Here is a 144,179-nt window from a genome sequence, read left to right as displayed (position 1 = left end):
CATTTCTTCTCAGAGTAAGAGTCAAGCCCCAGGCTTTGGGGTCAATGAGACCGAGTTCTAATCAAAGTCTTCCTATTAACTGTGACTTTGGGCAAGTTATTTCACCATGCTGTGCCTGAGTTTCTTCATTTGGGACCAGTGGTCTTTCTAGCAAGGCTATGGCTAAAATGGTACATTAGTTTGCTAGGGCTCTATAGCAAAGTATCACAGACCTGGGTGGCTTAAACAACAAAAATTTATTATCTCACAGTTCTCCAGGCTAGATGTTTGAGATCAAGGTGTTGGCACTATTGGCTTCTTCTGAGCCTTCTCTCCTTGGCTCATAGATGGTTATCTTCTCCTGGTGACCTACATGGTCCTCCCTCTGTGTCCTAATCTCCTTTTCTTATGAGGGCACCAGTCATATTGGATTAGGGCCCACTCTAATGACCTCATTTTAAATACCTTTTTAAAGACTCTTTCTCCAAATATAGTCACATTCTAGGGTACTAGGAGTTAGGGCTTCAACATATTTATTTGTGGGGGAACATAATGCAGCCCATAACAGATGGAATCAGGTTTCTACATTTCTGCACAGTGCCTGGTGCACAGCAGATACTGGATAGGTGGTAGGTGGCATTGACATTGGCATTTCTGGGAGGGACTGTGAAACAGACGACTGCTGGTTCTCCCTCTTGTGCTGTAAAGCACAACCGGGGCCAGGCACACTTGGTTCTAATCCTGCCTTGCTGCCTGGATGACCTTGGAAAGATCTTGGTGCCTTCTCTTTAGTAACAACAAAGGGGATGCACCCCATACTATCTGTGCTCCTTTCCTTCTCACATAGTTCCATTGTAAGGCCCCAAAGCTTGCCACTCTAAGAGCAGGACAGGAAGGAGGCAAAGGTCCTGCCATTTTCAGTACCATTTACTCACAGAAGGCGCAGCTTGCTGCTGCTCTTTCTGAACACGTGAGTGGAAGCAACTTCAGAAAACATTCTCTTACCTTGCCTTTCGCCTACTGCCTTTCCCAGAAGGTAGGAGACAGCAGTTTTCCCAGAGGCAATCAGTTAAAACATTTTTGGACACAGAACACATAACTTAGGGAGACATCCTGATAAGACCCATTGTCCCCGGATTACCCACTGGCATCTTAGGCCAGATTCATTCATCTGGCAGCCTGCCCTGCCCTGCCCTGGCATGCCTGGGACAGCTGATGCTCCAGGAGCAGGTGAACACGGCCAGAATATCACCTTGGAGGTAATTTTCTCCTTGTGCTCCTTATTCACTGAGATGTTAAAGAGGTTGTTGGTGTTGTGGGTTTTTTTTTTTTTTAAAGACTGTATCAGCACATCCTATTTGTAGCATGAACCCAGGCAGCTCCTAAAGACTGGCTTTAGTCTATTGTATTTGCTTCCTCTTTGAACCCAGTCAAATCAAGATAGTGAAGCCAAAAGAGATGAGTGAGCAGAGGAGAGACGCTGAAATGGCACTTTGACACTGCAAAAAAACAAATGAGTTTTGAAAAGGCACTAATTGATCTTTAGGCCAGTGAGCCAGTGGGGCCTTATTTGGGGGGTGTTCTTTGTGCTCCCCTCTGAGCCTCATATTTCGCATTGATTTTCAAAAGGACTCATGCTCATTGCAGAAAATTTGGAAAACAGAAAAATGCAAAGAAGCATAATATATATACACATATGTACACATGCACACACATATAACACATAAGTCTGTTGTCTTAAGATAATTATTAAGATAATTGCTGTTAATGTTGGGATATGTTTTACTCTAGTCTCACTTCTTGTGAAGTTGAGATCATACTAGAGATAAAGTTTTATATCTCTGTTATTTTAATTTGCATTCTAGCAAAGGCATTTCTTTTCAAGAAAAACTTTAATGTCTGTATAATATTCCAGTACATTGATGTACTACTGTGACCTAACCATTCTCTTGTTGTGGATATTTAGGTTGGTTCTGTTTCTCTTTTAAGGGATAGTTTCCTCTGATTTGTTGGGCTTTTATAAACAATGATACCTTGGACATCTATCTATTTTTATCTACCTTTTTCTAAGAAAATATCACCTCATTAATTTCATATGCTGCATTCTTTTTTTTTTTTGGAGACAGAGTCTCACTCTGTCCCCAGGCTGGAGTGCAATGACGCGATCTCAGCTCACTGCAACCTCCACCTCCTGGGTTCAAGTGATTCTCCTGCCGCAGCCTCCTAAGTAGCTGGGATTACAGATGCCCACCACCACGCCTGGCTAAGTTTTTGTATTTTTAGTAGAGACAGGGTTTCACCATGTTGGCTAGGCTGGTCTCGAACTCCTGACCTCAAGTGATCCGCCCGCCTCGGCCTACCAAAGTGTTGGGATTACAGGCGTGAGCCACCGTGCCCAGCCATGCTGCATTCTTAAAACAACCTTGAGAATTAAGTAGTATTTGCATGTAATAAATTAGGCTCACAGAAGCCACGTGATGAAAGACAGCTATTAAACTCCAAACTGCTGGGCACAGTGGCTCACGCCTGTAATCCCAGCACTTTGGGAGGCCAAGGCGGGTGGATCACAAGGTCAGAAGTCGAGGTCAGCCTGACCCACATGGTGAAACCCCGTCTCTACTAAAAATGCAAAAATTAGCTGAGCATGGAGGCGCGTGCCTGTAATCCCAGCTACTCGGGAGGCTGGGGCAGGAGAATCGCTTGAACCCGGGAGGCGGAGGTTGCAGTGAGCCAAGATAGCGCCACTGCACTCCAGCCTGGGCAACAGGGCAAGGCTCCATCTCAAAAATTTAAAAAAAAACTTCAAACTGAAAAAGAGCCTGCTTTATTAGACCTCAAGCCCCATGCTCTTTCTACCACTTTATGCTTTGTGTTAAAAGGTGAATGGTGGGAACATGAACCATCCGACAGTTGATCCCATTATGAAGAGATGGAGGGACTGGAAATTCTGCACCTGGAGGAGAAAAGACTTGGAAGGCAGATGTCTTCTGGCATCAGCCAGGTGGACACACTGGTGAAAAAGCAAGCAGGCTTGTCCTGTGCTTTTATAGGGCAGAACTATGACATCAATATGGCAATTAGAGTTGATTTCCATTCACCATAAGAAGGAAGTGTGAGGCTATGGATAAATACAGGAAGTTTGTCATATAACAGACTTGAATGTGAATCCCTGCTCCATGCCTTCCTGATTGGGCAATGTTGGGCAAGTCGCTTGAGCTCTATAAGACTCATTTTATTTAAATTTAAACCATGTGAAGTTGATCAGAGGATTCGAAGCAATATGCATTGAGTATATGTGTTGGTATCTATTAGGAGTTCAAAAAATGGTTACCATTACTTTTAACACTAAATTATGGCTGTCAACCCTGGAATGGGCTACACTGAATATTCAAGTAGATGGGATACTCATCTGTCCAATATGTGGTGGAGGCAGACAGAAGTTGAACCAAGTGATCTCTAAGTCACATGATAGGAAAAAGGTGAGACAGAGTTAGGCATCCTGAGCAAAAGACCTTGTTCTATTACTTAGTAGCTGAGGCATAAGGACAAACAACTTACTCTTTCCGGGTCTTAGTGCCTAGTTCATAAAGTGGGGATAATAACAATGCACTCCTTATGGGGCTATTAGAAGGGAGAAAAGAGATTGTGGATATGTAAGCTCTCAATATAGCTGCAAAACTTTCTAACAATATCCATTAACTTTATGATTATTCGGAATCAATAATGTGATCGCTGTCCTGGGGATGTACATAGAAAATAAATTGTGCTTCTGATAAAACTGCTGCCATCCAGCCTCCAGGGCCCTTCACAGCAGTCACTGTATCGTCAGTGTTGTTTAAAGAGTGAGCTGTCTAAGATGGCCAGTACATGCCTGGAGTTTGGAGGGGCTTAGGATGCTGCCTGTGGAACTGTCTTTCATCTCCCAGGAATGTCTGCAGTATTTACAGAGCAGACAGGGCCTTATCTCCACTACTGGGTCAGGGACTGTGAGGACCCTTCCCCAGCCCCCTCATCTCTGGGTGGAGGGCATGCACAGGTTTCGGACAGCTGACCTTCTGGGCTGGAATGCTGTGAGCTCAACCTGACACATCTTCCATCAATTTCCATGGGAAAGAAAGATCCCAGAGAGGCAGCCTGCACCCATCCATCTGATCTCAGCCATCCTGGTGTCTTTAGGGTTTTATCTCTTTATTGATCATAACAAGTAACTGGTGCACTTCACTCAAATGCCCATTACATGAGGCCAGACATTCCTGATCCTCACTGCATAGCTTTCTATCCATCATTAAAGAATGGACAGGAATTGCATTCAGAGGAAGTGGTGGCTTGTAGCAGCTTCACCCCATAAATTCTGATTAGGTGCTTCCTTAGCCACCATGACTTCTCTCCCATTGAAGACTTGAGATTGTCTTCTTTAAAGCAGAATTGGACCACTGAAAACCCCGAAGCCAGATAAGCCTGATCATAAATACCAGTTCTCACATTTATTATGTGACATAAAGCAAGCTGTTATGTGAATTAAATGAGATAGTGTACATTAGGGTCTTAGCCCACTGCCCAAGACATAGTGAACCCTCTATTAAAGTTATCTGGTACTTAGCTGTTGTGCTGGCTGCATGATTTTAGCCAAGTCACTTTGCTTTACTGAGCCTCAGTTTCCTCATCTGGAAAAGGGGAGCATCTATAAAAGGTGGCTGAGAAGGAAGCAAGAGGTTTCACACTCAGAGCAGGCTGGGCCCATTTTCTACTTCTTTCACTTAGTAAACTATGTTTCCTCGGCACATTGTTTATTGATTTAACGTCTCAGACCTTTGAGTTCCTTATTTGTAAAATATAGATACTAATGCCCACCTTTCAGGGTTGCTGTGAAAACTACAGACCATGTCTGGAAAGGATCTAGCATGAAAAACAACTATGACATGATTTCTAATAGGTGACTGGCAGAGTGAATACCCCCTTAATTTTGAGTGACAGCAACTTAAATCCGGTGTCTGAAGCCACTGCCTCCTTCAAAGGGCAAAACAAGATGGTCACCAGCCAACCCAGCAGCAACAAGCACTGAAGTAGACACTGAGGATGCAGGTGATGAACCGTGTCCATGAAATCAGAACCAGGCTCAAATGACCCAGGCAGCCGCTAAGTGCTTCTACTGGGGAGATGAACACTCCCAACTGTCCCTCCCAGCTGCTCCCTGCCCTGCTTCAGGGGTTGAGGGTTCCCATAGAACTGAATTCATGAGATAGTCAAAATCAAATGGACTCTTGGCCTCTAGCTTTCATCTCCTCCTCAACCCCCACATTCACCTGGTCATTCATCACCTAAAAGCAGCTATGTCATATGACACCTTGCTCAAAGAGCAGAGTGGATCCCTAATATCTCCCAAATAAAAGTTCAGACTTAAAGCATAAAGTTAAGGTTTTCTGGAACATTCCACAACTTATCCTGATGAGAGCTCAGGACATCGTAGAGTCAGAGGGCTCTGGACTAGGAGTCCAACACACCTAGCTCAAGCCTGGCCCATGCCACATAGTGTCTAATTTGTGTGGAGCAAATTTCCTGTGGGAAATGAGTTAATATTCTTCAGGCACTATAAGATAAGACACAGAGTTAGGCACTTCTTCATGTTATTTCAATTAATTTTCACAATAACCCCTCTGAGGGAAAGAGTCTTATTGTCTCTGTTTTGCAGGTGCGGGGACAGAGCTGAAGACCAAGCAACACAGGTAGCACCTCTGAGGTTGGTGGGGACCCCAAGACCACCTACCCACAGGAAGTAGGACTCCTCCTAACCGTGTGAGGTACAAAGCTTTTGCCAATATCAGCTTGGCTTCAGTATCGGTGCTCTTTCTGGCTTCATCCTCCTTTCTTCTACATCTACAGCTAAGCTATAAAGACCAGCATGGTGCCTGGGATTACTATGGATTCAAAAAACTTTGCAAAAATATTTTGGAGCCTGGACTTATCACCAGGTACCCATCATAAGGTAAAGAACAGGCAACCTCTACGATGCCTCAACTAGAGCAGGTCTCGCCATTATACATAAGTTCCATTGCATTTACCTTAGAGCACTCATAATTATACCTATTGGGAAGATGAAGCCTGTAGATTCATGAGGGTAAGTATAATGCCTGATTTGCTCACCACTGCATCCTCAGTGTACTTGATTTATACTTATTGAATAAATAGAAGAATTAATAGGACTGTTTTACCTGGAAGATGTGTGTACAGTATAAATTGCAACAGGAAGGAGCATTTGAAAGAAGTCAGGTAGGTACACATTGGGGAAACTCAGACCCCGCTGGCCAGGATTTGTTAAGTCCATACAGCGATAAGGAGACTAAGGTAAGGTTAGTTACAGGCTCCCGGGAGAGCAAAGTTCCACCTGAGTTCCACCTCCACCTCTGCCCGAACTCACATTGCATAACCTTGGGAGGTGCCATCACCTTCCTGGCTATGTCTTCCTCACCTGAGAGGTGCAGAGCTGGGATCAGGCTCACAACTTGCTTCCAGATCTGATATTTACATTCCCTACTGGCTAATACCTCTTGGCTAATACCTCTTCCTCCAACTTTAAAGGACATTTTGAAATAGCTGAAACTGTTCTAAATATTAGAATATTGAAGACAGCTACTGAGGGTATAACACATATTGACCAACCCCTACCTCAGAATGATCCAAAGACTGAGGTAATTCAAAGGGGAAGAGAAGTCCCAGATATTAAAGTTAGGTGGCTTAAATGCCATCAGAGGGACTTCCAAGTGCCCTCTTGTGAGTGCATGCGTGAACTCTCTCTCTCTCTCTCTTTCTCTCTCTCTCTGTCATACATACACACACACACACACACACACACACACACACGCTAATCTTGCTACACCCATCTGGATCAAAAAAAGAAAACAAACAGACCTAGACAGTGAGTTGAGGGAGGGATTTGCAATTTACTATTCTATCTATTCCCTTCTTTTCAGGTTTTTATTCATTCAAAGCCTTGATCAACTGAGCACTAAGCATCACCTCATCAAAATCACCTGGAGTGCAGCTGGAGTCTGCAGTGAGCTATGACTACACTACTGTGCTCCAGCCTGGGTGATAGAGCAAGACCCTGTCTCAAAAAAAAAAAAAAAAAAGTCACCTGGAGGAGTAATAACAAGTTCGTTAAAATGCAGATTTTAGGCTCCCCCGAAGATCTTCTAAATCAGATTTTTTACCCATATCTCACTGCCCCCACTTCTTTTTTTTTTCTTTTCTTTTTTTTTTTTTTTTTTTTTTTTTTGAGACAGAGTCTCGCTCTTGTTACCCAGGCTGGAGTGCAGTGGCGCAATCTCGGCTCACTGCCACCTCCGCCTCCCAGGTTCAAGTAGTTCTCCTGCCTCAGCCTCCTGAGTAGCTGGGATTACAGGCACCTGCCACCACGCCTGGCTAATTTTTGTATTTTTAGTAGAGATGGGGTTTTGCCATGTTGGCCAGGCTTGTCTCGAACTCCTGACCTCAGGTGATCCACCTGCCTCGGCCTCTCAAAGTGCTGGGATTACAGGCGTGAGCCACCACATCCGGCCTCAGCCCCCATTTCTTAAGCCTACTAAACTTTTGAGATTATGTAAAATGCTTAGCACAGTTAAGAGACTGTTCACATATGCCAGGCACCTTATCTAGTAGTTGGAAGCATATGAAATTGCCAATTGCCAATAGTCTATCATTTTTGACCTTTAAAAATGGCAATTTCATATGGCTCAACCTAATGCATTGGCTAGATCTCATCCCAACCTTCCAAGCAGACATAGTTATTCCTAGTTTACAGTAAAGACCATGAGACTCCAAGGGGTTAAACATCTTGCTGAAAGGCACAGCCCTAATAAAAGGCATAGGTGGGATTCCAGTGCAAGTCTCTTCTGCCTGCAGCCTTCGTCCCTCTCTCTGTTCTCCAGCAATCCACCACTGCTCCTCAGGACAACTGCAAACACCGGACGGAAGTGCATCATTTTGGCCACAGTGTCCCAAGTCGAAACACCACCTCTGACTTGAAACAGAGCCATGAGTTTGTTGTCCCTTGAGGCTCGGGCTATGTGCACAAGTTTTCAGGACGCCTTGTTTCTTGTCAAAAACTAAACTGATGTTTTTCCTGGAATGGCTTTTGGAAGGGAGCATGATTGCTGATTAAATATGAAGTGGTTTGAAACCTAAGTGTCTCTCTGAATAACGTAATGTTTACTCCCCACAAGGAAGGCATGCCAAGGGGCTGTCTCATAGGGGTTATTTATGTGTCCAAGTCTCCAACAACCCCTCTGGAAACTGTTGCAGTGATCCTCTTTGGGTCTGACACCCCCTGAGGGATCTGTGTCCTGAAGTGGCCTGAGGGCTGGAAGGGAGTGTCCTGTCCCCAGCACCACCAGCTCTGCTGATGAGCCCTGAGCTGGGTACACTGTACCTGCCCAGAGAGGCTAGAGACTTGCAGACACATTTCCCTGCTGCCTTAGCTCGGAGTAGGGAACCCTAGCCTGTGAGGCTGCAGAAGGAATCCCAGAGGATAGTGGAAGGAAGGAGAGCAGTGTTGTCTAGGAGAGCCTCCTATGTGACATCTGTCATCTCTGATTCCTCAAAGACCCTCAACGTGGTTGTTCTTGTTGCCATTTCATAAATGAGAAAACCAAGACCCATAAAAGTTAATTCTTTTCTCAAGTTCACACAGGATTTGAACCCAGGCCAGTCTGATTCCAAAGCCCCTCTTTATTTCAGGAAGGAAGGAGAGGCAGGAGGAAAGGGGGACTTATTTTATGCCAAGTACTATGCTAGGGGCTTCTCTCTCCATTATCTTTTCTATGCTTTCTGCTGCTCCTGGGAGGAAGGTATCATTATGCTCATTTCACAGGTAAGAAAACTGAGGTCCAGAGTATTGGAGTTTTTGCCCAAGATCACTCAGGTAATAAATAGCAAAACCAGGCTATAGCCCAGGCTGGTTTACATTTCCTACTCCCTCATGCTGACTCTTTAGTGATGAGTCCCACAGTCTGGGTCTCTTCCCAACCATGACACTTGACCTCAGTTTCCCCTTCTGTATCATGAAAAGGCCGTAAGCATCTCCCAGGTTTATAAACCTGATATAGCATAGGCCCATCAGTACAGTCTCCCCATGTTGGAGAGACAACATGGCTCCTAATTGGATTATAAAATAGTATTCAAGTTGCTGGCCCTTGAATTGTCTTTCAGAGAAAACGTATCTCAGAAGATATAAAAAGAATTAGCCTCATTCCCCAAGGAGAGATTAAGAGAGGGACTGGCAAGAAGCTTCCAGAATTCCTTGGAAAGTCCCTGAAATAGCTCATATGGCCACCTCTCTCAAGCAGAGCAGGATAAGTGTGGCAATTTGGGGCTGTTCTGAAGTGATTCTCAGCTTGCTTAGAAGCTGAGCAATATTTTCTGCCCACCTGCCTGTAGCAAGCCTACTCCCAGGTCATCACCCCCAATTTCATCATCCTTTTCCATGCTCCCATATCAGCAAGAGTCAGGGCTTCATGAACCCCTTGAAAACATTCAGCTCTGGGGCCATGAGTCATAGTAGAGGCTACACTAGACTAACCCCCAGAAAGAAAAGGACTAATAAAAGGAAACTCCCAAAAAGAAAGGACAGTCACTAATTGGTCATTTTCCTAGTATATGCCAGGTGCATATTCAATAATCAAAATAACCCATAGTGTAGTACATTCTTTTACAAAATAAGAAAGAATAACAATGAAAAGGATAATAAAGGCAATAAGAATAGTGATAACAGTAACCAACATTTGCGGAGCTCTTTCTTTGTGCCAGTGTGCCAGTCTTTTTGCATGCGTTGGGCTGATCCTTAAAACAACCAGATAAAATATTTACTATTACTGTGCCCATTTCGCCAATAACACCCTTGAAGCTCAGAGAGGTTGAGTAACTTATATCATACAGCAGGTAGCTGGCAGATTGAGAATATGAACCTAGGTCCGTTTGACCTGAAAACTTTGGCTCCTCGTCATTAAACCATGAGGCCTCCTGGAGAAACTGGATTCACAAGTATTATCTTCATTGAAGCATTTATCCTTTCTGAACCTCAGTTTCCTTATCTGTAAAATGGAGTTGTGCGGGGAACAAGGAAGATGCTAGATCCAGTCATGTATTTGGTCCGTCATTCCACAACCACTGGGACTCCTTTGGGTTATCAGGCACGAGGTGGGTTCCGGGGTTCAGGGGTTAAATGAGAATCTCCACTGACAAGTACAACAGGCACAGATGTGACTGATCAGAGTGCAGCATGCCGAGTGCCATCAGAGCATGCGTGTACTCCCGGAAGCACCAAATAAATGTTCTTAGTTATGACTGACCTTAAATAAATTATTATTATTATCATTGCTATTCATTGAAACATTAAAGGCATATTCCCTTCTGAGTCTCACTTCCTGGGGTTCTCCCACTAGCTCCCGCATTTCCCAGATGGACGCCTGGGTCAACTTGCGACACATTGGACTTTTGTTTTTAACCCTCCAGGACCTTACAGCCCGGAAAATCCCAAAGGTGACTCAGAGACTTTCAGGGAAAGTGATCAAAGCTGAGGCCCCTAAGGGCACTGGATTCTATACTCTGCAGCTTCCCCTATCCCAGAGCAGGAGAACGGGCTGGAGCTGAATCCCACCAGCCTCCTCATACCCTGGGGCAGCTGAAGGAGAGGCTGCCCAACCCTCAGGAGTGGGCAGCCAGCTAGGGGATCTCACTTCCCAGGTTCCATGTATCCCTCAGCTCTGTGTTAATTGTGGGTCTCTGGGCAAGTCCCTCCAAGCTTTAGTTAGGGTCCCCGTCTGAAAAGTGGGAATAGAATTTCTGCCTTCTGTCCCCCACAAGGCTGCTATAAAAACTAAATGAGAAAGAGTATTGTGCTATGATATACCTATTAGATATAATTCATTCATTCTCTATTCATCGAGCACACACTTTGTGTCACAAACTGACTACAATACCTAACATTTTCCATGTAGTAATCCCACATGTAAAACTAAGTATTTTATGTATATGAGCTAATTTAATCCTCACAATACCATAGGTAGATATTATCTGTATCCCCATTTTACAGATGAGGTAACAGTTCATATAGAGGCTAAGGATCTTGCTAAGACTACATAAACACAGCTGATGAGTGACAAAGCACGCAGCCTCGATCCGGAGTCTGTGCTCTTCACCTCTCCCTTCTCTAAGGGTGAGACATGGTTCCTGTCCTGCCCACAGGGGGTTACAGTCTGGTAGGAAAGACAGAGTAAGCAGACAATCATAGTATATACGGTGCATGTTGTGATGGGGAGTGCAAGGGATCAGAGCCAGAGAAGGGGCTCACACCCAGCCCACGGGGATTAAGGAAGACTTCTTGGAGGAAGTCAGTACAGAGAAATGAAGTCATCCTGGGCAAAGTACCAGTTGCAGGAGAGCTCTGGGCTGAGAAAGAGGCTGTTGCCTTTGAATAGTGGAGAGAAGTTGGAACACTGGGTGCAAGGGCAAAGATAGGCAGGGGCAGATCCTGTGGGACCTTGTAAGCTGTTGTCAGTCAGGGACCCAGCAGCAAAGAGATGGCATGCTCACTTGAGTGGTTTAAGAAAAGTTTAGCAAAGGAACTTTGCACAAACTATGGGCAGGGAAGATGAGAAGTAATCATGGATGCTGCACTACTCCTGGGCTAGTAGCCATTACCACCCCAAAGCCTGGAGGGGCAAGAGGAGGAAACAGCATAGGGAACACTACGGCAGGAGCTGTGGCCTCCAGATAGAAGGAAGACCAGGCAAGAGGGAGGCGAAAGGTAAACACTCTGACTGCTCTCCTCCTGCCCTCCTGTCTCTTGCTGGGCTTCACTGGCTCAATCCAACTGAAAATGCAAATGTGTGTGGGCCCAGGAATGTACTCCATACAGGTCAGAGTCTTGGGGCACACAGCAGGGTGGGGAAGGGAAGACAATGGACCTCTGCAGGCAGTCAGAAGATACTCTTACTCAGAGGCTTATTTTTTATCCCAAGGATGGCGGTAGCCATCATAGTAATGCTATCAAATCTCTACTGTTTTTTTTTTTTTTTTCTTTTTTTGAAACAGAGTCTTGCTCTGTTGTCCAGGCTGGAGTGCAGTAGCACAATCTTGGCTCACTGCAACTTCTGCCTCCTGGGTTCAAGCGATTCTCCTGCCTCAGCCTCCCAAGTAGCTGGGACTACAGGCACGTGCCACCACACCCAGCTAATTTTTGTATTTTTAGTAGAGACAGGGTTTTGCCATGTTGGCCAGGCTGGTCTTGAACTCCTAGCCTGAAGTGATCTGCCTGCCTCGGCCTCCCAAAGTGCTGGGATTATAGGCATGAGCCACTGTGCCCAGCCTCCATTTTAGAAGGATGACTGATTACAGCAAGAGTGAAGGCAGGGGACCAGGGAAGAGTCTGGTACAGGTGTCCAGGTGGAAGGGGTGTGGGCCTGAGCCACGGCAGGGAAATTTAAGCTAAAGATACTTGGACATGTCGTTGGGTAAGTCCTTACCAAACCTCAAGAAACTGCAAACCATCCCTCTTTCTCCTTCTCCACTGACATTGTAACACACCCTTATACACACACACACACACACACACACATATTACCACCACCACCACCAACCACCCCCCGCTCTTTGGCCTGCCCTGGTGCTGTCACAGGCCACAGCCTCCTGTCTTCTGCTTCTGATTCCACTCACACTTCAGCGTCCTCATCGTAGCCAACACTGCGCCATTATTCCATTCACACTATCTGCAGATCACAGATCTGGATACTATGTTCTCATCTGACAAATGAGTGACAAGAAGGACAGAAAAATCCACAGACTCATCCAAGGCTCCCACAACAAGTGAGTGTAACATAGCCAGGATGTGAACCCATGTCTCACCCAAAGCACACCCTACTCCGACTGTATGCAGAGGAAACCACCTCCTCTTCCCCTCCTTTCTTTTACTTTTCCCTCTTCCCTGCCATGAGACAGTGCGTCTTAGACTTTGACCCCAGAGAGTTTTCCTTAGCAAGATGCCTCCTCCCTGTACAGTCCTCAACAGACAGAGTTGGTTGGGTACAAAGTCCCCTTCCCCCTGCCATAGAAAGCCTGGTGCATGGCTGAAGCCTCGCAGGCTGGCCATCCCCACAGCAGAAGCGCTGCTCCTCCCATCCTCCTGCACAGAGGGCATTGCCTGCTCTGGAATGGGTGAGCCTTCATAATGTGTTATGGCAATTTAGTCACATAATGGCTTGTACTTGGAGAGCATTTACTTTATGCCAGGCATTATTTTAAGTGCTTTACATTTAATTGTTACAAAACCACATGTGGTGAGTCTATTCCTATTCTACAGATGGGAAAACTGAAGTGCAGAGAGTTAAAATAAATCACCCAAGGACACAGAGACAGTGAGCAGCAGGGCTGGATCAGAATTCAGGCAGGGTGGCTCCAGCATCTGTTGGCTTAACCTCCTCCTATGCTTTTTGTCTGAACTGGAAAGCCGCAAAGCACATTCAATACTACCCCTCATTTTGAAAACAAAGAAAATGAGGCCCAGGGAGAAGTGAGTGACTTGCCCGGGTCAGTGACAGAGCCTGGAATATAGCCCCTGACTCCCAGGCCAGTGCTCATCTCATCTCCTGACACTGCACTTCCCCAGGACGTTCTCCCCAAACTCTGCATGTCTTTGGCTGCAAACAGGCTGAGTTTCTCACTAACAGCTCAATTATACTGGAGTGAGCACTCCCCTCCAGGAAGCCAGTTTACGGGACATTAAAATCTCTTACTAATGACCTATATTCCTCACATCCAAACTGGAGCTTGGCCATGTACTCCAAGCAACTCCTTGCAGGAGTCGCAAAGCTTTTGGCTGGGGAATAACCAAAGCCAAATATTTCCAGAGGCAGGAAAACCCCTAGGGTCCCATTCCTCAGCTCCTCCTCAGCCCACAAGGAGGTTGTTCTAATGTCAATGGAAGATATTTTCTTTTTTCTCTGAAACCTTCAGAGATGATAACCTGGTGAGCCTGGGGCCACTATCACCTCCTCATCACCCCCACCCCAAATTTATTCTACAGATGAAAAACTTTAGGATGGGAAATGTCTCTATTCAAACCCCTTGTTGAACCAATGGGGAAACTGAGGCCAGCAAGAAGACTGGTCCATGCTCCAAGGCACACAGTAGGGCCAGCAATGGCCAGAGGCAGGGCTGGAACCCAGATCTGTCCACTCTGAATTCTAATTATTTCTACCACCCCTCACAGGGTCCTCCCAGCACCTTGTTTGTCTAGAGTACATAGTTCTTTTAAAAGTGTTTTGTATAATTCTTAAAATCCTGAAGAGTTGTAGACAGGCTTTGTAGAAATACAGAAAAACAGTTCGGGGAATAATTTGTCTCTTTCTTCTCCTGCTTAATTTTTTGATCTCAGGATGACAAGGCCAGTGACCAATCTGTCCTCTTCCTTTCCCCGTGGGGGCTCGAAGGAGGTAAATCTAGGGCATATCAGTGAGTTCGGTGAACTGATGTTTGTGAAGTGCTTCAGCTGACACAGTGTTTTCATGTGACATTTTCAACAACCCTGTGAGGTAAACACATGTCTATTGCAACGGAGGCCATGTGGCCTGCCGCGTGGCCACTAGACATTGGAGTGAGGTCAATCTGCAGCTGGATCCCAGCCTCAACACACACAAGCTGTGTGAGCTCAAAGTTACTTATCTTCTCTACTTTCCTCATTTATAAAATGGGCGTTATACACACCTTGCAGAGACATGAGGCAGATTGAATAAGATGAGGCATCTGGGACTTTGCAGCACTCAGTAAATGTTAGCAGACATTATCTCTGTACTGTCCTCTACTAGGGAGTGCATTACAAAAAAAAGTAGTTAACTCCTGGGGTTTGTTATCCCAATACAGGCAGAAAGTATAAATTAGCATCAGAAAGGCTTTGATAGACTCCAGATGACAAAGCCATAGTGGGAGCTAGTATGCTCAGGACTGGCTCAGTACTCTGGTTAATCTAATCAGAGTGAAGCCAGGTCGTGTGTGGGAGCTAAAGGGAAGATGCGGTATTTTTTTCCTCTAGATATAAACCTGGAGAATGGAGGCCTGGAGCTGCTGGCCCATCCTGGTGCTATTTGGAAACTGAGACCGAAGCCAACATGGAAGAAAGGAGTCCTGAGAGAGGAAGAGACATCATGTGAGACCCCTCCAGCCAGTCCCAGCCCAGGATCTTGAAACTGTATGAACTGATACATTCTTTTGCAGAGCAAGGGTGTGCGTTGTCTATCACTTGCTCGTGAAAGAGTTCCACTCGCTTCAAGGGTTGTCGAAAGAGCCAAAGAGATACTAGCCTGCTGGTTGATGAGGGTTGGTGCACAGGACTTTTCAGAAGGGCTGTGGAAATGTTCTATTTCTTCAACTGGATAGTGGGCGTACCAAATTTCTTTTTTTTTTTTTTTTTTTTTTGAGACGGAGTCTCACTCTGTCGCCCAGGCTGGAGTGCAGTGGCGCCATCTCGGCTCACTGCAAGCTCTGCCTCGCGGGTTCATGCCATTCTCCTGCCTCAGCCCACAGAGTAGCTGGGACTACAGGTGCCCGCCACCACGCCAGGATAATTTTTTGTGTTTTTAGTAGAGATGGGGTTTCACCGTGTTAGCCAGGATGGTCTCAATCTCCTGACCTCATGATCCGCCCACCTCAGCCTCCCAAAGTCCTGGGATTACAGGCGTAATCCACCACTCCCAGCCTTAAGGCATATCACATTTCTTATGCTATTCTTCATGCTTTGAATGTATAACATATATATATGTAATTACATAAATATGTAATTCTACCTAACAAGTATAGCCTGGAACAACTTCTCTAGAGACAATTTGGCAATACCTATCCATTTAAAATGCACAAATCTTTTAGCCTTAAAATTCCTCTTCTTATCCTAAGAGAATATTAAATTGTGCACAAAGATTTCTACACCACAGTGTTTATAATTTCCAAAGAAATTTTGAGTTTTGTCAATAAAGAATTGAGAAAATTTTGATAAATCGTTGCAATGGACTATTATGAATATTATGTTATTAAAAAGAATATGGTAGATTTTTTATGCACTGACAGTGGAAAATATCTATAATACAAATTTAATTTAAGAGGGCGGGAGGACTGTGTATCATTTAGAGACTCTATCCAAGTACAAGTCATAGATGACCTGACTGCAGTGACATAAAATCACAGAGGATTATTCTCCAGTGATAAGAAAGGCCTGAGGAAGGGCAATCAGGTCTGGCATGGCTATTCCATTAAGTTATCATGATTCATGTGCCTTTCCCTCGGTGTCCAGTGTGTGGTTCCCTCCTTAGGGTCACTTCATGGCTTAAGATGATTGCTTCAGGTTGGGTGCAGTGGCTCAGCGTATAATCCCAGCATTTTGGGAGCCCGAGGTGGGCAGATCACCTGAGGTCGAGAGTTCAAGACCAGCCTGACCAACATGGAGAAACCCCATCTCTACTAAAAACACAAAATAAGCCGGGTGTGGTGGCACATGCCTGTAATCACAGCTAGTCAGGAGGCTGAGGCAGGAGAATCGCTTGAACCTGGGAGGCGTAGGTTGCAGTGAGCCGAGATTGCGCTATTGTACTCCAGCTTGGACAACAAGAGCGAAACTCCCTCTCAAGAAAAAAAAAAAAAAAAAAAGATGATTGCTTCACATCTGTTCTGTAGTCCAGAAGAAAGAGAGCAGAAAAAAGCATAAAAAGACACTCCTCTCATCCAAGTCAATGACTCTTAAGCTACTTCTATGGTGCTCCACAGCATGTCTTCTGTTCTGTCAATGGCCAGAAATTAACCATATGGACACATCTAGCTGGAGGGGAGGCTAGGACATGTTGTCTTTACTTTAGGCGGCAATGTATTCAGCTAAAAGTCAAGACTGCACTAAGTGTGTGTGTGTGTGAGTGTGTGCAGAAGGCAATGCAACATATGTGCTTATAAGAGTATACAATAAAATCTAAAAGCATATACACATAAAAGATGGTTATATCTAGGAAGTCAAATTAGAGGGTATTCTTTCGCTTTCTACTTCATAGCACAGTGAGTTCATAAATTATTTTTGGCCAGGCATGGTGGCTTACGCCTGTAATCCAAGCACTTTGGGAGGCTGAGGCAGGGGGATCACTTGAGGTGAGGAGTTCGAGACCAGCCTGGCCAACATAGTGAAATCCCGTCTCTACGAAAAATACAAAAATTAGCCGAGGGTGTGTGTACACCTGTAATCCCAGCTACTCAGGAGGCTGAGGCAGGGGAATCGCTGGAACCCAGGAGGGAGAGGTTGCAGTAAGCTGAGATTGCGCTACTGCACTGCAGTCTGGACTACAGAGCAAGACTCTGACAAAAAAAAAAAAAAAAAAAAAAAAAAAAGAATGAACTTTTATTATTTTTAGAACCAGGAAAAAATAAAGCTATCTCAATTTTGAAGAAAAAAGAGATTATGGTGTTAAAAAAAAAAAAAACCCAAAAGTCCTATAATGTAAACCAGAGTGCATTATGTAATTAGCAAGAATATTTTATGCCAGGGTTTGAGTATATAAATACAGAATCATTCAATTATTAAACATTCTTAAAGTCTTCAGAGTGTGGTAGACATTAAATAAGGAAAAGACCAAATGCAACCAACATGAAAACCTCTTTTCTAATCTAAAGAAATTAGAGACCATTGGCAATACTCTTATCAAGATTCACTGAAGACTTTTTTTTATAAACATGTGGTCTCTCCATGAAGATTCATTCAATGACATTAATTGAGTATCCATCTGGGCCAGGTAATTTATTAGGCCCTTTGTATATTTTCTCATTTAACTCTGGGAAAAAAAAACGCTATTGGGCAGATACTATTGCCCCATATTATGGATGAGGAAACCAAGGCTCAGAGTGGTGAACTTAGTCACTCAGCCAAGTTCAGCTCAACCCTAGATCTACCTGACTTCAAAGCCCATGGGGGTTGCTTTTCAGCTGAATCAGCCCCAACCCCTCCTCTGGAACCCAAGGCTGATAAATGATAATCCTCACCCAAGTTTCCATGTCTCATACCTTAGGAGCCTCAGAGTCTGAGTCTTTCTAAAATTAGGTCGATCGCTTCCTTCCTTACCTCGAGCCAGTTTTAAATATAGGCTCTCCTATCCATCTTCCTTGCTCTGCTATGTTTCCTGTGCACTCCATGGTCCATCAGATCCCAGTAGTATTTTTCCTATTGCCTTTTAAACTTCCTTTGGGTGTCTGATTTGTTACTCATTTTGGACCCACTATACTGGGAACTTATTCATGGTTCTCCATCCCTGTCAGCTCTGACGCAAGTCAGGAAGAGCCTCCCAGGTTTTAGTCATCCCTGCTCTGGGATGTCATGCAGCCCCTAGAAGGTGACCTCTAGTTAATTTCCTGGAGGCAGCAGGTATGATGGAGAGAGGCTGGGCTTTGGACTCAAACAGATTTGGATTTGAATCTTAGCTGTGCCATATTTCTGAGTCTTAGTTTCCTTGTTTCTAAAATGCGGGTGAGAATACATCTTTTCCAGGCCAAACATGAGCATTATTGAGATAATCTAAGTATTTTTATAACCTGGAACCTGAGAATTGTTTAATAACTTTTAATCACTTTTATTATTTAGCTTCTTTCCAGTTTTCTTGACTGAGAAAGCCCCAAATGTTTACCTTGTGGCTAGTGAACATTCACGTCAATTATAATTATGCCTACAACTACCTAGCATAATAGTTAAATGCACAAGCTCTTAGCATAGACTGCCTGAGTTGGAATCTCAGCTCTACCACTTAGTAACCATGTGATTTTAGGCTTTTATTTAAACCCTCCAAACTTGTTTTGTCAACTGCAAAATGAGTTTTATGATGCTCCGACCTCATGGGTGAGCAATCGGAATAATGCCTTGCCCATTATAATACCTCCACTGGTGTGAGCTATTATTATGACTGCTACCATGCATTGAGCTCTTTTAAATGCCAGGCCCTATGTTAAATTCTCATGCATTCTCCCATTTTTCACAATGGGTTATATTATTCCCACCTTTGAGCAGGGGAAACTGATTCACAGTGGGAAGATGACTCGCTTCAAATCCCACAGCTAATAGGAGGAAGAGGCTGGATTCATGTTAGGCTGTGTCAACACCAGAGCCCCTTTTTCACTCCACCATTAGGTTATCTCTCCCGACTTCCAGCTCATTCTCCAAGGAGCCCCCTTGGCTCCTTCGCAATTTCCTATCCTGATATCCAGGGACATTTCCACATTAATCTTGGTTTCCTTTGCTATTTATGTTGCTACCTTGCCCATGCTGTATCACAAGGGTTGATTAGTCAGAAATTGTGTGTCAGTGGTTATGACCCTAAAGGAAACATTCTGGAACTCCCACCAACCATTCCCTGATCTCAGCTCATGAATAATAGACTATTTATCAGCGGGCAGAATACAACCTATTGTTTGAGTATAAAGGAACAGCGACCAGGTTAGAAGGCCTCTGTACAAGATGTGTGCCTCAAGGACCTGCTGAGCAAGCTGGTGAACACGTGGCTTTTGGAAAACAGGATGATGCCAGCCCAAATTGCTGACAGGTCAGCCCCGCTTGCTGTGAACTGAGTCTTCTAAGAGCAGGGATGCATTGCCCCAGAGAGAGTCATGCATTCACCTAACGACAAGTAAAAATGAAAATTGTAGCAGCTACCATCTGAGTGCTCCCCATGTGCTAAGGAGGCGCTACATACACCTCCAGGTGTCAGCCCTCACCACTCCCTGCCTTGCTCTTTTTGAGCCAAGAATCCCAAACAACCCAGAGCCCTCTACAGGCTCCATGCTAGTTCTTGCCTCCGTGCCTTTGTCCATTCATTCCTCCATTCAACAGACATATTTACTATGTGTCGCTTATGGGTTGAATTGTGTCCCTCCAGCATTCATATGCTGTAGTCTTAACACCTGATATCTCAGAGTGTGATCTTATTTGGAAATACAGTCATTGCAGGTGTAATAAAATGAAATATGCTGGGCCCCTAATTCCATATGAATTGTGACTTTATAAGAAGGGAAAATTTGAACATAGACACACACTCACAAGTGAAATGTCAATGTGAAGATGAAGGCAGAGAGTGGAGTAATGTGACTATAAGCCAAGGAACACTGAAGGAACCACTAGGAGCTAGGAGGGAGGCAAGGAACAGAGTCTCCCTCATGGCCCCTAGAAGAAACCAGCCCTGCCGACACCTTGATCTTGGACTTCTAGCTTCCAGAACTGTGACAGTTAATATTGAGTGTCAACTTGATTGAACTGAAGGATGCAAAGTATTGTTCCTGGGTGTGTCTGTTAGGGTGATGCCAAAGGAGATTAATATTTGAGTCAGTGGACTGGGAGAGGCAGACCCACCCTCAATCTGGGTGGGCACCATCTAATCAGCTACCAGTGAGGCTAGAATAAAGTAGGCAGAAGAATGTGGAAGGGGCAGACTTGCTGAGTCTCCAAGGCTTCATCTTTCTCCCATGCTGAATGCTTTCTGCCCTTGAACATCAGACTCCAAGTTCTTCAGCTTTTAGACTCTTGGACCTACACCATTGGTTTGCCAGGGGCTCAGTCACAGACTGAAGACTGCACAGTTGGCTTCCCTACTTTGAAGTTTTGGGACTCAGATTGGCTTCTTTGCTCCTCAGCTTGCAGATGGCCTATTGTGGGACTTCACCTTGTGATCTTGTGAGTCAATTCTCCTTAATGAACTCCCTTTCGCATATACATCTATCCTATTAGTTCTGTCCCACTAGAGAACCCTGACTAATACAAGAACTATGAAACAATAAATTTCTGCTGTTTGAGCCACACAGTCTATAGCACCTTATTATGTCAGCCCTAACAAAGCAATACACTGTCAGATCCTAAGCGACAGGGATATTGCACTAAACAAGACGGAAAAGGTCCCTGTCCACATAGAGCTTAGGTTTCAATAGGGAAGACAGACTATAAGTACACAAAGTGTATATAGTATGATTTCAGTGATAAAAAGGACACTAAAGCAAAGTAAAAGGATGGAGTGTGACCAGGGTGCAGAGAGAAAATGCCTATAAGGAGATGACATTTTGAGCAGAGGCCTGAAAGAAGTCAGAGGCAAGACATGCGAAGTTATGGAGGAAGAACATTCTATGCCAGCCCTTTTCCTGAACAGTGGTTCACCTTTCCTATGCCCTGCCAAGCCCCACACCTGGATGACTCATCCTTCAGGTCTCAGCTCAGTGGGTACCAAAAAAAAAAAAAAATTAGAAAGAATGAATAAGACCTACTATTTGATAGCACAATAGGGTGACTATAGTCAATAATAACTTTAATTATACACTTTTAAATAACTTAAGAGTGTAATTGAATTGTTTGTAACTCAAAGGATAAATGCTTGAGGGGATGGATACCCCATAAATATATACCCCATAAATATATACACCTCCCACATACCCACAAAAATTTTAAATTACAATTAAAAAGTCTCAGCTCAGGTGCCATCTCCTGTAAGGAGCCCTTGACGACACCCCCCAGGCCCCCAGGCTAATCTAAATGCTATTCTCCCTTGGGATCTCCCATACCTCCAATGGAGGTGTTTCCCTGAATTCTGATGTTCTTTTATAACTTTTTGGTTGGTTTTGTATCTCCGTACCTGGATTGTGCTTTCCTAGAGGACAGGATCATGTCTTATTTTTGTATCCCCAGAACTCAGCATAGAAAAAAGGGTAAAGAACAAGGTTCAACACAAATCTATGAGTGGATGGATAGATAGATAGATAGATAGATAGATAGATAGATAGATAGACAGATAGATAGACAGACAGATAGATAGACTGACAGATGGACAGATGGATGGAAGAAGAGGCAGGTGGAATTATGTTATTTATTACTCACTACAGCCTTATAAGATAGTTACTATTAGACTCATGGTACAGATGAGGAGATCTGGGTCCCCATGAAGATGGGTCCTGGTTATTCACACACTGCCCAAGTTCTAGGCCTCCAGGCACAGTTCAACTGGCAAAAACTGGTGAAGCAGATGTCTGGGTAAAGTCACCGGTTAGGTACAAGTTCCTTGGAAGTACATAGCTTTTTACAGGTTAAACTTTGACATTTCCATTTGATCCTCACAACAGCCTACAATGTATACACACAGGATAATTGTCCTCATTTGAAAAATCAGAAAATCTAGATTTAGAGAGATAAAATGAATTTCCCAGGGTCTCAAAGCAGTCACATAGAGCAAGAACTCCTGACCTACTGCTTTTTGCATTCATGGTGGTTGCTCCTCAACTAACTGACCACTAGAACTGTATCTTAGATGCTCAGGACTGAGAGGACCTTCAACTCCATGTAGTCCAGCCTCCACAGACCAAGAAGAGGTGTGTCAGGATTTCACTAGCTCCAAAGAAATACCAGAGATGCTGTTCTGCCCCAAAACACCAGAAAACACCTGCCCTTTAAAACAAAATAAAGAGGCAAAAAGAGAAAGAAAAGGAAACCAATATCTAGACATAGCCCTAAAATCCATTTTTCCCTGATAGTTGCACTTTATTCTTCAAAGCCCCTTTTCCTTTAAGACCATAAGCTCTTCTGGAGGATTGAGTTGGAGGAGGACAGAGTGATGATAAATCTACCAACAACCCCAGCCCCTTCTATCAGTCGTTTAATGAGAAACACGTGGAAGTGGAAGGTAATGAAGGCACGGATGGGCAGAGTTCAAGAGGTTCCTCCCCCTTCTGGTGTAGAGGGGGATTTGTTGTGTAACCCAAACATCCCAGCATTCCTAGCGGGAAGAGGCAGAGAGCAGGAGGCCCAGCACAGCCAGCCTGCAAAGTTACCAAAGGCTCCTCTCGGTCTGACAGTCCCTGTGACTTCGATCCTGGCTGTTCACGTCGCTTAATAGTCTACGGTCCGCCCTGAGCTGTTGTCCCCACTTCAAGGGTATGGATTCAACCCCCAGAAGACAAGGTCAGATCCAGGAGCTGCAGTCAGCCCCATTCCCTGTGTGAAAAATATCTTTCAAGCTTACAAAGCATTTTGGGGTATAATATCTCAAAACTGGTTTAAAATTAAAGGTACTCACTCATCATGCTCAGCTTGTTTCCACACCTGTGTTCTCAGTAAACCACACTGATTTTCACCTGTCATTCAGCTAGGAAAAAACCTCACTATCTTTATTCTACCTCTGTGTCATTCCTACATTCAAATGATGAGCAAAAGCAGCCGACTCTACTTAAGAAATGTCTTCCCAGTATCACTCGCCAATATCACTTCCTGTAATCTCCCTGGAGCACCTGCTCTAGTTCAGGCCTGTTCCTCGCTCTCTGGGCCTTCTAATTGCAGCCAGCCCTGCTCCCCTTGCCAACCTTCTTTACCTGTTATCATGATCTTCCTGCAACAATTAACCTGGTCAAATTAGTCCCTGCTCAAATTGTTGGATCACTATTCCCAATGGGATACATCCAAACTCTTTATCAGGGAACACGAGGCCCTACCTCATTCAATCACCTCTCCTCATCCCCAGCCACTTCTGCATTTCATTTTTCTCTCCTGAAGCTCTGACTTGCTTGTAATTAAAAGCAAGTCAGAGCTGCAGGAGAGAAACCATGTATCACCCCCATTCATTGCCTCATGTTATTCCCTTTCCCTGGAATGCCTCCCTTTCCTCACGATCTCACACCCCCTGTTGCCCTGCCAAACTCCTACTCATCCTTTGAGGATCAGCACAGGCATCACCTCCTCGAGGAAGCTTTGCTCGACCTCTGTTACCCCACCCCACCCACCATGGTTGGTGTAGGTGTCTTTTCCCATGGTCCTCTGTTGCTGCACTGTGCACCAAGAGTGACAGCCACCTGTTCATGTGCATTTGTTCCCATTTGACTGTGAGCTCCTCAAGGGCCAGGACTCTGTTTCACTCATATCACCTGCTGTTAGCCAAAGCCCTGGCAAAAGGAAGAATTAAATAAATATTGAATAAGTGAGTGAATGAATGGTTGATAGACCTGGTGTAACGTATGAGGGTAAGTGTAGAGTCTAGGATAACTTGATGTTTGAGGATACAGTGAATAGCTGGATATGAATGCTTTTCTTTCTTTCTTTCTTCTTCTTCTTCTTTTTTTTTTTTTTTTTTTTTTTTTTGAGATGGAGTCCCGCTTTATTGCCCAGGCTGGAGTGCAATGGCATGATCTCATCTCTCTGCAACCTTCGCCGCTCAGGTTCCAGTGATTCTCCTGCCTCGGCCTCCTGAGTGGCTGGGATTGCAGGCATCTGCCACCACACCCAGCTAATTTTTTTGTATTTTTAGTAGAGATGAGGCTTTACTATGTTGGCCAGGGTGGTCTCAAACTCCTTACCTCAGGTGATCCACCTGCTTCGGCCTCCCAAGGTGCTGGGATTACAGGTGTGAGCCACCGTGCCCGGCCATGAATGCTTTCCATAAGCATGGGAAGTAGAGAATGCATGAAAGTTTAGGGAGCAGATGGCCACTCCTATCAGGTAGAGAGGTCCACTAGCTGGATCCATGTACACATCTGGAGTTCAGGATAGAGCTCATCTGGATGAGATATGTCATTTGGGGTATCGCTGCTGTGGAAAAATTCCTAGAGAGGAGTCTAGAGTGAGAAAAACCGTGGAGGGAACCCTGAGGAACACTGGTAATAAAGAGTGGGCAGAGAAAGACAATCTCGTACAAACAACAGAGGGGAAGCATCCAGAGAGGTAGGAGCTGCTCCATTGAAGGGAGTGCACTCCAAACCAGGGGAGGAGTGCATTCCAAGAAGAGACCAGTGTTTCCAAATGCAGCAGTCATGGCCGCCCTTCTTCAATGATGGGCAAGACCTCATCCCCTCACACTGTGGGTTCCAGCCTGTCTGCATGGTTTAGGGTTCCCTGAACAGGCCACACCATTCACCCTCCCATACCTTTGCTTGGTCATTCCCTCTGCCAGTAAGTTCCACAACCACACACACCCAAACTGTCATCATCCATCAAACACCATTTGAGCTTTTCCTCTTGCAAATCCTTCCTAGCCTGCCCCTTCCCAGTGGTGAGTTGACCACCCCCTCCTCTAGACCTCCACTTTTCTATGAACTTGGCTCTTACGCATCAGCTGTAATAATAGTTTTGTTTTCATACCTATTTTCTCCACAAATTTGAGTTCTCTGGGGGCACAGCTTGCCTTATTTGTCTAGACAATGCCAAGACCAGACACAGGGTCTGCCATAAAGTCAGAAGTCTATATATTTTACTGAGAGAGAAAGAAAGAATAAAAGACTTTGCACAATCAACCTCACTCAGAAAACAAATCAATAGAAGTGCACAACTCAAAATCCGATTAATTGCCCGTCTCCTCTGTTGGTTTTTGTTTGACTGAGGTTCCTTGGAAATGCCTGGGTTAATATTATACAAGATGCATTAAGTGACTTTTGCCCTGGCCTCTATGAGCTCCTGAATGTAGTTGCAAATGAACTCATCTGGGTGGGAGGGAGCACCTTCGGGGGTTATATAGAAACATCCGCTTGTGCTGAAGCTGCCAAACTGCCTTTCCCTTGCCCCCACTGCAGCAAGGGTGTCTCATAAATGTTAAATAATCATAATGACCATGCTCAAGGGGGTGTCAGTGGTCATAAAAGCTAGTTTTTATGGACGCTTCCCTGCGTCTCCTGGTGGGTGGTTAGAAATTGAGCAGGACTGATGGCCAGAGGTCTCCATACAGGCTGCATCTGAGAGACCTATAAGCTTGGGTGGCAAGAAGGAGCTCCAATCACAGGCTAGGACACTCAACTATTGATTGATAGGGGAAGGCCACCCACCCACACCGTGCCTTCTGGAATCCATTGGTGAGTCACTGGCCAAGGGATTATGTGTTCAATATGGGCCATTGGGCCTGATACCAAGGCATTTCCTGCTTACAGCTTAGGGGAGCTGTCCTTAATGAGGGCGATGACCTGTAGGTCCAAGAAATAACCAGATGAGAGGGAAACCCTGGTCTTATTTACACCTCATGGGATGTGGCTTCCTAGGCCTTTTCTGTTTGATTCTATATTTTCCAGGACCTCACTTTATATTCATTCCATCACTTATCTGTTGTGTCCATTAATTCCGAGGCCATTAATTAAGCACCTGGGCAGGATGCCAGAAGTAAAAAGATAGATAAGACATGGTTAACACCTTTATTGGGTCAACTTCGGAGAGATAAAAAACCAATTCCTTTGTGATATTTAAGTATATACAGTCATAGAGGTATGTACCAAAGGAAGAAAGAGCTATCATGGAGGTAATAGTTGTACTGAGTTTTGAAGGATCAATAGAATTTCACCAGGAAGGTACAAAGGAGGAAGGAGGATGCCCAGGTACCCAGTGGGTGGAGGAGGCACTTTACATAATTAGACACATAGAGTGAGAGGAGTGCTAAAATGAGGGTCAAGAGCAGGGCCTCCACCTTACACGACTCCAGGGGAGCACCAGTCACATGGGAGTGTATGGAGTCATGCAGGGCATAACCTGGTGGCCGGGTACCTCAAGTGGCCCTAGTCAGGAGACCTGGGTTTGATTCCTGGCTCTGATATTAACTAGCTGTATGACCTTGGATGATGCTTTTCACATTTCTCAGTCTCTCTTTTTTTTTTTTTTTTTTTTCTTGAGACAGAGTTTCACTCTTCTTGCCCATGCTGGAGTGCAATGGCAGTCTCTTTAAGTGTGGAATAAAGAGGCTGGACTGGATGGTTTCCAAATATCCTCTCCTCTCTAGTGTCTTCTATGAGTCTATGCATCCAGACTGAGATAAAATGGGACTTGGAGTTAAAGCTTGTCATTTCAGGAATGAATTAGGCATTGTCTTTGGAAATGAGACCTTAATCTTCCCCGACTCTTAATCTCTGTACAGTTTTTATAAAAGTTATTTGAACATTGGCACATGGAATATTAACACTAAAAGAGAAACTAAAGATCATTTAATCCAAGTGGTTCATTTCTGAGAAGATGAGACTGAGGCCAGACAGTAAATGATTCACCCAAAAGCATACAGCAAGTTGGGTCAAGACTCAGGTCAAGACAGAAGTGTTCTTTGCCCTAAGCCAAGTAGTTCCCAAGTTTGACCTCAACTCTCTCCAAGATATAACCTCCTTCACCCAAGTTTTGGGTTTGTAGAAAGAAAAAAAAAAAAAAGTAGGAGGCAAAACCAGCATCCTATTAAGAAGTGTAATGTTGCTAGGAAAGCCTGCCAGTAGATCTTCTCCCACACCTCCTGGCCATCCTGTTTCTATTTTGCTGGCTCCCAAACAGCAGAGCATGCTGTTGACCTGCAGATCTAGGACAATAGCACACCCCCACCTGATAGTTCTTTGAAATATGAGAAATCCAAGCCCTTGTCCTAACATAAGTAAATGAATTCCACGAATATATTTAAATCATTTTAGACATAGGTCAGAATATTCCAAGCACTATCCACCCCAGGTACTCAAACGAGGAACCCATGTGTCATTCTAGCTCTTCCCCTTCTCTTTCCCTTGCTCTCATTCCAGTTCCAAAACATATCTCTATCTCTATCCCCACTGACCTACTTCAGGGCCACACGCTTTCTCACCTGAGCTCTTACATTAGCCACCTAATTAATCTCCCTCTTCTCACCCAGACCCCTTCTGCCACCATGAGGATTCTGACTCTCCCTCTGCTTAAAGGCAAATCAGGTGCACCCCACACCTATCGGATAAAGCCCAAATTCTTCAGCCTGGCATGCCATGCCTTTTGTGACTTGTCCCTGCCCGCTTGTCATCACTCATCTTTCAGCCATTCCTGCTCTGCCTTCATCCTCCACAAAAATACACTATTATTATTTATGGTTCCACACATATATTATGTTCTCTCAAGTCTCCCTATCTTTGCTGGGGCTATTTTCCCTGCTAGAATTGCTTCCCCCATCCTCAGATCCATCCGATTTGTATCACTCTGCTTGGGCTGCCAAAACAAAATACCACAAACTGAGTAGCTTAAACAACAGAAATTGATTCCTCCACAGTTCTGGAGGCTAGAAGTTCATGATCATGGTGCCAGCAAATTCATTTCCTGCTAAGGGCTCTCTTCCTCGGCTTGCAGACAGCCACCTCCTCCCTATGTCCTCACAGGGACTTCCTTCTTTGTGCAAGTGTCTTTGGTGTCTCTTCCTTTTATTTTAAGAGCACTATTAAATTAGGGTTATAATTAAATCTAAATGTGACCTCATTTAACCTTAACTATCTCTCTAACAGCCTTATCTCCAAATGCAGTCACATTAAGAGTTAGGGTTTCAACATATGAAGTGGGGCAAGGGAATAATTAAGCCTGTAACACTCCTATTATAGCTTTTATTTTTATGTATTAAGATTATTTGTTTTCAGCCGGGCTCGGTGGCTCACGCTTGAAATCCCAGCACTTTGGGAGGCCGAGGCAGGCAGATCACCTGAGGTCAGGAGTTGGAGACCAGCCTGGCCAGCATGACAAAACCACGTCTCTACTAAAAATACAAAAATTAGCCAGGCACAGTGGTGCACACCTGTAATCCCAGCTGTTCGGGAGGCTGAGGCACGAGAATCACTTGAACCTGGGAAATGGAGGCTGCAGTGAGCCGAGATCGTGCCATTGCACTCCAGCCTGGGTGACAAAGCAAGACTCCATCTCACAAAAAAAAAGAAAAAAGATTATTTGTTTTCACATCTGTCTCTTCCACTGGCTTCTGAGGGAAACTGGAACGCCTTTGGATCCATAGCTCAGTGAAGGTCCATCTAGATTTTGTGAGACCCATCCTCCCTGCCCCAGGCTTATAAAATGCAGTAGGCCCTCATTGGGAAAAAGATTAAAAATTAGGTATAAAGTGAATTTAGAAAGGTCCCATGCAAGTGAAGCGCCCTGGAGTTTAAGCCTTGCAGCTTCACACTTCATCTGTCTCTGGGCTCAGTAAAGATGTATCACAATAAAAAGCTTCAACATGTACTAGAAGCCTCAATATGTACTAGAAAGACTGGATTTAAATCCAATCTCTCATCTCCCTTTGGGCAGGTGAGTTCATTATCTGCACGTTGGTATTTCTGCATATGTAAAAATGAATTTATAATACCTGCCATGTTAAGGTTGTTTTGCATTGAAGATGTATTTAGGTAACCTGAAAATATACCAAATATTTGTTTACTTGCTTATTGTCTGTGTTCCCCACCACAGTCTAAACCCCATGAAGAAAGAGACTTTGCCTTCGTCATTGCTGAATGCCTCTTGTCTAGAATAATGTCTAGAAATTGTTGGGTGTTCAATGAATGTTTATTGATTGAAACAATATAGTACCTCCTCATATCTGAAACAATGGTGCCTGGTATCCATTGATAGGTTAAGTTCTCCCAATTTTAACTCTTACTATTATTAATAAATCTTAGTTAAATGAGTAATAAGGAGAAAGAAAATACAAATATCAGAAGAGATAAAAACCACTCATAGACTCTGGAGAGCAAACTAAATCAAATTTCATATGATCCTAAATGTTTTCAGACCTAGAATTTTTTTTAAAAATCTTTTAAAAAAAAAAGATGAGAGGCCGAGGCAGGCAGATCACGAGGTCAGGAGATCGAGACCACCTTGGCTAACATGGTGAAACCCCGTCTCTACTAAAAATACAAAAAATTAGCCGGGCGTGATGGCGGGTGCCTGTAGTCCCAGCTACTCAGGAGGCTGAGGCAGGAGAATGGCACGAACCCGGGGGCGGAACTTGCAGTGAGCTGGGATTGCACCACTGCACTCCAGCCTGGGCGACAGAGCGAGACTCCGTCTCAAAAAAAAAAAAAAGAAAGAGAAAAGCAAACAAAGGAACAATACACACGTATACACACGAGGAACACCGATAATCCTTCAGGCAGTAAGTTGAGTAAAAGATAGGAAAGCCCCAGAAATCTGACATGGCTTCACTGGTGAGCAAGACAGCATATTTATTCATTGTTCAGCAGCTCCCTTCTTACTCTCCAGGGAGTGGAAAGTGTTGCTGAGTTCTGGACGAAAGCCTCTCCCGTCAGCTGTTTAAGAGCATTGCTGTCATTAGACAACCTCAAATCATGTCAAGCCCCAGTCTCTGCCAGCACCGAGCTGAAAAGCCAATCCTCCAACTTAGCTCTGAACTCTTCACCCCAATCAATTAAGAGCGATCCCATCAAAAACCCCAAATAAGTTTGCTTGGCCTGACCTTGACGATTCTAGTTAAAGAGACATCGCTCCTCCTGGAAGAATCTATCACTTTTAAATGGCTCACATGATGGCTGAGGAATTCAGGGAGAGTTAGACTGAATCCCAGCACCCGAGAGCTGAGAGGGACCTTGGCACTCAGAGTCCATTTTTCACTACAGAAGAGGAAACTGAGGCTCAGAGACAGCAACTACCTTTCTTGAGGTCATATAACTTGGCGATTACTGTTGTTAAAAGGTATTCCTTACACCAGTCAGAATGGCTATGATTAAAAAGTCAAAAAACAACAGATGTTGGTGTGGATGTGGAAAAAAGGGAATGCTTATACACTGTTGGTGGGGAAGAAACTAGTAAACTAGTACAACATCTAGGAAAAACAGTATGGAGATTTCTCAAAGAACTAAAAATAAAACTACCATTTGACCCAACAACCCCACTACTGGGTATCTACCCAGTACTCGTACCTGTACTTGTATGTTTATTGCAGCACTGTTCTCAACAGCAAAGTCATGGAATCAACCTAAGTGTCCATCAGCAGCTGAACTGATAAAGAAAACATGGCTGGGTGCGGTGGCTCACACCTATAATCCCAGCACTTTGAGAGGCTGATGTGGGTGGATCACTTGAGGCCAGGAGTTTGAGACCAGCCTGGCCAACATGGCGAAATCCCATCTCTACTAAAAATACAAAAATTAACCAGGTCTGGTAGCACGCACCTGTAATCCCAGCTACTTGGGAAGCTGAGGCAGGAGAATCACTTGAACTCGAGTGGTGGAGGGCTGCAGTGAGCTAGCTGAGTTCACACCACTGCACTCTACCCTGGGTGACAGAGCAAGGCTCTGTCTCAAAAATAGACGTATATGGTACATACACACCATAGAATACTACACCACCAATTAAAAAGAATGAAATCATGTCTTTTGCAGCAACATGGATGGAGCTAGAGGCAATTATCTTAAAAGAAATAACTCAGAAACAGAAAACCAAATACTGCATGTTCTCACTTACAAGTGGGAGCTAAAGAATCGGTACACATGAACATCTAGAGAGGAATAACAGAACTAAGGGCTCCAAAAGAGAGAAGCGTCAGAGGAAGAGAGGGTTGAAAAATTACCTGTTGGGTACAATGTTCACTGTTTGGGTGACAGGTACCCTAAAAGTCCAAACCCTACCGCTGCACAATATATCCATATAACAAACCTGCACATGTACCCCTGAATCTATAAAATAAAACTTTTTTTTAAAAAAGGGATTATTTAGCTTTCTATTCGGTTCATTAATCATCACATTTGACTGTGCCAGTGATTGACTCATGATTCAAGAAGAGCTTGCTTCCACTTCCCAGACCTTGTTCCAGTTTCTCATTCTGCTTCCTATGCACTGTGTGAACTTGGACAAGTGACTTCACCTCCTGAGCCTCAATTTCATCCTTCAAAAGATGTGATAATAACATTTATTTCACATGTGTTTTATCAAGAGGAAATGAAACAGCATTTAATTAAAACTGTTACTTTTAATGCTTAATAATTGTTAGTTTCCCACTTTTTCCTTTCTTCGTTCCTCTCTCTTTCTATTCCTTCTTTTCTTTTTCCTTGCTTCCACACTTTCTTTCTTCCTCTGTTCTCAACAAGTACTGTAATGAATATAAAGAAGTTTAACAGAGGATCCTTGCTCAAAGGAAGTTAATCTCCAGGTGGCTTCAGTTCCCTCATCTATAAAATGTGAAGGTGGGAATGGATAACTTCTCCAGATATGTCCTCCCCTGACCAATTTCTCTGCAGTAACATGTGTACATACGTAGTCAGCACAGATTACCAGGCACCTCTTTTCAGCCAGATCCTGAGCTAAGCTGCACGGATAGACAGATTTACGTTCCCTGTCCTCCGCAAGCTCACAGAAAAATTGTAGCTGAAGACAAGGGGGGAAAACCTACAGTAGGCATGCAATTTATATAACTATTTTAAAGAGTTCAGAAGTCAAGTAGAGAAAGGAGAATATAGCCACATCAGAGTCTAGTGATGAGACAATCAGAGGGGGAAACACACAATGTACTGCAGCTCTTGTCTGATTAAAAAATACACACAAGTGTTAAAAGGAAGTAAAAGTTCACCACTCAGGGCAAATTATTTACAGGCACCAAATATTCTGAAGGAAATCTAAGGCACACCAACTACTAAATGTATTCAGTCTTCTAGGTTTTACGGTTAAGCTTGGTAGGAAAAAAAATACAAAACCATATGATACTGGAAAGAAAGAAAGAGAAAGAAAGAAAGAAAAAGAAAGAAAAGGAAGAGATGGAAGAAAAGGAAGAGGAGGAAAGGAAGGAAGGAAAGTAACTTTGGTTTACACTTCTATGTACTCAGTTCCATACCAGGCCCCTTCACTGATATTATTCCATGAATGAAAGAAAAGAAGGAGAGAGGAAAGAAGGGGAAGAGAGGTGTGCGGTGGGGACAAGGAGGATGGAGAGGAGGGAAGAACGAGGGACAGGAGGAGTGAAGGAAGGGAAGAAGGGAAGCGAAGAGAAGGTAGAAAAAGAAATGGAAGAAACCTGCAAGATGGATATTACCTTGCTTTTAAATGTGAGAAAACTAAAGCCAACAGATGAAATGCCTCGCACAGGCCACACGGATAATAAGAAGCAGAACCAGGATTCAAAGCCAGCTATGTCTGATTTCAAAGCTTGTGCTCCTTTCAGAGTATCCTAATCACCAGGGCAGAGCCCAGTGTATCCCCCAAATGATGGTATAATTGTAAAGTATAGCCCAAAAAGCAGTAGCTAGGACCTCATGAGAATGGGAATAAAAGAAACAGAAATAAGAGCCCTTCCAGGTGCCCAAAGAATTCCACCACTCCTGTGATTAGCTACAGAAGATTCACCTCTCCCTTTGCTATTTATTGACTGAGTTAACCCTAGGCAAGTCACCGCACCTCTCTGGACCTCCAATTGTCTGCAAAATGGGTCTGTAATATCTTCACCATTTGATGAAGGAGACTGCATTCACTAACCTCTTGAGATCCCCTTTGGCTTTAAGCCCTTGATTCTACTCACATCACAGAATCTCATACCTGGAAAGGGCTACAGGAATAAGTGTTTCTCAAGCTTGAGAAGTAGACAGACCTTGGAGGAGAGATTTCTATATGCCCCCTTTATCTGTTCTCTTCTTTTACATAGTGATAGAATTTTTAGTTGGTCGCAAGACTTTCCAGCTAAAGAGATTTCTTGCAGCTAGGTGTAGCCATATGACCAAATTATAGGATGTGAAAAGAAGTGATTTGGGCAACTTCTGTCCCTGAAAGAAAACAGTAGGCTCTCCCCCTTTCCTCCTTCCTGCTGGATGGAATGCAGACTTGATGGCAGGAGCTGGAGCTGCAGTCTTGGATCACAAGGTAGAAGTCAAGTGTTGAGCACTACAGAACAACATGAGGGAAAGAGCAGGGCTCTTGATGATTGTGAAGCCATCGTTCTAGCTCTGGATCACCTACCTAGACTTTATATTTGAGAGAGAAATAAATTCCTATCTTGTTTATGCCATTGTCTCCTAACAAATTCATTCATTTTAAAGAAAAAAAAACTCTCTAATTTCCCAATTTGGGAAACACACCACATGGAAAGTTAAATGCTAATACTCCAGATGTTTTCATGGTGCTGCTAGAGCCATAAATACAAATTCGAACAGGACTGCTGAAACCTCATGTCTATAAATGGAAATCGAGGGGAAGGGTCCTCTAAATAATTCCGATTGTTTTATATTGAATGAGAAGAGGTTTGGATAATCATTTCAACGTAAACACAAATTTATACAAATTACTGCAGAACTTTTAAATTGGCCTCACCTCTACCCTGAGCCTGGAGGCCCAAGGAACTCAATCAGAGAGAAAAAAATATGACCTAATCCAATCATTTTAAAATAAATTTCTCAGTGACTCCAGGGCAATATCTGGTGGAGACAGAAGTCCTGAGAGCAGGAGGCAGGACAAGGTGGAGGCAGAAGAAAGAGAACCTTGGGTCCCCATCCTCTCCTCAACCACAGCACCACTGCTTTAATCTAGTTTATATATTAGGGTTTTATAGGAGAGTTCAAAAGGCTCTGTTGTTAAAGTTCAAATATGTCCAACCTCCTGGTTAATAGAGGAAGGAGCTAGAGTCCAGAAAGGGGAAGTGGTTTGCCCGAAGTTTCACAGTAAGGGGGAGGCCAAGTTCCCCATGCCTAGAAACCAGCCTTTCACCTGAATCAGACCTACTGATCAAGCCAGACCCAGTGCCTAACCTGGAAACAACCCGACAAGGCTTCTTGAAGTCCCTCAACCCACTTTTACCCCATAGAGAAAGCTTCTTTTTTACTCATAATTTTTCAATGACTGTCTTATCTCCATCTGTATTTCACTCAGAAGAGAAAGAGCCTTTAACCACTGCAGGTACCATACCCTGAGGATGCGCTGGTAAATTCCTAAACAGGCCAGGGAAGTCAGGGGCCAGCCAGCCATCTCAGCTGACCCAGACAGTTCCTGTAGCATCATGACCAAAGGTGTCTTCTTCCCAGAAGGAAGGGTCAGGTCAGTGCCTGGTGTCAAGAATAGGCTTCCAAATTCTTAGGCATTAATGTTGGTCACTCAGATTAAAGTTAAAAGTGATTATTCATAAGAATAATCCAGATGTTCCCAGTTCTCAGAGGGCTTTTACACGCATTATCTCATTTGGGGACTCACATAATGTTAGAAGGAACACTGGGCAGAAATTAATATGCCCTTCTATAGCTGGAGGGCCATCAGGATCTCACCAGAATGTGAGACTTTCGAGGGCAGAAGATTTTGTCTATTTTGTTCACTGCTATTTCCCTAGTGTTTACAACACTCAACTTGGAATGATGTTCAATACCTATTTATTTAACCAATGAGTAATAAACGGCCCTTGCCAATCTTCCTAATCTCATCTCTCTTCACTTTTCCCATATGCCACTGACTGTGATCACACTGAACCGCATCCAGGTGCCCAAGTGTGAGAAACTCCTCCCCAAGCCTGCAGTTTTTGCATGTGTTTTTTTCCTCAGCCTGAAGTGGGCTCCTCCAACTTAGCCTCTATCGAAACTTTATGTCTCAATCTTGACATTCTGGGCTACAGATGCCTCACCAGGCAAGAGCAACCAGCCTAGGGGACAACTAAGGGTGAAAAATCTCCGCTTGTGCTCCGCTTGCCAAGCTGGGCATCCTGCCATGGAGCTACAGTCACCCACAAAAAGGGGTGCCTTTTTCAAATTTTCACAAAGGCTCCAACAGAGCTAACTGTGGTCCTGTTGACAAGTTCCTCTGGGGGTTTTGGTTCACACCCCAAAATAGTTTGGAGTCCACTCACAATCTCTGGACTTGTCTGTTTCCCTCTCAAGGCAGTGAGTTCTTCCACGGCAAGGGCTGTCTGGTTAGAAGTTCTCAGGCATCAGTACCATGCCAGGCCCACAGGAGGGGTTCAAGAAATGTTTATTGAATGACAGAGTAAATGAATGAATGATGAGTGAGGCCTAGAGAGGTGAACTGACTTTTCCAGAGTCAAACAGCCAGTAAGTGGCACAGCTGGCTTGAGCCCCCTAAACCTCCTGAAATCTAGTCTAGAGCTTTCTTCCACAGTGGAAATCTTCCTTCCAAATATTCCTTCTGGAAGTCAAGTCCTCAGAGACACCTTAGCTAGTGGTGAAGACAAGTCAGACGAACTTAATTAATTTTGAACACTCTCATGCATCGTATTCGCCGGGTCAGTGAGGGCATTCAGAAATATTTAGGGAGACTCATTTTTCTACCTCAATTCTTATTTCTGTCTGCTCGTCACTCTTCACCCAGAATTAGGACATGCTGGGCCAGGAGCGCTGGCTCACGCCTGTAATCCCAGCACTTTGGGAGGCCAAGGGGGGTGGATCATGAGGTCAGGAGTTCGAGACCAGCATGGCCAACACGGTGAACCCCTGTCTCTACTAAAAATACAAAAATTAGCTGGTCGTGGTAGTGGGCACCTGTAATCCCAGCTACTCAGGAGGCTGAGGCAGGAGAATTGCTTGAACCCAGGAGGCCGAGGTTGCAGTGTGCCAAGATCGGGCCATTGCACTCCAGACTGGGTGACAGTGCAAGACTACTTTTCAAAAAAAAAAACAAAAAACAAAAAACAAAAAAACAACAACAACAAAAAAGACATGCTAACTAAGTTCAAGCAGGTCCCATGCCTCCAATGCAGGCTGTCCTGACCCAGCTTTGCCCCTTCAGTCCTTATCCTGCAAACCTAAAAAGCTGCTGCACCAAGTGGCTTCTCTAAAAGACCCCAAGAGCCAAAAGTGACTCACATTTTGGTCTCTTGGGGATAATGTGATCCAGATTCCCTGATGCCATGCTGCACAGGGGAAAGCAAAGAGTATAGAAAATCACTACATTGGCAGCAGAGAGACCGGGGTTCTGATCCCTGCCCAGCTATTCACACAGTGAGTCATTTACGCAGGTAATTTCTCATCCAGGAGGCGAAGGAGATTTGAACATGCAACTGGACCAGGACTAGGGCTATCTGTAAAAGATTTGAAAGACACCAAGAGAAGGGGAGCTTTGATTGCTTCTCCATCCAAGGTGGGGGCTGAGCCAGACAGAGCAGAAAGAACACAGGTATAGTCTCCAATGCCAGGCCCACCACTTTCTCACTGTGTTCTTGGGCAAGTCACTGGACACCTCTGAGTCTCCATTTCCTCATCTGAATACAGGGGTCAAAATTTCTACATTGAAATGGTTTTTCCTCGCTTGCCTGTTTTATGATCTTAAAATTGTTAACTGCCTTCTCTGGGCCTCCCTTCTTTCCTTACCTACTTATCAGCGCTGTGGCAGAGTAGGAAAGGGCATGGGTTCTGGGGCGTGATTTGCAGTGTGATCTTGAATCAGTTGCTTCTCTGTGTCTTAGTTTTCTCCTTTGTAAAACAGTGGCTACCTCATGAATTTGTTACAAGGACTAAAAGAGAGGAAAGTATATCAAGTACTTGGCCCATTGTTAAGTGCTACACAAGTGTGAACTCCCTTACATTGTATGTGTGACTACTGAGTTAAGAAAGATTAAAGGGTAGAGCACCTGGGTTCCAGTTCCAGTTTTGTCACTCGCTTGCTTTGTGATCTTAAATAATTACTTACCCTCTCTGGGTCTCCTTTTATGTCTTCAGTAAAATGAAAGGGTGGGAGCTTCCTAAGGGCCTTCTAGTTCTTGCATTCTGTGTACCAGAATTGTGTACAGAGATTCTGGTACAGAATCCATCTTTGAACCTGCTGCTCCCTGGACCTGATATGTCTAGCAGTGCTTGTGGAAAACCTACTCCCTTCTCATCCTCTGGCCAGGTTAAGTTTAACCTCCTATGGGAATATTTCCCTGAGTCACTCAAAAACAAACAAACAGGCCGGGCACGGTGGCTCACGCCTGTAATCCCAGCACTTTGTGAGGCTGAGAGGGGTGGATCACCTGAGGTCAGGAGTTCAAGACGAGCTTGCCAAAATTGTGAAACCCTGCCTATACTAAAAACACAAAAATTAGCTGGCTGTGGTGGCACACGCCTGTAATCCCAGCTACTTGGGAGGCTGAGGTAGGAGAATCACTTGAACCTGGAAGGTGGAGGTTGCAGTGAGCCGAGATCTCGCCACTGCACTCCAGCCTGGAAGACAGAGCAAGACTTCATCTCAAAACAAACAAATAGGCTTGGCACAGGTGGCTCACGCCTGTAATCCTAGCACTTTGGGAGGCCAAGACAGGTGGATCGCCTGAGGTCACCAGTTCAAGACCAGCCTCGGCAACATGGTGAAACCCCGTCTCTACTAAAAATATAAAAATTAGCCAGGCATGGTGGCGCGTGCCTGTAATCCTAGCTACTCAGGAGGTTGAGGCAGGAGAATCATTTGAATCCGGGAGGCAAATGTTGCAGTAAGCCGAGATCAGGCCACTGCACTTCAGCCTGAGCAAGACTCCTTCTCAAAAACAAACAAACACACTCCATTGGCTTCTTCCTATGCTTCGAGCATTTACCTGGATACCACTCTTCTGAATCTGACTTATCATTCTTAGTTTCCCTCCTTCTCTCCCTGCTTACCAAGCTGGGTACCCCTCGAGGGCCTGGTCGGCCTGGAGTAACAAAGTGCCTGGGCTTTGAAGGCAGATCCCAGCCTCAAGAAAGCTCTGTCCCATACTATCTGGATGATGTTCTAACTCTCAACTGCCTCATCTATAAAATGGAGACAGTAATATCTACAACACAGGGTCGTGAGGATGAAGTGCCCGAATATCCACTGCTGGCAGAGGGCACTTAGATGCAGTCACGTGAAAGGGCTGGACGTCACCTTTCTCTTTGGAAATGTCCCCAGGGTGTGGCACAAAGGAAGCACGAAATACAGTGTTAGTGGACCGCATGTTCTGGGGTGAGCAGCTTGGAAACCCCCAACTCCCCATCCGCCAGGCCACAAGGAGTTAATGTTCAACACCCTTCTGACCCGGTTCCTTTCCAAACCAGGCCTGCAGAAGCCGACGGCTGCTCCCATTGGGCCCATGCCTGCCCCGCCTTCCCGCCGGGGAGGTCTTCCGCCCCCAGTGCTCCTCCAGCTTCTTTTGCTCTCCCCAGAAGAATTTAAAAAGCCAAACAAAACTCTTTTGCTGTGATCTCACCCCAAACAAACGCACGGCTCCCAGACAAACGCACAGCTACAAAAGCAGCCCGCATTTGCATTCCAAACCGTCCTGGCCTGGGATGAAAAGCAGAAAATGAAGTCAAAGCGGCCGGCAGAACAATGAGCCCCTCCCGGCAGCCGCCGCCCCGGCCGCCCCCACCTCGCAGGCTGAATCCCAGGCCCGAGACGCGGGGCGTCCGGAGCAGCCCCCGCCGCGGAGGAACGGCCGAGGCGCGCCCACCTCCGGGGCCCTCCAAGCCTCGTCGGGTTCAGTGGACAGGCCCCGCCCGAGCGCGCCAGCTTCCATCTCTGCTTTCTCTCCTCCAGGGTGAAAGGACGGCCCCGACCCGCAGACCCGGCAGAGCCCTGGCGGGAGGGCCCCAGACCAAAACTAGGAGGAAACTGACCAAGTGGGCTGCGGCGGCCGGGAAAGAAACCACGTGCGCTGATGTCCTTAGAAACGCAGGGAGATGTTCCACCCACGGAAACCATTTGGGGGCTGCTAAAGAAGGGAGTCAGGGGTCAGAAAGGGCTCTTGGAGGGGAGGGAAAATATATATGAAATTTAAAATATCTGTATATATTTTTATATATACATACGTATATATGTATGTATACATGTCTATGTGTGTATACATACATATGTGTATATACATATTTTATATGTGTAGTATATATGAGACCAGGTTAAGTTTAACTTTCTCTGGGAATATGTGTGTGTATATATGCAGATAATATATAACATATAATAACATATATAGCATGTAATATATAATTTAAGCGTATATGTATATATGCTGAAATCTACAAAATAAAAGTCAACACTCCAGCTGCAGCATTCGACAGCCCATAGGGACACAACAATCCGTTGATCCTACCCGCCTTTTCACTGCCCCCAGCCATCCCTATGCCGTCGGTTTCTCTGCTTCCTCAGCATAAAGTCCGTGCTCCGTCATTTTAATTATTCGGTCTAAACTCCCTTGCCACTCGAACCCATAGGTGTACGCACCTGCCAAACCCCAAGCAGGTTAAATTCAACTCTTGTCCACCCTCACCTGCATCTGCCGGGCAAGGCACACTACCTTGCTGACTATTCCCAATAAATTCTTGACACTAACCCCAAATGGGTGGTTAATGCTGACTTACATCCCTACTACATTTTCCCAGTGGATTCTCTTCCACTCTTCTAAACAAATATTTTACATTTTCTCTTTTCTCAGCTCCCCCATCTTTCCTCACTGCTGCTAACCTTGTTGCTATTTTATTGAGGAAATAGACGCAATCAGGCCAGAACTTCTGCAAGCTTTCCCCAGGCACCCACCTGATTTGTAGTGTGGCTTGCCCGGTGGTCATCCTGTTCTGCCCTCCGACCTATGATTTCGCATGAAAGCAGTTTTGCCCTGCCATAGGCCGAACCTCCACCTGCATTCGACGCCCAAGCCCTTCACAGCTCTGAAAACCCTCCCAGAGTTCTTCTCTTCTGCACCATCACTTTTCCTCTGTCTGGATCATTCTCCTCAGCGCACAGACACTAACATTTCTACCATCTTAAAAACAAAAGCAAACCAAAAACAAGAGTCTCTTTTGGCTCCCTATCTTCCTCCAGCTACTTAACCCATTTCTCAGCTTCCATTTACAGGCCAGCTCTTCAAGAATTGTCTATGCTAAGGGGCTTCAAACTTGTATGGTTCACCTGCCTGCAGAAGATAATTTTGAAAAATTGTGTACTCTGGCCGGGCGCGGTGGCTCACGCCTGTAATCCCAGCACAATGGGAGGCCAAGAAGGGCGGATCACGAGGTCAGGAATTCGAGGTTAGCTTGGCCAACATGGTGAAACCCCATCTCTACTAAAAATACAAAAATCATCCGGGCGTGGTGGCAGGCACCTGTAATCCCAGCTACTCGGGAGGCTGAGGCAGGAGAATAGCTTGAACCCGGGAGGCGAAGGTTGCAGTGAGCCAAGATTGTGCCACTGCATTCCCGCCTGGGTGACACAGCAAGACCCTGCCTTGCAGGGGAAAAAGAAAATAAAAAAGAAAAATTGTGTACTCTAACACACATTTGTAAGTTGTATCTAAAACTGCCCAATATAAATTTACATGTAAGATCCAGGTGCAGCTAAATAATTAGCCACACACTCTGAATTTTATTATTATTATTATTATTATTATTATTATTATTAAGCTTAGTAAAATACCCACAACATAAAAATTTACCGTCTTATCCATTTTTAAGTGTACAGTTGGGTAGTGTTAAGCATAGTCACATTGTTGTGCAACCAATCTCTGGGATTTCTTATCTTGCAAAATTCAAACCCTAATCCCATTAAACGACAACTTTCCATTCCCTCTTTTCCCCAGCCCTTGGCAGCAACCATTCTACTTTCTGTTTATACGAGTTTGACTGTTCTGTATCTCTTATAAGGAAAATCATATAGTATTTGTCTTTTTGGTGACTGGCTTACTTTACTAAATATAATGTCGTCAAAGTTCATCCATGGAGTAACATGTGTCAAAATGTATATCCTTTTTGTGGCTGAATGATACTCCATTACATGTATACACCAAGTCTGAATTTTATTTCACTCTGAAATGAGGTTTTTGTTTATTCAACAAATATTTACTGAGTACCTACTATGTTTGTGTATATACATCTCTGGATGGACAATGTGAACCAGAAAGATAAAAAGCTCAAAATCTAGCAAAGATTTAAAAGGAGACTCACTCTCCTGTCCCATCTTTTAATTCATCACTTGAGTCTGTGGGTCAGAATATCAAGTTTGCACCTTAATCCCAAATCCCAGTGTTCCAATTTAGAACCTGAGACTATCTAGTTCCAGACTCCGTGAATACAAACACATCTTGAGATCCTTCCCTGTACCAACTCACTCCCTCATAAGGGCTCCCTTATAAGGGCTGCATATGTGTCTGTATCTCTCATGACATGTAAAGCTCTTTGCAAATAAGAAACAACTGTGACTTTGTTCTACATCATCAGTCTTTAACAAGGTGCTTGGCACCTAGAAATGCTCAATAATTGTTTTTTATTGTTTACTCCTAAAGCTGGTCTTATTTGTTTAAAATTATTCAAATAATTCAAAATTCAAGTTTAAAATAATCCCAAAATTATTTCTTGCTTACTATGTGCCAGGCCCTGTTCCAGGAGTCAGAAATAAAGAACAAAACAAGCTTGATCCATACTCTTATCACACATTCTAGTTGGGGGTTAGAAGAACCAATAATAAGTAAAAATAATAAGAGAAATATCAGAAAGAGAAATGATTAGAATAGGGTGCTAGAGTCATAGGGGCTTGGCATCCTGCTTTATACAGGGAAGATCGGGAAAGTCTTCTCCGCAGAAGTGTTCGTTGAGCAGAGATATGAATGACAAGAAGGAATGAAGGAGGGGAAGGTCACAGGGAAGAGCGTGCTAGGCAGAAGACAGATCGTGCAGAGGCCCTGCGGCAGGAAGATCATATTGAAGCAGGTAAAATTTATCGTTTTCTTAGTTTAGAGGTGTGGCAACCAAGTCTAGGAGACAGACAGTGATTTGTTCACCTCTCACAGAAGGGGTAGCTAGGTTGGGAATTGAGTATAATCAGAAAGTAGTTATCATAGTTAAGGGGTTAGCAGATATTTAGCAAAGCAGTTCAATCCTCTGAGCTACAGAAAAGAAATAGCCTGTCTGAACTTCATCCAAACTAAACCCACTCTTCTCATTTTACACCCCCCCACACTGGGCCATCTGTTTCATCCACCTCTCAAGGCTTATCTCCCACTACCGTCTCTGAGTTGTTGACTCCTAAAAGCCTATCTTCAATCCCAGATGTCTATTGTGAGCTGGAAGTTCCAGCTCCAAACTGGAATGCAAGCATTATTCTCTTTTGTACATTGCTGTGTGTCCAAACGCAACTCTGAATTTGTATTTGTCTGGCACATAGTAGATGCTCAATAAATATATTTGAATGAATACATGAATAATGAACTTCAGACCTATTTATCCAACTCTTTACCAGATTTGTCCACCTTAAGATCCCACAAACACCTCAAGTTCAACATATCCAAAGCAGTAATGATCTCTACCACTTTCTCCTCCAAATTACCCTTTCCCTGTTTTCCCTCTCTCTCTGAGATCAGTACAAACTCCACCAAGTCTAGGAGAGAAACAAGACAGAAACATGGGCAACATGTTTGATTTGTTCTTTTTCCACCTGTATCCAATAGTCTTCTCAATTCTAACTCTTTATATTTCTAGAATCCATATCTGGTTCTCCCTACCTTCTGGGTGTGCCTTAGCTAAAAATCTCATCACTTCTCCCCTGAATTATTACGACAGTCATCTAATTGTTCATTTCTTTCTGTCTCTCCTATGTAAACCATTTTTCAACTATTCTGTATAATACCTACCAGGGGGATCACTTTAAAAAATATTTTATTAATTTGTAAAAGCTACACATTAATTCTAATATGGAAAATGCAGAAAATTTTGAAAAAAAAATAGAAATCACCAATAATCTCACTATACAGAAGTAACTACAGGTTTAAAAAATTTTTTGTACTGCTACTTCTAATAGTTTGGTTGTGCATATAGATATTTCTTTTTCTTTCTTTCTCTCTTTTAAACCCAAACTGGGTCATTGTATTGAAGCTTTGAAGTTTTTGTTGACATTTTATTATGAATGCTTTTCTATACCCTTAAATGTTGTTGAATACATTTGAACTCTTTAAAATATTACATCAATTGACTATGTCATAATTCATTTAATCATTTCCCAATTATTTAACATTTAGATTGTTCACAATTTCATTATTATAAAATGTTTCAATTCTTGTACATAATTTTTTTCTTAATCTCTGATTATTTCCTTATAAATTCCTGGACGTAAAATTATTAGATCAAAGGTTCTTGGTAAGTTTGCCAAGTTGCCTTGAAGTAACTTTTTAAAAATGCAAATCTAAACATGTTATTCTCTTTTTAAAATCTCTAAATATAGATTTCAGAAAATAATTCAGACTTCTTAGGTAGATATCCTGCATGATTTGTCCTCTATTTACTCTGACTTCAGCTTCTACCACTTCTGCACATGAGCCCTTTACCTCAACCACATCAAACTGCATAACATGACCTTTGGACGATGTTGTGTTCTTTGTCTAGAACACCATGCTTCATTCTCTTCATCTAGCCAATTTCTACATGTTGCTTCAAAATTTAACATTAAGCACCATCTATATAAAATATATAATAAAATATCTTCCATTTTAATACTTGCAGTGAGTTAATTTCTATGCTAAAATGTTCATTTTATTTAATCATCACCACCATTCTGCATAGGTATTATGTCCAATGTCCAACTGAAGAAATGGATGCTCAATTAGTGAGTGGCTTATGTAGTTAAGTGGTAGAGAGGAGATTTAAAATCAAGTTTATCTCACTGTAAGCCCATGCACTTTATCAGTGCAATTTGCTTCCTCTCTGATCTTCCTGTATTTTAGATTCATCTTATCTGGGTTTTTCATAGCATCCTAGGCTTACCTTTGTCTTTCTTTTTGTCCATAGGTCAATCTTGCTGGTTAGACTGCAAATTTCTTAAGGGAAGGAACTATGCCTAATTCTCAATGTAGGACCCAGTGAACATTTATTGAATGAATGATGAATGAATAAACAAACACTGATTGTACTCTTATAACTCTGACCTTGGTTTTCCTTAATTTCCTTTGCCGTCACTGATGATGACTTCATGAGCTTGTCTTCTTGGAGGATCAGCACTCATTTCCTCTGATGTCTTGATTCATGTTGGGGTCTTCCAACTGAGCAGACATAACATCATGGTCATGAAACTCCTCTGCCAATAAAGGTGGACCCCAGACAGCATCCCATGAATCAAGCTGAAAGAGAGAGTGCCAGCAGTAAGTTTCTGTTTTCCCACACATGCCAGAGAATGAGAGGAAAAACCCCACAGAAATAGAAGGCAGAGACTTAATGGGTTAGAAAGAGACCCCTGTGTGCAGCAGGAACTGGCCTCAACGGATTAAAGAGAAAATGAAAAGTGAAAACTGGGCACACAAATTTTAATTGGATTTGAAGAGATCAGGTCTATGGGAACCATTGTCCACCAAGGCTGTCCATTTGTGTCAAAACTCATTCCACCCTGTCCTCCCAACACCCTGAACCCAAGAGCAGTGTGGTGTTTACATAGATACAAATAATTCTGGACCCCCCCACCTCCATAACAGGCACCTTCCATAGCAAGAGTTTCTGAATGAAAGCTGCTTGGACCACATATTCCATGGTTTGGCCACTAAAGTGGCAATTATCCTTTATTTCCCTTCTCCACTTTCACCAAAAACATTGCATGCAGCATCTCCACAAATGCCACCTAATAGTTTGTGTCACCCACTCAGGAGAAGCAGAGTGAACATATGCATACACATGTATACTTAGATACACACACACAGACACACAAAGTTGTGTGGATATCCAATCATAATATATTTACAAGTGCGTATACATATTTGCACATATAATAACAACACACACATACACTTCTGCATGTAAACTAAAGGGGAGACTCTTCAGTCATCTATTCAATCAAAAAGTATTTAACAAGAACCTACTCTGTGCCAGCTACTATGTTCTAGCCTAAGGAAAAAATGAAGGATAAGACATTGTCATTGACCAGAAATAAAGCCTCACACTTACAGCCATCTGATCAACAAAGTTGACAAAAATAAGCAATGGAGAAAGGACTCCTTATTCAATAAATGGTGCAGGGATAGCTGGTTAGCCATATGTAGAAGATTGAAACTGGACCCCTACTTTTCACCATACTCAAGATGCATTAAAGATTTAAATGTAAGAACTCAAACTATAAGAATTGTGGAAGAAAATCTAGGAAGCACCTTCTGGACATTGGCCTTGGTAAAGAATTGATGACTAAGTCTTCAAAAGCAATTCTAACAAAAACAAAAATTGACAAGTGGGACCTAATTAAACTATAGAATTGCTGCACAACAAAAAGAAATGATCAACAGAGTAAACAGACAATCCACAAAACAGGAGAAAATATTCACCAATTATGCATCTGACAAAGGCCTAATATCCAGAATCTATAAGGAACTTAAACAACTCAACAAACAAAAAAAAACCCCATTAAAAAATGGACAAAAGACATAAACAGACACTTCTCAAAAGAAGACACACAAGTGACCAACAAACATATGAGAAAATGTTCAACATCACTAATCATCAGAGAAATGTAAGTCAAAACCACAATGAGATAACCATCTCATACCAGTCAGAATGGCTATTATTAAAAAGTCAAAAAAAAATAACAGATGTTGGCAATGCTGTGGAGAAAAGGGAGCACTTATACACTGTGGGTAGGAATGTAAATTAGTTCTGCTAATGTGGAAAGCAGTCTGGAGGTTTTTCAAAGAACTTAAAACAGAACTACTATTCAACCCAGCAATCCCAATACTGAGTATATATCCAAAAGAAAACAAATCTTTCTACCAAAAAGACACATGTGTTCACGTGTTCATTGCAGCACTATTCACAATAGCAAAGACATGGAATGAACCCAGGTGCCCATCAATGGTGAACTGGATAAAGAAAATGTGATACATATACACCATGGAATAGTATGCAGCCATTAAAAAAAATGTTCTTTGCAGCAACGTGTCTGCAGCTGGAGGTCATTACCCTAAGTTACTAATGCAGGAACAGAAAACTAAATACCAGATCTTCTCACTTAAATGTGGGAGCTAAACATTGAGTACTCGTGAGCATAAGGATGGCAACAATAGACATTGAAGACAACCAGAGCAGGCAGGGACAGAAGAGGGCAAGATTTGAAAAACAAACTATTGGGTACTCTGCTCATACCTGAGCAATGGGATAATTTGTACCCCAAACCTCAGCATCATGCAATATACCCAGGTAGCAAACCTTCACAGGTACCCCCTGAATTTAAAATAAAAGTTAGGAGGCCAGGCATGATGGCTCATTCCTGTAATCACAGAACTTTGGGAGGCTGAGTTGGGCGGATCACGAGGTCAGGAGTTCGAGACCAGACTGGCCAACATGGTGAAACCCCCGTCTCTACTAAAAATACAAAAATTAGCTAGGCATGGTGGCACGCGCCTGTAATCCCAGCTACTCAGGAGGCTGAGGCAGGAGAATTGCTTAAACCCCGGAGGCAGAGGTTGCAGTGAGCTGAGATCACGCCGCTGCACTCCAACCTGGGCAACGGAGCAAGACTCCAAAACTCCGTCTCAAAATAAATAAATAAATAAGTAAAAGTTAGGGGGAAAAAAAGACTTCATCATTGCCCTCAAAGAGTTCACAGTCAATAGATGAGATAGATAGATAGATAGATAGATAGATAGATAGACAGACAGACAGACAGACAGTCAATTACAGAGCAAGAAAGAAGTAGAAGGCCAGCAAAGCCGTTCAATCTAACCTCAGGGCTCAGTTTTCCTGGTGAAGGTGGAGGTGGATCTGATCCTTGAAGAGGACTAGGAAGAAGTAAATACATATGCCAAAGCAAAGTGGTATGAGTTTGGGAAAACTGCAAGTAGTTCAGAATGGCTGGATTTTAGGGGACAAAAGGAAAGGAGGATGTGTTGAAAGAAATAGTGGTAGAGAGATAGGCAAGTTCTAAATCATGAAAGGAATCTCATGCTGAAATTCCAAATCTTTTTTTTTTGAGACAGTCTTGCTATGTTGTCCAGGATGGAGTACCATGGCACAATCTCCACTCACTGCAACCACCACCTCCGGGGTTCAAGCGATTCTCCTGCCTCAGCCTCCTGAGTAGCTGGGATTACAGGCATGTACCACACATGGCTAGTTTTTGTACTTTTAGTACAAACGGGGTTTCACAATGTTGGCCAGGCTGGTCTTGAACTCCTGACCTCAGGTGATCCTTCCGCCTCTGCCTCCCAAAGTGTTGGGATCATAGGCATGAGCCACAGCGCCTGGCCTGAAATTCCAAATCTAATAACATGGCAGACTTAGCTAATCCAGAACTACCTTCTCCAGGAAAAAAAAAAAAAAAAATACATAGAAAAACAACTTTCTCTTCCCATTAATATATGACCAGATCCAAAGAAGCTTCATAAATCAGAAAGGAGGAGTATAAAACCAAAGTAAGGCCGAGTGCAGTGATTCATGCCTTGGGGGCTGATCACTTGAGGCTAAGAGTTCCAGACCAGTCTGGCCAACATGGTAAAACCCTGTCTCTGCTAAAAATACAAAAATTAGCCAGGCATGGTGGAACGTGCCTGTAATCCCAGCTACTCAGGAGGCTGAGGCATGAGAATCCATGAACCTGGTAGGCGGAGGTTGCAGTGAGCCCAGGTCACACCACTGCACTCCAGCCTGGGCTACAGAGCAAGACTCTTTCTCAAAACAACAACAACAACAACAACAACAACAACAGCAACAAAAACCTAAGTAATACCTTCAGGCTGAAGTTGAAGTTAGAGAAGTAGAGGCCAAATCATTCAGTGTTATGTATCTATCTAAGCAGTTTGAACTATTTTTGTAAGTTTTCTGTAAAGAGTTTTGAAAGAGAATGGCGTGATTAGATTTGCCTAGCCCAGGGCCAAAGAAACCTCTGTGTCTCCTTCCTGACAGAAGCAAACACAAAACTGCTTTCTAGAGATCAGGCCATATGAGACTCGCAGAGAAAACACAAGCCCTGCTATAGATAAGCTCACAATAAAAAATTATAAACCATACAAGTGCATCCTATTTAGTGTCGAAAATGAAAATTAAAACCCAAAAAGATTTTTCTTATTCATCCTTATCAGACTGGTAATATTTAAAAGTATAACAATAACTTTGTCATACTTTCAAATAGTTGAGAATGGAAGTCAATTGTCAATCTCAGATGCTGCTGCTAAAAGTATAAATTTGATACAACTGTTTTGAAGAGCACTTTGGCAATATTTATTAAAGTCGAGATGTATATACTTTACCATGCAGTGATTTCATTGCTAAATCCATTGAGACTAAAACTCTGTCTTACTTGGATAAGGAGAAAACATAGGGTTTCTGTTACTTCATTGTTTGAAACAGTGAAAAACTGGAAACAACCTAAATGTCCATCAATATTATAATGAATGAGTAAGTTATGGTTTATTCGTATATAATGACACCACAGAGTGGCTAAAATGAACCACACCAGGTCTATGTGCCATCACGTATACAGTGCAAAATACAACATGGAATGATCAGAATATATAGTAAAAATACATACTACTTTAATAATATTTACATGTATATGCATTTAAAACTCATAACTGGTTCTTTATATGGCACATGGATGCATACATATTTTGGATCAAGTAAGAAAACCTGAATTTAAAAGACACATACCAAAATTCAGGATAATGGTTACCTTGGGGAGGGACCGTGTGGAATGGAGTGACTGGGCTTAAATGTTATCTCCATGGTTTATTTCCTAACAACAACATTTGATCCAGAAAAATAGGGCCCAATGCTAATTTGTTATAGCTGAGTGCTAGGCACAGGGGTCTCATGTTATTCTCTGTATTATAGTATATTTTCAAGATAAAACAAAATTTAAAAATAAGAATAAATTCCATGCTAAGCATTTTATTCCCTAAGCAAGTGAGTGACATAGTTTAGATTTGTACTTTGGAAAGCTCCCCCAACCTCTGAGTGGAAGAGGTCTTAGCAGAGGGTAAATGGAGGCAGGAAGACCCGGTAAGAAGGCTGTTTGCAATAGGCTAAGAAAGAGTTAATGAGGTCTGGCACAGGTTAGTGGTCAGGGATGGATTTGAAAGCTATTTAAGTGGTAATATGGCCAATATACTACCAGTCTTCTTTTTCCTTTGGTGTTTAAAAATTTTGTTTATACAAGTTTCCCTCATTTCTCCTTTTCAATGAAGTATGACCTACAAATAGACAAGTGCATAAATCATAAGTATGCAGCTTAACACATTTTCACACAGTGACCACCACCCAGATCAAGTCTTCTCCCAGTCAATGTATAGCCCCAAAGGTAACCACAAATCAGAGTTCTATCACCATAGATTAGTTTTGCCTGTTTTAAACTTTATAAAAATGAGCCCATATAGTATGTATTGTTTTGTGCCTGGTTTCATTCATTCAATATGCTTTTTGTGCAATTCACTCATATTGTTGTATGTCTACGAGTTTGTTGGTTTTTATTGCTAAATAGTATTCTTCAAGTGAATATTTAATTTCATTATTTAATTGGTGCTCAGTTGCGAATGGGGACTTGGGTTTGTTCCAGTTTGGGACAGTATTGTCATGAGCACTCATGTACATGTCTTGTTGTGCGCACATTTTTCCTTCTGTTGGATATGTATTTTAGGAGTGAAATTTCTGGAGAATAGGGTATGTGTATTATTGGCTTTAGTAGATACTGGAAAGGTTTTCCGAAGTGATAGTACAAGTGTACATGCCCAGCAGCAGTGAATGAGAGTTCCAGTTGTTTCACATCCACACCAACACTTGGTACTACTCGCTGTTTTTTGTTTTCTGTTTTTTGACTTTAGACAAGAATATCATAGATATGCAATGATATTTCATTGTAATTTTAATTTGCATTTTCCCATGACTAAAAAGTTGAGCATGCTTTTATATGTTTATCTCCCACTTGTATATCCTGTTATGAAGTTTTAAAAATAGGTTGTCTCTCTTGTTCTTATTATTTACACAGTTTGGGAATCAAAAGAATACCACCAAAGCCTCCCTGATACTAATATTTATCTCTGATAATTCACTCATTTGTTGTCTTCTTTTAGAAGACTTGGAGAGGCTGAGGTGGGTGGATCACCTGAGGTCAGGAGTTCGAGACCAGCCTGGCCAACATGGTGAAATCCTGTCTCTATTAAAATACAAAAAATTAGCTAGGCCTGGTGGCGCGTGCCTGTAATCCCAGCTACTAGGGAGGCTGAGGCAGGAGAATTGCTTGAACCTGGGAGGTGGAAGTGGCAGCGAGATGAGATTGCACCACTGTACTCCAGCCTGGGTGACAGAGCAAGAATCTGTCTCAAAAAAATAAAAAAGCAGGAGGCCTGGATCAGCAGCACCCCACTCTACTGGTGCAATTTACTGTATTAGCCCATTTTCATGCTGCTGATAAAGACCTCCCTGAGACGGGACAATTTACAAAAGAAAGAGGTTTATGGGACTTACAGTTCCACATGTCTGGGGAGGCCTCACAATCATGGAGAAAGGTGAAAGAAACATCTCACGTGGCAGCAGACAAGAGAACAGGGCTTGTACCGGGAAACTCCCCTTTTTAAAACCATCTGATCTCGTGAGACGTATTCACTATCACGAGAACAGTGCAGGAAAGACCCGCCCCTATAATTCAATCACTTCCCACCGGCTTCCTCCCACAACACGTGGGAATTCAAGATGAGATTTGGGTGGGGACACAGCCAAACCATATCAGAGGGGTTTATGCAAAAACAAACAAACAAACCTGACATTTCTTGTCAGAGTCAGATGTTCTAGAAGGGATGCTTACACAGGGTAGGGAGCAGATCTAGATCTTTCTTTTCTTTTCTTTTCTTTTCTTTTTTTTTTTTTGAGACAGTATCTTGCTCTGTTGCCCAGGCTGGAGTGCAGCGGTGCGATTTCGGCTCACCGCAAGCTCCGCCTCCCAGGTTCACGTCATTCTCCTGCCTCAGCCTCCCGAGTAGCTGGGACTACAGGCGCCCGCCATCACGCCCGGCTAATTTTTTGTATTTTTAATAGAGACGGGGTTTCACCGTGTTAGCCAGGATGGTCTCGATCTCCTGACCTCGTGATCCGCCCACCTGGGCCTCCCAAAGTGCTGGGATTACAGGCGTGAGCCACTGCGCCCGGCCAGATCCAGGTCTTTCTGATTCCTTCCATGTCACAGCACTTCATAAAGGCCCCTCCTCCCCATCACACTACTGGGATTATTTACTCATTATTTACTAGACCTGCATTCTAGGCTCTCCGCTCCTGAAAGGCCGGGCTCTTTCCATTCATTTTGTTGAGTCAGTGCCGTAACCAGACTTCAGCCCTAGGTGGGTCTCAGGGAAGCCCTTCTCAATAGCAGGTCCTCCTGCTGAGAGCTCTCATAGCTCCTCCTGCATTCTTTCTTCAGAACACTCATCCCAGTTCTTAATTACATATTTGTAATTTGACTGTTTGTATTCCCCTTAAGACTATAAGCTCCTTGAAGCTGGCATCCCATTTTATCTACTGTTTTACTTCTGGTGTTTACCAGTACCTGGTACATAGGAAGTGATTAATAAATATTAGTCAATGGATAATTGAAGTCATTTAGATCAGAATCCCAGATCTATCCCATATTAGATGTGTGAACTAAAACAAGATTCTTAACAGCTTCAGTTTCTTACTCCGTAAAATGAGACTATTCATAGCTACATTTTTTATTTTGTATTTTTTATTGATATATCATAGTTGTACAAACATTTGGAGTACATGTGATACTTTGATACATGTATGTGATATACAATGATCAAATCAGGGTACTGGGGATATCCATCACCTAAAACATTTATCTTTTCTTTATGTTGGGAACATTGCAATTCTTCTCTTCTAGTTATTTTGAAATACAGAATGAATTATTGTTAACTACAATTTCTCTAATGTACTATCCAATATTAGAACTTACTCCTTCTATCAATTGTATTCTTTTACCTATCAACCAACTTCTCTTCATTTTCCCCCAATCCTATCTACTTTAACAGTGATTTTTGAAGATTTAAATGAAGCAGACTGCATGAAAGTACCTGCGTCAGGATTTTGCACATAAACAGTTCTTTGGAAATACTTTGGAATCAACAAATGAATGTATGAATTTATTCTAACTGGCAGGAATCTTATGCAGATTTCTAGCTGTTAAAGTTTTTTGTTTTTTTCCTTCTATCTCTACCTCAGAGAAAATTTAAGTCCTCATTAATTCCTAAGGACAGGGTCAATGTTTTGCAATTCTCTATGTCCCTGCAGCCTGTTTAATTGGATGGTTACCAAGAATCGTGTGACTTTTTGACCTGGATGATGATTAATTGGTTCAAAATTGCCGGGAACTATTCAGTGCCAGGCAGACATGCAGGATTTGCAGAGGATAAGACTTGCTTCTGCCCCTGAGAATCTGACAGTCTTGATACAGACCTTTATGCATTCAATTTTGGTACATTAAGCTAAGAGGTTACTGATGTCTGCACCCAGCATGCTCCGAGCCAAGCCCCAGAGGAGTGTGGCTTGGGGGAAGCACACCTGAAAAGAGTCTGCAGGTTTAATGAGCAAAGAGTGGGGGTATTTCTCAAACTTTATTGTGTATATGAGTCACCTAGGGATCTTACCCAAAGGAAGATTCTGATTCTGTAGGTTGGGGTGGGGCAGGGTTCTCCTAGGTCTATATTTCTACCAAGCTCCCCAGGGATACAAATGTTGTTAGTCCGTGAACCACATTTAAAGAAGCAAGTGAAGGCTCACAGAATGCCGTGAGCAAAGAGGTATAAAAACAGATCTTGTAAATCTCATCTTTAATGAGCAATAACCCAAGGCTCAGAGAGGTTAAGAAACGTGCCCAAAGTCACATCACATAGCCAGTAAGTGTCAGAGCCAAGACTGCAACCTGGGTCTGAGTCCCCAGGTTCTTGTTTCCTTCTCCACATCATGCTGCTCCTCACAATACCATGCAGCTCCATTGTTTCCTGAAGTCCGCATGAAACGGGGCTACTTCTCAAGTTTGGTTTGTCAAGTACTGTTGGAAGGTAAAATGGAAAGACTAGGGTACTCGGATCAGGAGGCTTGGGCTCTGGTCTCACCAGTCCCTCCACTCCCTGGGTGCCTTCCCTCTCCTTCCCCCACCAACAAAAGTTGTTCTGCCCCTCTGGGCATTGGTTCTTCAGATTTGAAGTGAAAATTTGGCCTCTGGCATTAAGGATCTTCCTAGCTACATTTTGGGGCTCAAAGGGACATCACCATTTATAGAAAAATGCTGTGAAATTGCTGAGCTATTCCAGGGGCTGGAGGGCGCTGCATTGTCTAGCAGCAAAGAGCAGGCTGACCTTGGTGGCAAGAAACGAGACACGAGCCACTTGGGTCTATTTCCGGGCCTTGAAGCCAAATGGAGCATCCCTAGCTGGATTTTTCTTTTCTTTTTTTTTTAAGACAGAGTCTCACTCCACTGCCCAGGCTGGAGTGCAGTGGTACAACCTCGGCTCACTGCAACCTCTGCCTCCCGGGTTCAAGTGATTCTCCTGCCTCAGCCTCCAGAGTAGCTGGGATTACAGGCGTGTGCCACCACGCCCAGCTAATCTTTTGTATTTTTAGTAGACGGGATTTCACAATGTTGGCCAGGCTGGTCTTGAACTCCTGACCTCAAGTGATCTGCCTGCCTCGGCCTCCCAAAGTGCTGGGATTACAGGCATGAGTGAGCCATCATGCCTGGTCCCTGGCTGCATTTTGAAGTTGCTTGGGATTGATGACATCTTTTTTCCGTCTATTTCTTTCTCTCTTTTTTTTTTTTTTGAGACCGTCTCACTCTGTCGCCCAGGCTGGAGTGCAGTGGCACGATCTCGGCTCACTGCAAGCTCCGCCTCCCAAGTAGCTGGGACTACAGGTGCCCGCCACCACACCTGGCTAATTTTTTTGTATTTTTAATAGAGATGGGGTTTCACCATGTTAGCCAGGATGATCTCGATCTCCTGACCTCGTGGTCCGCCCGCCTTGGCCTCCTAAAGTGCTGGGATTACATGAGTGATACACCATGCCTGGCTTCTCTCCCTTTTTAAATAGTAATGATTATAACTGTTATTCTATGCCTGTCCCACCACTGAATTTAGGGAGCAGATAACTTGTTTCTTAAGTTTCACAGGTTCATAGAGGGCAGTGTATTCCAGGGTGGATTAAATGTGGAGCCTCCTTTTTACCTAATTTGAATGGGTTAGTTTAGATGATGAGATTTGGGGTGTTTAAGTTGTTAAGATTTAGGATTTTGACTTGATACTGCCATATCCTAGGTCTTTAGGGGATGTGGGGATAGGGTGATCTGTTTTGCATGTGGGATGGATGTGAATCTTTTGAGGGCCAGAGGGTGAACTCTGGTACTCCGAATAATGGTTCCCGAAATATGGCCATGTCTTAGATCCCTGGCATCTGTGAATGTATGTTCCATGGCAAAGAGGAATTAAGGCAGCAGATTGAATTAAGTTTGCCAGTGAACTGACTTTAATATAGGTGATTATCCTAGATTATGAGCAGGCCTGTGTAATCACCAAGGAGGGCCCTTACATGTGAAAGGGGTGGCAGAAGAGGAGAACCAAAGAGATGGCAGGGTGAGGACTCGACCCAATGTTGCTTCCTCCATGTTCACATGGAGGAAGAGGGCCACAAGCCAAGGAAAGTGGGTGGCCTCTAAAGATGGAAAAGGCAAGGAAACAGCTTCTTGCCTAGAGCCTCCAAGATTGTAAGACAATGCATCTATGTTGTTTTACGTTTGTGGTAATTTGTTACAGCCGCCATAGCAAATTAATATAAGACCTGTCCTACAATTTAATGCTCTAGGATCTTAGACTAATCATTTCATCTTTGCATTCTTTAGTATTCCTTCTTTCTCAAAATAACTGCTGTGAAGATCAGACAGAACAAATAGGCAGAAATCCCTGGCACACAGGTGCTCGATAAATGTGAATTTCTAGCTTCCCCTTTTCTTCCAGGTTGGAGAAACACAAGGAAGGGAAGCAGGAGCCACAGGCCATTCTCAGCCTTCCTTTGATGTGGGCTGTGTACAGGATTCCCTCTGTAAACTCCTCCAGCATACCTTATCTAGAGTGAAGGCTGCTTATCTGCCCTCAGGGTTCCTACAGCTCCTACCTCTCTGATGGAAAAATCCTCTTTAGAATACAAAAGCTCTTTAGAAGAGCCTGAGATGAGGGTAGAGCCAGGGCCTCATTCTGCAAACAGGCTTTCAGAGATGAAAGAGCAGGGCAGACATCAGTATCTACCCTATAACAACCACATTTCCCACTGAAAAAAATCAGGAGTCGGTGCCCTGAGATGAGGCAAGCCCACTCAAAGAGGCCAGCCCACGATGCTTCTTTCTCCTACCCACACACCTGAGACAAACATCTCTCAAACACTCCAGGCTTGCAAGTCCTTAATTAGTTGTGTTACGAGCTTTTATTTAAAAAGCACATTTAATACAAGTATAGTTTCGCAGATACAAGTTTTCACTTTGTATGCTACAAAAGTCTTTGAATATTATTCTCTTTACAAAATGGAACCTTATAAAAATACTGACAATGTTTTTATACAGTTTTCTCTAGTTGCAGTTATTTCTTTCATTATAAAACAATGTCTACCACAGAACTATGATATTTTAGTTGATATTTAAAAAAATTAACTCAATGCTTTTTTAAGCAGCTAATGTAAATAACACAGGTCGAGACACAGTTTATAATCATAGTGGATATAGCTAAATTGTTTCAGAAATAATATCTTACATAGTTAACTTTTAATGTTTTATACATTATTTATATAATATTTATATATAAAAATCATAGCTTGCTATAAGTTGAAATGAAAGGACGGATTTTGTAGTAAGGATGTGCATGTGGTTGATCTATATGGTTACATTTAACCCTTTGAAAGGTCTGCATCCAAGATCTAAACGCATTTCTTCCTTCCTCCTTTCCTCAAAGGTTCAGTAGAAGGGGTCCCTGCCTATCACCTAGAGTGGGACCTTGCATGGAAGGACACTTATGGATAGAGGATGAGGAAAACTCTCTACCGAGATTTAACCCATATGTTCTGCCCAGCAGAACCTACCAAGAACTGCCTTAGGGGTCAACCCCAAGACAATAGTGCTTTACACAGCAAGAGCAACTCCTACAAAGACCCTCAGCTCTGTCATCCTGAAGGGTAACCTCTCAGGCATGAGACTGCCTGCTTCTCTGGCTCCTTCTGATTTGCAACAGCTAAAAGGTTGGTTCGATTTTCATTCTGCCCCCTTCACCCTCCCATCTGTTGTACAGAAGGCTGCTTTCCATCAGCTGGTGGCAGACCATGCCTTGCTCATCCCCGGGCCCTCACAGGAAATCCTGGTGGGCACGCAGCAAGGATTTCAAGGGAGAAGGCAGTAACCGAAGTCGAACTGTTTCTAAGAGTGTGCAAGTGCCCGGTGATTGACGTGCACAACATCAGCACCCTGCAATTGACATTTCAACATCACAGGATGATGCGTCAAAAGAAGAAAAGTGAGGGCTTGTGCCCTCGATTTCTTCTGAAATTGTGCTATTTGTGAAATTCACTCGTCCACAAAGAGTCTGCTAATCACTAATGTGAGGAACTATGGTTGTTGGCCTATGGGCAGGGGAGGTGATAAGGCCTTAGGACTGGGAATCTGGATTCGGGATCTGATCACTTGACTGAGCAAACTTGCTCTTTCCTTCTATTTAAAACACAAAACAAAACTTCCTGAACTAAAGTCACAGTACAGAATAGAATGGGATGGACAGAAAGACCCAAGAGGGCAGCTCCGCAATGGCTATTTTCTTGATTCAGTGCTATTTCTGGCATCGTGTGCTACAATGTGAATTTTTGCTTTTCTCACAGGCCTGGGATTCCTCAGGTCACAAAAGGTGACCAGCAGCCTCTACTCAAATCATTTTAGTGTTTGTTCCTGAACAAGCAGTGTTCACTAGAACATGAACACTTAACCCAATTGCACATCCAGGACTCTGGCACTTGGTGTTAGTTTGCTGTTGTTTCCACATAGGCGAACACTACCTATTTTGGAAGGCCACAAAGTAAAACATTTTTTTTTTTCCTTTTTAAAAATCAGTCGGGCAAAAGTTTTTCCCTACATTCTACTGTCTGATGAGATAAGAGAGCAGCAAGAACTTGCTGTCAGCAGTCATTTTACAAAAACAGCTCAGGAGGTGGGTGGCACCTACACCATGTTGTGGTGATTGTTCCTGTCAATAATGTCCACAGGTGAAAGGATTTCCTTCCGGATAGCAGGGGCAGGCAGGGAGAGCGTCGTCTTAGCCTTGAAGAGGTCAGACACGAAGAAAACCTAGAAGCACAAATCAGAGATCGAAGTCAGTAACTGACATCGGGGGTCTGGGTACAGAGGGAAAAGGAAAGTCAGAGGAGCGCAGACTTCAGGAAAAGGGGCCCCAAATCATAACTCTTTGAATAGGGAAGGACAACAGAGATCATATCATCAAGACTTATTGTACAGATAGGGAAACTGAGACCCAGGAAAAGGCAGTGACATGTCCCAGGTTGCACAACACCGGTTCAGTAGAATCCACTTCTAAGGACTCTCAGTCCAGTGCCCATATCTGCAACCCATACTTCCTTATTTCTCAAGGCAAACGAATAGCAATGAAAGATAAGTTCCTAAACAAAGGAAGCAGGTCATAATTAGTTATAGTCATTAATTCACACTACTTTCCCTTTCCTCACAAAGGAATCCAGGGTGTAACCGAAAAAGATCAGCCAACATGAACTCCTATCAGCAAGAGCTGAAGTCAGGCAGTGGTGACTACTTTTTCCTGAAAACTTAGTGATATCAACCATTTGATGGGGGTCAAGAAACCAGGTTCTCATTGCTGAGAAAGTTGGCAACTAACCTGGAGGAACGGTTAATGACAAATCTCCTATCACTTATTCCCAGCGTCCTTTTTCCTCCTGGGGATGTGACCTCACTGAGTCTGAACAATACTTGAGAAACATTTATTGAATGCCACTTGCAAAGGTGTGAGGATGGCACAGGCATAGTTCCTGCTTCAATGAGCTTATGATGAAAGATTCAAGGGCTTGATGAGCTACTGAAGTAAGAAAAATTTATGCTTTGTATTAGATGGCAAAATAAATACACAGACATCCATTTGAGCCATTTAGCAACAGGAGTTTTTACTAAGTAACCATAAGTGGCAGCAATCAGTCATGTAATTTAATAGGAAACACATGGCTGGGTTTCAAAATAGCAACTAAAACACTATCAAAGTTCCTATATCCAACAGCTTTCTGAATTGATGAGTCTTTGTCCTGCAGATGGTAATGTGCTCACTACTAATGACAGCACTGTGGCTTCACTCTGGCCACATTATAGGCAAGAAAATGAAGTTCCTAATAAGATTTTACCAAAACTAAGGCTCTAGCGATCCAGGGCCTGGCCACAGTAGGGACTTGAATTATTTGTTAAACTGATTTTCACAATGTCCCTTCTGTAGCAACATGGCAATCAAGAAAGTGCTATAAAAATCACAGCAAGAAATTGGTGATGCTGGTTACCTCAAGAGAAGGGAACTGGGTGGCTAGAAGGCAAAGGTGAAACAGACGTTTACTGGTCACTGTAAAACCTGTTGTACCTTTTGAATTTTGTACCCATTGCATATATTACCTACCAAAACATATAATAAGTATTATTTTGTTGTTAAAAAAAAATAAAGCTAGGCTATTTCTATGCTACTACAAGAAAATGAAATATTAGCCAAGAAGTGTAACATCTTAAAACATTCACAGTTTGAGTGCTATTGGATGTACCACTTTGCAAGAGAAAAAATTAAGTCTTTTCTCCCTTTCTTTTGTCAGGAGGTTTGCACAGTGAAAACCATGGTTCCAAAAGATTTGTCTCCTAGTCAGAGTCAAACTTGAGGATCAGGAAAGAAAAGATCTGTGCACAACCTGCCAGTAGGCTCTAGGCTCCCCTGCCAGAAAATTCTTTGTAGTTGGTCTGGGAAACTGTTTTCAAGAGTCCCCAGTATAAGGAAACACTCGACTAAAGTTCAATGTGAAGATAATTAAACTTTCCAACTCTTCTCCACCCCAGCCACAGCCCCACATTTTCCTTTATCTCCCCCAGTGGCCTTACTTCTTTTTGTACTAACATGATGTTATCATCTGAGAGGTGCAGACAACAATGTCCTCATCTGTAGCTCAAAATTATCCTCCTCTTTATCTTTCACTTTGTCTCAGAGGAAGAGGTTTTGATCAATCCCTCCCCATCACTACTTTCTTTCTTTCTTTCTTTTTTTTTTTTTAAGACAGAGTCTCACTCTGTCACCCAGGCTGGAGTGCAGTGGCACGATCTCAGCTCACTGCAACCTCTGCCACCCAGGTTCAAGTGATTCTCCTGCCTCAGCCTCCTGAGTAGCTGGGATTACAGGCACGTGCCACTATGCCTGGCTAATTTTATATATTTAGTAGAGACGGGGTTTCACCATGCTGACCAGGCTGGTCTGGAACTCCTGACCTCATGATCCGCCTGCCTCAGCCTTCCAAAGAACTGGGATTACAGGTGTGAGCCACCGTGCCTGGCCCATCACTACTTTTAACTTCACTTATTCCAGCTTAGCAGCTAGATTCATGAAAATAAGTCGTACAGGCCTAATTTCTTAGAGCTTTCTCCCAGAATCCATCCCATCTGCCAAGGGCAAATATAGCTGGGGACAGCTCCCCCGTCCCCCCCCAAACACCTTCCCCTTCAAGATCTTGAACAATCTACCACCTCAATCTACTGGCTTATCTCGCAATCTAATTTTCTGAGCTCATAGTCACTACATCTTAGGGTTTCCATTTCGTAACTGCACGATAGGAATCATATGAAGATTAAAGGCAATAATAACTTGAGAAGATCTAAACCTGTGACTGTTACATAGTTCAACAGAAGGCGTTCTGTTCTTTAATGATCTGGATACCAAAGTAATTACTGGGCCCAGAGAAAGCCATCCTCTCCCATGTGTCCAAAACTATGCTTATCGACCTTTCTTCCTAGATGGGAGGCTTCTTGAAGATGGAATCCTATCCCTAATCACCCTGAATCACCCAAAGCACTTAGCTTTGAGCCCTGTACACAACAAGGGCTTAATAAATGTTTGTCGTTGAATTTCAAAAATTCTCTCTACTTACTAGAAAGCAAGCACTCTGGCTTTGGACTTTATTGGCAATACAACTCCTACAGACTTGAGGGGGAACCACATACTCAAATACTGCCTGCACGGAGCCAAGCGGTGAGGTGAAAAGTTGAGTCAGGTCCAGCAGAATCCCACTTTAAGCTGTATTTCACTTTCAGCATGACTTGAGGTTACACAAACACTTTTTTTTGGGATCACGAAACATAATACTGTCAAGACTGAAACAGGGTTCAGTCTTCCTAATATTTGAACAGCAGGACACAAAAAGACGTAGTAAAAGTACGTAAGTAAAAGCTTCTTGGCTTGGAGCAGTTCCATTTCCTACAGAAGATGATCTCCACCCAGAAAGAAAACCCAGAGGCCCAGGCTGGGAAGGGTCTATACAAATTAAGTAGCTGTCTTAGGTCTGTGGGATAAACCCACTCCCAGCCCACAATCCTACTCCACAGATCTCTACTGGACAAAAGGACACATTGGACAATAAATACAGTTCCAGCAAACAAGAAAAACTATACCCTAAGCACAGAGAAGAGATCTAAGTTACAATGTGCAGAACATTTGTTTTCAATTCCGTTTCTCCAATTCTTTGAATTTTATAAATTACTCTTTTTTTGGAAAATGAATGAATGCAATCAATAAATACTTATTGGATTCCTGCTATGTGTTAAATTCCAAAAATATGAAGATGAATATACATAAGACAGTCTTTTACCCTCCAGGAGTTTATAGGCCAATGAGTTAGAGAGCCAGGTAAACAGATGAACACAATACAGCATATTAAGGATTATGATGGAGGGAAGCAAGGGTGTTGAGGAAGCACAGAGAATGTGGCATTTAACCCAGACTGAAGGGGAGTGGGAAGCAGGCCTTAGAAGGCTTCTCCTAAAGGTTGTCTATTTGATCTTAGCTTTGAAGGATAAGGAGGAGTTAACCAGGCAGTGAATGCTAGGATGCTATAGGCAAAGGGAATAGTGTGTGCAAAGGCACAGGAGAAAGAGAGTACAGCACATCCGGGAGCTGCAGGAAGCTCAGTATATTTAAGGCGGAGTAGTCAAAGAGGCTGGAGAGGAGAGGACTAGATATTGAAAAGCCTCTTGGGACATGTTAAAAGTTCAGATCTCATTCTTTTGGCTCTAGGAATCATTGTCAAGGTGAAAGCAGGAAAGCAACACGTTGGAAAGACCTGCATTAAGATCATGTTGGAGGTCAGGTGCAGTGGCTCACGCCTAAAATCCCAGCACTTTGGGAGGCCGAGGTGGGTGGATCATCTGAGGTCAGGATTTCGAGACCAGCCTGGATAACATGGTGCAACCCCCTCTCTACAAAAGTACAAAAATTAGGTGGGCATGATGGTGGGTGCCTATAATCCCAGCTACTCAGGAGGCTGAGGCGGAAGAATCACTTGAACCTGGGAGGCGGAGGTTTCAGTGAGCCAAGATGGTGCCATTGCACTCCAGCCTGGGCAAGACAGTGAGACTCTGTCTCAGATTAAAAAAAAAAAACAAAACATGTTGGTAACTAAAATGGAGGTGGAGTCAAAAAGCATGCAGTGAGCCTGGAGATAGGGATTACAGAGTCTAGTAGAGGATGAGTCCTGAACAACACCTTTACAGTAAAGATAAAGAAGAAGAGATGGATTTTGAAATGTTGAGGACAGGACTGCAGCTGGTAGAGGTGATATGTTTGCGGTGGGTATGTGTGTGAGGAAGGCAATGTTTTTCTTTCTAGTTCTGTTTTCAACTCTAAAAATCTTTGCACTTATTCCCATAAAAACTCTTAAAATTATGATAACTATGCTAGGAAAGAAATATATGTAACTCTGCTTTTCTATGCCTGTGACATTGTCTTGGGGGAGTGATTGCCCCCCATGCCAGTGGCATGTAATACTGTATAGTGTTGTACCACCATCACTTTTATCTAATTCCAAGACATTTCATTACCCCAAAATAAAACTCCATAAACTTTAAGCAGTCACGTCCCATTCCCTTCTCTCCCCAGGCCCTGGTAACCATCAATCTGCTTTCTGTTTCTATGGATTTATCTATGGGGAAGTGATTCTGACCTCCTCCTGAGTCAAAAGGAGTAAACTGTTCTGTGATCCCAGGGTGGAATATGATCTAATTTACCCAAGCACTGTGGACAATGCAGCCCCTTCCTTCAAGAGCAAGAGTACACATAAACAAGACAACTCTAAGCTGTAAGAACCCCATTCACCGTGATGAAGAGATAAAAAAAAAAAAAAAACAAACAAACTAGAAAAAGAAAAAAAGAGGGGGAAAAAAAGAGTGGTTGAGACTATGAATGAACATGTGAAATCTGACACATTCTAGCTGGATGTAGATGCAATATGCTGATGGGAGTTTTCTATAGGACAAACAGAATCTGCTCTCAAAGTTCTTACAATTTCTAGGGCTATCTTTGGCCAAGAGTTGGCACACTCAAAGAGGAAGATGCTTCTGATGTCTTACTGCCAGCGTTTACACTCCGGAAATGCCAGCCTTTACACTCCGGAAATGTCAGCCTTCCAGGGAGCACACACAGTCCAGCCCTGCTGGGGTGCTGCCTGCCTAGAGGTCACCAAGAACCAAGTACACCAGAAGTAAGAAGTCTGGCAGGTAGCCAGGTTCCTCCTTTCATTGCTAGGAATGGCTGAATCAGCAAATTTTGAGGGTCATTTTGTTAAGGGCAGATTATGACAATAAAATTATCCTTTAAATGTTCCTAGGGTCCCTGAGTGTAAGTGAACTCCTTGAAAATAGGAATCCCATCCTTATATAACACATTGAGCTAAAATGCTAGCAAAGGGTAGATAACTATAAAAGCAGAAGAATTTTAGAATCTTAGAACCTCAAGAAAACTGAGCATCACCTATTCTGGCATTTCTTAAAGTGTAGTCCTCAAACCATCTGTTTCAGAATCACCTGGGAGCTTCCTGATATAGCAGATTCCTGGGCCCATCTAAGACCTACTGAGAATCTGGAATCTGCATTTTAGCAAACACTACAGTTATTTGTTACGCAGAGTACAGTTAAAAGAGCCATTAGTGGACAATCTGTGGAGATGAACAGATGGGCTCAAATCCTAGATCTGCCATTGCATGGCTGTGTGTCTTAGACAATCTACACTGGGCACAACATTACCTTTCTTGAACCACCCTTCTCTTCTCTCTTTGGTACCCATATTGAACGTTTAATAACCTTCCATCTTAGTGTTAGGCCAAGGCTTTGATACGTGATGCTTTAAATGCTGTGTCATATTTCCCCTTCTAGACTGAGCTAGCTACTCAAGGGCATGGATTGTGTTGAGTCATCCCTGTTCTCAGAGTTCAAAAATTGTAGCTCTTAATAGAGCTCCACCATGTGAGTGTAAAGACCATGGCTGTTGCTCCTTTTGCATGCATTCCCATGTGCTTTGGCCCTGGGATTTCCTTTTAGCTTTCTGGTCTACCATACTGAACAATCTCATGGATTAAGGAAGGAATAACTCTTTGGAGGAGAAAGCCTTGGGACCTGGCTCACCCTCATGCCCTAAGTACAGTAAGTGTTATCTAAAGAAAAGCCATCTTTGGCAGCCTTTTTTTTTTTTTTTAACTAGATGGGATCATCCAACTGCAATCATTATTTTTTGACTTCAATAAAGGGCTTTCAGTGGCTTTTGGCACTGGGAATTTGTGAGCATTTCTGTTGAGTGACTTCCTAGTATATCTGAGAGGGAAAATGATGAGGTGGAAAAGAGTGTGACACTGGAAATCAGACAGCAGAATATAGTCCCAAAATTTCTACTGGTGTGTGATCCAAGCTGTCACACTTGTCTTGAATTTATACAAGATTAAAAGGTTTTATAGTTGCAGATGATGGGTCTGCCCTGTATTTGTGTGCAAATGTTATTTTTAAAACCCACCGGCCGGCCGCGGTGGCTCACACCTGTAATCCCAGCACTTTGGGAGGCCGAGGTGGGTGGATCACTTGAGGTGGGGAGTTCCAGATCAGCCTGACCAACGTGGAGAAACCCTTTCTCTACTAAAAATACGAAAATTAGCCGGGCATGATTGCACGTGCCTGTAATCCCAGCTACTTGGGAGGCTGAGGCAGGAGAATCACTTGAACCTGGGAGATGGAGGTTGTGGTGAGCTGAGATCGCGCCACTGCACTCCAGCCTGGGCAACAAGAGTGAAACTCCATCTCAAAAAAAAAAAAAAAAAGAAAGAAATTCCACCTACCTGTGGTTCCTATAAGGCTTACATGGAATATATGTGAAAACACTTTGTAGCTATGAAGAACTACTCATTCATTCATTCAGTTATTTATTTTGAGACAAAGTCTCGTTCTGTCACTCAGGCTGGAGTACAGTGCACGATCTCCACTCACTGCAGCCTCCACCTCCCCAGTCCAAGCATTCTTGTGCCTCAGCCTCTGAGTAGCTGGGATTACAGGTGTGCACCACCGCACCTGGCCAATTTTTGTATTTTTTTAGTAGAGACGGGATGTTGGCTGGCCTGGTCTTGAACTTCTGAAGTCAAGTGATCCACCCACCTCGGCCTCCTAAAGCGCTGGGATTACAGGTGTAAGCCACTACGCATCCAGCCTTATGAAGGACTATTCAAATCATCACTGCTACTGAGGAATGTGAAGGAAATTAGTCCCACAAAACGAACAAAGAGGGTTTAGAGGTGCAAAGAAAGTTGAGAGCAATTTTGCGGAGCATGCTGCTGTGTCCCTGTGGTCGCAGCTAGTCAGGAAGTTGAAGTGGGAGGACGGCTTGAGCCCAAGAGTTTAAGGCCAGCCTGGGCAACATAGCAAGACCCGCCCCCGCCCTTTAAAGAAAGTTGTGGGCAATACTGATGGAGAACAGGAATCTATGCCAAGGAACCTTCCAGGAAAATATTCATAGGCTATTAGGGAGGGTGTCTGGTAAGGAGTACCCAGGGGACTGACAGCTCTGTCTATGGGGTGCCAAATGCAGTAGGAGCTGGAGCTTAGGAACATAGTACCCAAAGATGACCAAGGCTCAACAAAGGCAGGGGACCCCATTCCCAGAAACCATCCAATTTTGAAGCTGAAAGGGAGAATGAGGCTACTATTCATTGAGGTCACCTCTCCCCATTATCCCACAAGTTTCGTTGTTCTGCATTTCTAGGGTCACAAAACATATCATGTTCTCACCCATCGCCATGTCTTTGTGGTATTCCTTCTGCGTGGAATTCCCTTCCTTATCTTTTGTATCTTACAGCAAATGACCATTCATCTTTAAAGAATTACCCACTCTAAAAATTCTTTCTAGTCTTCTAGCACCCCAAGAAGAATTAATCACCCCTTCTCTTGTAACCCCACTGTCCTCAGTAGTGTATCCCATCCCAGCAGCTGTGCCCTTCTATCATACTTGTCTGTTTACATGTCTATTCCTACTAGATCATTCTCAAGCCATTAGCAAGCTACAAAATCAACAAACTAGGTGGTCACCACCAGCATTTTTGAAGGTTAATAGAAAATATTAGAATTTCTCACACAGTAAGGGCAAGTCTTATTTTGTGAAATATGTGTTTTAGTTATGTGTGGGTGCCTCTATTGGGTTATGATATAAAGTGTATTTCTTATTATAGATGGTGGTCAAGTCTTGGAAAGCTACTGTACTAGATAAGCTCTTTAAGGACCAACTCCTTTTAGCTCTGAATCTTTAAACAAAGCATAGTACTTAATGCACAATTCACAATCAATATGTTACATGTGCCAAGCATGATGCATCTTTAATTCTCTGAATCCTCAATCCAAAAATCATGTTAGGTATTATCATCTCAACCTCATGGGATTGGAAAAGGTGGCTGAGAGGTGAAGTGACTTGCCCTGACAGCCTACCTAGCAAGTGGCAGGAATACAACTTCCCTCTCTGAACCTCTACTTCGTTAGCTCATCCATCTTAGCAGGGGAACAAGAAAGGAAGTTTTAGAAGTACAGTTGATCCTTGAATAACATGAGCTTGAACTGCATGGGTCCACTTAAACACAAATTTTCTTCTGCTCCTGCCAACCCTGAGACAGCAAGACCAACCCCTCCTCTTCTTCCTCCTCGTGAGCCTACTCAACATGGAAACAACCAGCATGAAGACTTTTATGGTGATCACTTCCACCTAATGTATAGTAAATATATTTCCTCTTCCTTATAATTTTCTTGATAACATTTTCTTTTCTCTAGCTTACTTTATTGTAAGAATACTGTATATAATACATAAAACATACAAAATATGTGTTAATTGACTGTTTATGTTATCAGTAAGGCTTCCAATCAACAGTAGGTTGTTAGTAGTTTTAAGTTTTGAGGGAGTCAAAAGTTCTATTTGGACTTTTTATTGTGCTGGAGGTCAGAACCTCTAGTCCTCATGTTGTTCAAGGTCAACTGTATTTTGAACAGTTGTAGAGTACTACAAAGATAGTGTCATTATCTATTAGCGGCCAAAGTTTATTTCTTTGCTTCCTTCTCTCTCCCACATCCATGTTTCTGCCTGCCTAAGAGTGGGGGCCAGCAGTGGCAAGATCACATTACCTCAAGGTCACATTACTGGGCAAAGAGCTAGACTTTTGCAGGGCCAGAAGAGGTTTGGGAGCTCATTTCATCCATTCCCCTGTGCCCAGGCAGCACTGGAGTAAATCAGAAGGGAATAGATGGGACTCTCTCCTGTTAGAGAAGGAAGAAGGCCTTGCAAATTCATGGCCAAGCATGCTTGGAATTTACTGTTTAGCCCTTTAGATGGAATCAAGAAACTGGGGATTTGGTTCCTACTCTGCTACTATGTGTCCTTGGGCGTGTCCTGGCCTCTCCCTGCACTGCAGTTTCCTTTTGCAGGGGTTGTCATCGCTGAACTCTTCTTCACACTGGCATTCTTGCTGGTGTCTTTTCCCAAGGTCATCTCACTGGGGCAGAGACAAAGAATGCCCTCGCCCTTCCCTACATCTGGAGGAAGATAGCAGCACACAAAAGAGCAATGGCAAGCGGAGCCACACCCCCGGGAAGAGGAAAACCAGGAAAGACTCTGCTGCGTATTTACGAAATCCATGAGCAGCTGCTTCCTCTGCTGAACCCACAGCAATGGCAGCCGGGCCCTCCCCTGACCCCTCCCAGGGGCCCCTAATTTGCCATCTGTTAGAGGGTCAGGGAGGAGGTGACCAGATATGCAAGTTGTCACCAGACAGGAAATGAACCGATGTCTGTTCCTTCGTCCTAGTCCCTGGGTGAGTCCAACTGTAAAGTTCACATCTTTGGTAGGGGTGACTTAGTGAGTGTGTAGGCGGGAGGGGGCTGGGAGAGTCAATATGAGCCTGTGTTTTTTTTTTTTTTATTCATCTGTCTGTTTATGTGTGTCTGTGGTTCTGAGTACGATTGGGTCTGCCCATGCACCTCATGGTCTATCTGGGCTGTGGCTCTCTCCTTTGTCCTGTGTACCTCTGTCCAGATCTCTGAAGGTGTGCAGGCAGGCCTGTCCGACCCTAAGTGCTTGTGTCTTTGTGCTGAGTTCATGACACTGTATAGGTTTTCTGTCTGTGCTGGCTTCCATTGTCTTCCTTTTCTGGAAAGCATTCAATTAGTAAGCAGTGGAGGAGGAAACCAGACTTCCATTTGACATGTGATTTTTGTCTAGACAAGTCTGCCTGCTGTGACAGGATCTACCCTCAACAGTCCCAAGTAAAAGTTCTCGGCTGTCATGCCTGTTGCCTAAGGCTCTGCAGTTATGGAACCAGCATTCTAGGGTTAATGCACTGTACCTCAGTCAGTTACTACAAAGTCAGCTGTGCCATAGAATGTCTGTGCACAAAGGTCATGGAGCTACAAGGCCTCCAGCTTCAATTCACAGGTGAGGAAACTAGGCCCAGAAGGGAAGTGTGTGGCCTGAAGCCACAAGCTAATTCATCATTCACCATTTACCCAATGCTGATGAAGCACCTATTGTGTCAGCTGCTGTACTACACACTGAGAATAAATAATCAGAAGGTTAAGCCATGGATTCTGCTATTAAGGCACCCACAATCTAGCTGAAGAGACAGACAAATGAGCAGGCCGTGAGTAGATGAGGCCTAAAGCCATGGCAGGAAGAAAGTGCAAAAGGCCATGGGGGACTGGAAGGAAGTGAGACAATACTGTCTCCAGGGACTGGGGAAGTTGTGGAAAGCTGAACAATGTCCCCCAAAGATGCCCACATCCTAAGTCCCAGAAGCAATGAATGAAGCTACATGATAAAGTGAGATTAAGTTAAGATCTTGAGATGGAGAGATCATCCTGGGTTATCGAGGTGGTCCCAGCATCTGTAAAAGAGGGAGGCAAAAGGACAAAAGTCACAGAAGAAGGTGTGACAATGGATGCAAAGGCCAGAGAAAGTATATGTGTGTGTGAGAGAGAGTGGGAGAAGTGAAGATTCTATGCTGCTAGCTTTGAAAGTGGAGAACGGGACCACGAGTCAAGGAACTCAGGTAGCTCCAGAAAGCTAGAAGAAGCAAGAAAACAGATCTCCCCTTAGATCCTCTAGATGGAATGTGTTCCACCTTGATTTTAGCTCAGTGAGACCCTTTTCCAACTCCCAACTTCCAGAACTGTAAGAAAATAAACTTGCATTCTTTTAAGCCACTAAATTTGTGGTAATTTGTTACAGCAGCCAGAGGCAACTAATATAGAAGGTTTCATCAGAGATGAGGTGCCACTGGGACTGTGTTCCATCAAAGGGGACAGCTATCTAATATAGAAACTCAGGTGTTGGAAAATATTGAAATGTTTGACATGCCGGGAGGTGAAGTGGTGGAGAGATGAGAGGAGGCCTGCCGAAGCCTGGGTCTTGGAGTGCCAGCTCTGTGTCAGGCTGTCTGGGGTCAACTCCAGCTTTGCTACCTTCTCACTGAGTGCATGGGCTCTCAGCAAATGTCAGCAAAGATTACAACTCAATTAACAGGGAGTCCGTAGAGGCTTGGCTCAGGAGGTTATCTGGCAGACTGGAAAATGGATTCTGCATTTCTTGGCACCTCAAGTGGTGGCCTTTGTGCCATACGTGCTGCTTTTCTATCGATCCTCTTAACCTCAGGTGATGTCTCTGTGTTTCAAAAACCATTCAATACAGCCATAGTCGTGAGTAAGAAGAGAACTTGGTCCTTCCTGGGATTCCCTGGGGCAGCGGCCCTGATTCGTGGGGAAAAGTTCTGTCATGTGGCACAAGTAGAGCAGCGGCCACAGACTCCTGCCTGGCACGTGACAGCTACATTGCACAACCCTGATAAAGCTGCAAAACCCATGAGGCAGGTGCCCGTCATCCTACTCACAGTTCCCTCTCCCAGGCACCTGGTGTCTTTATCACATGGTCTCCGGTTCCCCACACCTCCTCACAGATCTACCTATCTCTGCTCAATCCAGGGTCCTGAGCTTTGCTTCTGTCTCCCTTACAATCAAACCCAGGACAACAGAATCCTGGGAGCTTACGACTGGAAAAGATACTACCTTCTTTCCTCCCAGCTGAACATTTCCAAACTTTTATTCTGAGTAGCCACAGCTTCCAGGCACTTCCCTGTCCTGGCCTCTCAGACGGCTTCAATGAAATGAATCTCTCAGTGCTGCGATTCCAAGCCATTCTGGACCATGAGGTCCCACTGAGCACAAGGCTGGGTGTCAGGCATTTGGAGAAAAATGATAAGTAAGATTGAGTCCCTGTTCTTGCATGTTCACAGGTGAGTGAGTTAAAGGCAGGGAAAGAGATTTATCACCCCTTTCCAAACCATCTTTACATTGTAAATCAGGCTTTCAAACTCAAAGCAATAACTGGATCCACCCAAAGGGTTAGGAAGGACTCTGCGACACAATTAAATGATACTCTTTAAGCAGCTAACTATGGAGCTTCTGTTTCGGGTTAACTGCAGGGCCTTCAGCTTCAGGGACCCCCTCTCCTTGCAGAGTGCAGAGGGCATAGCTTTGAGTCCATGAGAATCGTGGTGCAGCTGTCTATTAGCTCTCTGACCCTGGATGACTTAAGTTACCTCTCTGAGCTAGTTACTTCTGTAAAATGTCTGTAGTACAACGGCTTAATGTGACTAAAAGAAGACAGTGGGCAGCTGGGCACAGTGGCTCACACCTGTAAACCCAGCAATTTGGGAAGCTGAGGCTGGCGGATCACCTGGGGTCAGGAGTTCAAGACCAGCCTGGCCAACACAGTGAAACCCCATCTCTACAAAAATACAAAAATTAGCCAGGCATGATGGTGGGTGCCTGTAATCCCAGCTACTTGGGAGGCTGTGGCAGAAGAATCTTCAACCTGGGAGGCAGAGGTTGCAGTGAGCCGAGATCGTGCCATTGCACTACAGCCTGGGTGACAGAGCGAGACTCTCAAAAAAAAAAAAAAAAAGGAAGACAATGGTTAAAGTATCAGAATGGTACCAGCAGAGAGTAGGTGCTTTGTAAACGCTAGGATCAAATTCCTATACTGTGCTACAGTCAGCGAGAGCCAAACAGGACACAAGTCAGAACCCTCATTTCACTTCTTGGAAATAAGCCATAGTCCTCCTGAACACTCTGTCTAATTGCTTATGGCCCATGTTTTAGGATATAAAAGAGAGGAAGGCTAGTAAGGATCCCCCAACCTTTTAATTTTTTTAATTGGGGGTGCAGGGGACTCCAATTAGGGCAGTGGCGCCAAGAAGGAACCACAACAGCAGGCCCCCGCGGGCTGTCCTCCTGCTGAGAGCAAAGCTCAGAAGGGCACAGTCAGCAAAGGGTTACCCTTCAGTGCAAACACCCATCCCCCACTGTCACCTCACATTAAAGGGCCAGGTACCAGAGAACAAGCCGGTCAGTGACAGCTGCTCTCATTAACGGTTTGCTCCCCCAGTTTCTCTCCCTTCTGGCCCTTACTCTTAAAAAACAAAAAAGAAAAAGAAAGCAAGGGAGAAAGCCATTAAAACAGCCAGTCCAGTTGGCTGGGATTCCCATGTCAAAGGCTGCAGGCAGTTCACACACTGCTTTCTTCGTGGTGCCCACTCCGATTGCTGCAACTCCTTCTCCCTCTTCTTGACTCCTGCACATGGAGTCAGGTGCTTCCCTGCCTGCTGAAGCCCCCTACACATGTCACTATGACAGCCCCCATGGCACTGAGCTCTGTGCTTGGCCTGGCTGTGAGAGGAGCAAGAATGGGATTTCCTTGGGAGGGCTGAGCCTTATTCATTCCTATACCTTCAAGAAATACTCCCTACAGTGTTCTCAAGAAGGTTAGATCAACTCATTGATTCTGGCTTTCTGCTTGTTAGGCACACATTTGCTTAGTCTGAGCTAGAATCCCCGAGAGGCCTTGATAAGACAGGGAGAGTAACATATATGTTACACATGGTCCCTGCCCCCAAGAACTTACAGCCTAAGGAAGACACCCATCGACAATTTCAATCCAGAGTGTTAAGTGCTGTTACAGAGGAGCCGGGGAGAGGCTGCATAGGGAGACATGTGCCTGCAACAAGGCTCAGACACCAGGAAAGGATAAGAAGCTAGTTTAGATCTCTCTATTGTTCATAATTCTTACTGTGAATGAGCAAGGATAATACTAACAACAATACAACCTACATGTGTGGTGCTTAAATATCCAGCCATTATTGTATTCTGAGATTCCTGCTGGGCTGGGGTGAGCTCCCCTCAGTAGGGCCCAGGAAGTCACAATATCAAAGTAGGTGCTCAGTCATGTTTGCTGAATAAGCCCCTCAAAACTCTTAGCAGGCAGGAAAAGCAGCGCGTACAGATGGAGGCTCAGAGAAGGGCAATGCCTTCTCCCACCTTCACCGGGAGTCAGAGATGAAGTATGTGAAAAGGTAACCCGTTCATTTGGGGCGAATCAGTATGTGGTCCATCCCAGGTTATCCCTAGGAAGTCTGTGACTCGATGTACAAGGCCCTCAGGCTGAGAGAGGGCTCAGCCTTCAGATAACCTCCTCTTCTCCAATGAACACTGAGTTTAGGGTCTGTCTGAGTCACTCTCAAGGTCACAGAGGGAAGAGGAGGCATTTTCCAAGAAGCTGAGAAGTCCCGTTGCGTACTGTGTCCACCAAAACAGCATGTGAGCACTCGAGTCAGGAGACTTAGATCTTGCTACTAGGTCAACAGACTTAGCATGACACTAAGCATGACCTGCTGACACACGACCTTGGGTAAGTTTCTTCCCTAAATTTCCTCATCTATAACATGAGCAAGTTGGACAATATCTCAGCTCCCTTCCAATTGCAACATTCTACGAGCCCAAACCCTCTGTATTTACAGAGAAGATTTACAGACCCTGTCAGATCAAAACTCACAGGCTGGGAAGAAGCAGGAATTATTCTCATTTTACTGAAGGAGTCCTAAGGCCTAAGGCCAGGTGACTCTTCAGGCACCAAGCAGAAAACAGGAACCAGGGCTCTCTAGCTTTAGTCACTGAACTGGAAACATTTAACAAGCAACAGTCCAGGGCTCCACTTGCATACTGAGGACAAGATGCTACTTACTATGCAGCAGGCCACCAGGGCTCCTTGAGCAAATCCTGCCAGCACATCACTGGGATGGTGCTTGTGGTCTGATACGCGGGACAGTCCCGTGTAGAAGGCCATCATGATCAAGGTGAACTGCAGGAGGGGCCGGAGCAGGCGGGCTCCTCGCCAAGTGAAGCGGGCCTGCAGGTATAGCTGGAGAAAGGAGACAAAAGGAACAGACATTAAGTGACTCCCCACTCACATGCACTATAACCCCAGGTGACACACACTACATTTCTACGAACAGGGACCATCTGGACCTTGGGTGGCATGTTGTAGATAAAGCAATTTGAACGTGACCTCAAGCCAGTTATTTAAATGCTGAGCCTGGCTAGGCGCTGTGGCTCACGCCTGTAATCCCAGCACTTTGTGGGGCTGAGATGGGCAGATCACCTGAGGTCAGGAGTTTGAGACCACTCTGGCCAACATAGTGAAACCTCATCTGTAATGAAAATACAAAAATTATCCAGGTGTGGTGGCGTGTGCCTATAGTCCCAGCTACTCAGGAGGCTGAGGCAGGAAAATCACTTGAACCCAGGAGGAGGAGGTTGCAGTGAGCCAAGATCGCACCACTGCACTTCGGTCTGGGCAACAGAGTGAGACTCTGCCTCAAAAAAATAAATAAGTAAGTAAGTAAGTAAATAAGTAAATAAATGCTGAGTCTTAGTTCTCTCACTAAAAAAATAGGAAAAATAGATTTATCTAGGGAGATAAACTAGGGAAAGCTGAGCAATATAATATATGTAAATGGCCTTAGCACACTGCCACATAGTAGGAACGTAATAAATGATAGTTTCCTTTTATCTTCCTCTTGACTGAAACTAATAATTAAAGAGCAGTAACCAGGGCTTGTAAAGGTTTCTTTTTTTACAATTGATGACAACTTACTTAACACATTTGTGTATTTCCCTGGGAATTATGGCTATATAATCCCTACACTACCTGGTGTCAGCATGGAAATTAAATATGCAATGATAAGAGGAAGTTATTATATCCCCAGTGAGATGCTTCTGCTTCAGAAGAAAGCAACTCTATCAAGAACACATTTCTAAGTCACCACTTGGAACTATGGATATTGAATGAGAATATAAGGAAACAATAAACCAACGAGACAATGCCAGGGAATTTTCAAATAGAAGTTGACAGACACTAGACAGGGTGGAGTAGAAGAGTAACCTGAAGAAAAATGGAAGATTAAAAAAAAAACCACCTCTAGCTGAAGCAAAGTAGTTGAAATGACGTCAACTGGGCATTGTCCCCTCAGAGTTATCTTGCTGCAGTTTCCGTTCTAACCTCTGGGCACAACCTATTCCCAGGTTCCTGTGGGAACTTGGGAAATGAGGGGGAAGAGGCAAGTGGACAAGAGGAACTTCCGACTACAAATCAAAGCATTTGGAGAGGCAGGAGAAGGGAAGAGAGCAGAGGGGAGGAGGCTGATGGCCTAAAGATAGACCTGCGGCAGTGCTGAAGACATGAGTTTGTCCTTCCTGGGACAGATGGACACCTTCCGTCGGTGTCAAGAAAAGAGCAAGCCAGTGGCCAGTCTTGACAAGACAGAAGAGTGGAAGATCCCAGAATCATTCTTAGCCATAAGTGTCTAGGACTGAATCCTCAACTACGTGGAACACTATTTCAAATAAGCAGACATGGAAGATAGCAGACTACTTTATAATCATTTTGAAATTATATAAATGTATTATTGGAAAAACTTCAGAGGAAAAAATAAGAATACTGACAAAAAAGATCGCACTGAGGCCGTTGCCTGCTAAACAAGGGATAAAAACAATGGTTTTCTCATATATAAATAATAACCAGTTAAAAATGTAAAAGAAGATAGCATAGAGCCTTTATGGAATAAAGGAGGTAACGGACAATTTGAAGAGACAGAGAGTGGGAATTTTACTTAGAACACTCAACTTTTAAATTCAGAAGTTGATATGTAAATACTATTAGATTGCCATGGACATCCTAAAAAGATCTGGAGAAAAAAATATTCTAAAGATAATCTAAAAGACCAAATCTGCGGTACTAGGCAAAATAAATAAATAAATAAATATGTTAAATTAAATTTTAAAAAAAGAAAGAAGCTAGGCAGTATGAAAAGTGCCAAAGACAAAGAAAAATGAGGATTTATAAATCCTGACATATAGAGCAGACAGTTGAGGGATACAAGAAAATAAATAAGTGTACTAATGTGTTTTATAGGAGCTATGAAAGAAGTTAGAGGCTGGAATCAGTTACTATTTGGAAGGGATACTTGACCTGAATCCTAAAGGTGAATGAGTATTTGCTGGGTTTAAGGGGGCAGGAGTAGGGGATATATATTCCAGGCAGAGGGGTGGCTCAGAGGCCTGCCATCGAAGTTCCCCAAAACTTCAAATAGTTCAGTACAGCTGGAGAAGAGGGTGTTGGGGAAGGGGGGTGAGCAGTGGTGAGAAATAGGGCTGCAGGGACAAGGAGGGCCTAGTTCACGAAGGGCTTTCAGTGTCAAACTAAACAACCCAGATCTTATTTTGGAGGCTGGTCTTTCCCAAACCATATTCCACTGAATATTAAGGGTTTCTTCAAAAAAGATACGTGAATGTTCTATATTAAATCCTTATTTTTGTCAATTATCTTGCTTATAAGATTACTAAAGGCTCTGAGAAGTCCTGAAGGAAAGAATACTTATTTGACCTTTAATCACTATTTTCAGAGAACATCTACCTATTTGAATCACAATTGGAAAATATTACTGTAAGCAATGGTGAAAAATTAAATGATTTCATGCAAAGCACTGAGTACCACACTCTCAGTGCTTTTCAAGAGCTCTAGGCAAGACTGGGTCACTATAGGCAATACCAAAGTCAGTGAATTGGAGCTATAGGCCAAAGACTACTCCCTTAATGACCTATCAGTGGATGAAAAGATGCTTCCTTTTGGAAATGGGGATGAAGACAGTGTTAGTCTAGCTCCAATTCAACACAAGTCTTCAGGACAATGGCAAATTCAAGAACAAGGAATCATCCACTTGCAGTGTACTCAGTATGTTTGCCTTCCCTCAGCTATTCTTGGCAGTGGACAAAGGTGGGGTGCATAACAGACAGAGCACAGATTTTAATCAGGAAAACCTCCCTGAGCCTCCGTTTTCTCACATATAAAATAAGTGTAGCAACCACTTTCTTAGAGGCTGTGGTCCAGTTTAGTTGATGTCGTAGATCAAGAGGATGGCATGAAATACTACTCAATAAATAGGTGATTTTATTCTTTAATCACATTTCTTAATTTGGAGCGACAAGATTTTCTAACTTCCCTTGCTGAAAAATCTGTAGGTCCTCGGAAAATGCTTATTATGAGTCCTTCAACCATTCCCCCTGCCCCTGCATGCAGGCTTAGATCACAGGCCTTGGAAACCAAGGGTGGGGCAGAGGAAGGGTGTGTTTCCCAACCGGACAAAGCCCACATCTCCCCTTCCCCTGATTCAGATACTTAAGGTTGGAGCTTAATACAAGAAAAAAATAAATACACCAGAAGAATTTGAGAAGAGAGGAAGAGACCAGTCATCAGAATAGCTCCAGAAAGGAAGGGAGTGCTTATGAATGAGAAAGGAGTAGGGAGCCCAGGGAAAAGAACACCTTTGGGAAGCAGTCAGTCAGACATCACAGTAAGCAGATGAGAGCTTGTTCGGCAGGGGATTTTGGGGAAAGCAGTGCAATAGTAAAGTGCATTTTGGGGTACAATAGCCCTGATTCCAGTCCTGGCTCTGTCACTTACTAAGTGGGTGGTCAGTTTACTTCTATAAGCCTCAGTCTCCTTATCTGTAAAATAGGTAGAACAGTAGTATCTCCTTCTCTGGGTTGCCAGGATCAAAGGAGATGATATGGAAAGGAACCTGTCCGGCACAGGACGGGCACTCCGGATACTTTTCAGAAATCCAGGTTACCTTTCTGCCCTGGTGAATGACATTTACTCAATGACTGTTGCAATTTCACCAAAACAAGTAAGTTTTGGTGAAACTTAAAGAAGAGTCGAGAATGAGATTGCACAATGACTTTCCATCCAGTGGCTACATCTGATATGAGAAACAAGCTGGTAGCAACAGGCTTTGAGATTGATGAAAGGATACAATGACCTTTTCCATCCCACTCCAATTTCACTGCTGACAAATGGATCGGATTTTGCCAGTGTAGAACCCAGTTCACACGAGCCACTCCAGGCCACAGGTTTGGGCCTCACTAGGATCAGTGAGTACATTCTGGAGCCTGGGGACAAGTAACTCTGGAGGCTCCATTTATTCCCACTCCACAGGAGACAGGTACAACTTATTCAAGAAAGGAAGTCAAACCCTGCTGATAGATGATGTCATCCCCCTATTCTGGACCAAAACACACTTTCCCAGATCAGAATACCCACAGGGGCTTTAGTAAAGTCCTAGGTGCCCTGAACGGGTAAGTAGAGCTGGACAAAACCTGAAAGCCTAATCATCTTGACCTCTTCTAGTCTACTGCTGACATTCTGGCTTATCTGCATTCACTTCCCCATCTGCATGAAGGCCTCTGGGCTAGAGAATCCGCCCTCTGAAACTACTTCCCAAGCACCACAATGACACAGCAGAAAGTGATTTGCAGCCACTGCAACTAGATTGGAACCTTTTCTCTGCTACATACAGCTTGTCTATAATCTTAAAGGCCTTTTCTTGTATTAAGATTTCGCTTTCTGTTGCTAAAAAAAAAAAAAAACAAAACAAAACAAAAAAAAAAACTGCTGATTGTGGATATGAGAAAAAGAAAGGTGTATGTCTGTTTCTCATACCACAAAATGATGTATGTAAGGCTCTGGCATGTAGAACTCACTCTGTCAGTGGAGTTCTCTTCTCCTTCCTTGTCCTACCTTCAGAACTGGGGTCTTGTGGAATTCCAACAAAACCTCCTTAGAAAGGTCCGACTGAACTTGAGGCTGTTCCTCTGGTCTGAACCAGCAGAGTCAGATGAATGGATGAGTCACATTCGTTCTTGCTAAGTCATTTCTGTTTCATTACATGATTTGCATACTGGTGGAACAGGTCTGTACTGTCCTCTCACTTCATTTCCATTGCTCTTGGGATAGCTCTGCTAAGAGTGAAAAGGAGGCTTTTGTCCTTCCTTAGGTCCCTGCCTATCCTCTTCCTGGAAGCCAGTCCAGACCTCTGACACCCAGAGAGAAACTTTCTCCCTTCTCTAATTTCCTCTATGGCTTTCACTGGGCTCTGGTTCATGTGCCTGGTGGGTAGCTTGCAAACATATTGTAGAATCTCTCTGGAATGTTCTTTAACTACTTTCAGGACAAAAGAATTTTCGATTGACTTTTCCTTTAGAAGAAAATCCAATCTTATCTTCTGTCACTATCAGAGGGAGGAAAGAAAACCACCGTTTTGCTGAGCACTGGTGTAGCCCCTGGGCCAGGTGCTTTAAATTACATTACCTGCAATTGTCACAATAATCCTGTTAGGTGGATACCACTGTGCCCATTCTACAGATGAAGAAATCAAGGCTAAAAGAGGCCACAGTACTTGCTCAAGGTAACCAAGAGACATGATGTACATTGAGTACATTTGCCTCTTTCTGAGTCTGTGCTCTAAGCACAGAACCACCTGGCTTCCTTAGGGAATTACTGCTTCACCTGAAGTCTTAGTCTTTTTATACTGGACCTCTGTCTTTGGAGAAAAGAGGCAGTTTGAGGGCACTACACCAAAGGACAACCTCCAGGGGACATTTGGAACTTCAGACTCCTCTAATTCACCTGCACACACTTCCATCAACCTCCACATTTGAAACACAAGTGTACAGCTTTTGTAAGAGTTACAGTGGAATAATCTCTGACCTGATCTGAAGCTGAAGGGAGTCTAAGAGCTGACTCATTATACCTCATAGCAGAGGTGAGGGCCACTTCCATCCCCTCAGTCCACCCCTAAGCAGAGCATGCATCCAGCTGTTTGGCCACTATTTACTTCTCTGGCTTTCCACACAAAATTATGAGCTCTTTTGGTGTCCCCAGGCACTCGCACAGGGTCTGTCACAGAATAGGTACTCAGAAACAGATGGATGTGTGGTGGGGTGAGTGAATGCTATAGGGAGAAAAAAGAGGAAAAACATCTGGTACAGTGATTTATTCCCCTTGGAAACAACAATCTTGCTCCCCGAAGGAGTTTCTACAGCCACTCCCAGGATCTGTGGGTACACCTTGTGGGCATACCAGACCCCAGGCTCCAGGGCGCCATACATGCTGAACAAAACCTCAATGACTAACAAGCACAGCCCAGAGAAAGGGCTGTCAGAGCACAGCCACTTCTGTTTCCTTGGCACCCAACAAACCCTCTGACACACAAACAGTTCTCATGGGACAGCACAGTAAAGGGTCAATAGGGAGAGAGCTCAGCAAAGAGACAGCAAAGACTTTCCCTACATTACACAGGCCCTTAGCAATCTATGAAGTCCGTGATGAGGAGACAAAAAAAGTTCTGATTGGAATGGAAAGGCGGATGGCCCAAGAGTGTCAGAAGAAATTCATTCATTCATTCATCAAATATTTATTGCACACTTACTAGGTATCAGGCATTGTTTTGGGAAGTAGGATATAGTAGTGAATGAAGAGACCAAAAAAATCTCTCCCCCGGGGAATTTACAATCTTTTTTAATCATTTTTTTTAATATCTATGTAGACAGGGTCTCACTATGTTGCCCAGGCTGATCCTGAACTCCTGGGCTCAAGCAATTCTCCTGCCTTGGCCTCCCAAAGTGCTGGGATTACAGGCATGAACCACTGCACCCAGCCAGAATTTATAATTTAGTTGAAAGAAACAAACAAGCAAGTAAGTATGTAGTATGTCAGATGGTGAGACGTAAGGCTGCAAAGGGGCATAGGGAGAACAGTGTCAGAGGAGGGGGTTGTCATTTTAAACAGGGTAGTCAGGAAAGGCTTCTAAAGAAGTTGAGGGGGCAAGGTGCAGATTTCGGGGTGGGGTGTAGGGAGAACAGCAGCTAAGGAAAGGCCTTGACACAAAGTGGCTGCCTAATGCACCTGCAAAATGAGGAGCTGGGACTGATCCCAAAGGTAATTTCCACTCTCAAGCGTGCCCTCCATTCCCTGGTTCCTAGCAGCCATCCAAGCTGTACTGAACTGAATACCTGCAGTTCTCCAAATCACCTCCTCCTTTTCACTTTCACGCATGTAGTTCTTCCAGTCTCCTCTATCTTCACGTGACTAACTACCTCTACTGCCACTCTCTGCTCCAGGTGAGCCTAGGGGTCATAATTCTGAGATTCAGTAACATAACCTACATATCCCCTTGCCCCTGAGGGACAATATATCAGACTATTATCATTGTGTACTGTTTCTCTAGACTAAAGTATGCAAGGGCTGTAACCATCTCCCCGTTCCCACTCCTAGCCTGGTGCTTGGTGCATCATAGTCCCTCACTAAGCATATACCAAATGCTGAATGTTGGATGCACAGGTGAGTTCCTTAAGGGCAGGGCTCAGCACAACAGAGCAGACACCAGGTGTGCTGCATGAATTGGTGTCTGCCCTGGTGTTGACATTTTATCCAGATAGCATGTCATCCTCAGTCTCCAACCATGGAGGTGCAGGGTCAATCCAGATATGGTCCTCTGGGGTTCAGGCCAGGGCTCAGAGGTATAAAGCATACTTTATGCTTATATATGCTGTGGATCTGTGTTTTTTTTTTTTTTAGTTAGAACTTGCATTAATCTCTAACAAGCCTTAACCTCACCCCTTAAGCTTCTGTGTGCAGGATAATTTGGTGTTTGGGGCATGGTTTTTCCAAGCTCATCATTTGGCAAAATTTATTCATTGACCTAACATGAGGTGCCCTTAAAGTTATGGAGGCTCTAGAAGTGGCGGCTACTGAAAGGCCTGGAGTGGAGCTGGCTGGTGCCTCCGGTCTCCATTCTCTGAACTCGATGGTAATGTAGGCATAAGTTTGTCTTGATGGCTCCCCATCTTCCTTTTTAGCACTTAGGGCAGTTCAGACTTTTTTCAAATAGAGCCATTGTGATTGAGAGAAATAGACAGGCCATCTCATCCCACTCTTGCATCTGACAGATGGGGAAAGTGGGGTCCAGAGAGGAAAAATGGCAACAACTCTGCAAAATAGACATGATCACTTCCACTTTCTAAATGAGTATGCTGAGGCTCTAAAGCTATGTAACCCAATCATGGCTTCAGAGCTGGTCATGGATACAGCCAGATTTGATTCCACATCTGCTTGATTCTAACGACAAAACTGTCAATGCTAAACCTGGCTGACCCAAATGTGATTCTCCCCAACACCCCAGGGAAGCTATGAATCACAGGCTGCATGAACAAAAAAACAGCACTGGGTGTACCGGGGAGGCCAGTCTATTTGCCCAACTCCAGAACTTCTTGAAGCCCAACATAAAAGCCCTGGGGGAGGGTCTAAGGGCTTCTCAGACTGACTGCAGAGTTTCCCACCTCCTCTGGTGGGCCGAAATGGTGTCCTTTCAATTTTCTTTAGAAAGTTTTGCAAATCAGCTGAGACTAGTGGCTCACGCCTGTAATCCCAACACTTTGGGAGGCTGAGGTGGGTGGATCACCTGAGGTCAGGAGTTCAAGACCAGCCTGGCCAACATGGTGAAACCCTGTCTCTATTAAAAATACAAAAATTTGCTGGGTGTGGTGCCACGCACCTGTAATCCCAGGTACTTGGGGGTCTAAGGCGGGAGAATTGCTTGAATCTGGGAGGCGGAGGTTGCAGTGAGCCGAGATGGCACCACTGCACTCCAGCCTGGGCAACAGAGCGAGACTCCATCTCAAAAAAAAAAAAAAAAAAGAAAAGAAAGTTTTGCAAATCGGCCTAGCACGGAGGCTCACATCTGTAGTCCCAGCACTTTGGGAGGCCAAGGTGGTTGGATCGCTTGAGCCCAGGAGTTCAAAACCAGCCTGACCAACATGGCAAAGCCTCGTCTCTACAAAAAAATACAAAAATTAGCTGGGTGTGGTGGCATGTGCCTGTGGTCCCAGCTACTCAGGTGGCTGATGTGGAAGGATCACCTGAGTCCAGGAGGCAGAGGTTGCAGTGAGCCAAGACGGTGCCACTGTGCTCCATCCTGGGTGACAGAATGAGACTTTGTCTCAAAAAAAAAAAAGAAGAAGAACAAAGAAAGTTTTGCAGATCAGATGTTACAAGAGCTGGGATTTCTCTGTAATATCACATAAACACATGCCCTAGCAAAGAGTGCTGTCCTCACTTTTTGACCCTTATCTTCACAGGTTGTTTTAGGGCAAGATAACCTTAGAGCTAAAAATAGAGCTGTGTATATATATGTTATATATGTGAGTTGTGAGTGTTGAATGTGTGTTTGTACAAGAGTTCTGAAGAGTGTATGTGCACAGTGGGGTGGGAGGTGGGGGATATAATAATATGCTGAGGAGAGGATGGATTAAGGAGGCTCTCCTTCTTTTTATTTTTTTAAAGAGACAGGGTCTCCCTATGCTGTCCAGACTTGTCTCGAACTGCTGGCCTCAAGGGATCCTCTTATCTTGGCCTCTTAAAGTGCTGAGATTACAGGTATAAGCCACTATGCCCAGCCAAAGGAGGCTCTCCCCCCGCCCTCTCTTCCTTTCCTCTCTCCCTTTTCTCCTGCTTCCCTCTTTCTCTTCCTTTCTTCCAGCAATATGGAAGCACTACAACTTTTTCCTCCCTCTGAGGGATGCAAATAAACCTTCAATGAAAATATACCTCTCACCCATCATCCCCACAGAGATCTCTAGCTGGTAAGGAGGCAACTGGAGTTGGGGACGGGAGGGAGGGGACATCTCAACCATCAAAGCAAAAGGAGACAGGTCTCCTTCAGGCAAAATTTAAGTTAGGGTTAAGAGGTAATATTCCTTAAGTTCAACCTGAAGAGGTCTGGTTTTTGTTTGTTTTGAGTTTTGTAGCACAATACAATGAAAAGAACATACAACAATGCTGGAGTCTGGCCTGCAAATACCTTTTCTGCCTCTTACTGATGGCAGAACTTTTGTTACTGAACTTCTTAGATTCAAATTGGATAGGATAATCAAAATGCACCTCGTCAGGTCACTGAGAAGCAAATGTCACAGAGTAAGTAGATATGGTGCCTGGCACACAGAAGGCATCCAAAGTGTGTCAGCATCTTCACCTGCTGCGCAGCTGTGAAGGCCACAGTGCACAGTGCTGGCTTCAAAACAATTCAGTATTTTTCATTTGGAATAAAATGAAGAGATATGAAAAAAAATTTTCCAGGAATTACCCAGTTCCTCTAAGCACTTTTATAAAACACTGAAATTACATTTTTAAAATTTTTTCCAGCCCTGGGTAAAATACACACAGGGAGCAGGAACCTAAATATCTTTGCTAAATTTTCCTTTCTAAGAGCAAAACAAAAACAAAAAGATGAAGAATGGAGGGAAGTGCTATTCATGAACACATAAAATCCATGTTTAATGTTGTCATAGGTTGGGGCTCATCTTTCAGCTCTGCATCCTGGGTAATGGGAAGCCAATGTTGGCTTAGTTTAGAGGCCTCTAAACTTAGAAAGGATTGGGGGGAAAAATAAATAAATAAAACAAACTTTCTGCTGTTTTTCCCAATTCCTAATTATGCTTTTTCAATAAGTTGAAATCAAAATGTTCTTTTTTCAAACAGCTTGTGCTCCTCTGAGCTACATCTGACCTCTCAGCACCTTCTCGCTCTGAATTCTATCAAAGCGGCTGAAAGCAGGAAGTGCCTTGGCACACACGGACCTCATTCAAGGGGAAAGGAAAGGCAGGGAAACCCACATGTAACTGACAAAGAAAAACAGACCAGCCCTCTGTCTGTCCGGCAGCTGGAGGCAAGCAGGGCACTTCACCTGCATTACCCAACCGTCTCCAGGAAATCAGAGCAGACACGGCCATGAGAAGAGCAACATGGGAATCAAATCATGGTTCCACTACTGGTTGAAGGAACTCAAACATGCTGCTTATCCTCTCTGGGCCTTGGTCTGTGGATTTGAGAAATGGGGCATGGATTTTATACTTCACAGTGTTGTTATGAAGTCATGCGTCCTCATGGAGCAGAAGTATTTTGCAAAACTCAAAATTATTCTAAATACTTAGGTAATGATAATCCTTAAAGCCCTTCCATCTGTAGAATACGGAGGACTGACATGGTGAACGTTGCAAAAAAATTTATCAGAAGGCTTGGGCTTGAGCAACAGTCCTGCTGTTATGTACATTTTGGCAGTTCACTTTAATTATCTGAGCCTTACTTAGCAATCTTTTCCCACCATAGATTTTCAGAAAACAGTGCTTGTAACCTAAAATGTTATATTTAGGTTGGTGCAAGAGTAATTGGTTTTTGCCATTTAAGTAATGTAGTCCAGGGGTTTTTGTAATGGCAAAAACCTCAATTACTCTTGCACCAATCTAATACAAGTGTCTTTATCACTTTAAAATTCCAAAATGTGTCCACAATGCTTATCAAGCAGCTATGGCAAATACTATTTTTATTTGAAAATTGGGGGGAAAAAACAAGAAAGTAAAATAACTTCTGCTAAGGCAGTGGCAGTGCTCAGAATTAAACCTAACTTTTCTAGCTAACCTCTTTTTCAAGGATATCACAGTGATGTCATGCCCCTAAACTATTTTGAGGGCTATCATATCAGAAGGGATCGAAGCTGGAACTGAGCACTGCTCAAATCAAAGGGTGGGTACTTACCACCAAATACAGCATAGTGTACATGGAGAAGGAGGCATGGCCAGAGAAGAAGGACTTCCTGCAAGAGCAAGAGAGGGCCATGAAAGGGCCGTATTCACATCCCTGATACACACTTGTCTGTCTGTCTTCCCTCCCTAGACTGTAACCTTGAGAGCAGGCACTATGCCCTGTTCATTTTTACATCCTTGGTAGTGCTTTGGACCCATGCCTGGAACATAGCAGGCACCCATGAATTCATGAATAAACAAAAGAATGAATGAATGAATGAATGAATGAAGGTACTTACCAATGCTATATCGGAAGTATTGATTTACATATCTGTCTCAATCATGTGACTGTGAGTTCCTCAAGAATAGGAACTATGCTTTATTCACCCATCTAAACCAGGGCCCAGCTAGTAAGTGCTCACTGAACTGCACTGTATCAAAGGGGTCCAGGCTCTGGCCATGGGGAGGTGGTGTCTCACCTGGCTTCCTGGACTTTGCTGTCATCACCTCTGCATCTGTAGTTCTGAATGTAGCCTTCAGAGCAGTTGATCTGGCTGAAATCAGGGTTGCAGACACTCAAGAAGTGAGGACGCAGGCGCCCTATAGACACTTTGGCAATGTCTGTGAAAGACTGGCTGATGGCACAGCCAAAGAGGAAGCAGCCTACTTGCTTATAGAGTGCTGCCACGTAGGGGTTCTGAATCGTCGACCGCGACTTCTTCAGGTAATAGATCCGGTAGAATTCCCCCGTGATGATCTAAAAGGAATCCAATAGGGGAATTAGGCAGTATCAAGATTCATCATCAACACTGATGCCGTAAAGGATATTCAACAACACAGGAGAATATTCAGTATTTGCAAAGGAGTGTCCTAATTTTCTATTTATGAAATATACAGACACAAATATGCTCAGACGAAAAGATCAAAGCGCTAATATAGTTGGGTGTTTTAAGCCCCTTTGTAACAACAAAAATATACAACCAAATATATTTATATGTATATATGTGTGTGTGTGTGTGTGTGTGTGTATTTTTTTTTAAGGGAGAGACAAAAACTTAACTATAGAAAAGAAATACTAAATGAAGAAACAAGGACAAGGTAAAGGGTAGCTATGATGTCACAGGGTCTGAGCAAATCTCGAGATTCTGAGATTTGGGGTAAAGGATCACCAACAATGACCTGACTCTAGTAAGGGCCTCAGCCTTGTGCTGACATTGGCCATGGTGAGAGTTTCTGTATGAAGAGGTGGACACACCACGGTTAAGTCCTGGGGAATTCAGACTCTGCCACCAATCTGGTAACCTTCAGCGATAATCTACATCCTCCAAGCTTCGGCCTCCCACTCCATAAAAGGAGGCTGTTCACCTTCTCACTGTTGCAGCTGTTGGTTCAAATAGGATAACATGAATGGGAAATGACCTGGATCATACAAAGTGATGCTTTTACTTTTTAGAAGTAGAGTGTGATGAATAGAATACCAGTCTAACAACTAAGAAACTTGTAGTACGATGCCCTTCAGTGTTTGTGAATTTTCTCCAGTCAGTTTGTGCTGTCTTCTCTGAGCTTGAAGATCCTTCTCAAATCCTTCTTGATTTTCATACTGTATCTATGATATGATGCTTAGAGGAGATTTATCACTACTGAAAACAATCCACCAATTACTGATTATCTATTACATACCAGACGTTGCTTTTATATTCTTTATGTCATGAAATCCTGATGCTCAAGACAGATATAGTGACATCATTTACATTAAGGATGGGGGACAGCTGATGTTCTATAAGGAAAATGCCTATGATGTGCACAACCACACACCCTGCTGCCTTTGTCTTAACTCCACAGCCCAGCCATGGCCACTTCCTGCTTGTAACCACAGCCCAGAGACAGTGATGGTCAACTCATCACTCACCACAAAAGTCCCTTCATACTTCCTCCCAGGGCAGGATGATGAGTTACACTTGCCCTTTCAGAGGGAAAAGAGCATGTGCACAACCACAAGGGAAGCAATAGTCTGGCATATCCGGACACTCCTTTGCAAAGGCTCCCAATATTCTTTTACAGTGGAGGAAAGCATCAGGGCATGAGGTCTGATCAAGGTCCTCAAGGGCTCCAAAGTCTGGGGAGGATGACCATGTAGGAAGGAAACACCAGCTGGGCCCAGGGACAAACAGGTGCAGCAGTGAGAACAGCTACTATCACTGCCAACATCGATACAGTGACTCTGTGTTCATAAATGCTTTATATATAAGAGCTACATTTTGTTTCCCCAGAACATATTGAGTACAATTCTGTATAAGAGGAACATAGGCAAAGGCCACTCTAGCCAGCATCTTGGCATAGCCATTTCCTGAGAGAGCAAAACTAGTATGGGACCCTGCACAGATGCTCAAAGACTATCAGTTGAAGGAACAAATGAATGAAAGGGAGCAGGACGGTAGTCCTCAGAGTTGCCTTATTACAAAATTGGAAGTATCCCCTCAACATTACCAAGAATGCTTTGATAACACGTTGCAGAGATTAAACTCCAGGAAGCATGGCAAGTCATTAATGAAAGGGACCATTATATTTAGAAGAAACTTAGGTCCAAATTAGCTCCCATCTAAAGATTAAACCCAGGTGCACTGACTCCCCGCCCAGCATTCTTTCCTACCATTCATGATCTAATTCCCCTTTTGAACCTGTTTATACATTTACCCTATGTAACCTCACAGGCAAACAAGTTCCAGATGTTTATTACCACAATCATGTTCTCTTAATCATTTTTATTCTTCCTTATTTATAAGTCATATGAGATTTTTTATGCAGGAGGAAGAGCACTGAACTAGGAGTCAAGTAGTCAAGGTTCAAGTCCCTACTTGTTTAGTGAATTTGGGATAAATTGGTTTTTGCATTTGCAAAACGAGGGTGCTAGACTCTGATTTATGACTTCATAACTGCAATGACATTTATTCTCAACTCTCCTGGGCTACGTCCACCATCCACCACTAGCCTGCCAACCAAGCACAGGTAATAAGCAATGGCAGAGGAAAGTTACTTGCTCAGAGATGACACCAGAAGCAGGGAGCAGAACCAAGGCCCCAGATAAAATCCCTGACCTCAGATTGCTCTCTGGTTCCCTGAACCAGCCACTGCTACAGATTAAGGAACTGTTTCTAAGCAGGTGTGGCCTGAGGATCAGTCAACACGATTTCCTGTTTGATGCTGAGAAAGAACATGTGAGTTTCCAATGCAAATTAGCATCTCTTGCATGAATTTACTGATTAATCTCAGATGAGTCACCTTTCTGCTCCAGTTACTTTAGGGAGACGGGGTTTGATTACAATTCAGGGATTCTTTTCAGCTCTAATGTCCCATCTCTAAAACTTCCATTTTTAGTGCCACAGTCTTAAGGTAGTAAATTGCAAAGTAAAATGTTTCCTTCACTCAAGGGAAAACAAGGAGATGAAAAGAACATTTTGCAGTACCTCAAATTCTTAATAATAATGTTAACAGCAGCCATCTCTTACATTTATTTTATACTGTAGTTTCATTGAATCTTCTCTGTGAAGAAGATATTCCATTCTACAGATGGAGATACTAAGGCTCTGGGAGACAGTGACTTTTCTGAAGGATTTGAGGCCAGTAAGTGACAGAGTTAAGAGTAGAGCCCAGGTATTCTGACTCTTAAGTTCAAAGACCCACAGCAGACTACACTGAGATAATTTTATTATTTCTATTGTTATTAAAACCAATTTCCACTGTAGAAGAGCAATTGCAGATTTTTAAGGAGAGGGCCAGGCTGAAGCCATTTAGCAGACACATGACTCCAGGACCACATGGCTTCTGGGGCAGCCTTGACAGATTTTAGAGTGAATGAGCAACAAATTATGTATTTTCTCTATCCCCTTGTACAGAAGGGTCGGGGAGTCGACAACACAGCCATAAATCATCATTATGAACCAGCCGGACTTGGCTTCTTGTAATCCTAACCCTTAAAAGTCTATTTAATGAAATTTGGGCTGTGAAAGGCAGCCTGAATACCTCACCTCTACAGACGAGGCGAAGGCTTAAATTGTTCTCCGACACATTACACACCTAACTCTCGAGTCCCAGATTTACTGCTTTCGGACTTTATTCATTACTCACAGTGTTTTTATTCCTGGGTAAGAAAATAAGCTCTTCCCTCCCCCTCACCCTACAAAGACTCTGTCCCCACTCCCAGACTTCTGCCCCTAGAGCCCTCATTTCTGCCTCAGTCAGCAAGGTTCTGATATGTAAATTTCACTGCTGAGAAAAATGCCTTCAATGTTGATCCCTTTCTGAAACAGCAAGCAACAGATTCTGGGGGTGATGGCAGGCTGCCAGGCAAGCAGAGAATTCTCCCCTACCTGCCTTTTAAAGCACTTGGCACAGAATCTGGAAACTAACAAAATGGGAAAGCATTGCAATTAAGCTACAAGGGGACAGAAAGGGATCAGTCCTTGCCTGAGAAGGGCTGCAGTTTGGAGAGAGGTTGGCTCCAACTGCAAGACAGCTCCTCTTCCTGTCTTTTCTGGTGAAAAAGAGCTCAACTGCCCACATATTTACAAATATTTAACTGTTATGAAGAGGAAATATGAAGAAAAATTAGGATAGACTTTTGGGAAAAGATAGAGCAAGAGGTGGTGAAAGCAGCAACAACATTGTAGCCAGAAAAACCTGTCTGAATCTTGCCTATTACATTAGGCATGTGACTTTACCTCTCTGGGCTTAGATGTCCTCATCTATAAAATAAGGTTAATAATATCTACGTGGCAGGATTGCCAGGGTGTAGATAAGGTGATATGTCAATTGCCTGGCACCTAGCAGGAGAGCCCTCCAAAAGTTAACTTTTTTCTTCCCTCCATTGGAGAAGAGGAAAACAAACAAACAAATAAAAAACAAGTTTTGTAGAGACTATCTCTTCCAAGAGCTCCTTGGATGATACCATACCTAACTGAAGAGTTTGGAAATACCACCCCTCCAGGGTAGGACCAGAAAATGTGTGTATGGATGACATTGCTTTTGATCATTTTATCTAGTATGTCTTTTTCAGCAGATCAAGACAGAAGCAAAGTCTAAACCCAAAGCAGAAGGGACAACCCTACTCTACTGTTTTGTGTTATTTTTAACATTCCACTCTATTTATAAATTATCCCAAGAAAAGTAATATTTTTGCACAGCAGCCTAACAATCTCTCTTTCAGAGACTGAGAACTCATCTTCCACCGCTGAGTCTGAAGGACAAACTTTCCTATACTCTGATCTGCTTTAATAATATTGGCTTAGTACTTTACAGCTTTCAAAGCACTTTCACATCCACTATACTGTTTGCTTCTCACAATACCATATGAATTACTAAATTATTACCAACACTTATATAAATGAGTATGATGAAGGCCAGAGAGGGCAGTGAATCACTCTGATAAAAATGAGACAGCAAGAAGACCATCACTGAAGCTGGGGCTTCCTCGTTCTAATTCCTGTGCTGTTCCCAATGGCATCGAGTTGGCTTTCTCTTAGAAGTCCTACTAGGCAGTAGTATGTATGTCTCCAGAGAGACAGATGTTCACAGAACGCCCAGTAAGGGCCTGCCATCTTGAAAGGCACCTGCACCTCTAAGTTTTTGCTAGCCACAGAGGGTCAAGTTGTTCTTTTACATCTCGGTTACATGAATTGATGAACTTCTTTTGCCCAGAAAAGATTAATTCAACAAACTGTTGATGATGGAGAATCGTGAAGGGAGAATCATATTTCTCACTTTAGTTCTCAGTCCCAAAGGAAAGGAAAAATATAATGTATCTGGGTCCTGTTTCTAAGGATGGAGACAGATGTATGGCTGTATTTTCTCTGGCGCTGATTGCTCCATCTACTGCAATAAAGTGCAACGTCTTTAGTAACTAGAAATAGTTGATTGGAAATTTATTCTCTGATTCTTCTGTCACTTGGTTATCATCTTCAGCCTTTTTCAGGAGATCAGTGCCTCACCATCTGGGAAAGGTAATGAAGACACAGATCTGTCCAAAGACACCAGTATAATTTCTGGGCTTTATGAGTAAGTCAGAACTCCAATATCTAGAATAAAGACAGCAAAGAGGCCAGAAAGGGGCTACAGAAGCTATTTATGGTTGAAATTAGCAGTGGCTGCCCTGTGCCCACAAGTCTCATGAAGAAGAGAGTCTGAGGCATAAAGCATCATTATTTTCCCAAAAGGGACTCAGAGTCATGGGCCTCCTGAATGCCCAACTCTGCCAGTCCATGCAAGAATCTCCTGGCTGTTCTTTCTGCAGCATTGCCTACTGCAACCTCTTACTCTTTTTTTTTTTTTTTTTTACCTTGAATTTCCTAGGCTTCCTTAATATCACACCATCATGCTTTTGTTACTGTTTCTAAATGTATGTCTGCTTCTTCTAGTGGTTCCACATCTGACTTCCACCCAATAAATGTGGGTCTTCCCTAGGATTGTGTTCCTGGCTTTCTGCTGTGATCTCAGCTGCTTCAATAGCTTCAATCGTTACCTGTGTGAAGATGACCTTCAAAAGGGCATCTCTCTGTCTCTCTCTAGCTTCAGCCTACCCCTTTCCCCTAATTGGCCCAATTCCAATCTTCTGCTAACTCTCCCAACTGGAGATGTTATTAGCATTTCAAATTAACCAAGTCTAAGGTCACACCCATTCCCACTCCTGTCCCAAACTTCACTTCTCTTCCCTCTATTTCTGCTCAAGATGCCACCAAGCATATGACTGACAAAGATGTGCAATCTTAGACTCTTTCCTCTCCCTTATTCCATTGTCCATCTGGCTTTTGCAAGGTCTCTTGCATCCATCTTTTTCTATTTCCCTTGCATTGCCACCACTGTGGTTCAGGCCTCATCTTTACCTTGATTAGAAAATTGACCAAGCTCACTTAAAATACTCATCAACCTCTAGCCAATTAGCTGGAGTAAAAATTCCTCAGCATTCAAGGGTCTTCACGATCTTGCCACAGTCTTCTTTTCCTACTGTAACCTTGTCTACTCCCTTATATTCCATTCATTCAGCCAAACAGGTCTGCTCTACATTCCCTGAAAACACTTCATTGTTTTGAAGTCTCTAAAATTGCTGAAGCAACTCCTTCTGCCTAGGTCAGGTTCTCTGATGAAAATCCCACTTATGCCTTAAAGTAGAGCTCAAGTGCCAACTAGTGTCCTGGGTTAGAGTTTGGCTTTTTGACTTATGAGTCTTGTACAACTGAGCTCTCTAAGTCTCAGTTTCCTCATCTCTAAAAATGAAGATGATGACAGTATCAAAAGCAGGGTTGTGGTGAAAATTATATGGGACGAGTACTCAGTGAATGATGATGATGATGAAGCCTTGGCATAAGCCTTCCTTAAGTGCTCTTCCTCTGAACTCCCATAGCACTTTATTTAGACCTCAGACAATCTGCAGCATTTGATATGTTTTGTCCTTGAAGCTCTCCCCTCCCTAGCAGCCACCACCATGCACTGTCCTGACTCTCCTCTTATTCTCAGACTAATTATTTCCTTTCCTCAAGGGTCTAATCCTATAGTCACACTTGTACTTGTCTTGAATTCCCTTTAAACCATAAGATCCAAAGGCAAGATTTGTATTTTACACATCAGCTTATAGGCCAAGGTGCCTACCACAAAGCCTGCTTGCTATAAGGGAGGTATCACCCTGCACCTACCTACATACAGCAGGTGATCACCATCTCTACAAACCATTGATGCACACTGTCAATCTTGGGCAGTCATCTGCCCAGTGGTCTAGATGTTTTATCTTCCTCCATACATTTAACTCTCCAAGCCCAGTAACTAAAAGCTTTTATAGCTAACTAAATAAAGAGCACTCTACATAGCACCGACCAGAGTGGGCCTTCATTAGCATCTGTTAAAGCACTTTGGCTTTCAGCCAAACAGACCTAGGTTTTAATTCATGTTTCCCCATTCACTAAGCAGAGTAACCTCGGGCTAGTCACTTCACCCTTATAAGCCTCAGTGTCCTCCCTCATTTGTCAAATGTGGTAAATAATAGCAACCTCACATAGCTGTTGAAGAGGATTTAAGATAAGACATGAGTTTCTGGTCCATTGAATAGCTCATAAATGTTATCTGATTCTCCACCCTATCCCCAACACACCCTGCCCCTCACAGAAAGTATTTCTCGGCCTCCTAAGCATTATGACTTCAAATGGAGCATATCATCACCTTCGTATTGATACGTTTTTCAAATAGTCATGAATCCCTAAGAGCTGTACCTAACTAAGGAAGAACTGCTGCTGTTCTCACTTCTTCCAGGACATGAGAGTGAGTGTGGGTGGGGAGAAAGGGAACAGATGAAAATTTAGTGCAATCTCCATGCCTGTGTTGTTAAATCACAAATAGATGCCCCCTCCCACTGTTACCCCAGGGATAAGAAGGTCTCAGAAGAACTCTGTAGCCATCTGATCAGGGGACAACACAGTTGAAGGATTAATGTGGCCTCTCTCTGTTGGTGGTCTTGGTAATTGCACAGATGTAGTGGATTGTAAACAGGGGGACTGGGTCTCCCACTAATGCACCACTGGGCCAGCACAACTGCACATTTTTCAGAGTTGAAAACTCGACTAGCCTTTAATGAGGAGGCAATGTTGGGGAACCTTGTTTTCTTGGCAGGGCTCTTATAGATAAAGGGAGATGGAGGGGTGGGGAGGAACTAATGAAGTCCAGATGTGGGCAAAGTGAAGCATGATACTGAATAAACAAATCTTGCAGGTACTAAGCTCTTCTTCTTGTCTCTCCAGCAAGAAATTTGCATGTGGTACAGAGTGTGTTCCCATGTGACTCCTGGAGCATCGTTGAGATTTTAAGGAAGAAAACAGGACATTTTCCCCTGCTCTGTGAATCCTCTGATATCTTTTGACCTAATGCTTTTGATTTTCTGCCACCAGTTTATGGCCTCTTCTGTGATTTTTCACAAACATATATTGAGCACCCAGGTCTATGTCTCACACTAGCAACACCAAATCAAATCAGATCTGTCCCTCCCCTGTGCAGCTAACAGGGTAGCCAAGAAATATACGAGTAAACAGACATGACAATCAGCACAGTGACTGCAGCCACAGAGGTGGGCCCAGGGTTCTCTGTGACCTTTGGAAGGTGGGGGAGGAGACAGCTATGGAATACTTCCTGGAGAAATGTCCGCCTGGTGTTTATTAAGTACCTACCATGTGCCCAGAGGAAAAGACCTGGCCCCTGTCTTCCAGCAACCTATTATGTAGCCTTTTTTTTTTTTTTTTTTTTTTTTTGATACGGAGTCTCGTCCTGTCACCCAGGCTGGAGTGCAGTGGCATGATCTTGGCTCACTGCAACATCCACCTCTTGGATTCAAGCAATTCTCCTGCCTCAGCCTCCCAAGTAGCTGGAATTACAGGCACGTGCCACCAAGCCCAGCTTATTTTTATACTTTTAGTACAGACAGGTTTTCACCATGTTGACCAGGCTGGTCTCGGACTCCTGACCTCAAGTGATCCACCTGCCTTGGCCTCTGACAGTTTGTATTAAGGTGTTATTTGCCTGCTCGAGATGGGGTAGCTGCTAAGTTTCATCACAAGAGACAACATGCAGCTGGTTATGCTGAGGTTTACTACTGTGTGGTGAACACCTGACACATCACAGGCACTTGATAAGTAATTGTGGAAGGAGGGTAGGCTGCAGAAGACAGCAGCAGGAATCAGAGGACTCCTCGTCTGGCCATGCCACTACTTAGTTATGAGAGAGTCACTTAATATCCTTGAGCCCCGGTTGAGTTAGCTGTAAGAATCAACCTTCCAGGATTACCACCAGGTGCAAAGAAGAGCGTGCACATAAAAGCCATGCTGTAAACTGTACAACACTACAGAAATATGAAGGATGATTCTCACTTATCACACACATAATATCACATGATTTGACAACCAAAACAAGCCTATAGCATTGATGAACCATTGTGACCAATTTATAGAAAAGCAAAGTATAGCTCCAAGGGGTCCAATGGCTCACACACATAATATCACATGATTTGACAACCAAAACAAGCCTATAGCATTGATGAACCATTGTGACCAATTTATAGAAAAGCAAAGTATAGCTCCAAGGGGTCCAATGGCTCACACACATAATATCACATGATTTGACAACCAAAACAAGCCTATAGCATTGATGAACCATTGTGACCAATTTATAGAAAAGCAAAGTATAGCTCCAAGGGGTCCAATGGCTCACACACATAATATCACATGATTTGACAACCAAAACAAGCCTATAGCATTGATGAACCATTGTGACCAATTTATAGAAAAGCAAAGTATAGCTCCAAGGGGTCCAATGGCTCACACACATAATATCACATGATTTGACAACCAAAACAAGCCTATAGCATTGATGAACCATTGTGACCAATTTATAGAAAAGCAAAGTATAGCTCCAAGGGGTCCAATGGCTCACACACATAATATCACATGATTTGACAACCAAAACAAGCCTATAGCATTGATGAACCATTGTGACCAATTTATAGAAAAGCAAAGTATAGCTCCAAGGGGTCCAATGGCTCTCCTGAGGTTGAAGGACAAGTCACAGAATGAGTTAAGCATGCAAGTTGGGACATGTACCTAAGTCAGATGATGCCTAAGTTTGACTTTTTCTCTAGTTAGGAATATTATTACAGAAGTCAGATTCAAGTGCGGTAGCATTTTTATGGCTAGGGAGAGAAGGGGATTCATCCGTGACTCAACCATGCATCAATTCCTAGATATTAAGAATCTGAATAAACCCCTTTTAGGTTTTGAGCGAGGCAAGCACTGAGCCCATGTATATTTAAAATGAATACTTAGCATTTCTTCCCATTTTAAATCTTTGCCTATGATACTCGTTGTAATACAGTGCAAGACAAAATGAGAGATAGGAGATGATATTTTACTGTTTGCTCCTAGTCTTACTGCTGCTAGAGTCATTAAGCCTTTGCAAGGCAGGGATAGGAACCATTGCTTTGTGGATTTGGAAGGAATTCCTATTATGCTATAATTCCAGAATCTGAGATACATCTGAAAAAGAGGTCAACATGACTAGGTTTTTCCATATCTCCTGCCATTGAAAGGTGTCTGCTTTCTCCATAAGGCCTGATGATTTGCATCTCTAAACCACACTGGTCTCCTCCACTGCCATTCCATTCCTTTGTTGTGGGGACCATCCAAATGGGAGCAGGGGCATCCAACTCAGTCAAGGCCTCTCTTGCTGTTTTAAACAAACCTGACATTCAGCAGGAGAAGGCTCAGGACAGCAAGCAGCAGGATGATGGTTCAATTTCCAGCTCTGGGCCCCTCACCCTCCACGACTGTCACTCCTGCCCTCTAATCAGAACCGGGTTCTGGATGGGGCCAGCTGGGAAAGTGGGAAATGTGTCACCGTCATCGTTGTTGTTGTCTTTAAATTTAAACTCTATAGCTTTTCCAGAACTGAGAATGCAAAAGTGAATTATCCCCTCCACCTCTGAGGTCTTTGCTTCTACCTTTTTCTGTGAGTACCCTTGATAGTTATGACAGGTAAGCAGGCTAGTAGGCTTCATTAGGAGCCCCCAATTCACATGTGTCTCCAGCTGAAATGCAACAGCAGTTGGACCAAGAGGTAAGAAAGTCCTATGGCAAAGAGGAGTGAGATCAAGAGACCTGGGTTCTAATTAAGTAACTATAAGATAGGAGTGGGGGGTGTAGCTAAGGCTGGGGTTCCTTTCCTTACTATATTTTTGCCAGCTATAACATCTGGCTGTCACTTCACCATTTTTTGACTCTGTTTACTCATTTAGAATAAAAATAGTTAACATTTACTGGGCATACCATACGTGCCAAGCACTGAGTTACTTTATATACATTAGCTCATTTAATTCTCAAAACCTTAGTAAGGAGACATAGTATCTCCATGTAACAGATGTATTTCCGGAGGCACCATAAGGTTAATTTGCCACATGGTCCACAGCAGAGGTGTTCAGATCTGAACCAGGGCATGTGCTTTTAACCCTGTGCTAAACTGAAAACCCTAAGAATATCTAGCTCTTGGGGTTTCAAGGGTGAAATGCATCCACATTTTTCACATGTATCTCCCATACACAGTAGCACTGGACAAGAGATAACAATTATTGCAGTAATTTCTTGGCTTATGTTTCTCTGGAACTATAGGAAAGCACTATCTAATCCATTTTGCTGCCATTGTATCGGTTGGGGAAGCAATGCTGTTGCTCATTGTATAATGAGGCCACAGCACATGACTGCTTCAAGAAAACCTGGGAGGTCGGGAAGCATTGTAATTAAAATATCAACGTAACACAAGGAAAGGGGCAAGCCACAATGAAGCTCTCAATAGCACATTTTTTTCTAAGAAATGCTGACATCCCTTAAGGAGAAAGGGATTGGCCTTGGCAAGCAGCAAGCGAAAAGCTGCTGACCTGAAGCTCTGCTTGGGGAAGGAAGGATGGGAGGAGACACATGAACTCTAAAGAAGCTACTTTAGCATTTTCCTTTGCCCATCCTGGGGCCAGGTCAGAAAACCAGAACCATTCCCAACTAAAAGACTCTGAACGTTCCAGTGAGCCCACTGCTGCAGAGTGCAATTCCAGGCATTATGGCATTCATTTGATTCTTACAGCGATCCCCTTGAGGGAATCCAAACAGCAATCTCATTCTACAGATGAGGAAATTGAGGGTTAAAGAAATCAATGATCCACCTAATTCACATAGCTACGAGAGGCTCTGAAGAATGTCTCTTTCCACTGCCCTGTGTCTGGGAGCAGCCCACTAGGGAAGCTGGGAATAATGCCACAGAGAGTGACGAGCATGTGACATTCCTGTCCCTGTGCTTTTCTTATCTCACCACACTCTTGGGTATAGTGGGCTCCTTTGAAGCGTTCAATTAACTGATCCTCCAACTTTCAAAAACACCTGTTCAAACCTCAATACATGATACTGTGCAATTATTTGCCTTCCACGACAAACACCTTTTTCAGGGAAAGCCATTCTTCCTAGAAACCCAAACCCACAACTGTCAATTTGGAGCACACAGGAAAACTAGACCTTTCATTTTTCAGTTTTCAAACACAAAGATCCTTAGTCCACCTTTAAGAAACTACTGCCAAATGGACTGTTTTTCTTTTAAAGGTTGGAAAGAATTCTACTAGCCTCCCTTCCCCCTCCCCAAATTCAAGCTGTTGATTGTGTGCCTGGTTTACGATGTTATTAAAAAACAAAGAGGGGTCTCAAAGTTTACAACCAACCTCCAGAGTGGGCAAGTCAAAAGAAAACTATATGAAATGTCGTACATGTAACATCAGCAGCTTACATTTGATCCAGAGTAGGCAAGATAAGCTAACTGCCTATCTCCTTGAGCAGTTCAGTTGGACAGGTTAGCCTTCCTGAACTGTAAGTCTGCGAGATGGAAAGGGGGCTTTGAAATCAGCCAGGCACAGGCTGAACCTGAATTTTTTGTAGCTGTAGACTTTGAGTATGTCATTTAACTCTCCCATCTGTATAATGGGGGTGATAGCACTTACTTCACATTTAGTGTTCTTAGGATTAACTACCTTCCTTCTTGGCTAAATACAGGCCACAGAAAGTTGGCTTCTACTTGGTATAAGTCTCTGTTGGCTCAGACATTCTATAATATGACAATACAGGAAGAAGTCAGACAGGATCCACCACAGCAGACTCTGGACACTTACCGCGAGGATGGCAATGACGATCCCCACAGCGCAGAGCACAGCGTCATTTATTGTCTCACCAGTTTTCAGTGGGTACTTGATGCTCTCATCATTGCAGTAAAACCCTCGGTGGTAAGGCTTGATGGTGCTTGTCTCGATGATGAGGAAGGGGAGGCCCGCTGGTCCAGGTGGAACCATGGCATATACCAGAAAAAAAAAAAAAAAAAAAGGAAGGGGAAAACATCAGTGCCAAAGAGGAACCTCAAGAAAAGACCATCCCAAATATCACTGAGAGTGATAATCATTCCTTCCATTTGTAGAGATCTACTGCCTAGAGAGAGCTTTCCCTATGCACATCCCCATTCCTCCTTTCCATACCCCTATGAGGAGAGAGGCATTATCCTCTTCTCTTCCCCAAGAGGTCGGAGGTAGGCAGTGAAAGAGCCAGAGCAGGGGTTTTCCCACTGTTCTACAATACCCTGCTAAAAATTAAAGCCTGAATTGCCACATTTACTAATATAGCTCCAAATCTCATGATTTATGCTTCCAAGGGCATTGATTTCTTAGCTCTTAACCATCTCCCCTTTGAGAAGTTCACTAAGGCTGTGCTGCCTGGGGTAGTGAAGGCCTTGGAGTAAAAAAATCTGGATGTGAACCCCAGATCCACCACTTCCTCTGGTTCCCACTCCATTTCCCTGAGCCCCAGTTTTTTCCCACAGTAAAATGAGTTGTGGCGATGACTAAAGGAGATCAACGCACACACAACCTCTAGCACAGTGCCTGGCACATAGTAGCTGCTTCATGAATGCCATTTTCTAGGCTTTTCTTTCACTGTTCAAAGAACTACCAATAAGAGTGAGCAGAGCTGAGCTTGGCCCTGCTGCCTGCAGACCTGGATAGAGGGCCCAAGGCACCCAGGAGAACCAAGTGGCTCATGCAGCTGCTGCTGGTTATCAGTGGCCAGCTCAGATACCATTCTCTCAAAGGTCATGGCAAATGGATTCCATCACCTGCCAAGAAAAATCCCTCAAAACCTTGATTTAAAAAGCAAAGGCCCATGATAACTCTTGTTTGGATGCTACAAGAGCCTCCTAATCAGGCTCATGGCCCTCATTCCCTTCTACAGATAGCCACCAGTTTGCTTCCTGGAGGGCTTGGACCATGAGCATGTCAAAGCCTTGCTAAAGCCTCTTCAATGGCTCCCCATAACACAGGGTGAAATAAAGTCTCTAAGTATGACTTTAGGAGTTCCCATGACCTGGACATCTCTCCAGCTTCATGCTTTGCTGCTCCTCTTCAGTAAGCCTCCAAGAAACCAGTCCACAGAGACTGTGGATTCATGCTATTCTCTTAGACCAAAATACTTCTTCCTCCCAAACTACCCAACTGCAATACCAAGCTCCAATGACACTTCGCAAAGTAAAAGGACCAGCTCTTTCACAAATCTTGGAACTAGGGAAGACCACCAAAAACACAGCGGCCTTTCAGCTGGAACTGCCATCTTCCAGTAATTCACCAAAATGACGAACACAAAGGGAAAGAGAAGAGGTACCCTACAGATGTTCTCTAGGCCTTTTAGAAAACATGGAGTTGTTTATTTGGCCACGTATATGAGAATCTATGAGAAAGGTGATGTTGTAGACATCTAAGGGAATGGGTACTGTTCTAAAAAGAATGCCCCACAAGTGTTACCATGGCTAAACTGGAAGAGTCTGCAGTGTTCCCCAGCATGCCGTTGGTATTGTTGTAAACAAAAAAGTTAAGGGGAAGATTCTTGCCAAGAGAATTAATGTGTGTACTGAGCACATTAAGCACTCCAAGAGCTGAGATAGCTTCCTAAAAAACATGAAGGAAAATGATCAGAAAAAGAAAGCCAAAGAGTTCAACTGAAGCACCAGCCTGCTCTACCAAGAGAAGCGCAACTTTGTGAGAACCAATGGGAAGGAGCCTGCTGCTGGAACGTATTCCCTATGAACTCATGGCATAGTAGATGTTAAAAAAAATAATAAAATAAATACAAGACTTCTGGACTGTAAAAAAAAAAAACATACACACACAGTGGATAATACAGCCACTATTGAATGCACACTCACAATGTGTTGGGTTCTTTATATCCATTTTTGCATTGAAGTAGTATTTAAGCACTACCACCCATCTTCAAGCGGAGGGAACAGAGACTCAGAGAGAATACTGAGCTCATTCAGGGTCTCTTAGTCCACCTCCAAATGCTTAAATCCCTAATTTAACTTTGCAAATTGATTTCATTCAAATGTGAATTTCATTAGCTGAAAAATCCCAAGATAAACAGTTGTTTAAAAGATAAAATCCCATTTTTCATGTTTTTCAAAAAGAATTAAATTCACGTCATGTTGCTTGAAGTCCCAGACCACCTCTAAAAAAAAAGTACCATGAACTCCACAATTTTTCAATTACTTTGGTCCAGACCGGCAGTGATAAAAATGCTCACTTTCTAAAAAGTGTATTTATGTATCACTGTGCATACACACATGGATTTATTTGGTTTTATTCTTTGGATTTATTTGAATTCTATGGCTATTTATTTTGTGACCCCTAACTGCTTCCTGCTAGAACAACAATTTACTTTATCAAATTCATACTGGTGCTTTGAAAAGAAAGAACAGCAACACACCACAGTATTGTGCCTGACCTTCTCAAAGTAAACACAGAGGGGCCCTGACAGGCAATAGCCATTAGGTTTTAAAACTTTGTCTCTGCAATGGAGGAGAGGGGGCAGGGAAAGGCAGTGGATAAACGTTCTGGCTTAGAAATGATCTTTAGGGGTTAGGGGCCTGGGAGAGAAATCATATGGTCCTGAACCATCTTCATGCCACTGCCTAAACATTTTGAAATGCAACCAAGTTGGCTATGAAAAGTAGCTGAGAAGCCAGCAGTATGATATTATTAATAGTCTGCTTTTAAAGTTCCACATATTGAGATTTAAAAGTTGAGCTGCAGTTGCTCTGGTGCCTAGGAGCCAAAGTGTTGCTAATAAACTCAGGAAGGGAACAGACCCCAAGTTCCTTACATTTGCACTCCACTCTCAGGCCTCCAGCTTCAATTTTTAATAGTGCTCACATGATAGGCCTGTAAAACCTATGTTTCTATGGACAATAAAACACATATAAAAGAGTTCTGGAGTTAGACAGAACTGGGTTAATGATCTTGACTCTGCTCCCTACTACTTGAGTAAGTTATTTCACATCTCCAAAACTCCCTTTTTCATCTATTTAATGGGAAGAATGAAATCTAACTTTAGGATGGTTGGGATTATATAAAAATTAAAGCATTCATTCAACAAATATTTATTGAGTCTTAACTATATATATTAAGTTACAAGGAACACAAAGATGACCCAGACCCTGCCCTCAAGAAGCTTACAATCCAGTAGGGGAAGACACATAGCATCAAAATCGGTCGAGAAGAAAGTCAAGGCAATAGCATTGAGTAATGTCAGCATAGAGTCCAGGGCACACTGTGGACCCTCAATGAATGTTAAAAAGAGAAGGGAAAAAAGCCTCACAGAGAAGGCAAGGGAAGAAAATCTGGTCAGTCCTTTGCTCACTTTTAAACTGAGAACAGTCCAAATCCTTTTTCCTCTTTCTTTGCCTATGGCTTGGGGAGGGTTTCCGGTTCTGATTATGTGGATGAAGACCACAAACAGACAAGAAATTGGAGCTAAATATGTTCTGTTTATTTTCTTGAAAGGCATGCAGATGGCATTTACAAAACCCAATGGCTTTTTTTTGTCTCCCCTATAAACTTGTGGTATTATTGAGGGTGATGCCAGTCAAATCTTGATTTTGATCCAGGAAGAGTAACCACAGATTTCCTTCAGTTGATGGGAAAAGCATAAACATCCCCCCAACTAGGCAGCTAGTCCTTAAGAGATATAACACTGTGCCTTGCCCTTCCAGGACACAGAGAAGAGGCTGTTCTTCTCCAACAACCTTTAGTTCCAATACCATCACCATCTTTATTACCAATTGCTATAGTCCCTTATCACTTCATTTGGAGAAATTTCCCAGTGCTAGACACTGGAATTCTGAAAGTGAATACATCATAGAACCTGCCCCGGAGGAGTTCACAGTGTTAGATAGTCAAAAAAGCAAGAACACTGAATTATTTCTGGTGTGATGACTGACATATGCATAGAGTACACCAAGGACACAAAGACTATTCTACTAGAGGCTTTCAAGGTGTCCAACAGAGGGTGGGAGACTTCAGTTAACCTTTATATAAGTAGGAGGGGTTTCTAGAGTCCACGGGCTAAGTAAAACCATAAAAAAATCAGTGCAGTTTAGGGATTTCAATATTGCCAGTCACAAAACTGATGGCTATTAAATGAATACAATTTTAAAGTTTCCTACAGAGCTAGGAGATGAAGGGAATGAAGGAAAGAAAGGTGAAACTAGCACAAAGCATAAATAATAGGTAACATTTACTAAACAGTTAGTATGTGCCCAAACTGTCTTGAGGGTCCCCACATAAACTATTGTAGACTGACAAACCTGGCTGCCTACCACGGTCTAGGCATTGACTGGGCCACTGAAATGAAAGAGGCTACGTTCCAACCTTCAAGTGGCCCAAAGGCTAATAGGATAAACGGTCATAAAAACTAATACATTAAGCCACCCTAAGGTTCAAAGAGATTAAAGTGACTTACCAGTCACTCTGCAAGTAAGTTATGGAGCTGAACAGGTTTCAAATGATCTGACTCTTGATTTTGGGTGCTTTCTATAAAGTAAGTGAGTCACTCTTCAGAGAAGGAAGCACCTATAAGTATTAGTAAATTAACTGAAGCTCAGCAAATCTCACGGCCTCTGATGAAAAAGGCACTGTTCAGAACAATCAAGGGAACGGCACTGGCTCAAGTTCACTGAACTTTCACTGTGTATCACACATGTGCTAGGTAACTAATTTCATCAAACTCTGAAGGCAATAGCCTGGAGTTTAAATGTATTCGTAATAAAAGGTGCATTACAAAATTTTTGCAAAGCATGACCAAAAAAAAAAAAAAAAAAATCTAGTGAGTGCAGACCGAGACCGAGACTCAAGCATTTCTCCTTCCTTTAATTAAGGTTCAATTAACTTCCTATACCTCTGGGGATTTCTTGGGATGTGTAGGTTGCAGAGGAGGCGAAATACGAACTCACTGACAAACACTTAATGGGCATAAAATCAAAGCATGAAGAAAGGCCCCTGTGTTGGGTTCAGGCCTTTGAAACTTCTCTGGCTTTGAAAAACTAACACTGGCGCAGGTTGGGTGGTTTGGGGGTGGAGTGTAAAAAAACACAGACTAAGTTTTTGTGGCCCACCCATTGATAAACTCATGTGGGAAGTGTTACCCAAGTGACCTGGCCCCAAAGCCCTGCTCCCTGTAGCCACAGTTCACCTTTGCACAAAATTAAACACAGCCTCCTTCTCATAAAGTGCTTTTTAGAAAGCCCTTGGTGAGGCTAAGAAGAGAATGACGGGAAGGGTGAAGAAGGAATCTTTGCATTTTTTGACCAAAATCAGAGCACCAGGAGGGGACTTTTATGTCTCCTACATACCAGGTCCTTCATGTCCTTTTCCAGAGTTGTTCAATTTTCCAATCAAAACAATCTATAGTCATTATAAAACATGTGAAGTCCAGGATCTGCGAGAATAATTAAACTAACATCTGCAGAAAGCCGACACATCTATCCACAAAATAATACTGGTTGCACAAAAGTAGGCATCTGATAACAGCATAATTACACAAATTGGGCAGCTATTAGAACTCTGTGACAAGGCCAGCTGCGGTGGCTCATTTCTGTAATCCTAGCCCTTTGGGAGGCTGAGGCAGTTGCATTGCTTGAGCTCATAAGTTCGAGACCAGCCTTGGCAACATGATGAAACTCCATCTCTACCAAAAATACAAAAATTAGCCGAGTGTGGTGGTGCATGCCTGTAGTCCCAGCTACTCAGGAGGTAAGAGGATAACTTGTGCCCAGAAGGCGGAGGTTGCAGTAAGCCAAGATTGTGCCACTGCACTCCAGTCTGGGTGATAGAACCAGACCTTGTCTCGGAAAAAAAAAAAAAAAGAACTCTGTGATAAAAAGTTTATATATTTTACCTACAGTATAGAGTTATGAGTAGGTACTGTTCTACCCATCCTACAAATGGAAAAACTGAGGATCAGAAATGTTCATCAGTTCACCTAAAATGCAGAGCTAGCAATGGTCCCAGTTTGGACCACCTATTCAAAATATAGACTGAAGACCCTGGACCTTGAAGGAGTTTAGAGTTTAGGAATTAATTAATTTAATCTCCACGATAGCTATGAAATGTTGTGGGTTATTATTTTCATGTATACCCAACAGAAAACTGAGGCCAGAAGTTTTATAACTGGTACAAGGTCCCCAAGTGAGTAAATTGGTCACTGGGTTTTGAACCCACATCTGTCTGTCTCTTGGCTTATATTTTCTTACTCTATTACCTGACCCTCCCTTTCTTTATAAACATATTCCCTGTTAAAATATCACTCACTGATTTTTTTAAATCACTTAAGGCCAGAATGGTCAACACAACTATTACTTAGAGGTTCAAAATACAAATATTTGTGTTGCTTGTAAGTGACAGGGCTTCTATTTAAAGTAATTAATTGCTACTGGTCTTAGAAGTGTGCAAACTTTCTTTGGTTTAAGATATTTGTCCAGATTTTTAGACTGGACACAATCCAGATGAGACAAAACTAAGTTTACTATGAAGGCATTTTTCTACCTTTGAAACAGGCTGCCATGAAAAACACTTGCTGTTGGCTAGTGTGAACATGCAATATTCTGGGTCTAGAGGTCTTCCTTGGCAATTGCTCATTCTTCAGTACTGGAAAGTTCAGGCCCTTTCTCCACAAAAAGAAGACTGTTGGAACCAAAAGCAACTACGTGGTAGAAATGAAGAAACCAGTGGCAGATCTAGTCCTAGTGCTTGGGTTTCCTGACCCCAAATCAAGGTCTTTAGTCCAACTCAACAAACAAGTATGGCTCTTTCCTAAGTACTGAGTACCGTGTTAGGTGCTGGGGAAAACAAAGGTGAGTAAAATACTGCAGTGCTTTTGAGTTCCCTGCCTTCTGAAAGTCTCAGTTTCCATGACAAAGAGAAACCTGCTTTAGTTTAACCATGGGTGTTAAAAAGAACTTTGGATGTCCTTTCTTATTTGAAAGTGCTTACAGTGAAAACATTTTATTTTTAAAATAATTAACATCAGCCTCCTTAAAATTCCCAGCTCTAGCTGTTTCGGCCCTTTCTGTTGGATTTTTAAAGGGTTGCTACATTCATCTGCAAATAAAACAAATCGACCAGCAACTCATGGTTCATATCTTTAATTGAAAGAACTCCAAACCTCTTTTGTCATCATTATATATTTCACAAATGAGGTGTTTTATTTCTAGTGAAACACAACTACCAGAGCCAACAGGACTCATAATCCTTCCATCCCAGGTAAAGCTGAGTCACTTCCCCAGACCTCCTTCCTTTTGAATCCTCTTTAAATAAGGGAGAGTAAGTATACATTTATTGGGCACCCACTATGTGCCAGGAGCTTTGGATACATCAATTGATTTAATTCTCAAAACAATTTTCTAAATTAATTATTAGGATATAGACAAAAGACCAACGGTCAGAGAGGTTGTAATTTGTTTCAGTATCCACTCTGAGGATAAGAGGCATAAACAAGATATGTAGTAGAACTGTCTGACTCTAGAATTCATTCAGAGATGGGACCAGTTAGCCTTTATTGCTAAGTACACATGAACTATGTCTATGCACATATTAGCAACCTAGAAAGTCAGCTACGAAACTCTTGAAAGTGGACAAGGGCAGAAACCAAGGCTCCTCTTTAAGATGTTAAGATGGAACCATACAGATCCAGCCACTCTCTCTCTGCCTCATAAGTCTCCCTTATGACCCAAAGGCATTCATTTGCAACATGGCTGCCCAGAGTTAAGACACGGCAATAGTCCCATCCCTGCAAAGTATTTCTGAGCTCTTACATAAATCATCACATTTGATCTTCCTAACAACTCCATGAAGTAATGTCTTTAACATCTGAATTAAAACAACTCCTATTTATCTTTCAAGACTTAAATATCCTTCAAGACTTAAATCTCTCCAATAAAGGATTTACTTAGCCATGTAACCTACTCTAACAGGATCAATTGCTTCTTTATTTTTTCCAATTTAATCATGATCTTTGGAGTCAGGCAGACAAGATTTCATATTCCACTCCTATCAACTGTCATTCTTGCTGTATGACCTTAACTCTCTGAACTTTATTTTTATCACTGTACAATAAGAGTTGGCACTTTAATTCCCAATGTACAGAGTTGATTAGGAGGACTAAGATGTAGTTTATAAAATAAGTTATTTCTTGTTCTTATATGTGACAGGGAGCCACCAAAAGCTTTCATGTGGGGGTAAGATGTGACCAGATTTCTGTCCAAAGCTCATGCAAGTAGCCATGGGCCCACCAGCCACTTCCCATACGCAATCTAATCTCCAGGGAAAAGCATGCTCATAAAGTCCTATAAGTCCAGGAACTTCTTGGGATTGGGTAGACGAATGGGGCTTTGACAGTGGTTAGCAAGACCCGGAACCCTGACATAGGGAAGAAATATCACAGTGGGAACCCTGCCATATATTCTCAAAAGATCACATGATGCTGTATGGGAGGCAAGTCTATAATAAGGTTGAGAAAAATACATTTATTTTTATTTTTCCAGCAGTTAAACATTCATTCGTCATCATGTGCACTCCCATCCAAGCCATGCTACCCAGGTGTACACAAAACACCCCGTCCACGTGGCAGAATAAACAACATGTGGACTGGCAGGACATCAGACACCAGGGATGGCCAAAGTTCGAGATAGTCAAAAGGCAAGACTGGAGCCAGATGCAGTGCCAAAAGTGAAGAGATGAGCATTATGGGAGGCTCTGCAAGAACAAAATCACCCGGGTGGGCAATCCAAGGGCACTCCAGGTACGCCACCAAGCTACATGGCCCATGATCTAGGTCAAAGGTCACAAGCTGGCAGCCCATGGCCAAATCTGGCCTGTAGAGATGTTCCGTTTGGCCCACCCAGGGTTTAAAATGTTTTAAATTAGTTGTTAACATTTAATAACAGGCAGATAACATCCAGATTCCCAGCTTCTTAAACCAGCTCTAAAGTGTGTGGCAATGCAGGCAGTAATAACAGCAGCTGCCTTCCTGCAGGAAGCATATACACATTCTCCAGGAGCCACCTACTCCTCATTATCTCCCTGACACGAAGGCTGTCTGTGGGTTGCCATTCTCATTGAGCTTGCACTGTCAATTTTCTTATACCTGGTCCACTGTAGTCATTTATGTTAATTGCCTGGCTTTGTAAACATTTGACTTTATCCTTGCTGTAGAGAGTTAAGAGTCCTTGGTTAATGACTCTTGGATAAACCTATGAAAATAGAAATAACTCTTGATTCCATAATGTCTCCCATAGTAAGTAATGGCCACATTAGACATGTATATATATATGTGTATATGGTTATGTGTGTGTATGGATTTATGCGTATGTCTTAATCTTAACCCAAGACTGAGCCTCCTGTCTATGTTTTCAATTATAAACCCAAAGATCATGTCAAGTCACCAGGGCAAGGTAGTTCATTTTTGCATTTTAGTTATGGGAAAACTGAGGCTTAGAAGCTAAGTAACTTGCCAAAGGTCACACAGTAAAATGAACAGGGATTTGAAACAAAGCCTTGCTGAACTAGAAAGCCCTTACCAAGTTGACTCCATGAGGCTGGTGGTTAGGCCAAAATGAACATCTACCTTACTGGCCAGGTAAACAGCTTATCTTAATAAATTGCATGGTTATGCTTCAGAAGATACAGTGGACCCAACTTATAGCTCTCTATGTGATACTAAATGGGAATATCAGAGAGTTTTATTTTTAAAAGCAATAGCTATCTAAAATCAAAACAAAAACAATCTGATAGAAGCCCACTAATTCTAAAGAATAAAAAATAAAAGCAAGGTGAGAAGGGAGTTAAAAATTAAAGTCCATCAGATATTTGTTGGCATCATAAATCTTACTCAGAATGGAGTTAGGTGCATATCAGTAATATCCTGATGAAAGTTTAGAACTGTAAGAGATCTTAATGTCATTTGTTTTCATTTAATAGATGGGAAGGTTGAGGGCCCCCACTGTCTAACATTGTAATTATTCCTTTCCCATAAATCTCCTGCACTAGCTAAGATCCTCAGAAAAGGGTTCATGTTATTTATCTCTGTGTCCCTGATACAAGGAAGGATTCCTGGCACATAGTGGGAGTTTAACAAATGTGTACTGAATAAATGCATAGGAAACAAACCAAAATCTGGAAGACCTGGCTCCCTACCAAATACACTCTAGGACTTGTGGATCGTTTTCTCCCCACTTTCTAAATTTTAACTTAATCTCTCCCACATCCCAAATCCTGTTTTTTAATGCAATCCCCCAAAACAGCACAACATCCCATACCCTAATAAAGAGTAGACAATTCCTGAGGGAAATGTTTACAGGGATCTTAACCAGCTTCAAGTCTCAGATGGGTGGTTAGGCCGGATGGCTAAGAATAAGACACTCATCTTCAGTTTCCAGCCTTTTCCACATAGTGATACTATTAGAAAATACTCTATAGTGCACTCCTAGGCAAGCTGAGGAGACTGCTGCTCAGTGATTCAGCTGCCATGCCCCACCCTGCTCAGCTGCCCAAGGGCTAAGGGATGCATTTCAGCACACCCCTAACCCATTTGCTGGGATCCTCTTGGGAACTTCTGCCCTAAAGAAAGCTCCAAGTAAGAGGAAGAGCACAGATCTCAAGAAAGCAACTCAGACCTGGGTTTGAAAACCAGTTTTGCCACTGACACTCTATGTGATCTTCAGCAAGTTGCCTAATTTCTCTGAGCCTCAACTATAAAAAGAGGATGCCAATATCCACTTTGAAAAGCTGTGAAGATGAAATATCAGAAGGCAGGTATTTAACAAAGATTAGTTCTCTTCCTTCCCGTCCTGAAAATCTACGATCAAGCTGTTTACATGATGCCAATCAACTGGCTTGACTGGTTTCCTCACTAAGGTGGCTGGAGTAACCTGGACAGGGCTGTGTCAGCTCAGACGAGGACTGTCACTTGCATTGTGCAAGACTGGAGCCGTTCCAGGGTGCTGTGGATAGGACAACCTTCACCCTGGGAGCACACTCCTCATTCCCAGTCCTGTCAATGTTCCTTTTGTAAAACACAGAAACTTTCTTCAAATCTGACAGCTGCCACCTGCACAAATAATTCAGGGATGTAATTTTGTAACTGAATACAAACCTTGAAAGCTGAAAAGTTTGAAGTCCAAACTAATCCCTTTGACCTTCTGCCTAAACACTCACTAATCACTTTTTAATTTGTAGTTGATTTCCTCTCTCTGTGCTGTCCTTACAGGCTACATTTTCATTTTAGAAGTATCCAGGGAGTAAATGGCATTACAAAATACCCAATTGAAGTACAACTCAAACTTCTTTTCCCAGAGATCTAAGGCTTCTCCATGGCCCACTGAGTTTTCCAAATGGCAATGGGTGGCAAGAAAACGAGGGAGAAAATTTCTCCTTTGAAGGGGTAAACTCCTCACTGGGAGAATTATGAGCTACAGAAGTTAATAAGATGTGGTCTCTGCCCCCCTAAAAATGCATACTCTGGGAACAACCACCCATCAACAATGTGACAAGAACTTCCACAGGGGCATTACTAAAGTGAGAGCACTGAGGACACCCTCAGCACATGACCTGGCAGCCAGCTGGCATGCAATACCTATTTACTGACTAACCCAGTAAATGAATTTGAAATACTCCTTGCTGTCATTTGAATGCCATGTCATTTGAATGCCAATTGGTATAGCCAATTTAAGGCTATACCAAAAAAAAAGAAAAAAGAAAAAAGAAAATCCAGAACTGAAAAGGTTTTCTTCCCAAGAAGTTAACAAAACTGCTGCTTTGTTCAATTCTTATTATCTCCCAACCTTTAATGCTAAGAAAAAAAATTAGAAAAGTACTTTGAGGGAGCCTGTCTAGTTCCTAAAACAATAGATGCTGAAAAGATGCTTGCTAAGAAGGAAGCGAACTGGCAGCGAAAGATGTTAATGTTGTTAAATCCAGAAGAATTTTCTTACTTGGGAAAAAAGGTTTCTACTTTAGTCATCACTAGGATTACTGTAAAATGAAATAAACTGAAATCCACTGGAGTCATTCTACTCTGTGTGGCCGTTCTTTTTGCCTACTGGGTAACGGAAGCCTCAAGTGGTCCAAGCTGGATCAGCTCCGTCAATATCCTGGCAGGGAAAGTAAGTCAACACTAGTTATTGGTTCAATGAAGAAATGTCTTGATATCAGTAAGACTGCACAAGCAAGTTTGGGAGTTAAGTAATAACTGTATGTTATTATTACTGTCAGTCTTAGCTCTGCCACCAACTACCAGTGTGATCACAGGATCACACTTCCTCATCTGCTCTCTGGGGTTCATTTTCTTCATGTGCAAAATGAAAGGGGCGGTTTTCCCAGGTGTCTTGTGGACCTTTCTAATTTTAAGAGTTTTCATCTTTATCCAAGGAGTGCAGAGTATTTTGTAAGCAAGGTTTCATTTCCATAGCATCTTTACATGATAGAGGGGCTTCACCACCTACCTTTACCCCAGCTGGGGTAACTGAGGAGCATTCAACTTTCTTTTAGGTTTGTGAAGGCAGACTGGCTGAGCAGAGACCTCTGGACTTCAAAGATGCTCATTTATAAAGAACGGCTCCAGGAAACACCCCAAAATCTGCAGACCTTCAGATAAAAATTGAACGAATGTTTGGCAGCTCTTGGCTCTGTTGAAGTAGTAGGCATCAGCAAAAATGGGCGGTGGGTTGGAGGGAGGTGGGAATTAACATTAGCTACCGCTAGACACTTTCCTGGTCACTTTATTGCAGCACCTCCCTTATCCTGCCCAATAATCCTTTCCGGGTAAGGAGTATGAGCTTGATTTTACAAAGACTGGAAATGAAGAATAGTGATAAGGCCACAGAGAAGTAGGCCAGAAAAGGACGCTGGGTCCGGCTGACTTTCCATGGAACTGTGAAGCCACCAGATATTCTATCTTTAGGTGCTTTTAACTGGAGCTAAGGAGGGGAGCCACTCACAAACTGGGCAGCTGCTTCCTGTAGTCAGAAATCCAGGTACTCTGGGACCATCCTCAGTTGCTCCTGCAGCACTGCCCCTTCCCCCACCAGAATGGGAATAACAAAATGTAAGGCATTCGGATACACTGGGAGAACTGGCTACAGTAAACAACTCCTAGGTGGTTTGCTATAGGAACCCTATTGTTCCAGAGGGAGGCTCTTTTGCCAGAACTCTCCAGGAAGCCACTGCTGGGTAATGCATTTTTCAGCTGTTGAGAGAAAAGGGTAGTTCCTGGGATGTTTCTTCAATGGTTCTGGAAGCCAGGCCCTTAATCCTTGCAAAGCAGCAAGGAGCCAGCTTCTCTCAGAGGGACAGAATGTCTAGAGTCCCTCTTCCAAATCAAAACATAAAAACTCCCCAGCTTCCCCTTTACAACCTCTCAAAACGTGTGAATCAGGCAGAGGGGAGGAAGAGGGTTGCGAAGCCCAAGGGGGGTTCAGGCCTTCTCTATGTCCCTCCTCCCCTCGTAACCCAGCCCACCTGACCCCTCTATTGCAGTAAATTACAAAGCCCCCACTGTTCTCTCTGCCCATCCTCGTCCTCCCACCCACCCCTACACATACACTTTTTTAAAGGGCGAAATGCCAAATAACATTATTCCCCTTCACCATGGTATCGCCATGAGAGCTGCCTGGTATGTTTGCCTGAGAAATGGAAGGTTTTCATGGAAATATCAGCTTCCACAACAGCTCCCCCTTTGTGGAAGTGGGCTTGAAAAGAAGTGGAAGAATCCCCAACTGGAATCTAATTGGAAGGACAAGAGGGGAGAGCAAGGCTCCCGGAACTGTTCAAAGGTCTGAGGAATACTTTACTGTGGTTTTGGGGACCCATAGGCCTTTGCGCGCTCTGGCAAAGCTCTGCTCTCCATCCTCCCTCCCTGTCCTACTGCACAATGTTGTACTCTGTCGTGGGTAGCCTCACCTCAGAATGGAAACTCTATAATATAATGTGAGGGGGAGGGAAGCACTTACAGTATATACGTATTATCCACAGATGTACACAGGTATCCTTGCGCACGATGTGAACTGCAGAAAACCATTTCACAGCCCATGTTAATCAAGCGAACACCAGAGAAATCAAAAATGGCTTTCCGGGTTTGGTTTGGTTTGGTTTGGTGGTGGTGTGCAATTAGCAGACCTAGACACAAGTCCCTCCCCTTCTACCTCTGCCAAGTCGTGGCAGCGTGACACTTGATTAGTGAATTCTCAGGACCTTCGTTTGCTCATCTTCAAGACAGGTCCTGCAGTCTAGAAGGGCTGACATGAGGATGGCAGAAGAGATGGCGTGGTAAGCAGCCTGCCTCGGAACAGGTGCACACACACGTTTCCTCCTCCCCTCCCCACTCAAAGCACGAAGGGGAAGGAGAAGATGCCTGGGAATGGGACAGGATCTGTGAGAAACAATCTCTCCTATCATACCCCAAGTACTTCTGAGAGCAAATGGCATATGTGAGCTCCTACTTGTCCATCAAGATGACAGAATGGGTCTTGGGGAATTAATTATTCAACAAACTTGCCCTTCACAAATCCCATCCAAAGAAATGGTTTGATGCCTTTCAGTGCACTGACTATACAAAATACTGAAAAGACCAGTGCACTTCAAAAGCCTCACAAAACCCAGGCCGGGGTTTGGCAGGAGTTCCTCAGCCACTGGGTTTTTCTGTGTGTGGTTTATAATAACATGCAAACCTAATGCCAAGTCCTAATCTATTAAGGGACTGCCAATTAGCAGAAGGCTTAGAGCTGCAGGTTTGAGAACTGGGGAGCAGGTCTAATTAGGCTTGCAAATCATTTCTCTCCATAGCCCCTCGCATCTGACACAAGGCATTACTGGCTGACTGTTCCGGATATGTTGTTTCTATATTCCTGTGCACATTGGTTTTTGTTTGTTTGTTTTAAGGTTCCAGACCTGAAGGCTAAGGCATATTTTCATGTCTGCCTCCTAAATGTAAAATTGGGGATTATCCTCTGGACAGTGATTTTCAGATTTAGCCATTCACCACCAGAGGCACTTATGAAAAAAAAAAAAAAAGAAAGAAAGAAAGATAGATAGATAGCTTGATTCCAAGCCCTGACCAGACCTACTTGACCAGAATTTCAGGGGAAGGGCATGAGAATTCTAATTTTTAATAAGACCTCCAAGTGATTTTATCCCAAGGTGATTTGAGAATCACTACTCTAAAACTTAAAAATTTCATTTTTAAATAAAAGGGCTTAAAAAAATTGATATATAATTTACATAGCATGCAATTTACATATGCATATACCAAGTCAACACAATTTTAAACCACACTGAATATACAATGTTTACTGAGAAACTTATTGTGTGCCAGGAGTGGGAAATACTGAGATGAGTAAAACAGGGTTTCTGCCCTCAGAGAGCTCCTGCTTCTAATAGAAAAATTGATCTTTCCCCTACAGGGACCCTGTGAGGACTCAAACCTGCAGTTCTTCTCTCCCTTTCTCATCAGCCTAGTTGGGAACTTAGCTTTCCAGTATCTTTCCCAGGACAACTTTAAGAAAGAAACAGGATGATTTCAGATGCTAAACATCAGCAGCCTATCTTAGAAGAGGAGAAAAGCCTGAGAAACATATGGCTTCAAGATACAGGAGAAAATATGTGCCTCAGGACTGCCTAAAGACAAAAACTGAAAGAGGGGAGTAAAATGCAGAGGCCCTCTGTGCAGCAGAAAAAGTCCTAGGTTGGGGGGTCTTAGGAGCTCAAGGTTGGATTCTTCTGCAAATGAAGAAAGTCCCTTTTCTTCGCTGAGCCTGTATTAAAGAGAAGAGGCTAGACTAGCCGGTCATGTCCCAAAGCAAATTGAACATGGACATTTCATCCTAGGGCCTTCATCAGAGTTTATTGTTAAGTTTTACCTGGGAGATGTGCAACCCAGAAGAACTTGGGTTCCTCAGAGCATTCTCTAAGAAATGCTGGCCTAAATAACCTCTAATCAGTCCTAAAAATATGATTCATGTGTGTGGCTTTCAAACAAGACTCATTTCCTAGCTGCAGGACCAATGTTTAATATTTATCCTCTCCACAGTCCTGGATATCCCAGCAGGGACTCAAAATATGACTATGTCTGGGGAAGGGAGTGGCACGGCAAGGCTGTGTTTTAGCAAGTACACCCTGCTAGCCAGACATGTGGAAGATAAACTGGGGTATGGGAGCTTTAGTCAGCTGGCTCCTGCTAACCCAGGTGTGACCAACCACCTTCCCAAGGAAAAGCCTTCTGCACTTTGAGACACATCCCATCCACCCTGAATGAGGTGCATTAAGGCCTCTCACAGCCATGACACCACACCAGGTCCTGGACAGCACAGCTCAAATAAACACTGCCTGCTCTCCAAGAGCATCTGGGGCTGGTTGCCTCTTTCCTTCAAACACCTCTCTGAAACTCATTGCTGGAGTTTCCCTACGTAGACTCCCTCAGGTTATCTTAACACATATATTCAGGACCATACCTAAGACGAAATTCGAACTAAATAGCCAGAGAAAGGCAATCTATCCACTGGCAACTGACGTACAATGGCAAACAGTAGCATGTATACAGCTGTGTATGTGGATTTTGGAGTCAGATACACTTGGGTCCTAATTTTAACCTAAAACAAGCCGACTAACCTCTCACAGTGATGTGGGAGGAATAAAACAGAGTGTGCAAAGAAGGTTCATGCAATGCCTGGCACACAGAAAATGCTCAGTAAATGTTACTCTTATTAATATGGAATGATGTGCCTTCTGTAAGAAGGAAAGAGACAAGTGTTGTCTTGGCCCATAAAGAGATCCATTATTTATTTCACATACTGACCACGTATTATGAAAGTCATCAAGCCTTTGGCTTTTTCCCTCCACTTTGGCTTTTTTTTTTTTTATGAGACTTGAGTGGATGATTGAGAATATGGATAGCAGAAAAAGCACAGGTTTTGGGGTCAAATAGATTTGTGTTTAAAGCTTAAAGCTTAGATCTACCTTTTTTTCAGTCCTGTGACATTAAGCAGGCTGCTAACCTCTCTATGGCATCTGTAAAACAAGCTAGAATCAATCTTAACGGGTTACTGTGAAGTTTAGAAATACAGTGCCATGGCTGGGCGCGGTGGCTGACGCCTGTAATCCCAGCGCTTTGGGAGGCCAAGGCGGGTGGATTATGAGGTTAGGAGATAGAGACCATCCTGGCTAACATGGTGAAACCCCGACTCTACTAAAAATATAAAAAATAAGCCGGGCATGGTGGCGGGCACCTGTAGTCCCAGCTACAGGTGGAGATTGTGCCACTGCACTCCAGCCTGGGCGACAGAGCAAGACTCCATCTCAAAAAAAAAAAAAAAAAAAAAAAGAAATACAGTGTCACATATAAAGTATACTCAATCCATGGAAAGTATTGTTATTATTCATGGTCTTCTCTCAAAATACATTGGAATAAAGAAAGATGACTAGGGTGGCTCTTTGTCTCTGTGTGAGAGTATTTCCCTCCCTTTAAAGCAGGCAGGGGAAACAGCCTATGTAGAGTTTTAAAGATACCAATGTCTTTTCAATGTTCCATTATTTCCTGCTAAAGAAAAATAACTGGGGATTTTCTTCGTACTCCACATTGGTTTAAATAAAATGTGTCTTGGAACTTCCCAAGTTCACTTCACACTCAGTCAATCCCTATCTCTGTTCCACAGTATTTTTCACTCTCCTTTCATTCATTTTTTTTCCCAATAAATATTTATGAAGCACCTACAATGAACAGAGCACAGACTTAGGAGCAATGGGGTATATGTGGTGATCACAGTTCAAATGCTATTTTGTATTCATGTGAGGAAATTAAGAAAAGGAGTTTTAATTTGCCAAATGATACTTAGTGGAAAGGGACAGAGTTGGCCATGCCCTGCACAACTCCGAGGAACAACACTCACAGGCTTCAATCTCAGTTAGGGCTGAAACCAGTGCTGTTGCCATTTCCACTCCTCCATCATGGAAGCAGCTGAACCGGCCCCATCCAATCCCTCCTGCTTACCGACTTCCCCGGGGACTTTTGTCTGTCCCAGGCACATGGACACCGTAAGGACCATGGGCTGGCTGGTTACATTAGCTTGTTATTGTTATACTGGTTCTGGCCTTCCCTAGTGCCTGTTGGGGTGTGTGTGTGCAATGTGCCATAATCACTTATGCAGGAGAAGGAAGGCCAAACACTCAAAAAAAAAAAAAAAAACCAAAAACAAACAAACAAACCAACAAAAACACCCAAAAACCCAAGATGAAGAAACAAGAGAAAAATTGATGATAAGTATCCAACACTGCCTACTTTTACTATGGAATGTGGTCCAATTACCAGGGAATTATTGGCATGCCAGTTAGCCTCTAGGTCACTGTGTCCCTGAATGGAACAATTTGTGAAACATGCTTAACAACGGCCATCATGCTTGGCTAATTTTTTAATTTTTTGTAGAAACAAGGTCTCGCTATGTTGCCAAGGCTGATCTTGAACTCCTAAGCTCAAGCAATCCTCCTGCCTCAGCCTCCCACATCACTGGGGATTACAGGTGTGAGCCACATACTTTAAATTCAATAAAAAGTTTTAGGCAAGTCTAGTGTGTGTGCTTAACCTGCTTTTTAAATAACATGATGATGCAGGCTTCAACTGGCCAAACTTAGTTAAATTTAGCAGTTAATAACCATCAAACAGTCTCACACTAATCAAATTCAGATCAAGGAAGACATTTTTTTTTCCCCCTGGTTCACAGTATTTTCTACTCATGAGCAGGAAACAGGATGTGATGAAAATGTACCATTTTAGAGTCAGGCCTAAATTCAAATCAAACTACTTGGCTTGGGCCTCAATTTCCTCACACATAATTTGAGGGGTAGAGAGAAGAGGTTTAAAGGTAAATTGTGCCCTCTCCCACCAAATTCATGTTGAAGTGGTCACCCCCAGCACCTTAGAGTATGAACTTATTTGGAGATAGGGTCTTTATAGAGGTAATCAAGTTAAAGTGAGGGCATTAGGGTGGGCTGTAACCCCATATGATTGGTGTCCCTATAAAATGGGGGAATTTGGTTACAGAGCTATATATAGAGGTGAGATTACACAAAGATACAGGAATACTTAATTATGAATGATGTTAAAGGGTCATTGATCAAGTAATGATAAAATAATTTTAATTATGAAGACTATTAGAACATAGATGATCATATGTATATATACCTAATAACTGAAAGAAAATCAACATGAGTAAAAAGAAATACGCCAAAATGGCAATAGTATTTGTGGTAGATTATGAGTGATGTTCCCTGTCTTTTCCAAATCTTAGGTGGTATAGTTTAAATCTTAGGTGGTATAGTTACGTGGTATAGTTTAAATTTATCATTATCAATAATGATAAATGAATTTGCCTTTAGAAAAAAAGCAACATTTTTATGCTAGTGTAAAAAATGACTTGGGTTTTTGAGACCCTGTCTCAAAAGAAAAAAAAAGTTTCACTTCAGGAAAGGCTGAATTTAAAAACTGGTCTGGGTGGTTCAGGGAGGGTCAGTATAGGTGAATGTAGTGTGAAGTATTTGTCAAGAAGGACTGTCCCTGGGCAGGCAGGTGCAGTAGCTCATGCTTGTAATCCCAGCACTTTGGGAGGCTGAGGTGGATAGATTGCTTGAGGTCAAGAGTTTGAGGCCAGACTGGTCAACATAGTGAGAGAAGAAAGAAAAAGAAGGGAGGGGAGGAAAGGGGAGGGAGAAAGAAAGAAAGAGAGAGGGAGAAAGAAAGAAAAAGAGAGAGAGAAAGAAAGAAAGATAGAAAAGGAGAGAGAGAGAAAGAGGCTGGGTGTGGTGGCTCATGCCTGTAATCTCAACACTTTGGGAGGCTGAGGCCGGTGGATCATGAGGTCAAGAGATCAAGACGATCCTGGCCAACATGGTGAAACCCCATCTCTACTAAAAATACAAAAATTAGCTGGGCGTGGTGGTAGGCACCTGTAACCCCAGCTACTTGGGAGGTTGAGGCAGGAGAATCGCTTGAACCTGGGAGGCGGAGGTTGCAGTGAGCCAAGGTCGCGCCACTGCACTCCAGCCTGGCGACAAAGCGAGACTCCTTCTCAAAAGAAAAAGAAAAAGAAAACAAAAGGAAAGGAAGAGAAAGAAAGATTGTCTCCTTTACTTCAATCCTCCAGTTTTGATCAACTAGATTTTGAGTTCTTTGAGCTGAATCAGAATTGATAGAATTGTGTCTTTTAACTTCATAGCTCTGTCAACCTGGCATATAGTAGGCAATTGATACATGTATAATTAAGTGGGTGAATGAATGCACTAATGAATGCAGTTGCTTTGGGTCTTGTAAGAAAACCACTGGCTTTCAGGTCAGACATCTTTACTAGAATGGTTATGTGTATGTACCTCCACGGATCATTTCCCTTTTCTGCTCAAAGACATATAACGTTGTCAAGTCCACATTTTATAGACATGCTGGTGAAGCTGACAGAGGAAAGATAGCTTCTGAAACCAACTTTCGAGGGTTTTGAAATCTAAACCCTCACTGTATGGAGAAACCTTATACTTCCTCCATCGATCTCATAGTCCTTCTTCTCTGCAAGTCCCCGGGGCACTTTTCCAACCCCATATTGCTCTGTGCTGCAGCCAAAGCCCAGTTTCCTGCCTCAAAAGGCCCTTTGTTTGGGCTCTCTTTCCAAATCAGCGTATCCTGAGCTTGAACCCCCTTGCTTTTGAGAACTCCGATGCCTTGGCAGCAGAAGGCTTTGCCAGCAGGTTTGTGGTCCTTAACAGCTTTCAGAAACCTCAATGTGAGGGCATGTCTATAGCTAAGAAACTCTTTTCACGGGAGGGAGGAGAGGGAGTATTATTTTAAGAGTTGCAAAAACAACTTCAGATTGGTCTTTCATTGCTACCAGAAGACTGAGAACTTCTTGTTCTCTGGTATTTAATTAAGATGATAGTTTCAATCAACTTGAAATGATATTGGTTAATAAGCTCTGCTCAATCTCTCAGGTAGGTTTCATCTCCCAACACTGGAATGCATTAAAGACAAATTTCCGGCATCTTCCTTCCCAACTGGAAAACACATGCTTTAGTAAGCACAAATGCAAAGGTAGCTCCATCTGTGCAGCTGCCATATGTTTCTCTGGCAGGACTCCAAGGTAACTTTTCAAAGATCAGATAAACTATGTCTAATCCATACTTTGTACTTACACATTTTATAAACCCAGGTAGCACTCTCTTATGCATTTATTTGTCCCAAAGCTTGCCAATTATTTAAGACAGATAACAGTTTCTAAACACTTAAGGGTCAGCGTATATTCATGTCAAAGAGCCCACTGTCTGTGAGGTATTTTTTTTCTCTCCAGACACCTGTAAAGTAGAAATCATTGTCTCCATTTTACAGGTGAGGAAACTGAAGTTTACTAGAACACTTGACCCAGGTTATAAGCTACCAAGTGATAGGGCCAGGATCGGAACCCAGAACTGTCTGGCTCTAAGACATATCCTCTTTCCACTGTGTTCCACTGTCTCCTAAACTTCAAAACTTTGATTCTGGGTTAAAACTGTGGTAACTCGTGGTGGTAATTCTCTTCATCTTTCCTCCTATTTGCACCTTGTGACAGGGTTAATTCAACAGTCAAGACTTCCAACTATCAGGCACTGTCCTAGAGTCTTTTATACTTGATGCCCTCTGCAGTTCTGAAAGACCATTTAATTCAACTGCCTCATTATTTAGGGAAGAAAATTTAAACCAACAGAGTGCAAGTGACTTGTTTAAGGTCACTAACTAGTGCCAGAGCTGGAATGGCTTGAGATTAGGAGGTGAAATTACCTCAGGTTGGAGTAGTGAGGGGGTAGGGTGAGCAGAACCCAGCTTAAAGAATGGATACTCTTCGTATAGGCAGAGAAGAAGGAGTGGGTGTGTTAGCAGAGGAAAGAACATAAACAAAGGCTGGAATACAGATTTCTGTGTGTTGCTTCCAGGAAGCAAGGAGACTAATATGGATAAAGGTAGTTATCAATGAGAATACCTGTGCATTCAAAATAAGGATAGCAGAACCAAAAACTGTTAACAATAGATGCCTCTGGGGAGTGGAATTTAGAGGAACAGTAAGCAAGGGGCTATTCCTTTTAAACATAATCGTATGGTTAATAGTTTTTTTTTAAGAGACTAGGTCTCACTATGTTGCCCAGGCTGGTCTTGAACTCCTGAGCTCAAGTGATCCTCCCACCTCGGCCTCCCAAAATGCTGGGATTACAGGTGTGAGCCACCACACCCAGCCTTGAATTTTTTTTTTTTTTTTTTTTACACTAAGAACGTATTACTGTGCTTTGGCATTTTACGTTAAGGTACAAATGACTGCAGATTACTGACACATGGGGCTAATATCTGATTTGCAAAATAACCAAATCCATTGTGTAAAGGGATGCTTTAAACTATGGTATTTACTGGATTTGAACTTGAACCTGCACAAGGTAAGAGTTTTGTTTTCTCTGTATTTTACCCATTTTTCAAGACAGTTAATTTCTCTGAGCCTAGTTTTCCCATCTGGAAAATGGGGATGAGGAAGGAAGAAGTTTTCTCTATATTTTACTCATTTTTCAAGACAGTTAATTTCTCTGAGCCTAGTTTTCCCATCTGGAAAATGGGGATGAGGAAGGAAGAACTTTTGATGCTTGGCCCCTTCATCTCCTGTATTCTAAGATTATTCTAAAGGACAGTCACTGGTACTGGGCAGAGCTAAGGCAAAGAAACCATTCTGCCAAAGGGAATTCTTCAGTGCAGTCCCTTCCTTGACAATGGTGCCTAAAAGCATTCTACTAATTTGCCTGTCCAAACAACTGTGATGTTACCACTTTCAGAAGCCTTCCCCCAGAACCCCTCAAACATAGTGTTAATAATCCCTTCAACTCAGCTACCTCTATACAGAGTATACATTGTATTTCTAGAACTGCACCTGCCCAACATCTACTCCAGAAGATTCAAGGACTGAAACCTCTCCCCACTCATCATTAGACCTCAACACCAAGCACAGAACCTGGTGCATTAAAGGTGCTCAATGCATATTTGTTGAAATGACTCATCACCACCATTTATTCAGGTGCTTTTAATTATAAAATTGATAGACACTATTATTAATGCTACTAACTACCAAAACTGTACCAAACATAGCTGATGCTGGGTTAAAATTATGGGAAGGTTGATTTTATATCAACATAACCTTTTAAACAATTAGAACTGCCTCCATGGAATAAACTCAGCATCACTGAAAGTATGTGCCAATAGATTCAGTGTCTGGTGAGGGCTTGCTTTCTATTTCAAAGATGGCCCCTTCTAGCTGTGTTCTCACATGATGGAAGGGCAGAGGGGCTAAAAAGCTCCCTCAGGCCTGTTTTATAAGGGCACTAATCCCATTCACCAGCATTCTGCCCTCATGACCTAATTACCTCTTAAAGCCCCCCCACCTTCCATCACCTTGGTGATTAGGTTTCAGGATATGAATTTTGGAGGAACACAGACATTCAGACCATAGCAGTTAGTAACAAAGTTAAGATGTAAACTCAGATTTCTTGTCTCCCACCTTGCCTATGTTTTCCCTTCAGGGGGTTTTCCTCTCCCCATTCAGAGCCCTTTTTTTGTTTTGTTTTTTGTTTTTTTTTTTTGAGACGGAGTCCTCCTCTGTCGTCCAGGCTGGAGTGCAGTGGCCTGATCTCGGCCCACAAGCTCCGCCTCCTGGGTTCAACCATTCTCCTGCCTCAGCCTCCCAAGTAGCTGGGATTACAGGCGCCTGCCACCATGCCTGGGTAATTTTTTTTTTTTTTTTTTTTGTATTTTTAGTAGAGATGGGGTTTTACCATGTTAGCCAGGATGGTCTTGATCTCCTGACCTTGTAATCCGCCCACCTCAGCCTCCCAAAGTGCTGGGATTACAGGCGTGAGCCACTGCACCTGGCCCAGAGCCCTCTTTAAGGCAAGACAGGAGGATGAAAAAAGTAACGCCTTCTAAATACAGCCCTAGCTTTTAGGGTAGGTTAGAATTTTTTTTTTAATAGAAGCTATCATGGTTAGCACAAATTTTGTTTGTTAAACAAGTTCAAAATACTACGTGAATGCAAAACTGAATGTAAAATACCTAGCTGTTCTTAAGTTAGTTACATATTCTCAATTCTCTCAGGTTAGTTAATACTTTATTATTGACTGATGCAAACTCTAGCGAGTAAAAGGGTTTTTCCATTTCATCACACTGACTTACAGGAAGCAGGCCTTAAGCACCCAGTGTTTAGCTTTATAATTATACTTAATAATAATTCATCTATTTATAGAAAAGATAAACTGTACCAGTGGCTACCTCAGGACTGTGGTATTATAGGCAACAAAATTTTTATTTTTCTTTTTACTTCTTGTTTATATTTTCTAAAATATCTTTAAATACTTTTTTTCAATGAAAATTTTTCAGCACCTATTATGTACAAGGACTTCAAAATCTATTTAGAAGAGATTTCAGAGAGGAGGCAGGCAGGATTTGAAGTGACTATCAAGAGGTAAGTAACTTCTTTTTTGGCCGAGCATGGTGGCTCACGCCTGTAATCCCAGCACTCTGGGAGGCCGAGGCGGGTGAATCACCTGAGGTCAGGAGTTCAAGACCAGCCTGGGCAACATGGTGAAACCCTGCCCTTATTAAAAATAAAAAAATTAGCCGGGCGTGGTGGCACACGCCTGTAATCCCAGCTACTTGGGAGGCTGAGGCAGGAGAATCACGTCAACCTGGGAGGCGGAGGTTGCAGTGAGCCAAGATCGTACCATTGTACTCCAGCCTAGGTGACAGAGCAAGACTCTGTTTCAAAAAAAAAAAAAAAAAAGGAAGTAAGTAGCACATACCAAGCAAAGAGAAAGAATGGCATGGTAGAAAAGGACCTGGAATAGCCCCAGAGTGGAGATGTCTGGGAGAAGGGTGTGAAGGGGTTGGGGGAGAGTAGGGTAGAGGGGATGAGAAGCAAGAAATTGAAAGGTTTGGTTAGGGTTAGATTCTGAAAAGTCTCAAATACGCTGAGAAATGGATTCTGTAGTCAACAAGGGGTCAGAAAGTCCTGTTCTGAAGAGACAGGCCTATGTGATCGGGATTGTAGTTGTAACAAATGACCCTGTAGACTCACTGCATAAAGAATACATGGGGGAGGAGAGACTATCAACCTAGAAATAAAATATGTAAAGACATTTTTTTAGATCTGGGTAAATGATAGCATGTGCCTAAAATGGAGTCAAAAAAGGAAATATGGAGAAGAGAGAGCAAATTCAGAAACCAAAAAAAAAATATTCATTGTACAAACAAGAGTTTGCAGTTGCAAAACATTTTTCTATACCTGTGGAATACTATACCATTTGGTCTCAAAAGCTCTGTGAGGTAGGCAGGGAACAAATCATCACCCCCATTTTAACATTCGTAAAGTAGAAAACATTTGCCCAAGGTCACTCAGCTAATACAGCAAAGCTGAGACTGGAGGCAAGATCAGCATCAAGCTATCTCTTAGACTCTATATTTTTAAAATTGCATTTAATTATCAGCTCATGACACCTGGCCATGTTTTTTCCATCTGTGTGTCCATCTTCTCATCTTGTCACCTTCTTCCTTAGGGCAGGTTCCACCTCTTATATTTCTTAGACTTTCCCTCAGCACTTTGTATTTATCTCCACAAATACTGGGAGAGAGATAAGATAGGCAGAGGACTCACAGGCATGTGCTTATCTGTCATTTTCTGGTAATAGAGAAAATGATCAACAGCCCAGGATATACTTTCCCATTGGTCTTGTGGGTGTTTCCTATTCATCTTTGGTCCACAGTGGAGGAAGAGCCCTTGCTATGATTCCTACGGTTTGAGGGGCCTCTTGCCAGCTGCTTTCCTGCTCTGCATTCTAAGTGTGAAGGATCTGTACAAAATGGACCTACTCTAAGTCCTATTTAACTTTTCCATGGGTCTGTGTTTGTCAAAGCTTCATGCCAACTCTGTCAGAAAAAGAAATGCCACAAAACTTCTTTTAGGAAAGGGAGAAAAGACCTACTTTATACACTTGCTTTCATGCTAATCACACCACCATTCAAATCCCAACTGAATAGGAGCCCTACAATAGCCTGGGAAATACACGGAGCGTTTTCCAAAGTGCAGATTCCTTCACTCAAAATGTTTCGTTTCCCTGGCTTTTTAACTCCTTTGGAGAAGACTGATAAGAAGAATTAACAATACAATCTGATATTGCTATCTCTCTGCAGAAAAGATATTCCATTTCTGTAGAAAATTGGCCAAGTATTCTCCTACCATAGCTCCTGACCTTTTCTTCTAAGGCTCTACAGAACTGGAACTGAGATTCCCTCTGATATATTTTCAGTAAAAGTGGATACATGGCCCAAGTGACCAGCTCAAAGCAGATTCTAGCAGAGCATTTTCCCTGAAATGTTAGTAAATGACCTCTGCTACTGATTAGCTGAATTATTAACAGTGTGTCACCAACCCATCAATGAGGACTGCCATAGACATTGCTGACCAAGTTCTGAGAAAAACAGAATGAACTTCAACCTCCACCTTCATAGTGTTGTTGTGAAATCCAAGTGAGTTAATAATGTATGAAAAGCCCCTAGCTCACTACCTGCCATATATTAAGTATTCAGTAAAGTTCATGCCTCTCCCTTCCAGTGTAAAGGTTTGGAGTTCACTTCTATCCTCTAGTGATTTACAAAGAAACAGGAAATAGTGAAATGGACAAAAGACTTTAAACTTCAAGTCAGATCTGAACACTTTACAAGGCGTGATAATTTCATTTTTAAATTTTCTGACTTGCTTGCTTTCTTCATATGCTCATTATTGAAACTAATAGTGAAAATTCAAATTGCAATCTTAATTCTTGGAGGAAAGAGCATAGGTGTTGGTTGGCTCATAGCCTACAAGCTCCACCATTTTCTAGTCCCAAGATCCTGAGCAAGCCCCTCAATCTCTCTGCACAACGACTGTCTCATCTATAAAATCAGTTAGAGGAATACCTCCCGTTCAGGCTTGTATGATTTGATGAGATTCGTGGATGTGTCTGACTATACTGTCAGTGCTCAAAAAGGTTAGTTTCCCAGCTTTGTTCCAACTGACATGTGAACAATGACACTTTGCATGTGGTGGTACTGATGTTTTGTTTGCTTTGAGGGACTAAGTAACTGGAGATCTACAATGAGAAAAATTAATTGAGGCAAGAAAGAATATATAAATTCAAACTCTCAGATGCAAATGTTATCATTTGGTAGAATTGTTCAGTAAAAGGAATTATTAATTAATAATAAATCCTTGGATTTCACAGCTAGGGCAAGCACAACTGCAAACAACAAATTTATGGCAAAATCATAAGTAAAGGTCCCTCAACTCCATTAATAGCCTTAGGAAAATTAAACCTAAAATCAAGACAGCTTATTATTCCCCTCGAATTGAAAGCCCTGTATTTTGAATGCTTTGACTCAAGAAGTATATTTTAATTTCCCAGCCAGTCCCTAGGAATTCTGCTTTCATATAACATCTATAGAGCTGACCTTTCAAAGCAATCAGTCATAAAGGTGAGTGCAGCCCACCATCCCTCCTGCGGTGTCACTGGAGCTGCTACTCTCCAGACAGATTTAAATGACAAACCCAATAAACAAAAGATTCTCCAGTAAGTTGGTAACAACTTTGGAAATATTTTTAAAATCTCAGCTTGCTGGAAGTTCCTCTCTCTGATCATATGTGCACTTGCTTCCAAGGAAGACACTGTGCTTCTAATGAAAACATCCATTAAGGCTAAGATGACAGCAAGACAAATGTAACAATGAGAAAGAATGGATTAGGCCATTCTTCTCTAGAAACCTACAGAGGCCAAATTGACCCAAACAGCTACTTTGGGAGAGTGTCTAATGAAATCTGCTGTGTGGCTGAGACGCTTTCTGCCACTTCCTGTCAGTGGTTGCTAACTTTACAACAATGTGGGTCATTTGTGGGGCTACTGGTAGAAGTTCCACGTACTGCATTTAATGAAGGAGCTGCATCTGCAGCCACTAACCAGAGAAGCTCAAATCTTTCAATGTGACTTAAAGGTTACACCAAACCACAAGGACAGTAGCTCGAGCCTAAGGCACAAAAAGGGTCACAAACAGAGTGACCCATTACCACTGTCTGATGTGAATGATAAAAGGCCTAAAGTCCCTTCTTTTTTTTTTTTTTTTTTTTTTTTTTAATGATACGGAGTCTCCCTCTGTTGCCCAGACTGGAGTGCAGTGGCACCGTCTCGGCTCACTGCAACCTCTGCCTCCCAGGCTCAAGCGATTCTCCTGCCTCAGCCTCCCGAGTAGCTGGGATTACAGGCACCCGCAACCGCACCCGGCTAATTTTTGTATTTTTATTAGAGACAGGGTTTCACCATGTTGGCCAGGTTGGTCTCGAACTCCTGACCTCAGGTGATCCGCCCGCCTCAGCCTCCCAAAGTTTTGGGATTACAGGCATGAGCCACTGCGCCTGGCCTAAAGCCCCTCCTTTCTTTAGAAAGCCTTCTATAGGATCCAGGACCCAGTGGTCTTCCTTACCTCAAAATTCAGAGCTGATGGTCCATTCTAGCGTGTCCAGCCTTTTCACCAACAAAAATCCCTCATAGTTAATTCTTGCCCCTCTATGACACATCTAGAACACATCTGTACTTACCAAGTAAACTATATTTCACATCATTTATTTATTTTTGCTAATCAAAGCACAAAAAGTGTCAGTCTCATCTCATGATTAGCAGAAATAAACAAGACCAGAGTGAACTGACAGCAGTCATTCACATCACAAACACAGCATGCTGATACTTTGACTAGTCTAGGCAGAGGCTGATGCTGTGAGTTAGGCTTGACAAGTTAATCACTGGTGAAAGTTCAGTATGCCTAGATATTTCGGAAGTACTGAAAATAGCAGAGGATGCCCCATGATTGACCTAACAGACCTTCACAGGTCCAGAGAACCACTAGTCCAACTCATTTTGGACAACACTTCAGGGGGTGCCAATGCGAAAGCCAGCATGGAGTAGTGGAGAAAAGCGTGGGACTCAGAAACACATGGAGAATATAGGCAGTAGGGCCTAGTAGTTAAGAGTGACCTCACCAGGGAGACGTCTGACCCCACCTCTCAAACTCACTCACTGCACCACCTTTGGTAAGTTATTTTTAACCTCTCTTACCTCAGTTCTGTAAAATGAAGACAATAGTAACAAGTACTTTATAGGCTCATTGGGAGGATTAAATAAGAGAATGCACACACGCTGCTTAACCTGGTGAGAGGTACCTAGCTAGCACTCAATAAATGTCAGCAATGGTCATTATTTAGTCAAGCTTGAGTCCAAATTCCAGCCCCGATACATATCAGCTGTAAGAACTTGGGCAAATCATTTACCCTCTCTGAGCTGCAAAACCAGGTTTTAAACATTTCCCTTATTCTGTTATTAAAAAGTTTAAGTGAGATATCATGTGAAGCACCTAACAATAAATGGGGATCCCTTTTCCTCACCTTTTTGTAACATCTGAGGTTTAATTTTCACATACTTACAACTTGATTTTTTAGTGCATTTATAGCTCAACTCATTATTCAGGATCTGTATTTGTGTCTTATATTCTTTAATATTTCTTGGCATCCAGCCCATGAGTCTAAAAGATACATGGTAATTTTAGTTCCTAAGATGACAACTACAGATACACAGCCATATATCCAGAGTGGGGGAAAAGGGTGAAAAATCAGCCTAATCAGGAACTGAATAGATAGGTTTCTATTTCATGCCTTTAAAATATTGTAAAGCAGATCCTAGGGATATATAGGTTTTACTATTTGCATGTTTAGCTGTTTTCAAAGTACTCTGAAGATCCATTCTTTGTTCTGCTGAGACAAGAGTCTGTAAGTCACAGTCACAGCCTGCTTTGCGGAAGTGCTACTCAGTGGGTGAGCGAGTCTAGCTGACCACCCAGCATCGATTTCCCAGTCAGCTTATTGTTCTCTGCTCACTCATCTTAAACCCAGTGGCACCACTAAACTGATTCAAAACGTGTTTCTTTGTGAAAAATCCCTCTAACAACAAAGTGACGCTTTAGTGGTTTTATGAATATGTTAATTCCAAATCTTCAGGAAAATTCTGGCATTGTTTCCCTTACATATTTGCATTAATCTTAAGGTATTTCTTTTTTTTTTTTTTTAGACGGAGTCTCGCTCTGTCACCCAGGCTGGAGTGCAGTGGTGCGATCTCGGCTCACCGCAAACTCTGCCTCCCAGGTTCACGCCATTCTCCTGCCTCAGCCTCCCAAGTAGCTGGGACTACAGGCACCCACCACCATGCCCGGCTAGGCTAATTTTTTGTATTTTTAGTAGAGACGGGGTTTCACTGTGTTAACCAGGATGGTCTCAATCTCCTGACCTTGTGATCCACCCGTCTCAGCCTCCCAAAGTGCTGGGATTACAGACATAAGCCACAGCACCCGGCCCAATCTTAAGGTATTTCTAAAATGATGCAGCCGCAACAGAAAACAGTATGGCAGTTCCTCAAAAAGGTAAACATGAAGTTACTATATGATCCAGGAATTCCACTCCTAAGTATATAGTCCCAAGAGAACTGAAAGCATTTATATGGATATTCATAGCAGCCCTATTCATAATGGCCAAAAAGTGGAAATCACCCAAATGTTCATCAAGTGGTGAAGGTAAAAATGAAATGTGTTATATCTACATAATGGAATATTATTTGACAATAAAAAGAAATGAAGGATACATGCTGCAATATGAATGAACCTTAAAAACAGTATGCCAAGCAGAAGAAGCCAGTCACGAAAGACCACATATTGTATGATTATACTTACATGAAATATTCAGAACAGGCAAATCTATGGAGAAAGAAATTGGAGTCGTGGTTGCCGTAAGATGTGGGAAGGTGGAGGAAAAATGCGGAGTGATTGCTAGTGGGTATCGTTTCTTTTTGCAGTGATGAAATGTTCTAAAATTGGTTGTGGTGATAGTTACCTAACCGTGAAGATACTAAAAACCAAAAAAAAAAAAAAAAAAGATACTAAAAACCAATGAATCGTGTGCTTTAAAGAAATGAATTGCATAGTATGTGAATATCTCAATAAATCTCTTTGAAAAAAATACCCTTGCAACCCAGGAAAAACCCTTTCTCTAAGCCAAGAGGATTTATAGCCCATTTATTTTAAGGGGCATTTGAGAAACTTAAAAAGTCCAGAACAACAACAAAAGAATATATAACTCATAGCCTCGTCTTCATAATAAGGCTATGCACATAAAGAAGCATTTACTAATAGATTTCGTAAATCTCCTATAAAACCTGCATTTAAAGTGTTTCTGGAAGGAGTGGCCTCACCATAGTTCAGAGGCTCCCAACCTGGAGTTCAGGAAGTACCTGTCATGTCTTTCTTTTTTTTTTTTTTGAGATGAGTCTCGCTCTGTCGCCCAGGCTGGAGTGCAGTGGCGTAATCTCAGTTTACTGCAACCTCCGCCTCCCGGGTTCAAGCAATTCTCTGCCTCAGCCTCCCGAGTGCCTGGGATTACAGGCGCCCACCACCACGCCCAGCTAATTTTTTTGTATTTTTAGTAGAGACGGGGTTTCACCATCTTGGCCAGGCTGGTCTTGAACTCCCAACCTTGTGATCCACCCGACTCGGCCTCCCAAAGTGCTGGGATTACAGGCGTGAGCCACCGCACCCGGCCCTGTCATGTCTTTCTTATCCAGCCCTCTCTGCTCCCACCACAGTACCCTTGGTTCAGCTTGCACTTGCCACCCCACTGGTCTTTTGCTCCTCTGCCTCCCAGTTGCCTACCCTCAAATCCAGTCATCTCTCCCAAACCCAAATAAGATTAGATTAATTCCCTCCTCCAATCTTTTCATGAACATGTTCATTCCAAAGGTCTTTTATAAAACTATTGTATTTTTCTTACATATTGTAACTAGCCTTTAGTTTTTTGTTTTTGTTTTTTTTCTTGAGATGTAGTCTCGCACTGTCACCCGGGCTGGAGTGCAATGGCTCTCTCAGCTCACTGCAACCTCTGCCTCCCAGGTTCAAGTGATTCTCCTGCCTCAGCCTCCTGATTAGCTGGGATTACAGGCGCCTGCCACCACACCTGGCTAATTTTTTGTATTTTTGTTAGAGAAGGGGTTTCACTATGTTGGCCAGGCTGGTCTCAAACTCCTGACCTCGTGATCTGCCCGCCTCATCCTCCCAAAGTGCTGGGATTACAGGCATGAGCCACTGCACCCAGCCGCCTTTAGATATTTCTAAAATGGTGCAGCCACTATGAAAAACAGTTTGGCAGTTCCTCAAAAAGGTAAATGTGGAGTTACCATAGGACCCAGCAATTTCACTCCTAGGTAGTAGGTTTCTCTATGAAATCTTCCACGATAAAAATAAAAAGAAAAACAAAAAGAAAACTTCATTTGCTCTCCTGGTTCACCAAAATAAAACTCAAATTCCTTAGCTGCCTGCCATACCCAGTCCCCTTTCATAATCTAGATCTAACCTATCTCTCCAGCCTCATCTCCAATGTCCTCCTTTCTTCCCCCGCACAGTGCAAACACACGATATTGACATTCCAGCCTCCAGCTACTCACCCTTCCCAAATAGGTCCCTGCTTCCAAGTCTCAGCACCTGTGCTTCACTCTGCTGCAATACCTTCTCCCCCTTCCTGGCTTGTGAGCTATTATTTATCTTGCAAGACCCAGCTCCACACCCTCAGGCAAGCTTCATCACTCTTCACTGTGCTACTAGAGTAGGCCCTTCCTTAAGGCTCCAAAGTCATCACTTACATAGTGTTTGTCATTAGGCAAAAGCCTGTTTCACTTTCACCAGCCTGGGAATTCCTTAAGGTCATGGAAACCCTGGGGCCTGGCATATAGTAGGTGCTCAAGAATCATCTGCAGAAGACAAGGCTTATACCTGAAAGACAGGTACAAACACAGGCTTAATAGGCTCTCTAGAAATTATACTGATTGATACCACAAACTAATTTGGGGGCCAGATATAAAGAAACCATCAATGAGAATGGCTTCCTTCGTGTCAATGTAATCATGTGTATTATGTGTTTTAGGGATACATAAACAGGAACCAAAGCACACTACTTATTATGACAAGGCGCTTACAATGATTTGCATTTCTCTGCAAAACTCTTTAGGCATATAATTTTGTTAATTTGTGACAAACCTCAAAAACACACTTACCACCAATACCTTGATTGCAATATATACTTTCAAAGCACACAGAAATCAAGTTCCTTTCAAAGGTTTCCAAAAGACTCTGAAGTGCGTTGTTTTGTTTGGTTTGTTTTAAATTTGGGAATTTAAATGCAGATCATAATTTATAATTTAACCCAGACTTAAGAGAAGAATAGTTTCACAAGGATGTTCAAGAACCTGACCTAGCCTTCTTTTGAATGTTGGCACTGACAATTAATGCGTGACCTTGAGAAATCTGTTTAATCCGAGACTGTTTCATCCTCAGTCACATGAGAATAAGGAGAGTTTGTTGAGAGGCTTTTAAAAAGCAAAAATAAATAAATAAATACATAAATAAAATAAAAAGCAAAACCTTTGAAAACATGGATTCTCTTTTTTCTCCCCTGAGATACATCATTTGAAAAAGGCGGCACCTGTTCCAGCTCAAATCATTCAGTAGTGATCTTGGTAAGAAGTACTTTCCTGAAAAAATACCAGTTGGAAGAAAAGTAATATTTCAAAACACTGCCTAGTCCTTCACATTTGCCCCATGTATCTTTGGCTTCACTCAGCTAACATCCACTGATATGGATTAAAAGTTAAACCTGTTTGTCTTGTTCCGTTTTCTACTGACGCAGGCAAGAGAGAGAGCTCTCTGGGGAACTCTACCTCGTGAATAATATCAAATTTCAAACCAACAAGTACACATCCAAAAAGCAGAATGGTAGAAAGGCAAGACCTTGGTTCTAGGTCCTGCTCTTTCACTATCACTGGACAATTACTGACCAACCAAGACCTCTAGTTCCGGTTTGTGAACCAAGGGCATTGTCTAGGACGTGGTGACGATAATGACTGCAGCAACTACCTCTTGAGTGTCTCTATGCACCGGGCACTGTACTAGGCACGTCCCCACCACGTCACAGTGCACACAGAATCTTATTTCGTAAATGAGGATTTATGAGGCATCACAGAGATCAAATGAACTTGCTTAAGCTTCTATAGCTAATAATAGTGAGCAAACTGCAATCTGACTCCAAAGCCCGTGCTATTCCCCTCACACCTCTCTCCCTTCCCCAGCTCAAAAAGGCCTATTTTTCTAACTGACATTAAAAAATGACCTTGGTATCGTTGATAATGAAATCTCCAAGGTACTTCCAAATTCTAAAGATTCCATGAATCTAGGCAATGAGGAATTGCTCCAATGGTATTCTCTTTATTATGTCTACAGAGAAGCTTATTCATCAAGCTTTAAGCTGTTTTGCAATTATTTACGTATTACTCTGTCTACTCCACTGCCCAATAATACCCTTAAGACTGAAATAAATGGAAAGAGATGAAAAAGACTGCTTTGATTGCATTAATTGCAATCAATTAATTGCAAATTGAAAAGTGGGGCAGCAAGGTAACCTGACGAGAGCTCTGGAAAAGTTGGTGACTGCTTTCTAGCTAGGTACCCTTGTGCAAGTTACTTAACATCTCTGAGCTACAGTTCCCTCATCTATAAAAAGGATCGTCTCTATACCACATGATTGGCCCGTATAATAAATATGGTAGCCTAGCTCAGTACCTTCCTTCCTCAGCAAATACAGAGGGTCCCCTAGATGACCAGCGTTTCGATCATTTCCAATCATTTCTGTGTGTTTTTTTTTTTTTTTTTTTTTTGAGACAGAGTCTTGCTCTATCACCCAGGCTGGAGTGCAGTGGCGTGATCTTGGCTCACTGCAGCCTCTGCCAACTGGGTTCCAGCAATTCTCCTGCCTCAGCCTCTGGAGTAGCTGGGATTACAGGCACACGCCACCATGCCCGGCTAATTTTTGTATTTTTAGTAGAGACAGGGTTTCACCATATTGACCAGGCTAGTCTCGAAATTCTGACCTCAGGTGATCCACCTGCCTCAGCCTCCCAAAGTGCTAGGATTACAGGCATGAGCCACCACACCTGGCCTTGCTGTTCTTTTAGTTCGGTTTTCCTCTGGGCTGTTGAATGACACGAATGACACAAGTGAGAGTTGACCCTAAAACAGACCATGTGTCTAAATTCTCTCTCACCCTTCCTAAGGCATATCTGTCTTTCTCTCAAGATAATATGGCCTTCTCCCTTTCAAAGGGGAAGAATGCAACCACCAAAGCCTATTGAGGTTCCTGCACTTTGACTTTCCCAGAAAGGGTCAGGAAACCTGCCACTGCTTTTCTTTAGCTAATGGAAAACATTTGTGTCCACTCTGCTTGGTGTTTTCTTGGGATTCTTCTCAGAACTTTTTTCCTTAATATAGTTCAGGCAACTTTGCTGCCAAGAAATAAAAGAGGATTTTATAGCACCATTGAGGAGTAAGAGAACTGGGAGGAAAATGAAAATTCGACTCTATGAAGAACAATAGCAACTTCATTCCTACCTGATAATGATAATGTGATTTTGAACTTTTCAAAATGCTTTCAGATCCATGATCTCACCTGGGTTTCACAACAAACAGGTATTACCAGGTTTGCTTATTTTACAAATGAGGAAACTGAAGCCTGGAGGAGGTTAAATAATTTTTGCCCAAATTACATGCTGGCAAAAGGTGGCTGTTAGCTTTATGTCAGGATTCAAACACAGATTTGGGGAAATCCAAAGCTTGTATTGTTTCTACACTACTTTGCCAAGCTTATTTTATCTTCTAAAGGCTCTATTTAGGAATCTAATTTATTCCTGCTTCACCTTGCACTCATGCACACACTTCAATATCTCAAAAGAAAATATTTAAAATTAACACCTCATTTATCCAAAGGGGTCACATGGCTGGCAACTTCAATTACATAGAGTTCGGTTTACAACCAGAAAATACATAAAGATTTTAGCCTCTTGGCATTAGAAATAACACCAAGTCTTTGCACTGAAAGACACAGGACACCTTCAGGTCTGAACCCAGGGGTAATTTTCCATTAGGAAGAATTCTTGCAAACTTGATTATCTTTACTGAAAAAGACAGGTACACTGGTCACAAACAAACAAACAAAAAAAGGACAGACAACCTAACAATGCAGAAAATGCCAGAACATTCAGTGCAGGGACAAAAAGCCCACTACATAATTAAATTGCCCTTAAGATATCAGCTGTTAAACAACATAATGATTCTAAAATTGGCCTGATAAGAATCACTGGCAGTGTTTATAAAATACAAAATCCCAGGTCCTGGCTCAAAGTCAGCTGAATCTGAATATCCTGGAGAAGAGTCCGAGAATCTGTATTTCATACCAGATAGGCCCCATGTTAGGTGAGTTTATGAAATACTGGTGTAATAGGCAACCCCAAAACAAAGTATTACTCCTCAAATAATGTGTACTGGATTGAACTGACACACAGGACAGGGTTTCTCCATAAATATAACTGCCTACGCAGGGAAGAAGCCCTTGACTATGGTCTCATTAGCATCACGCTGTGACCAACTGGGCTTCCTAGCCCAAACAACTGCACAGGAAAGGATAAAGGAAGAATCTAAAATTGACAGGTAATCAAAAGGGTTAAAAGCGAAAAGGGGCCTGGCACGGTGGCTCACACCTATAATCCCAGTACTTTGGGAGGCCGAAGCGGGCAGATCACAAAGTCAGGAGATCGAGACCATCTTGGCTAACATGGTGAAGCGCTGTCTCTACTAAAAATACAAAAAATTAGCTAAGCATGGTGGCACGTGCCTGTAGTCCCAGCTACTCAGGAGGCTGAGGCAGGAGAATCGCTTGAACCTGGGAGGCAGAGGTTGCAGTGAGCCAAGATCACGCCATTGCACTCCAGCCTGGGTGACAGAGCAAGACTCTGTCTCAAAAAAAAAAAACCCTAACCATTTTGGACAGTGAATAAAAAGTTTTTAATCATACTAGAAAAGTCAACAGGGCTTACCTACTAAATGATCCTAGGCTGGAGTGCAGTGACACAATCATGGCTCACTGCAGCCTCCAACTCCTAGTCTCAAGGCATCCTCCTGCCTCAGCCTCCCAAGAAGCTGGGCTACAGCTACAGGCTTGCACCACCACGCCCGGTTAATTTTTGATTTTTTTGTAGAGACAAGGTCTCACTATATTGCCCAAACTGATCTCGAACTCCTTAGCTCAAGTAATCCTCCTGCCTCTGCCTCCCAAAGTGCTGGGATTACAGGAGTAAGCCACTGCACCCAACGAGACTCTTTTCTTTATTTTAATCTACGAAGGATGGTTGGCTAGGCAATTTACTGGTTGATTAATGAAAATATGTAAATTCAGGAAGCAGGTGAAAGGACACATCCGGCCTAGGAAAAATCTAGTCAGTTTCTCAACATATTGCCTTAACCTTAGTAAAAGCAGTGCTTACCTCCCCTCCAGAATTAACACCAACTTAAGCTAATTTTCAACTAATTCTTTGGTCATACATATATAACAATTCAATTAATGACAAATGGTTTAAGAGGGGCAGTGGGTAGGTTTCCACATCACAATATCTACCAGTCTAGACTTATAAAATTGTTAGAGCTAGAAGGACACTGAAAGATGGTCTAGTTCCTTCCCTTTTTTGCAATGGTAAAGAAACTGAGACTCAGAAAATTTAAATGACTTTTTCCAAAGCTGTACAGTGCAGTGGCAGTACAGGACTATAATGCCTGTCTCTAGTTTGTGATGATTCACAGAGCTAATATATAATGAAGAGCTCAGCAGAGTAGATGCATAAAGTAGACATTCAGCATATGTCAAGTCTCTAATGTCAAGCCTCTACTAAAAATCGGTCACCGCATGTTTAATGGCAACAATAGACATAATCCCACACAGTCATTTTGCAGATGGAAAAAAACTGAGACACACAGAAAACCAACTCATCCACACAATGCAACTCGATAGTGGCACTGGCCAATCTGGAACCTGAAGCTTCTGACTCTAAGTGTCTTTTTTTTCACTATACCATGCTGCTCCTCTCTCACTATTAAAAGTAAATAATAATAAATGATGACTCTATGTATCCCATATATAGAACCAGTTCTAGAATTTTAGCTCAACCATTTAGTTGGAAATCAAAAAACATCCAAAAACGTGGTGGAGCAACCAAATTAAATAGCACGGTTGCTGACCACCCAAATTCTGTATCACTGACTGGAAGACTGGGACCAACTTTATTTTTCTGCTTTGGTGCAAATGGGTAACTGGGAAATCGGGAGAGGCAGAACTTTCTGCAAACCGAGCTTCAGAATTTTCTGATAAGAACCTGAATTTCAAGATTCTTCAGGTGGGGAAAGGACTCCACTCATGCTAAACTGAGAATTGGGGATCAATTCAAATCGACTTCAGTGTTAGTCTAGCCTTCCCTTTTCTGAGACATGGTTTCTGGTTTATAAAATGGAGATAATTTATTCATAGGGGTTGCATTAAAGCATGCATACATGAATTTATATAAAAAAAGAGACTAACAGAGCTTAGAAAGACAATAATTGTTCCTCCCTTCTTACCTGGGAATCGTCTGTCGCTCTCCTGTAACCCCATACACCACAATCAATGTACAAAAACCAGGAGGTGATAAATATTACTTAATTAAAAGGAAAACAAAATCAATTTCAGAAAAACTATCATGCAGATTTGTAACTGTATTTAAAAGCAATTAATCGGTAAAGATAGCTGTCCAATGAAAGGTAAACTCCCACTGGTGTTATTTGACACCAGATTGTCTTGGCTTTCAAACAAGAGTAGACTTCTGCTTTTTCACCAAGAATTTAACGTTCTAAAAAGGTTATGTGAAACAAGTTAAACTACTTGCATATTTCCACTTACATAACACTGACATAGCACATCAGCTTTTATTTTTTCCAGATACTAGATGAGGCTTGGTATATATTCCTGTGAGAGAATAAACAGAAAACTCTCTCTTCTTAATATATTAGTGCCCTGTAATCCAGACCATATGATCAATAAACTATATAAAAATTAAATTATACTGACGGTCTTAGGCAAAAAGTGGAAACAATTTTTTTTAGGACTGTGGTGTGCGGAATATTAAAATCACATGTTGTGCTATTAATTTTTCTTTTGGAAGCCAAATAGAGTTCTCCCGCAAAAATACCTCACCTAAATATTTCTCTTACAAAGAATTTTTCCTATTAAAGGTGTTTGAGAGACATTTAATTAGTGATATTGTAATTGGCCTGTGCTCAGGGGAAACATTGATCAATAAGTCACTTTGAAAATGTTGCCATGGTTTTAATGGCAAAGCACCCCTTAAAACAAGTAGCTATGTGCCTCTATAATAAAATACATGGTCCTGACACCTTATTGCTTTTTGGAGATAAACAAAATCATTTTGTTCAAACATAAGACCAACAGTGAATAAGTATAATAAACAGGTTAGAATATTAGCTTTGGGGGGACGGGGGATAGGTGGGGCAAATGAAGAACTGAAATGTGCATGTGCACACACATGCATGCACGCACACACACCTTTTTTACACCTTCAATGTACAACAGAGTAGCTTGGGTTTTTACATCCCTGGCTAAACTATAGCTGATGGTTGTGTCTTTTTGCAAATTCCTTTACATCTCTTTCCTTTTCACTTTCATAAGACACCATCTCTTGGGACTGCCTTCTAAAATCACAAGGGTGGAAAGGAAATTGTACAAAGGCTGTCAAGCACGTTCTAGCTCTGCTTTCTTAATCACAAAGTAGGAGGTAGGAGGGTATCCTGCACAGGCACTCTAGAAAGAGCTTACCCTGCCACCAACAAAACACACTGAGTAAACACAGGGAGTTCCAGGCAAGTTTACAGCAAACAGCTTCCATGTGTTTAGTGCTTCCTTGTACTCCCCTGGGACCAGGGAGGGTCTTTTAAAAATTCAACAGCTTGATTACAAGACTTTAAGTAGTAATCTGTCCCACTGTGCATGATAATAAGCCAGCTGCCTTCAGGAAGGTAGGCCCCCCAGTGACAATTCCTTTACATAGCATCTTAATGTTGAATTAATATTGAGAGATGTGGAAATGGGATGTGCCACCTGAACTACAGTGACTTTTCTTCTTCCACCCTTCCACCCTTCCAGAGCACAATTATACTTTCAGTTGTCTCTCCTTACCTGAAGAGGGCCGTTCTTATTTTTAAACTCTAAGAATCCTATCTTTCTTTACTATGGGCCATCAAGAGGACACTGCACAGTAAGGACACTGCTACAGAAAGAGTCATGAACACCAGGGAGGTATAACTCCAGCCTAAGAAGTCTCTGGTCTGCAAAATCTGCATGGACAAATCCATTTCAAAGGGGACTTAAGTCTCCGTGCAGGAGTTCTATTTTAAGGGAACTGAATTGGGAACACAGATGTTTCTTCAGTTAGCAGAGTTGGCAGAACAGCTTCTGGACCAAATCCGAGTTCTTAATGCGGGAAGGGGCCTTGGAGAGCATCTACTTCAACCCACTCATTCAACTGCTGAGGAAACTGAGGCCCATGAGGCAGTTAGGTGGCACACCCAGCAAGTGGCAAGAGTGGCAGTGTTCTGATGACAAGTCCTGTGCGTTTTCCATTACACCATGATTCGCTTTAAAAAAAAAAAAAAAAAAGAATCCTAGGCTGACTTCAACCTTGGAAGTCCTGTTCATTCGTGTGAAGCGCTTTCTCCCTCCCCTACCGAGTTCATAAATCCTCCTCACCCTCCCACTCCAATTCCTTTAACTCCCACCGCTCTTCCAGCTGTGGCTTCCAACGACTTTGGAAAACAGAAGTGGACCATCGCCTCAACTTTCTGGGAGTGCAATTAAATTTGTGGTCCCCAAACAAGATCGCAGCTGGCTTTCCCAGTGCCTCAATGTGCCCATCAGGGAAATGGGGCTCATCACTCCTACTGCACCGAGTCAGAGAGTGGGCGAGTTAAAACTGATGCCCGTGAAGCCGCCTACCACCTGGCACACAGTAGGCACTCAAGTGATTGCTGAAGCCGTGCCCAGCACCAAGCCCAGGGAAAGCACCTACAGGAGAGAAGCAAGTGAAAAGGCCGGCTAGCCAGTCTGGTGAGCTTGGGCAGCAAAGGCGGAAGGGTTGGATGTTTACATACAGCCGCCGGGAAGGCAGCTCGGCTCCAGGCAGGAGCCCGACTCTCGGGGCGATCCATTTCACTCGGATGGAGGGCGACCAGCTAGCTATAGGCTGGCTCTAGAGCACGGCTCAACCAACTTCCCCTACGCTAAAAGGACGAACCCACACCTTCCGCGGGATTCCGCCCGGGCTTCCAACGTGGAGACGACTTTTACTGAGCTGGTTTAACAGTTGCTCACGAACGCTTAAGCACGCCCAGACCCACTCAAGTACAGGCCAAGAAGTCGGTGGGATCGGGGAGGGCGGGGGCTTCGGGGCCGGGCGGCGCGAAGGCTCCCCAGGAAGGCTGCGGGGGCCCCCCGGAGCTGACAGCGCGGCGCGGCGCGGCGCTGCGCGGCCCCGGGCTGGGCTGGGACGCGCGCGCCGAGGGCCGAGGGGCCGAGGGACAGCGGGGCTGGGCTCACCCATGAAGAGGCAGAAGAGGTCGAGGCAGATGAGCAGCACCCGCTTACTGCCGCTTCTCCTCGGATTGTTGTTGAGCGCCGGGCTGCCGCCGTTCTTGCTCTCCGGGACGATCGCTTTGTCGTACTTGTAGTTTTGCATGGCGCTGGCTGCGGCGCGAGCCTCCCGCCCCGCGAAGACTTCCCGCAACAGCAGCCACACACCCAGGCGCCCGGGTCGCCTCCTGGTCGAGGCTGCTGCGGAGAGTGGCGGGTCGGCCCCGGCTCCAGGCGCGGCGGCGAGAGTGCAGCCGGGGCTGCTTGCCTCCAACTGCAGAAGGTGGTGTTTTCTGCTCCTCCTGCGCGCCTCTGCTTTCCTCTCTCAACCCTAAATCGTTCGAAAGTCCAAGGGGAAGAGAGCCAGATCCCGAGCAGAAACTTTTGCAGAGCTGCGCAGCTTGGGGCGCGCTGTTCTGGCGCGCGTCTGAGTGCGCGAGCGAGCGAGTGGGCAGCGCGGGCGCTCGGCCACCTTCCTCCGCAGCTGGTTCCTTAATGAATGGGAGCTGCGCTGAGCCCAGCAACTCCGGAGCGCCAGCCCCAACTCCAACTTTGCCGCCTCCTCCTCCTCCTCCGGCTCCTCCTGCTCCTCCTGCTGTTGGTGCTGCTGCCGCGGCGGCTGCTGCTGTGATCGCCTGGGTTTGTTTTCTGCACTTTTATTTCACGAGGTCCTTTAAAAAGAGAAGACGTGGGGGGAGAGAGAGAGGGACCTCCTTACTTGGCTCGGATGGGATTCCGAAAGCACAGCCCCTTCCTTAAGCTGCCTAAGACGTAGGATAATTAAGGCCACATTTTCCCCCACCCCCTTCAAAAAAAAAAAAAAAAAAAAGTCCTAAAAGGAAAAGTTACTCTAAAACCAGAGAAACCAGGAGCCCCTAGCGTTCAGAAACACCAAATTGTCACCAAAGAAAAAATATATGTAAATAAAAAACATTTTCTTGCTGGCCTTGGGTCAAGTAAAAGTTAGGGCTGTACAGCTAAAATGTATTTTTCCTCACCTACAAACGTGAGGCTTTCAGTTCTTTATTGTGACTTGAATTGTATTACCCTGAAAATATAATTTTTAAGGAAAACGAGTTGTTTGTTTGTTTAAGATCTTAACATCCAGCACCGGGTACTGTGCTAGATTTTGAGAATACTAAAATGAATAAGACTGCACGACTGTGGAATCACATCTCCTGGATTTCAATCCTGTGACTCTGTGCCTCAGTTTCCCCATATGTAACTAGAGATAACTGTTCCTTTTCATATAGGGTGGTTGTGAAGACTTAATTTGTTAATCCGTGTAAGCTCCTAGAACAGTGCCCAGTACATAGGAAGTGCTCTATGAGGGTTAGCAATTACCTTTTTTCTGGGTAAAGGAGTCTCAGGCCATCCAACCCCTCTCCTGGCCCCAAGAGTAATTGTACTGCTATGGGGAATTCCAGGGCAGCCAAAATGCTCCCTGCTTGAGTTTCAGACAATCTAACATTTTTCCTTAGAGGCTGGCATCTTATTTTTAATTATTTTATGTGAGTTAATCTTTTTTCCAGATAGAGAATAAACATTTCCAGGGCAAGGGCCTTCCCTTGTGTCTTCTATAGTGCCTAGCATGGAGCTGGGCACAGCGGACAATAAATGGATGTTTTTTCCAGGTGACTCTTTGTGTGCATTCAGAAATGGAAATATTTGTAGCTTTTTGATACATTATATGAATCATATTCTTTCTGACACTGACTTGTTTTGGGTTTTGATAACTTTATATGCAGCCACCATCAACCCTTTCTGGTACAATTGCCCTTTCTGGTACAATCCTTTCACACTCCACACCCCTGCTCTCCTACACACTCTGCCTAAATGCATACCCTTTCCTCCTCTAGTTAGGGAAATGCTTCTCTTGCTTTAGTATCCTCTGAAATGTCACCTCCTCTCTGAGTACTTTCTTCACTCCTGCACAGAATTAACTTCACTGTCAACTCTTTGCTTATAACTATTTTTTTTTTCCCCGAGATAGCGTCTCACTCTGTCGCCCAGGCTGGAGTGCAGTGCTGCAATCTTGGCTCACTGCAATCTCTGCCTCCCGGATTCAAGGGATTCTCCTGCCTCAGCCTCCTGAGTAGCTGAGATTACAGGCGCGTGCCACCACACACGGCTAATTTTTGTATTTTTAGTAAAGATGGGGCTTCACCATGTTGGTCAGGCTGGTCTCAAATTCCTGACTTCATTATCGCCTGCCTCGGCCTCCCAAAGTGCTAGGGTTACAGGCATGAGCCTATCTCAGCCTGATTTGGTGTTACAGATGGTAAAGACTAGCAAACTGTGTAGGTTATCAGCACCGCGGCATCTCTCTAGTACCTAGCACGGGATTTGCTGTGTACTGAATTAAGCTCAAGTTAGGACCGGTTAGTAAGTGGGGCTTGCAAAGAAAGACAACATTGCTATCTTCTGGAAGCAAGAAGATCTGACTCTTCCAAGAAGTTTTGGAGCTGAAGCATCCAACTGCAAAGCAGACACAGCACTCTCAATTCAAATAGCACAGGTAAAAGCCAGGGTAGTTCAGAAGACAGATTCTTGAGATAGCTTTTTCTTGAGAAACACCTTCTCTTGAAATGTTAAGAGTGGAAACAAAACAAGGCCAGGTTCATAATTATTGACATTCTAAGAGGAATTCAGGATTCCAGGGTCTTTGCCTACTCAGTTGTCTTTGTAATTATAGTCATCTTTGAAATTCTAAATCACCAAACCATGCTTTTGGAATTCCAATCTAAAAGCAAGCTTTCTTGAAACTGCAGGTCTCTCTGATCTTTCCCTCCTTTGAGCTCTAAAAGACCTTGAGTAGACACTCAAGGTCTTATTCCACTGGACACGGCCCTGTCTGATTACTTCACTTTGCAAATCATGAAATTACTTGCAAAGTGAAATAATCAGACAGGGTCATGTGCAGTGGAATATAGTGGCTTGTCTTACTTGCAAGTGGTCATAATTTGTCCCTCAAAGATTGTTAACTCCATGAGGCTAGCGCCTTGACCTTGGTACCACAATAAATAATGGTGAAATCCTAAGCCAAAGAAAGAAATAGTGACTACATGAATTTTATAGGTACCTCCCTGTATGTTTCCTGTCTGCTTTTCCTTATCTGTGAAATGACTTTTACTAATTTAAGAATACACATATTTTTAAAAGTCAGACTGGCTGGGCGCAGTGGCTCACGCCTATCATCGCAGCTCTTTGGGAGGCCAAGCAGGCAGATGGCTTGAGGCCAGGACTCCAAGATCAGCCTGGCCAACATGGTGAAACCCCATCTCTACTAAAAATACTGGTGTGGTGGTACAGACCCATAGTCCCAGCTACTCCCTGAGGCTAAGACATGAGAATCGCTTGAACTGGGGAGGTGGATGTTGCAGTGAGCCCAGATCACGCCACTGCACTCCAGTCTGAGCAAGAGAGGGAGACTCTGTCTCAAAAAGTCTGTTATTCCAAAAGCAGATAAAAAGGATAATAAATGGATGTTTAAATAATAGTTTTATAT

At 43.1% G+C, this 144,179-nt stretch overlaps 1 protein-coding gene and 1 pseudogene across 1 annotated transcript; one reads left to right on the top strand and one right to left on the bottom strand.

The window, feature by feature from the left end:
- Nucleotides 1-56,033: 56,033 nt before the first annotated feature.
- PLPP3 (phospholipid phosphatase 3) lies at nt 56,034-141,448 on the bottom strand. The gene is made up of 6 exons (XM_002810774.6): nt 140,639-141,448; nt 98,727-98,884; nt 85,486-85,763; nt 85,020-85,077; nt 73,278-73,454; nt 56,034-57,949 (listed from the first exon to the last, which is right to left on the bottom strand). The coding sequence occupies exons 1-6, from the start codon at nt 140,775-140,777 to the stop codon at nt 57,824-57,826; spliced, it is 936 nt and encodes a 311-aa protein (XP_002810820.3). The 5' UTR covers nt 140,778-141,448; the 3' UTR covers nt 56,034-57,823.
- Nucleotides 100,226-100,692, top strand: LOC134759524 (large ribosomal subunit protein eL21-like; annotated as a pseudogene).
- Nucleotides 141,449-144,179: the final 2,731 nt, after the last annotated feature.

The sequence above is a fragment of the Pongo abelii genome, chromosome 1 (genome assembly GCF_028885655.2).
Source record: "Pongo abelii isolate AG06213 chromosome 1, NHGRI_mPonAbe1-v2.0_pri, whole genome shotgun sequence".
Taxonomy (NCBI): Eukaryota; Metazoa; Chordata; class Mammalia; order Primates; family Hominidae; genus Pongo; species Pongo abelii.
Note: the sequence above shows the minus strand (reverse complement) of the source record. Positions and strands in the feature narration are given on the sequence as shown.

Coding starts and splice junctions, on each gene's coding strand:
- PLPP3 (XM_002810774.6), bottom strand. CDS start 140,777: ATGCAAAACTACAAGTACGACAAAGCGATCGTCCCGGAGAGCAAGAAC. Junction 85,078..85,485: donor AGCAAAGTCCAGGAAGCCAG/GTGAGACACCAC, acceptor TTGCTCTTGCAG/GAAGTCCTTCTTCTCTGGCC. Junction 73,455..85,019: donor ACACTATGCTGTATTTGGTG/GTAAGTACCCAC, acceptor TCCTTTCTCCAG/CTATACCTGCAGGCCCGCTT.